This window comes from Spermophilus citellus (assembly GCF_964194105.1).
Source record: "Spermophilus citellus genome assembly, chromosome: X".
Classification (NCBI taxonomy): domain Eukaryota; kingdom Metazoa; phylum Chordata; class Mammalia; order Rodentia; family Sciuridae; genus Spermophilus; species Spermophilus citellus.
The window spans coordinates 10655904-10800082 of NC_138190.1; the positions used below are offsets into that span (position 1 = coordinate 10655904).

A 144179-nucleotide genomic window follows, 5' to 3' on the forward strand; every position below is an offset into this window, starting at 1 on the left:
TAATTTAATGAAACACTTTGTACATCCTTCAGATAATATTCTCAATGATATGAATTGGTTGGGAAGCCAATTTTTCAATAAATGCCATGTTGTTCAACAACTGTCAGAGTAAAATCAAAATAGTAACCATTTAAAAACATGAACATCATTACCTGATTAGATAAAAGTTAATTCTGGAATAATAACCTTCTCTCTGTCACTCACCCTCTCCAGTTTTTTCTTTGCAACTATTCCAGCAGAGTTTTGTAGTGTTTGGGTTTCATTTCTTTGTATTGAAAATTCAAATAGATACTTTATCCACATTCCCTCACACTATTTTCCTACCAGATTTATATGGTTGGGTCTTTCTAGATGATGGGTTACCTTACTTCTGAGATTCAGCCATCATACATATGAATATGTATTCATATAGTAAAATATTTCATTTAAATGTACTCTTTTCAATATCTATTTTAATAAATAAAATTTGGGGCTGGGGTTGTGGCTCAGTGGTAGAGCATGTGTGAGGCACTGGGTTCAATTCTCAGCACCACAAATAAATAAACGAATAAAATAAAGGTCCATCAACAACTAAAAAAATTATAAATAAATAAATAAAATTTCACAGCACACATTTCATTTACTAATTTTGCTCTTTTTTATTATTTCATTCTAGCAATAACCCATTGGGCATATATAGCAAGTATTAGGTCCTTTGTAAAGATAGTCTGTTCATATCAAATTTGGGACAAGTGTTTTCACTGATTGCTTCCTCTCCATTTTCATGAAACTCTGCTTTCCTAGAGCCACCCAGTTAGTCAAAAGTGGTGACAGAGTTTAGGCAATGCAGGTAAAGCTGTGCATAGATTGATTTGCTTCCAGTGGGATCTAGGGAGGCATCCTATCACTAAATATTTGAATATTTCTGTGTTCATTAATGTGATGGTTTCATTAAGTACAACAAATAAAGATCATAAAGTGTAATCAATGAAAACCATAGCATTATATCTATTCATGTCAGGTGTTGCAGCCAAATAGTTTTAAGGGGTTTTTGGATTTGAGAGTTGCAGATAAAGGACTGTGATTATGTATTCCTCTGGCACTGGTACTATCCACCACTATGTGAAGCAACCATCCTTTAACATGCAATGATTACTTGCACACTTTTTCTCTCTTACTGCAAAGCTTCTCTGTATAGCAAACAAGCTATTTGTGGCCAACAGAGAGAACATTAACCTTAAGTATTCTTTCTATTGCTTTCATTGTGCACAAGATGCAATTTTCTTTTTTCTTTCACTACTAAGAACTCAATTACACTTTACACAATGTCACTCAAATAATTTTCACCTGTTTCTTTCTTTCAACTTGTTCTCTGACTTCTTTCAGAATGGTCATAAAAAGGTGAAGGAGGAAAAGGATAATACCATATTAAAGAATCCAAGAAAGGAGAATGTGTCAAGAGGATGACAAGTTCCCTACACTGTAAAATGCTTCAAAGACATTTAGGAGGATGAGGACCAAAAAGCTGTGACCTTGATAATCACAATTCACAATGACCTTTGAGGGAGAAGTTTCCTCACAGTGTGGAATGGAAGTCAGAGTGTAGAGTTGAGCAGCAAGTTGATGGTAGTGAAATCAAATACAGACCTTTTTCTTTCTTTCTTTTCTTTTTTTTTTTTTTTTGGAAATAGGGTCTCACTATGTTGTCCAGGTTGGTCTCAAATCCCTGGGCTCAAGTCATCCTCCTGCCTCAACCTCCCAGGCCTGGGGTTGTGGCTCAGTGGTAGAGCGCTTGCTTAGCATGTGTGAGGCAGTGGGTTTGATTCTTTAGATTTATTTTTAATTAACCAGAGTCAATATCCTTCAGTTTTCAGACCTTTACCTGCTTATATTTCCTGAATTTAGTATGATATCTTGAATAGAGTGTTGGGAATTCAATAAATTCTTAAGGAAGGGAAAAAGGAAGAGAAAAGGGAAGGAAACTAAGAAAGAAGGAAAAAAGACTACTATGTGTTTGCTTGTGTGAATGAAGTAATGATATATGTGAATTTATGAAATGTAAAATGAGAAAATATTATGTTTAAGGGGCCTCATAAATTTGAAACAAAATCTGGGAATTTTTGAAACTTTGAGTTTCTTTTTTATTCTAAGCCTGTATTTTCTCCTATTTCTTGTTTCTTATCCAGGAATGATGATATATGTGCACATTTCACATGATGATATTCACATCTGAAATCTGATCAGTTTTGTATTCTTGGAAATGGAACCTAGGGCCTCACACATGCTAGGCAAGCACTCTACCACTGAGATACTTCACAAGCCCACTACTTTCTTTAACGTTATGGTGTCTTGTATTGGTTAGTTCTTGTGGAAAACATGGATGATGAAACTACACAGAAAGAAAAACAAGTTATTGCCATTTACATTTCTTCTATGAAACAAGTCCAGGTATCACAATCCCAGCTAACTCATTCTATACTGACTTGGTTTTCAGATGTTCTGTCTTTCTACTTTCATCAAACAGATTTTGCTATGGATTTGGAGAGTGAAATGACAGCTGTATTTCCACTTGCTTTACAACAGTACATATCACCTCATAATGTGTTCCATCACGGCCCATTACATGATCATTAAATTAAAAATGAGAAGCGTGGTTGATGATTGACTACTCTCTAATTACTCAGAGTGTTTGTTAAAGGCAGTAGGCAGGAGACATAAGCTCTACTTTGCTGTTTATTGATTATAGAGGTTATAGCACATCTCTACTAGCATAAAAATCCTCCCCAACAAGGATGTTGAGTAAAGCAGACATTTCCCAGTAGAAAAAAAATCCCCTCCCCACCAGAATAAACAGTGAAGAAATGATCTAATGATTAAAATGGATTCATCCCAAGCCTTCAAAACAAGAAACATACCTGGAATCAGTTTTTCTCAAGCCTTTTCATAATTGAGACATATTTAGATCTTTTTTCTAATAACTCTCCTATGAAATTTTAATACCTTAGATATATTGTTTTTCTGTTTATTTACTGTGACCTTTCAGAGGGCAACAAATACAAGTGTAACATCTCATCACTTTTGCTATATTCCATTCATTAGAAGCAAGTCATAGGTCTGATATGCACTCGGGGGAGGGGATTACATGAAGGTGTGAACACCAGAGATGTCTTCCTCACTTCCTACAGATGTATCTCCTGAGAGAACTCCCCAATAAACCTACTCATCTTCAAATCCATATCTACTGGACTTGAAGATGTAGGCAGAGAGGTGAGATAGAAGGACTAGCTATAGCCTTGACTATGGGTGACAGTGGCAGAATACATAGCAGATTTTATTTCCATAATCATTATTAGAATTTAGAATGATTTTGGGGCCTATCCAGAAGCAGAATCAAGTCTATATTCCAAGGAAATGAAATCAGTATTTTGAAGACACATTTGCACTCCCATGTTCATTGCAGCACTATTCACAATAGCCAAGAAATGGAAACAACCTAAGTGTCCATCAACTGATGAACAGAAAGAAATCAATATATATGTATACAATAGAATACTACTCAGCCATAAAAAGAATGGATTCCTGTCATTTGTGACATCATGAATGAAACTGGAGATCATCTATGAAGTGAAATAAGCCATGCACAGAAAGATAAGTTCCACATGATCTCACTCATATGTAGAATCTAAAAAGCTAATTTCCAGGGCTGGGGTTGTGGCTCAGTGGTAGAGTGCTTGCTTAGCATGTGTGAGGCAGTGGGTTTGATTCTCAGCACCACATAAAAATAAATGAATAAAATAAAGGCCCATCGGGCTGGGGATGTGGCTCAAGCGGTAACGCACTCACCTGGCATGCGCAGGGCAATGGGTTCGATCCTCAGCACCACATATAAAAAATCAAATAAAGATGTTGTATGCCCACCGAAAACTGAAAAATAAATATTAAAAAAATAAAGGCCCATCAACATTGAAAAAATTTTTTTAAAAAAGCCAATCTCCAGGAAGCTGAGCATAGAATGATGATTACCAGAGGCTGAGTATGGGAAAGGAAGGATGAGGAGAGGTTGGTCAAGGGGTACACTAAGTTGTAGTTGGATAGGAGTAAGAAGTTCTGGTGTGCTGTTATTGCACATTAAAGTGACTACAGATAATTATAATGTATTTTTCAAAAAGCTAAGAGAAAAGACTTTCAATGTTTTCACCATAAAGAATGATAAGTGTTTGAGAAGATAGCTATTTTGGCCTGATTTAAACATTATGCAATATATACATATATTGAAACATTACATGGTACCACATAAATATGTACAATTTTATGTCTTTATGTATCAATTAAAAGGTAAATTTAAATCAAAATAAAGTTTTAAAGCTAAAAGTATCCTCAAACAAGGACACAGAGAACAAAAATAAATCATTTCTAAGGTTGAAGATCACATTAAACAGAACTAATAAAAATTAAGACTGTGATCCACAGTGTGAAAATAAATCACAGACCACAATCAGTCACACAATCATAAAGAGGTGATTAGTGCTTTATTAAATTAGCATAGACTGAATTTTTACATATTGTAGAAATAGTCAACAAATAAAACTCTTCTATTAGAAACAGATATTCAGAAACTAGATAAGCAATATATCATGTTGGTATAACAGGAAAATTTCCATCCTGTGAATCAATATTCCCATTTTTATCCATTCTGTTTATAATAATTGCTTTTTACTTTTGCTTAGTCATATACAGAGTGATATAAACAATATTAAAAAAGGATCCATTTTCAGTGATTGATATACCATGTTACAGGTATTATCCACTGTAAAATTAATTTTCCTCAGGTCTTTGAAGTGTGAAATATATATATATATATATATATATATATATATATATATACACACACACACACACACACACACATACATATGTATATATATACACATACATATATGTATTTCTGACTTTACTTCTAGAAATGCTTAAATCAATAACTACAATACCAAATGACTACACCTACACACTGTATTGTCAGAAAAATATTTTGAGTAGTTGCCACCTATGATTTTAGTAGTCTTCATGGGTAAAATTGATTGCCTATCACTTTCAAATACATTCAAAATTTCTTACAAAAGAAGAATGGCAAAATAAAAATATATAATCTGCCCTTGATATTTTAAGATGCTTAGCAGTCACAAAGAAACAAGTGTTAAGTTTCTTGAGGAAGCAGAACAGCAACCCTTCAGAGAGGGGTGAGCCGTTCATCCTCTGTCACAAAAACATCATTAATGTGCCCTCCCTTCAAGTCCAGGGGATCGCAGGGGATGCCATTTTCAATTGTGATGGTGTTTTCGCATTTCTCTTCTGCATCATCCACTTCAGATGGTCCTTTGTTCTTCCTAAAAGCATATAAAAAGAATCAGTGGGATCTAGAAGGAGAAAATATGGCTGAGTATGGTCTTTGGTACAAATATGGAGGAGAGAATGGGGCACAGGAGCCTTTAAAGGATGAAATGATCAATATTATATATTTTCAAATAATTTTGAAGACCATAAAGAGCTGGTGAGGTGAAAAGATACTATGTAGAAAAGACTTTGTATGGATAATATATACATATTTATAGGAAGAAGTAGTCTTATTTAGAAAACTAAAATAAATGTATACAAATACCTATATAAATGAATATATATATGAATAAATATAGTGCATGCATTATACATATATACATGTATATTCACAAAAACTGCATGAAGAAATGTGAGGAAAATGTATGGTACATTGGCAAGTTGAAAAATTGACCTCTAGGAGAACTTAGTAAAAACTGAATTAAAAAAATCAATAAACTGTTCTCATAGGATTTGACAAATTAATGGTTCGCAAATGTTGACAGAAAATCAAATTGAAATGCCATATTGGAAATAAAGTTCACATTATTTTGTAGAACGTAATTGTTGTAAATTGCAGATATCATTGGTTGTCTCTACTAATTACAAAGTAGCTGTCTTAATTTGTAAGTCAGGATTTTTGGACCCAGAACATTCTCCTAATTACATTATAACTCACAGCTAAAAGTACAAATCATTCCAAAAACTTCTACATGACAGGATAAACTTTTTAGTTTCTCATACTCTGAGTCTTTGTAGACCCTGCTACCCCAACCTAAGTGGTAACCAGATCCTTCATGTTTCCTTGGAGTATGGAAAGCTACGGCCTCAAAATCAAAAGTTTTTCCTGTCTCTTATGAAAGACTAACAAACTGAGCCAATTATGTTTGATATTATGGGGCAAGGGAAAGATGAGAGGTTGGTGCCTATAGGCAACCAGAGGGAGAGGGGTTTCCCTGAGGGCTCATCACAGGTTGGATTTTGGGACACTACTCTGTGGTGGCACCCTGGAGGCATGATGTTAGGCATGAGATTCTCAGACTTGCCAAAGGTTGTCTTGTACCAAGAATCTGTGGACCTCCAAAGAGGCAGATCTGAAATGATCCTTCATCTAGAATGTTGTACATTCCTATGGTGATCAGAGTGGACTCCCACTACTGTGGCACCTTGATGAGTCTCTGACAGGTGAAGAGGTAGTGAAGATAAACTGATGATGACTCAGATGGAAGTTCCTGTTAGTCATACTTGAGAAAGCATTTTAATTTGCTTTTTTTTTTTTTTTTGTACTAGGAACTGAACCCAGGGGCAGTTAGCCACTGAGCCACATTCCCAGCCCCATTTTTTGTATTTTATTAGAGACAGGATCTCACTGAGTTGCTCAGGGCCTCGCTAAATTGCTGAGGCTGCCTTTGAACTTGTGATTCTCCTGCCTCACCCTCCCGAGTCGCTGGGATTACAGGCATGCACCACTGCACCTGGCTCTTATTTGCTTTAAAGAATACAATGGAGGAGTTTAAGCCTGTAATCCCAGCAACTCGGAAGGCTGAAGCAGGAGGATCCCAAGTGCAATGCCAACTTGGGCAATTTAGTGAGACACTGTCTCGAAATAAAATTTAAAAGCAGGACTGCGAGTATAGCTCAGTGGTAGAGTACTTGCCTAGCATGTGCTAGGCCCTGGTTTAATTACCACCAAAAAGAAAATAGTAGAGAAAAGAGAAAGTTTCTCTCTCTCTCTCTCTCTCTCTCTCTCTCTCTCTCTCTCTCTCTCTCTTTGGTGGGAGCTGGTTGAATTGTCTTTATTAACAAACGGGATATCTAAGGCCACTACATTGAGGAAGGGCAAGGGAAGGAGAAGGGCTACTTGCGGCTCACACTATATACAGATGCAAGCAAGGGGGCATGAAGGGTGAGAGCTTCATGCTCCCTCCCTCCACCAGGGAAGGGGAGAGGCTAGAAGAGATGGGGGCTAGGAAGCGGGGAATGTTTTGGCTGGCAGGGTCCCCACTCCATTCCCTGGGGCTTGGGGGGAATCATTAAAGTGCTGAGAAAGCTCTTCTTTACAGAAGAATGCCAAATAATATAGAAAGGGTAATAGGAATAGAAAACCATAACTGCAGTAATAATTGATTCCAATGGAGCTCATCAATAGATACTAGTAAGAGATTATTGGGGAACAGGATATTCACATGGTCTCAAAATATCCGCTCCACAAATAATGTATTAGTTACAAAAAAGACACTTCTATTTTGCCAAAGAGGAAATCTGATGAACTCCACCAACAATTAGACAAACTGACAAGTGCCTTCAGATATGATAAAAATGATTCCAGATACATGTTTTTTTTTTTTTTGTATTCATGCACCACCCATTCTCAATTTTTTTTCTTTTTTTTGGTCCTGGGACTTGAAACCAGGGGCACTTTACCACTGAGCTACATCCTCAGTCCTTTTTGTTTTCAATTTTTTGTTTATTTTATTTTTGTTGTTGTTTTGAGACATGATTCACTATATTGCTTAGTGCCTCACTAAATTGGTGAATCTGATCTCAAACTTGTGATCCACCTGCCTGAGTCTCCCAAGTCACTAGTATCATTAGAAGCATGCACCACCATACCCAACTCCATTCTCAATTTTTGACCTGAATTTCATAATGAGGAACTCATCAGAAAAATCCAAATTTAAAACAATTGACCTGGACTCAACCCAGCATAGGAACTCAACTCAGTGAATAATGGATCAATGGATGTAGATCAATAGCTGGTTGGCTATAACAAATTAGTGGATGGATGGATAGATGATAGATGGGTGGTCAGACAAATGAATGGATGGATGATGCATGGACTAATGCTTCAGGCAAAGTTACTCAAACATTAGTCCAACGTAGATCTTGAATGGGATCCACCACACACACATACACACATCGACAAATAAGTAAAAAAAGGAGGAAGGGAGAGAGGAAGGGAAGGGAAAAAAAAACAGAGGAAGGAAGGGCATATGAAATTTTTTGTCTCATATTTTTAATGGGTGGCAGAAAATATGCATTTTCCTACATTAGATTAGGAATTAGTGTGGGTTTTACCAGAATTCACTGATGATTTGCTAAATTATTTCAAATAGTTGAAGTTCATAAAGGAAAGTAGCATTCCAATGTCATCATTTGAAAGTATTTAGCCATTATGTATTCCACCATCAAATGCTACAAGTGACACTATAGACAATCACTAAATTGGAATCATTGGATATTAAACATTAATTTGTAAAACCTTTGGGTCAATGCTGGTTAGAAGATGAGGTTGCAGTCCCAGAAACCTAGGAATAAATAGGCTGCTGTGTTTTCTCATATTCCAGATGAAGATTCACTAGCCATTCTAAACACTAGCAATCGATGATCACCACAGGTTAGGGTACACTAGATTTCAGTATGATGAGAGGGTCCTTCAGCCAAGTTAAATCACCCACTGAAAAACTAGAACATTTAGCCCCTCCTCCTGTGGACAGGAGTATTAGCCCTTTCCAGATCCCCCCAGAAAGCGAAAGCAATTGACATTCTATAGTCATCAGTCACATCGCTTCCACTTATAGTATCCAACATTGCTTAACTATGTTTTGAACGCCTACCTGTGGATGAGACACAAGTCTCCTAAAGGAAAGAACTTGATGAAAGGAAAAAGACTTCAAATTCACTCATCCTCCTTCTCCTCATTTTTAATGCTTTATAAAAGAGAAGAGTGATTTTTTAGAGGAATTAAATGCTAGTAAGAAATGTACATTTATAAATTGTAATGAAAAATGCCTAGTTCACAGAAAGTGTCTCCAAATCTCTCCTCATTGCGGTTGGAGTGAATGATAATTTTCTATAACAATGGATTTTAAATAGTCAAATTTTATCCTGAATTTTCTGTTCTGAAATCTGTATATCAAAAATCTTAGTGGATGTAGCATTCTAAAGTAAGTGGCAATGCAATGGTAGTCTTAGAAATAATGAATGGCCAGTGTCTATTTGCAAATTTTAAAAATAAAAGATGTTTTTGTAGAATTAGAAGACAAATGGCAGAGAGCTGAACATGTGCAGGTCAAAGTAAGGAATATTGCCTCCTCCTCCTCAGCCAGGAAGGAAAAATAATCCATCAGGCATCACAGTGAATAGGAAAGAAAGAAAAGGAAGAAGCAAAGAAATGAAGAGACATTTCTCTTTTCTTAGAAAAAGGATAATTTCCCAACAAAAAGCTTCTGAGAGAAATTGCTGAGGAAATTTGTCCAATTGAGCTGTGTCAGTGACAAATTAGGTACTTATTGGTTTTTGCGACCTTAGATCCCGTTGTTCAGAGTCTTGGCATTGCAGGGCTTCACAAACTGCAATGTCAGTAACTTGCTAGCTGGTAGACATGATAAGCAGCTCAAAGGTTATCTAACAGTAATATAGCACTTTGTCACATTTCATAGTGAGCACTGTAATAAACTGATTCACTGCCTGTGCAGTGATACTGAGAATAATAAAACTTAACTGTCTTTCTGGATCATTCTGATTTGATATTCTGCTAAAAAAATGTGAGTTCTTTTTCCTGCAAAATAAAATTGAGTGTTAATGACTTTCACTGTTCCTGCAATGTCAGGTGGTTCAAGAAGAGAATGAAAAAAACCATTACTAAACTACCTCTTAGCAGCCTTGAGAGTGGATGTCTCTGATAAATCCAGAAAGAAAAGAATCGAAGGAGGAGACAAAAGAAGTCTCAGGTAGCCCTTAGGGCTCCGGTGGGGGTGCAGGGGGTTGAAGAACAGGGTTTGCTCTGTTCTGAAATAAAGTAGTGATGACTAAAAGCAGAAAAAGTATTTCTGTATCACTTTAAATAAAACATGGCTGAAGAGCTGAGGTTCAAGAATAACCAGAAAAGCAATACAGGACAGACAAATATGTCTGAAAATTTTCATACAGGACAGAATTATTGGGGAATTGGGATTGTCCTCATAATCAGGCTTGGAGGAAATATCAGTATTACTAGAATGATTTGAGTGGGTATTGCAGCCCAATAAGATTGACAGGCTTTGGGAATCAAGCCTACATGGTTTTAAATCCTGGTACCACAATATTCTAACTATGTGATTGTAGGCAAGTTCTTTTACATTTGCCATGCAATAGCAATAATAACGATAATAATAAGTATCTATTATGTGGCAGAAATCAGACTAGGTAACTGCTTTGTATATATCCGTTCATTTAAATCTCACAGCAACATTATGAAGATTTTTTTTATTATCCCTGTTTTCCTGATGGAGAAACTGAATTTCAAATATGTACAGCAACTTGTCTTTCAATATGGAACAAGAATACCGAAAAGAGCTGATATAGAATTCTATTTTAGTTTTCCCAAGTCCCCTAAAAACACACTTACATTGGTTTCCTATTAGTTGTGTATATTTAAACACAGCAAAGGAAAACAATTAGCTCTGACATTTCTCATTTTATTTATACTTCTTTTAAAATATGATTTATTCATTTAATTATAACTTCATAAGAATGTGAAGTTCCCCTATATGAAAGTGTTGAATGAGCCCCATCTCCCAGAGTGAAAAGTAAGATTTGTGGAAATCCACATGCACTTCTATTTACTGCTGATCTTACATGAAAGAAGTAAAACTAGAAACAAACCAAACAAATTTACTAATGACTTTGTTCAGCTGTGAGCATTAGCTAGGGTTCTGTGTCCTAAGTCCTTGACCTGGCTTTGATACCAACTGCAAGATTATAATCTCCCTGTAGGCAAGAACCATCCATGTTATCAATGTTTGTTTCTTTCATGATATAAACTATAGCTCATATCACAGAATGGATGGTCAATAAAAAAATAAAATTTTTGGTGGTGCTGGGGTTTGAACCCAGGGCCTTGTGCATGTGAGGCAAGAACTCTACCCCCAAAAAAAAAAAAATTAAAAAAAAATATATTTTTACCTCTCTGGGCTTGGATTTCTGGAGGGCTGAATTTAGGTAATTGGCAAGGTCTCTTTCTAAGACCCAGTTGTAACATTAAGTCCAGCTAAGGTGTAACATTATTAACATTATAATAGTCTATTTATATACTGGATTTGTAAATCAACTCCCCTATGTACATGTAAGTCTAAAAGTGTGCTGTGTTTATGATTCTGTGACATTCCATAAAGGGGCAAGTTAAATTATCACTTCATATAACTGTTTTTTATGGTAACTTACATTGATATAGCACTTTCCAATATATAAAGAATTTATGGGTCTTCTCTGATTTTGTCCTCTCAACATTACTTAACAATCTGAGAAAATATTATTAACATTTTCAATTAGTGATCTGCTCAATGTCACTCAGCTAATAAATGCCAGTGCCTGAGACTGGAACCCAAAACCAAGAGTCTTGGTCAAATTCTCTTCTTATTAAAACATACATCACACCATCAACTCTTTCACCATCATCTCAGTCACCTTCATCATCATCACCACCATCACCATCACTGTCCTTATAAAGCTGACCAGACAACTAAGATGTCTACTTCTGGGCTAAAGCAAGACACAGACCTAGCATTGACACTATTGCAAAGTATATACCATTGATACTTGCTGCCTTCCCACCTATATAGCTCCTTAATTGTTGTCCAAGAGTAAAAAGAAAAAAATCTTTTCTTACAAACTTCTATTTTCAATTAGATGTTACTAGAGAAGCAACCTCCTCAAATTGTTTCAAAAGAGGTGACAATTGTAATGGTGTGCTGGAGCTGGCAAGTATAGGACAGCAAGGGCTGCCTGCTAAATATTCACAATGTTTTGGCCTTGATAGGAAATTGGAAAATGCTACAAATAAACATAGATTCCTGAGAGAGCTTGTTAACCAGTTCATCACTACTCTAATGACCAGTATACCTCATGGATCATTTGCATTTTTAGACATGTATTTATTTTTTGTGGTATTGGCATCAAAACAGACACACAGACCGATGGAACAGACTAGCAAGCACAAAAATAAAACCACACATTTATGGTCAACTGATGTTCAACAAAGGTGTTAAGGACACACAATGGGGAAAGAACAGGGTCTTGAATAAACAGTGTTGGGAAAATTGGCTATCCAAATGCAAAACAATTAAATTGGGCTATAATTGCACACCAAATACAAAAACCATCTCAAAATTAGTTAAAGTCTTAAATGTAAAAGTATTAGAAACTATTAGAAAGAAAACTATTGTAAAACTATTAGAAGAAAACTTAAGGAGAAATCTCTATGACAATTGTCTGGGCAATGAATTTTTTAATATGACCCCAAAAGTACAGGTAATAAAAGCAAAAAATAGACAAATAGACAAATGAGATTATGTCAAACTACAAACCTTCTGCACAGCAAAGGAAGCAATCAACAGAGTGAAGAAACAACCTGTGGACTTGAAGAAAAGATCTGTAAACAATATATCTCTTAGAGGGCTAATATCCAAAATATATAAGGAACTCAACAGCAAGAAAACAAATAACTTAATTTAAAATGGATAAAGAAACTGAATAGATAATTTCCAAAAGAAGACATACAAAGGCCAACAGTTATATGAAAAAAGTGCTCAGCCAGGTGTGGTGGCACACGCTTGCAATCCCAGTGACTACAGAGGCTGAGGCAGGAGGATTACAAGTTCAAGGCCAGCCTCAGCAATTTAGTGAGCTCCTAAGCAACTTAGTGAGACCCTGTCTCAAAATAAAAAAATAAAAAGGTCTGGGGAAGTATTCAGTGGTAAAGTGCCTCTGGGTTCAATCCTAGTAGCCCCCCCCCCCAAATGTTTGACATCACTAATCATCAGAGTAATGCAAATATAAAATGACAATGAGATATCATTTCACATACTATGGTGGCTATTTACCAAAAAGAGGAAAGATAGCAAGTGTTGGCCAAGATATGGAAAAAAGGGATCACTGTACATTGTTGGTAGGAATGTAAATTAGTACAGTCATTATGAAAAAAAGTATAGGTCTTCCTGAAAAAATTAAAAATAGAACTACCATATGATCCAGCAATTCCACTTCTGGTATATATTCTGAGGAAATGAAATCAGTATGCTGAAGGAATGTCCACACTCCCATGTTCATTGCAGCATTATTCACAATAGCCAAAATATGCAATCAGTGGGTGAATGGATGAAGACAATGTGACACACACACACACACACATACACACACACAATGGAATACTATTCAGCCTGTACAAAAGAAAGCCATGTCCTTTGCAATGTGTATGAACTTAGAGGAAGTTATACTAAATGAAATAAGCCAGGCACAGAAAGATAAATGCCACATAATCTCACATACATGAGAATCTAAAGAAAGTACAACTTATAGATGCAGAGAGTAGAATGATAGTTGCCAGGGGCTGGAGGGTTAGGGATGGGGGGATGGGGCGATGTTGGTCAAAGGGTATAAAGTTTCAGATAGATAAAATGAATAAGTCTGGGAGATCTATTGTATAGCATGGTGACTATAGTTAACAATAATCTATTTTATACTTGACAAAATTGCCAAGACAGTAGATATTAAAAGTTCTCATCACAAAACATGATAAGTATGTAGGTAATGGATACATTAATTAGCTTGATTTAACTATTTCATAATACATCAAAACATTATCCTGTATACCATAAATATATACAATTTTATTTCTCAACTATACTTTAGTAAAATGCTTGTTTGCTAACTAATAAAATTCTAGGCACTGTTTCAGTGAACTGGAAAATTTTCTATAGTATGATGGCAATATCTAGGTGGGAAAAGAATCCTTTCCTAGAGCCCCTTAATCACAGCACTGGGTTAAGCTGATCCTGAATAATAATAATAATTTAAATAAATACTTATTTAACTATTTAATTATTTAATACTTGATACTATATCCTGGGTACTTTATACACATTTATATAGTTCAATCCTCATGAAAGCCCTGTGAGATATTATATCCATATTACAGATGAAAAAACCGAGACTTACAAAAATTAGGCAACTTGATCAAGATCATACATGTAAACGACACAGATGGTATTTGAGTTTACCTGGTTTGGACTGCAGTCCAAACTTTCTACCCAGTTGTTCTGAATAATCAATATAATACTGTTACTGATGAAACCAACAGAATTGTTATAGCTTTGCTTGAGACATTTCCTCAATGATAAGTTTAAATATGTATACATCTTAGATGACTCTGGTACACTTCTCCATAGAAGAAGAACAGTGACTTAGATAACCCTGTGGTCCCTCCAGGTCTTCTAAGTTTAAGATTTGGACCATACAAACTATGTTCATTATTTTCTAATGTATAGATTGGATTGTTAAACATTTCTTTAGATGTCTTCCTCAAAGACTAAGGGCTTGGGGCTGGGGATGTGGCTCAAGCGGTAGCGCGCTTGCCTGGCATGCGTGGGGCACTGGGTTCCATGATTAAAGAAAAAAAAATTGGGGGGTACCAAGGATTGATCCCAGGGTGACTTAACCACTAAGTCACATCCCCAGCCCTACAATGGGTTTTTAATCACAACTATCAGGGCTATCTCCACTTCAAATTGTACCCTCTCCTCATCTCTTAAGCAATATTTTACCCAGGGAAACCTACCACAGATTGTGTCAAACCTAAAACACAACAAACAATTTATCTCCAGGAGGTTGTCATAATTTCCCTGACTATAGTTGCTAATTATTGATGCTCTCCAGATTTACACAAGAGATTGTCCATCTGTTTTCCTAGTTTGAACATGAAATGAATTTATGAAGGCAAGATTGTAACAACAGCCTCACTTCTCCCAGGCAACAAATTATGATGCTACATACCCAATTATCATATTACTGTAGAATCTGCTCAGAAGAAGATAACTGATCCCATCACAAACTAGCTGAAAGACTAGAAAATGACAAGATGATAAAATAATAGTAATAGCTAACATTTATTGAGTACCCACTGTGTGCCAGATACCACTCTAAGTACTCTGCTGTATTAATTCTTTTATCCTATCAAGTTAATTATTTCCAGTACACTTTGCTGTTGCTCTACAAAAGTTATCTATGGACAGAGAGTAAAGATAAATTTAACAGATTGGCTCTGGCAACACAAACCACATTCTCCCAAATTCAGTTTCCCTGACTCATTGTTTGTGTTTCCTGGTATTGTGCAGTTAATGGGTTATATACAAGGGCAGAATCTGAGAGATAAATACTTTAAATCTAAGCAGTCTAACTCCAGAATCCATTCTTCTAACTCCTACCTTATAGGAGGTGCTAGTGAGAAAATTGGGAACCAAGGAGATGAAGCAAATTCACTTAGGTTTCCAACCATAGCATTTCATAATTAATGCAAAATTAAAAAAAATGTTAAACATAGTTTTCAAACATTATTTGAAACATTATTTGAAATGTTACTAAGTAACATTTCAAAAAAAATGTTACTTAGTATTCTAAAAACAAAAACCAAATAAATACCTTGTAACAAGCCTTTTTGCATTACATATCATGTCAAAATCATTAAGAAAAGCAAGCAAGTGCAACTTGATTCTAATATTTGCATTTAATTTGAGGTATAGACATATGCCACATTTATTCCATAACATTTAACTTATTGTTTGTGAAAAATTATAATATGTAAGATTGAAAATGCCTACTCTCTGTTAGTAGCCAGGATAAAACATATGGAAAGTAGAAAACATTTGGAGAAGCATCTAGACGAAACATTTGTCCAAACATATCCCTCATGTCTCTTTTTGGAAGTCATGTTCCTGTGATCCCCACTTACTAGAATTCCTCTTCCTTAGTATCAGAAAGGAAGGTTTAGAAGCATTAAAGTGTTCAGTGAAGAATCGAGGAATCTCCCATCTTTCCCCCTAGATTAGAGGTACTTACAAAATCATTTTCTCCTTTCATCATGCTGGGAAATCCTGCCTACTTTCCTTCCTACTGCCTCAGTACCTCTCCTGCTGGAATGAAATTCCCTCTTGAAGCAATATCAGTAATTTAGACATCAAGGTTTGTGAGTGCTCCAGAATCCAGAATGAACTCAAGAAGTAGGACCCTGTATATAGGTTGTTAAATTGAAAGCTCTCAAACAAAACTAATTAGAAAAACTTATATATATTCATTGAAATGAATCCCTTTCAGAAATTCTAATTTAGTGAGTCTGAGATAGGGCCAAGGAACCTACATTTCAAACAAGTGTTCTGGGTGATTCTGACATAGGGAGTTGATTCAAAGACCATGAGAAACATAGTTCTATATATCATAGAGGGTGGCCTGGAGGCCCTGGGCCCAGAAGAGGCAAGCCATGGTAGGGAGACGTTCAAAGAATTGTGGAACTATTGGTATCTGGATGTGGATGACTACCAAAGATTAACTCCATCTACTTGAACTCTGATTCATTCCATGTATCCAGCTTAGAAAATCACAACACAGATAAGAAATACTCATATGGTATAGAATAGAAAGAAAGTAAGTAATGGAAGGAGCTTCATTAAGCAAAGGACACTGAACTCTTAACCAAAAAGATGAAAGAATAAGTGATATTTTAAAAATCACCATTTTTTCAACTTTAAGGTATTACCTTCAGCCAGAGGAAAATCTTATTTTTCTAAGTCAAGAGAAAATAAGCAAATACTTCTTAACTCATTCCCATTAAATAGCTTACCTTCTTCGTTGCTGGATCCCTGATAAAACCAGTAGCGTAATTGCAACTATGACGATACAAAATATCACACCAAAAATAATAATCCAGATGGGAACAGGTGGGTCCATGGGTGGTGCAATAGTAGAAGGAATTTTTAAAAATTCCAGAGTCTGGTCATTCAAAAAGAAGACATTGTTGATCCGGTTCCTATTCATTCTAAAATTCAATCATAATCAAAAACAAGCGAAAAATAAGACAATAAAAAGCACTAGAAACAAAGTATAGTACTGTCTCTCCACGATTATAAATATCTCTATAAACAAAGCATTCTCCTAGCAGGAGACTTCAGGTTGACTAGAAATTTTGCTAAGGACAATCGTGTTGAGGTTTCATTTAGTAATTTGTAGTGCTGGTTGCCAGAGATGCCCATCTATTACACTGCTGACCTGCATTATTGTGAATCTCCTAGAAGTAACTAAAAGTCCTGAGCTTTAAATCAATCTGCCCACCATGTTTTATTTCCTGAGAAATAGCTTCTAGATTACAATAACAGAACTCTACTTAAGGTGCTTACATAAATACCAACAATCCCATGAGGTAAAACTGTATGTAAAAGGTGAGTGAGAAGAATGGGAAGAAAAGAAAACCAGGAACAGAAAAAACACGAACCAAGAGTGTCTTCAGATTCATCAACTTGATTTCTTTCCATTAACTCAACAAACATTTGCCAAAAACTTACTAAGTATTATATAACTGTGTTAGGTGCTGGAGATACAATATGAAATAAAAATGCTCAGGAGCTTACACTCTTGAAGGGTAGCAAATTAGTATATCCACACCAATAGTGCAGTGCTAAATGTTCTGTGAAAGAGGCAAATATGGGCACAGTGGGAGCACAGGAGAGGACCAAGTATGTTATAGTAAATGAGCTGTGCTTTGAGGGACAAGCAGGAATTCTTTAGACCAAAGTATGCAGTAAACACAGTAATAGAATCATGGTAAAGTACTTCAGTAAACTGCAAGTGGTTCCATATGACTAAAGGCAATGGTGGTTCAGGAAACCAAAAACCTAGAAAAATCTAAAGGTAAATGTGTTACTTTTCCCTTTATTTCCCTGTATTTTTGGTGGTAACAATAGTTAGAAAGGCGTTGGTAGCAAAGACTTATTTAAATGAAAACAAATAAGTGAATTTCTAATTGGAATTACAAACTAGGTGAAACAATTCCTTGGAGATATGTTATGGTCTTTACTGAATTCACACTATACAAATAGACTTCATCTACCTTTAGAGCAGCCTGGAAAATAGAAAAATAATATGAGGGGCTGGGGATGTGGCTCAAGCGGTAGCGCGCTCGCCTGGCATGCGTGCGGCCCGGGTTCGAGCCTCAGCACCACATACCAACAAGGATGTTGTGTCCGCCGAGAACTAAAAAATAAATATTAAGAAATTCTCTCTCTCTCTCTCTCTCTCTCTCTCTCCTCTCTCACTCTCTCTTTAAAAAAAAAAAGAAAAATAATATGAACCTATGTGACTTAAAGTTTCCTAGTAGCTTCACCAAAAAAGTAAAAAGAAACAGGTAAATTTAATTTTAATAATGTATTTTTGTCTAACATATCCAAGAAAATATAATTTCAAAAATACAATTCAATATAATCAATATTGAATTGTTTTATATTTTGTTCTATACTGCCTTAGAAATTTGGTATTTTACACTTAGCAAGCATCTCATTTTGGACTAGCTATAGTTCAAGTGTTTGATAGGTATACCTGGCTGGCAGTTCCAATACTGGACAGCCTAGGTCTAGAGCCTGATAGTAAGTAATGACTTGAGAAATGCCACAGACCAGCACTAGCCCATCAGAGAAAGCCTTCTTTAGCAAATTAAGAAGAAAAAAATCTATAATGAGATCTGGGGTGTTGATCAGTGGTTGAATACCACTTAGTATGTGTGAAGCCCTAAGTTCAATCCCCAACAACACACACACACACACACACACACACACACACACACCCTATATTGAGGCAATCAGGTAATCTATAGCAAGGGATAATTTAAATGTTTTTATCAAACCACGAAATGGTTTCCTTTTCATAATTAAATATTGATAATTTGGGACCACAAACCTTTCCACAAAATAATGAACTCCACTACTAACATATAACTCAGAGAATAATGAAAAGTTTTTCTGCACACTGATTCTACCTACCTGGTTGGTCAACCCTTTGCTGCACTCCAGGCTGGAAATGTATTCTATCACCTCTCAGGCTGAATAAAAGTTCTGGCTCATACACAGATTAAATCTCCTCCACTACAGGAGTCCCCAATTGGCATCAGTCACCATGGATATCTTTCAACTAGGACCAGAGTTGAATTTGGCCAGATCCTCACAAAAGAGCAACAGCATACATCTTAGAATGGCTGCCCCTTTCCTTGCATCATTCTACAGGTATAAAGAGTATAGATTTAAAACCACTGTAGGTATGGAAGAATATGCCTAGGTCAAGTCTTCATTCTTTTTAAACTTTCTAGCATAGTGTTATGAGTTAGATATTAGGTATCCCCCAAAAGCTCATGTGTGAGACTATGCAAGAATATTCATAGGTGAAATGATTGGATCATGAGAGCTGACCAGTTGATTGATTAATTCACCCAATCAGTGAATTAATCCCCTGATAGGGATTAACCAAGTGGTAACTGAAGGCAGGTAGGGTGTGCTGGAGAAGGTGGGCACTGGGGACGTGCCTTTGGAGTATATATTTTATATCTGGCAAGTGGAGTCTCTCTCTCTGCTTCCTGATCATCATGTGAGCTGCTTCCCTCTGCCATACTCTTCCCCTGTGATGTCCCACCTCATCTCCAGCCCTGAGGAATGGAGCCAGCTATCTATGGGCTGAGACCTCTGAAACCTTGAGCCTCCAAATAAACTTTTTCTCCTCTAAAATTGTTCTTGTCAGGCCTTTTTGTCAGAGCAATGAAAAAGCTGACCAAAACACTAAAAAGCTTTAGCAAATCAATAAATCTCTTTGATCCCCAGTTTCTTCATTTCTAAAACAAGGAAAATGAGCCTGTGTTCAAAAATTATTGGCATTAAAATTAAATGCCACAGATGCATAAGACATGACTTATGAACCAGAAAATGTTATGTAAATATGAGGTAGAACTATTTTGCCCAGCCACATAGATTCTTCGGCCCTGAAATTGCTACTCTCTAGGTACCATCTCCTTTCCCCTCCCCCACTCTATTCTTCCTTCTTAGCACTATTTCTTTTATTTTTATTCCAGTCTGGCATACCCTACTCATTCCTAACATAAATTCTCATTTTATTGACCATCCCTACATCCTAAATAGCTTCTCTTGCTAAGGCCTTTGAAACAGACATTTAGTTGAGAACATTTATCATCTTTCCCTACCTTTACCCCAAACAATCTTCCTCCTCACATCAACTGAAGCCTAGTTTAACTACAGTGCTGTCATTTTCCCTGAAGCCCTCCCAGATCACAAGACTTGAACAAAATCTCTTTTACCATGAAATTTGATATTGCTAGTTATTACTCCCCAAGGGGTGGGTTTTAATTGTATTCTTTTTTAATATTCACTTTTTAGTTTTTGGTGGACACAATATCTTTATTTTATTTATATGTGGTGCTGGGAATCGAACCCATTGCCTCATACATGCTAGGCAAAGCGCTCTATCACTGAGCCACAACCCCACCCCTTAATTGTATTATTAGTGGCAAAAATAATTTAGTTCAAAGACCCTTATTAGAACAGATTCAAACATTTCCTGTTGCTATAGATCCTCAGTGCTTTTGCTTCAGCAAGAAAAATAGACATTTATTCACAAAAATCTTTGGCATTTGATTAAATACTCATTATTTTAATTGTTAATATTTTATAGACAGTAAATGAGTTCTTTCACTAGAAATTTTTCCTTGGTAAAGAGAATAATATGCATTTCAGCAATTTGTAAAACTTTTGTGGGGATGGTTACTTTGTTTTGTTCTTTCTTTCTGTGGAAATAATTTATTTCCTCAACTTATTTTTTGAACATACCTTTGCCCAACATCAATCACATGCAGCATTTGATGTTCTGACACACACAAAGTGTGCATTAATTGAAATAAAACCAAATTACATTCCTTTACTCCTTGAAAGTAAAAAATTAGTTTCACTTTTGAATGTTTGCTATGATTCCAAGGAGGAAAGGGGTGCAACTCTTAGGAAAAATTGCCCCTTTGAAATGGGCAAAAAACGTTACTCATTCCTAACATAAATTATCATTCTATTGACTATCCCCATCTCCTAAATAGCTTCTCCTGCTAAGACCTTTGAAACAGACATTTAGTTCAGAACATTTATCATCTTCCCCTACCTTTACCCCAAGCACTCAATCTTTTTTTTTAACCAAATTTCCTTCTTAGTATTATCTTTTTGGGCAATTTCTACATCATATTGTCTTTGAGATATTTTGCAAAACTATAAGTTCTAGAAAACTAACATAATGCAAATGATTTTTGTCCATAGAAAATCAAATAAACTGTGTCTGGTAGAACATGATCCATAACTGCCTGATAGAATGATGGATGCATCTATTTGTAAATGTATTTCATCATTCTTCATTCCTATATATGTGTGGTTCCTTAAAGTCCCCTTTGAAATAGTTTCAATGAGCTAGGCACACTGATGCACACCTGTTATCCCAGCAGCTCAGGAGGGTAAGGCAGGAGGATCTCAATTTCAAAGCCAGCCTCAGCAACTTAGCAAGGCCCCAAGCAACTTAGCGAAACCCTATCTCAAAATAAAAAATAAGAAGGCTGAGATACAGCTCAGTGGTTAAGTTTAATTCCTGATACCAAAAAATAAAAAAGTGAAATACTTTCAACATCTTACTAGTTCCCTCATTAATTAAGGAGATAACAAAACCTTTGATAGTATTCATTTTTAATTTGTATGAGTCATGATCTTTTTTTAATATTCATTTTTTAGTCGGACACAATATCTTTATTTTATTTATTTATTTTTATGGGGTGCTGAGGATTGAATCCAGGGTCTCGAACATGCTAGGTGAGCACTCTACCACTGAGCCACAACCCCACCCATGAGTCATGATCTTTATTGTTAAATTATCTTTTAAAGGTAAAGACTGAAAAAGATAAGTCTTCAGAGACTCAAGAAATGATGATACTTTTCTAGGTTTTAAAATAAAATTCAATGGTATGATTTGTTGCTTAAACTCCTTACATGTGGGCTGGGGTTGTGGCTTAGCGGTAGAGCGCTCACCTAGCACGTGTGAGGTGCTGAGTTCGATCCTCAGCACCACATAAATATAAGTAAGTAAAATAAGGGTATTGTGTGCATTATACAACTAAAAAAATTTTTAAAAACCTCCTTACATGTATTAAATCATTTAACCTATTTAACCTCAGTAGCTCTGAGAGAGGGGTACCATAATTACATTTTACAGATGATGAGAGGAAGGCCAAAAGAGGGTGAGTAACTTGTCTGTATTCCAATAGTTATCAACAGGCAATGCCAAAAATTAAAAACCTAGGCATTCTGGCTCCTGACAGCCTGTACCATTAAAGAATAGGGCCACAAAAGGGTTCTTGCCAAAAGGGGACAATAGCGGGCTGGGGCTGTAGCTCAGTGGCAAAGCACTTGCCTTGCAGGTGTGAGGCACTGGATTTCATCCTCAGCACCACATAAAAATAAAGATACTGTGTGCTCATCTACAATATATATATATAAAGACAATAGCACGAATTCTTAGCTAATGGTTAAACCTGGGTTTCTTAACTATAGCATGATTGACTTTTGAAGTCAAATAACTCTTTGTGTGGGGTGCTTCACTGTGCATCATAAGATGTTTGGCAACATCCCTAGCTTCTGCCTACTTGATGTTGGTGGCACACCTGCCACTTCGAGTTGCGACAAGAAAAATGTGTCCACACATTGTCAAAGGTCTCTTCAGAGACAAAATTGCTCCTGGATGAGAGCCAATGATCTACCTCTCATCTCTAATAAAAATTAACAAAAATGAAATCTTTGACAACATAATCAATAAATCAAATGTGGGGCAGAATGAGAACTCTTCCACATCTATGAAATCAGCAAGTCAACTGACCAAAAGCAAGCATATTTAGGGGTAGTTACCTGATGGCCGACTGTACTTCAACAGCAGGAAGAGTATGATTTTTTGAAGGGTCTGTAACCACAAACCAGAATGACACCCTTTGGGTTACATTGCAAAGTAGGACATGGGAAATTCTGCAGACAATGGAAAGAAAAAAATACTTCGTAAGAATATCATCCCAAATGGCATTACACTGTTTCTTCTGATGCAATTACCATTTTATGACTCACCTTAGTTACATTTGCAAAGTTATTTTCTACCATTTGAAGGAATAACTTAATAAGAAAAAATTATATAGGAAATTCTCATTGCTTTAAAATCATATACTCAGGAATCATTTCTTAAGAAGGAATCTGCCACAAAAATTAAAAAGGAATTAGGCAGTGGAGAACATTAAGGATATTGTTCTCTATCATCTAGCAGCTGAAAGCTTCTCTGCTTCCTCAATACTGGGTTCCTCTCTAAACCACAGAAGCCTCTGGCATGTGCTCATCAAGTTTATTGGCCCCCTGTCCATTCTACCTTCCTCCTCTCAGATTCAATCAGAATCAATTTTTTATTCTTGATTCACTACTTGCACTGTCTGGCTCAACTTCTGTCCATACCCCCCCCCCCCACCACCAGAGCATTGGGACCCAAGAGGTGCCTTCCTCATGTACTTTTGAGGAAACAGTTCTTGTCAACAGTTGCTTTTGTATTGCCTTGAACAGACCTCCAAACTTAAGTGTTATAATCAATTCACCAGCAGCCTTTGAATACGTGATTTGTAGTTACATGCTTTTCAACTACAAAATGGCAATGTGACTCACTCTATTCTATACACATGAATTACCCATAATTGAAAAGAGAGAAATGACATTGGTGTTTAGAGAAAAGTCTATCTATATGAGGATGCATGAACCTCAAAACTATAAGAGAGTCCATATAAAATCAACAGTGCTAAATCATAAATTCTGGATGGCTTTCACTATTTTCTTAAGAGCAAAGTAAGAAAAAATGGCATTCATATACACTGCATACAAATCAAACACAAAGCAATCACATTAACTGGAAAAAAATAGTTATTTGTTATTCTTTTAAAAGAGAATTTCATTTTATTATATAGTCATTTTTACACTGTTGAAAGAGAGTACTCTTCTGTAAGTAGCTATCTGGAGAAATTCCTTCATTTTCTCCCTGGCAGGTAGAAAAGAAGATGCAAGTGGGAGGCCCCTCTGCCCAGGGCTGTGTCTGAGAGCACCAATGGGGAGGAGAGAGGCTTGAGCTTTCCTTGCGCTCCAGATAGCATGGGGCGGGGCCCCGCGTGCCACTCTGCCTCGTGCTGTCCTCGCGTCCGAGGGGCAGGAGCCTGGCGGGTGCCAGATCCCTGCAAACGGCGCCCCACACGCCCCACGTGCTTTGTCTGCCCCAACTGTCACTTGTTTCGTGTCTGGCTGCGACCACACACGTTGGGAACCGATCCCTACTCAAAGACGCTGATCTTGCTCCACCACTCTCATGGGACTCTACCTGAGCAGGTGCCTGCACAGGTACCTGGGCACACCACACAAGGCCGCCCTAGCAGCACGGCCTTTGAGGCCCAGGAGAATCACCCAGGAGCACCAACCTCTGAGGCCCAGGCCTGCCGCCCGCCGCCCCCGGGACCCTGGCAACTGTAAACCTGCCCCGGGACACCCAGAGCCCCAGGATCGCTCCCAAGCCCCCCACAAGGTTCTGCACAGTGGGGACCACACAAGAGGCAGGAGGGCGGTGGGCACCCCGCCTGCGAGGTACAATCGGCTCAGGCTGCCCCTCTGGCTACTCCTGACACCCCACCTTACCGAGTTCCGCTACGAATGCATGAAGCGCAGACTTCGCCACGCCCCAGACCCAGGTTGGCCCCACAGCCGCTTCAAAGTCCGAACGAACCCCGAGGGTCCAGGGAGCCTCTACAGGTGCCCACCTTCCCAGCCGGCCCCAGACCCCTGTGCCAAGGAGACAGTGCTAAAGCACCTCAGCCGGTGCAACAAAGGGAAAAGGAAGTTTGATGGACCCCTGTGGTTTGAGGAACCTGAGCCCAAGAGGAAGCAGCAGAGCCCACAGCGCAGACCATCTGCCTTCAGGCCCGTCATCAGAAACGGAGTGGAGCCATCCTTCCTGCCCAGGCCGGGGCCGCTGAAGAGAAGCGTCCGCTTCAGGGCATCTGCCTCTGTGAGGAACAGACTGAGCCCTGGCCTGCCCTCCAGCCTTCCTGGGGCCTCCCCTGGCCCCTGCCCCACTGGCCCCAGCTCCCAGGCCAGCCCAGGACATGGTCTCACAGCCCCTGCTGCAGGCCTGGGAGCAGATGTCCCACTGTCCCAGGAGCCTAGGCCTTCCTCCCCTTCCCAGGGGCCACACCAGGAGGGCCCTGCTGAGCCCCAGCACACTCAGCCCGCTCACCTCCTTGGCTCCTAAGAGTCAGAGCCCTGCCACCCTCCTCTGAGACTCAAAGCCACAGTCCCTTTATCCTACAGGCCCCTCTACCTGACAGGAGTCACTGAGCCAACAGCTCACTTCCTACTGCTTCTGCCTGACAGGTCTGCCACCCCCAGACCTCCTCTCCCTACCCTGAGGAGCCCAAGCTCTAAAGAGACTACTCAGATCACAACCCTGGACTTTCCCCTGCCAGCCCTCTCCTGCCTTCTCCCTGGGAGGAGGCTCACCAGGAAGGTGGCCTTCTTCCCATGCTCAGTTAGCTTAGTTAAGTGTTTGTTTTCATTTTATATAGTAGTAATAACAAGAGTTTTGCTTTACTAGAAATTGTCATATGCTTTCTTTCAAAGTTAAGTGTTTGTTGGTATTTTATATAGTAGAAATGATAATAGTTTTGTTTTACTAAAATAAAATGGTTTTGTTTTGTGTTTGTGACTGGGCCTGTCCTAAGCATTTTGGAGGGTCTGATCAGTATCTGTGGCCTCTGACACATAGGTGCCAGTAGCACACCTACAGCTATGGCTACCTACAGTGTGTCCCAGTAATTTCCAAAGAACCAAATCGCCCTTAGTGGAAGCCACCAATCCAGAGCTAAATTTAAAAAAAAAAGAAAAGGTTAAGTCTCAATAACATGCTTCCAAATGAAAAAGCTTAGTGTATATATATATATCATAATGTCATTTACACACGTTATATAATTATTATTCAATGTAATCATGATGTAATTTAATTCATATTCACGTATATACCTCTACTTTTATATTGTATAGGTATATCAATTAAATATGAATTAAATTAATTACACTGACTAAAATATTTTAATATATCATTAATAAATATAGTGTAGTAATAAATTTAATACAATTAATATTATTCCATTATACGAATGATATAAAAAGAAATACAAAATTGTATTTCTGACATAATAAAGAAGGCCAGAAACTAGGCACAGGGTCATATGTCACCTGATGCTGTTCTCTCCATCTAAAGTCTCTTGATACATTGTTCAAACATGAATTTCAGGTTGTTTTCCGTTGGAGGGCCAGGGAATACAGCTATGAACACAGCAAAGTGCCTTTGCCTGTGGAGCTTGCTTTCTAAGGGTATAGAGGCAGAAGATAAACAAGTAAATACATAAAAACACTTTGGGGTGGGGATAGGAGGGGTGGTGAGCACTCTAAAAACAGCAGGGCTGTAGTAAAACCACAAATCAAGGTTTTTGCTTGAAATTTTCCACTCATCTGTGGGGTTCACAGAGCACTACATGTAAGTGACATATAAGGAGGGGCTTAGACTCTGATTGCATTAACTGAGATGCTTTTGGCATTTGGGGTAGGATGTCCCCTCTTCGGTGGGACTGTCCTGAGCCTTGGGCTACATTATTTATCTCTGGTCTTACCTCTAATTGCTGCAGCACTCTCCAGTCATGGATGTATGTCCAACCTCTGACACCCACTCTACCCTGTCCCTGTGACTGCACACACACAATTTCCTGGGTGGAGTCAATACCATCCATACCCAGGTAAAGACTTTATATTACTTCCTTCTCGTTATTTTATGTTTAGATGTTTTATTCTTTTTTAAATTTTTTTTTTAGTTTTATGTGGACACAATAACTTTACTTTTTAATTTTTACATGGTGCTGAGGATTGAACCCAGGCCCTCACACATGTTAGGGAAGCCTCCACCACTGAGCTACAGCCCCAGCCCAGAAGTTTTATTCATTAGATAGCTTTAGAGTTTACCAAACAGTGAGTTATTTGAAATGCTGCCCTGATTTATGATGTAGGTTTTTGTAGACATTAATCCCAAGGTTCCTTTCCACAAAACTTCTATTTCAGCTGCCTGTTAAGATCATCCAGTGGTTTTAAACTCTAATAGTACAGTAACACATGTCCACAAATCCCTTGGCACTTGTCCCTTCCAGGGTGAGGCCCAATTCCTCTTCCCTGAGTGAGAGATTCCCTTCTAACTGATACAGGTTTGGAAAGGGAAACTTGCAGATGCCACCTAGTCCAAGGGATGAAGGTGAACATAAAGCGAGGTCCTGTGGACATGATTTACTTGACACTGTATGCTCTCTCATTTCCTTCTTCAAAATCCCAATGTCTTGGATAAATTATGAAGAAACAGCAGCCAATATCCAATTGAGGACTTTTACATAATACCTGAACAGCCCTCTTTAGAAACATCAAGGTCATGAGAAACAATGAAAGACTAAGACATTGTCACAGAGCGGGGGAGGAAAGTAAATCCCAAGATGAAAGAGGACATTAACAGAAAATTTGGGGAAATACAAATAAAGTACTGAGTTTAGTTAATATTTATCTGGCAATAATTTCTTTAATTTTGATGAGTATGCACTGGTTAGGTGAGATAAGAGCCTTAGGGGGAGCTGGGTGAGGGGTAAAAGAGCAGGCTTTTCTATATGGGTACGACTGACCCTTGGAGGTAACTTATTGCTTTGGGGACTGCCCAGAGCTTGTGGGAAGTTTAGCATCCTTCCTGGCCTCAACTAACTACGTGTCAGCAGCACTTCTCTTTCACAGTACCCTGCCCAACCAGCCATTACTGAAAGCTAGCAATGTTTCCATGTAGTTCCAAAGTCCTGGGGCAGCACTGAGACACACAACCACCCCCAGACCTCCTCTCCCTACCCTGAGGAGCCCAAACTCTAAAGAGACTACTCAGATCACAACCCTGGACTTTCCCCTGCCAGCCCTCTCCTGCCTTCTCCCTGGGAGGAAGCTCACCAGGAAGGTGGCCTTCTTCCCATGCTCAGTTAGCTTAGTTAAGTGTTTGTTTTCACTTTATATAGTAGTAATAACAAGAGTTTTGCTTTACTAGAAATTGTCATATGCTTTCTTTCTAAGACTCCACAGCATGGTTTCTCCAAAAGTACTTTTGACATTTGGGGCCATAACATTCTTGGCGGTTGGGGCTGTTCTGTGCATTGGAGGGTTTCAGCAGCATCCCTAGCCTCTGACTAGTAGGTGCCAGTAGCACACCCACAGCTGTGCCAATCAACAGCATCTCCAGTGCCAAATAATTACTAGGGTTAAGGATAGGGAAGTAAATAAATAAAATCACACTGGTGGAGAATCATTGAGCTTCACTGACCTCTACTGGCAAGAAATAGTCAATCTTATTCTCTGAAAAAGTATGATTCTATAATATGTATCAGAGATACATATGTGAACAAAACAAAGTGGTGCATGCTGGACAAAAAATTATTCCACCTTTGGAGGTTTAGGCTACGGAACAAATATTTTCATCAATTTTCTGTAGAACACTTGGGCTACAAATAATTCCTGATATTTAGCCTTATATATGCAGGAAATGAAAGCTTGTTTTTGAAAATGAACTACTTTAAATTTTTCAAACTGGTTAAAATTTAAAAATCAAATGATACCAAGTTCTGGTACAGATTCATGGAATTGGAATCTCAGGGGGTGCCGTGGGAGCCATTGGTTCCTGCCCCTCTGGAGTGGCATTTGGAAGTGTCTTCTAGAGTAGAGAGTATAGCTACCAGAAACTCTTGCAGACACTAATGAGAATGTTCTCTGCAGCACTTTTCATCATGGCAAAGAACCAGAATGACTAAATAGCCATCAAGGGGGGATGGATAATGTAAATATGGTATATGGTATCCAGGGAACATTATTCCACAGATCACAGGAAGAAGCAGACCAGAGTTTCTCAAGCTCAGCACAATTAGGCCAGATAATTCTAAGTTGTGGGGATGACCTGTGCACTGTGGGATGTTCAGCAACAAATTCAGCCTCTACTCGCTAGAAATCAGTAGTACTATTGCCAGTTGTGACAATCAAAAATACTTGTCTGTGTTGATCTTTCCATCTACATATTATAACATGAGTTTCATGGTATTCCCTATTGGAGAGAGAATACAGCTGTAAACAAAGCCCCCTTTCCTGTGCACCTTGCTTTCTAAGGGAGGAGAACCAGAAGACCAACCAGTATACACATGCATTCACTTAGGGGAAGCACAAGAGCTAAAAAGGAAAATTAAGCAGTAGAAGGATACAGACAATTCCATCAATGCACCTCTGACCCCAAATACTCTCCTCTGTCCCCATAACTACACCATCCCACACCATGAATTCAAGTTATTTAAATTTATTCAGTGTTCCCACTGGGTTACAACTCATAGATTATTATAGTACCTCAGCAAACACAATGAAAATGTTTTATCTATTTAGTCATAAAGATTTCCAAAAGATTTAAAATTGTTGCTGAAAACATTAAACCCTCAATTTTCAAGTGAGATAGTAATTTTTAGGTACAAAAAGTTCCTAGACTAAAACTCTAAAAATCAAGCTTTCATCTTGAAATTTACTACTTAACGATTGCTAGATTTGAGACAAGTCATTTCATTATACATGAAGTACTAAGAAGGGCTTAATCTCTTAGTGTGCCAGTGGGGGTGTGCTCTTAGGATTTTAGTTGTGAAACTCCTTGTTAGGGAGAGAGACTTGCATCATGCTGGTCGTTTCTCACCCCCATCCTCTAAATACTACCCTCTAAATACTCTCCAGCCATAGATATAATCCCTAACACACCCCGTGTCTATATGCTCAATAGGTGGGGTCAGTACCATACCCAAGTAAGAAACACTTCTACATCAACTTCAAAAGTTTCAAGATAATGAAAAGGAAAACAGAAACTGTCACAGAGTGGATCAGAATCAGAAGAAGCAGATTCTGGAATAAAAAAAAGAACCCAACTAGAAAAACGGAGAAATACTAAAACTATCCATAGTTGAATAATAATATTGAATGAATATTAATTTCTCTTTTGATCAATCTACCACAGTTATTTAAAATACTATTAGGGAAACAAAGTGAGGTCCAGAGCAGGGTTTCTCAACCCTAATACTATTAACAATGAGGCCTGGATGCATTGTTAATAGTGCTGGGTTTGAGAAACCCTTTTTGGGGCTGTCTCAAGTTTTATATGGTACATAGCAGCAGAAAACACCAAATACACATTCAATTGTGAAAACCAATATCATCTCCAGACATTTCCAAATATCCTTGGGAGCAGTGGTGGGTGAAGGAAAAAAATCTCCCCAAATGGAGAACATGGGACTGTCTATATGATCTTTGTGATCTTTTAGCAAAATCTAAAAGTTTCCAAATTAAATACACATACACATGCATGCACAAACGCAAATATAAGAACAAAGAGGATATTTAAAAGTTGCCTGAGTACTATCAATTTGTTTATAAGAAATAAAACTAGGCCATGCTTTAATAAAATGTTCTTACAAGCTTCATTAATAGATAACATACATACTTTGAAAATAACAAAGAGCTTTATAAAAATGTAAGATATTAGCACCCATCAGAATAAGAATGCCCTTAATAACTATCTAGTTTTTTAAAGTTAGCTCTGCTATATACTCAAATATATGAAATATTTATTAGAATGCTTTCTGCTGTCCTAACATCTTAAGAAACAGCATACCTATCCTTCTCCATGATTGACATTAGGAAAATTGGTTGCTATGGTTTAAATATGTTTTGTCCAGTCTAAAACTCACACTGAAGTTTAATCCCCACTTAAGATATTAAGAGGATGGACTCTTAACCAATACTATGGTATTTACAGGTGGGCATTTGGGAGGTGGTTAAGATTATATAAATCATCAGGGTGGAGCCCCCGTCATTGAATACTGATGCCCCTATAAGGACAGGTAGAGAGACCAGAGGCAAAACACACACACACACACACACACACACACACACACACACAAATGAACAATCTCCATCTCCCTTAGGACACTGCCAGCAAGAAGGCTATCACCAGACATGGGTCCTTGACCTTACACCTTCAGAAATATTAGCCAAAATGAACTGCTTTTCTTTAAAAAAGTATCCTGCCTTGGGTATTTCATTATAGTAACACAAAACAGACTAATACAAAGTGTATAGTTTTAGCCATTTGAAATCTTCTTGAACACAAGGATACTAAGTATCCTCCCAATAAAATTGTTCTGTCCAAAGGTATGATTCTTCTAATGTCTTAATAAATAGAAAAGTAACCCAGTGATCGACAAATGTCAACCACAGAAATAAAGTCTAACAGATGTGTTTGTATTTTGATTAAACATAAGCAGTTGAACTAGGAATTAATAAGCCTACCTTAAAGTTGCAAGGTTGTGGGAAAGGGGCCAGGGAAAGCACAACTCTGAAGACAGACAGCAAAGGTTGTGTATGAAAATGGAGACACATTTATCAGCTGGGGCTTCCAACTTGCTGGGATGATACTTTGCAAAACAAACTGATGTCTTGGCTCCCCCAGGAGAAGAAATTGAGACCCACCAAGAGGGGAAACCCAGCATACAGAGCTACTTCTACTATGGCCATTGAATGCCATATCAACCATGGACACATTCTCCCAGGGTACTAGGGAAAAAGAAGAAGAAATGAGTGGGTGGGGCACTGTTTTCTTGTGTCTACACAGGCCCCTGGTTTAAGAGCACAACATAAATAAAGCATGCTTCATTCAATCACCATATTTACTAAGAGCTAACCTGATTAGCCAACATAGAGAGAGTGAACTTTCCCATAGTTTCAGGTACAAGAATTGAGAGATGCATACACCCTTGAATACCAAGGCCAATGTCTTGAGCCCACCAGAACATTAAAAAACAAGGTGAAAGCCAGTAACTCCCAAGATGCCAGAATCTGCACATAACTCCATGCCTTATCTGAGAATGGACCCAGGATATGAGGAAGGCAAAGGGCTTCTAGATTTCATGTGGCTTAAAAAGTCTTTGTCAGGAGGTTAGAATCTCTGCCCTGCTTTGAACTTCACAGTGTCCAAGCAAAGAAAACACGTTTAAATTCTACAAGCTAGAATATTGCCAGGGAGATTCCCAAATAAATAGTTTGTTGACCTGAAACAAAACAGAATTATCTGGGTCCTGGAACATGAGGACAAAGTCCAAGTGTATCCTGTGCTGTGAGCTCCTCTACTCCTGAAGGGTGGGCCATGTGGAACTTAATGGTTATAAAATGAATGGATGGATGAAATAAGGATAACATCTCATTATTTCTGGAAATTTCCCCTGTAAGACCTTGAGAAAGGGCTGGGGTTGTTGGTCAGTGGCAGAGTGCTTGCCCAGCACGTGTGACACACTGAATTTGAATAAATAAAAATAAATAAACAAAATAAAATAAACAAAATAAAGTTATTGTATCCATCTACAAACTATATGTAAAACCTTGTGAAAAAATATGTTTAACAGGGGCTGCAGTAAGAAAGGGAGGAAATGAAGGCAAAAATCCCCTACCCAGACTCAAAAATTCAGACACAATGTAACACAAAACTTCAGTGAAAGAAGCATCCTGGATATACTATAGATGTGATCCAAAAGGAAGTGTAAATGTGGGACAGGAATGGTGCTAAAAAGGAAGTAACATGAAGAACAATGGTAGAGAGTTCAGTAGTTAATTTATTAAGGAGTAAAATGATACCAGTTCCTTCCCATTATAGATTATGTTCATCTTGTGTGACTTCTCCATGGTCTTTCTTCCAAATGTGAGCACAATGAATGTCCTTCAAGATTTGTACAGAAAGGAAAACCAATCAACCAACAAATACTTCTTGAATTAAACACTTTTTTTTGTAGTTGTAGATGGACAGAATGCCTTTATTTATTTTCATGCGGTGCTGAGGATCAAACCCAGTGCCTCATACATGCTAGGCAAGTCCTCTACCACTGAGCTACAGCAAAATTAAACACCTTTTTAAAGTGTGTTTTGGGACCAGGGATGTGGCTTTGTTGGAGAGCATCCACTCAGTATGCACAAAGATCTGGGTTCAATCTCCACCAAAAACATAAAATGAAAAGTATGTTTTCATGTATTAAATAAACTGAAATGCCACTAGCACCACTGAATACAAATCCTACATTTTCAAGGTTTTAAATGTGGAGTTTGATGGAATTGAGTTCACTAATATAATCATTTTGATCAAAAGTTTTTTAATGAATTTATTTTTTATACTTTTATTTTATATATTTATTTTTATTGGTGGTGAGGGTCTAACCCAGTGCCTCCCATGTACAAGGCAAATGCTCTACCACTGAGCTACCTCAGGCACTGACTGATGGTTTTTTGTTTGTTTGTTTGTTTTTTAACCAATAAATTATACTAACACATACACAAGTAGTTCCTTTAACTAAATCCCTAAAAAGAAGGAAAAATGCTTCCTCCCTCCCCTGAAGTGGGAGAAGCCCTGGTCTGAAGCAATTCTTTAAGAATTGGCTCTGCTGCCATTTCTCATCAATGGGGCCAGACAAGGCCAACGGTATCCAAGGGGTGGTAAGAATCAGGTTCTTGTTTCTGAAAATTAGAAGGACTAAATGGGAGCTGGGCTGCTGTTTTACAAGCACAAGACCGTTAATCCCCTTACCTTACTGTGGATACAAGAGCATGTTGTTCCTTTTCAGATCACAAGACTTATCCTTGAATAATTAAGCAGAGGAAGAAATCCATTACATACCCTAAACCATTTAACTCAGAGAGAGAAAGCCATGCCTAAGTTACAATTCTACCTCTATTGCTAAAAGTGATAAATTACCTAAATGTCAAATTTTGCATAAACTAGAGAAATAAATTTCCCTGTTTACCTGGGAAATAGACTACAAACTTTAAATGTAGACCATAGTTTTCTTGGAAACTCCTTAGAACATTAAAAAATTCCCGTGAAACTGCTTTAGTAAATCTGGCCTAAATCATGTCATAAATGGTGGAAAAAAAAAAAACTGGTTGCCATCATCAATCTAACTCCCAAGGAAAACTCAACCTAATCTAATGAAACATAGACATTACTCTTAAATTCATTTTTTCATCCATCTTCCATTCTAGTTTTCTAAGAAATCCCAGCAAATATCAAGAAACCCATTTGTTAAGAACTGTAAATAATAATGGTTGAAGGAAATGATTGGTTTCTTTCTTTCTTTCTTTCTTTCTTTCTTTCTTTCTTTCTTTCTTTCTTTCTTTCTTTTTCTTTTAGTTGCAGTTGGATACAATACCTTTTATTTTATTTATTTATTTTTATGTGGTGCTAAGGATGGAACCAAGGGCCTCGCATGTGCTAGTTGAGTGCTCTACAGCTGAGCCACAACCCCAACCACTGGTTTCTTTCATATTTAATCTATCTTCCTATCTCTACCACAGCCAGGTTCATGGGCACAGGCTGGGGCAGAACAGGAATTGGTATACGCATGATTTTACGCTCATGCCCAGCACACAGCAGGACTTCAGTGTAGGTTACTCAATTCCACAGATCTGACTTCCTAGATGGCAATGAAGGAAGAAATAGATGTTTCTCACACCACTGCCTTTGGCCCCTCTGTCAGTGCTTTCTTTCTCACCAGATGGCATCTGCAGCAGATGGTGTAGCCTTCCTGTCACTTCCGGCTCCTAATCAAAACTGCACTCCTGCCAGCAATCTGCAGGTGCTCTCCTTCCAGCAGGTCTGGCCCAACCAAGGGCGCTGAGTGTGGGCCCAGCCCTTCACCCTCTGGGCTTTGCTTCTGCCCTACACACACTCCCCACCCCCAGCTTCATCCTGGCTCATTTAGAAGTGGGGGCAAGAGAGATGGGATCAGACAAGACACACAAAGAAAGGCAAAGTGCATTCTCACTGCCCAGGGCCCTCTCTGGCTCCCTCTTGCTGTTGGTGGTCCTGGGTCATGGTAGGCATCCACAAGCTCTCTATTCAGAGTGCTCCTATGGGGTCTTTGGGGAGCCCTCTGAGATCTTCTGCACTGATGGTGACCCAGAAAAAGGTGCTGCACTCTGACTTCTTCCAGTCCCCCCTCCCAACCATGACTTGGCCTCCAATGGTGCACCTGTGTCCTCAATCCACCATCTTGCCTTGCCCTGCAGTTGATATTCTGCTCAACAGGCAGTGACTACATCCAATTCTTCTTGGAAGCTTCCTCTTAGGCACAGGAATGTATTTAGGTACTGACTGTTGAGAGAGCTGCCCTCTCTCACCCCATCTCCAGATGGATCAAGCCAACCCTATAACTTTGGACTTCTCCAGCTGAGAGGCTAGCGGTCTTTTCTGTCCCACTGCACACCCAGTGACTTGGGATGCCATCCTATCTCTAGAACCCTAGCTGCTGCTATTCTGGTAGCAACTGGACAGAGTCCCGAGAATGTCTTTGATTGGGGAGCAGCCAACCAGGAGACAATATGCCATCTCCCCTCTCACAGACACCTCCACCCTCTGATTCTATCAGTTCTCTACCTGGCTGGAGGTGGCAGGCAAAAGAGAAGAGACCTCACCCCATACACATGAGCTCTGGTGTGCAATGGGCACCATCTAATCCTCATGGACCCAACTGTCCACACCCTGACTGGCTGCATTGGTGTCTGCACAGGAACCCATTCTGCCCTAAGCTCCCTGGGGAAGGGAGTGGCACTCTCATAGCCCTCTCTGCAGGTCCACACTTGCTGGCCCTCTGATCCTCTTAGGGAATCCCAGGCTTGCCTTCTACCACCCACCTGCTCCCGGTGCCCTGACCAGATCAGCTCTCCAGCAAGTTCTGCATGGATGCAGCCAGGACCTCTCTTCAGAAGTCACATTCTCTTTCTGAGCTCACCATATACTCATGTCTTAAGTATATACCCTTCTAGATCTCGACATATGAACTGGCTTCCTCAGGAGTGAATGAGCTCTGTATCACTGATGGTAATTAAACCTAATGTGAGTTACTGTAGTAAGGAGGGGGTCAGAGGTGGGTGAAAATGAGAGAGGATTCAGCATTCTCTGAGTTACTTGAATCTCTACCTTCAGTTCGTTAAATGTGTTTTATTTTCTGTACTGAACAGCATCTTCACCGTCTTTTCCAATATTTATGGATAATCAGAGAGGCAGAAGAGTGAGTTTCAACTCTATCATGCACTATGTACGCCCCTTTCCATAGAGAAGCCTGGGCATTCAGAATGCAGCTTTCTTTGTGGCAGGGCATGTAGAATACAGTCCAGCACATGGATTACATCTCAAACACATCCTGCTCATCACTCACATCTCTGACAGCAGTACTGCCAGGACTCCCACTGCCTGAGCCTTCACAGAAAAACTTTCACTAATCCCTGTTCTAGTTCTGTACTTTTTGATATTTACAACTGGCAACACAAGAGTATAGATACCCTAGGTGTAAAAGTCCAAGCAAAACACATTTCGTGCAAACTGATCACATATTCATAGACTCCTACAATGTCTCAGCTTCTGAAGGAAAACATTCCAAAGATGAATTCTTCAATACTAATCCAAAATGTCACATATTTAGTTGATTTTTACCAGGAAAGGGAACAGTCTGCATAGCCATGCATCAGGTAATTTGAAGGTACTTACAGGAAGTAATAGTGCCATGAACACAGCAATGTATAAAACCTGCAAACAAGAAGGAGTAGTAGAGAACACACAGACACCATAGGGGTTAGCACTGCCAGATAACCAGTGGCTTTGTTTCCTTTTCAATTTCTTATAATATAATCACCTTGTTTTTACTGAAAAAGTTTTATATAGTTGTGAAAAGAATGCTGCAGTTTTATACCATAACAGTAAATACTTTTTGTGTGAAATAAGAACAGAATTTACTATATCTCCTTGCAATGTTTTGACTCATGTGGAATATTTTGGTTAAAAATATACACTAAAATTATACATGAGGACTGGGGTGGTGGCTCAGCGGGATAGCGCTCACCTAGCATACATGAGGCACTGGGTTTAATCCTCAACTCCATATAAAATAGAATGAAGATATTTTGCCACTTATCACTCAAATTATATATGAAAAAATATATACACATGGGATTATTACATCAAATTAAATCCAATATTATATATAACTATAATGCTTCACTAAAAACATTAAAAAGCCTTCCATACCCGTACTGTCTCAGATAGAGCTGAGCTGAGGCTGGTCTTACCATGCACTGAAGGAATTTGGAAGATATTTAACACTCCATATGAGACACCTACCCATCTAAGTGCTCCTCGGCTGTCAACAAGTATACCCTTACAGGTGTGTATGTCTCCCAATACCAGTGGAGACTGCTTCTGTCCTCAGCTAGCAAGTGACACTAAGAATGACTGGTGGGGGGGCTGGCTGGACAAGCTAGCTCCCAAAGAGAAAGGAACCCACACCCAGGTTCTCCATCCAGCTTACCAATCAGATAAGACAAAGGGAGGCACCAGAGAGGGAGTAGAGAGAAACCAGGAGTGTTACCCTCATCACAAATAGTGAAGGAAGGAAACACCATGAAGAGAAGATTCCTCCAGAGTAACAGAAAAAAAATGTGAAACTATTCAAAGTTGTACTATGTGCTTTTAAAGAAAACTTCCAAGTTGCTATGACAGATACCAGTTAGGGGAAGAACCTATACATATTTCTGTTATTTTTCAAGGTGAGAATAGAGTTCCTTACTACCTGCCTATTGATCCATCTGTCCACCCTTCTTCAAGAAAAGTTATATGTATACAATAGAAACACAGAAGCTTAGGAAATATAACTTCAATTTTGGAAGTTAGTTATCTTCATATTGCCTGCTGAATGAAGAGCACCATTGAAACATGATATAAGATGTAAGCTAAGCTACATTACAAAGGTCTTTTAATGTCTAATAAAAATGGAGGACCCTTCCAACTGGCTACAAATTTATGTTCAAGATCAAGGATTAAAATAATCCACTGTCTTACATACTATTGCAAATAATCAGTTAAGATTTTGTACTGTTTGCTTACTCCGTTGTTTCTCTGTTGGGAACTTTTCTCATGGAGAAAGCCACCATCGCTCTGAAGAGATATTCTTCATTTGTATCCCAGACATACTGAAAGAGAAGGGAAAGAGAGGTATGGGGTTAAAAACGGTCCATTATAGGGCTGAGACTGTAGCTCAGTGGTAAAGCACTTGCTTCGCATGTGTAAGGCACTGGGTTCGATCCTCAGCACCACATAAAAATAAGATAATATGTGTTTATCTATAACTAAAAAATATTTTTAAAAAACACTCCATTAGATGCTACACTCATTCTCATAGTCTCCACACTCCCATCCCATCTTCTTTGTACACAGAAAACTGGAGAACATGTTAAATCATGTACCGTAGCATCTGGAGTAGGGCTTTTGGGACATTCCACAATTCCAAGTTTGACGTGTTTCCTGTCGTGCTATCTTTCTTAGAAGCTGCCATATTAGTAGCCAGTCAGTCAATAAGGCATTTGGACAAATCATCCTGGCCATATATAGGCCATTCCTTTCCCTCCTTTCTCTATTTCCTCATAAACTGACTCTCCCACCCAGTTTCCTTCCCATTATTCAGATCAGTACAGTTTTTTATTAGTTCTTTTTAGTTATACATAATATTAGGATTCATTTTGACATAAATATAACAGCATGGAATTTAGTCTGCTCTAATTCAGTCCCCAGTACTTCCCCTTTCCTACCGCTCCTTCCTTCCCCTGTTCCCTTTCCTCTGAGGATCAACACACTTTTATTTTCTTAGTTGGAAACTGTGTCCTAAACTCCAGTACCACAGAACATAACCATATTTGGAGAGAGGGTCATTACAGAGGTGATTAAGTTAAGAGGCTGAGGATACAGCTCAGTTGGTAGAGTGCTTGTCTCGTATGCACAAGGCCCTGGGTTCAATCCCCAGCACCACAAAATTAAATAAATAAATCAGTAAGTAAAATGAGGTAGTAAGAGTGGGCCCTAATCCAATGTTACTGATGCCCTTAGTAGACGAAATTTGGACACAGACTCATACATGGGGAAGACAAAGTGAAAACACAAGAAGAAGACAGCCATCTACAAGCCAAGATGAAATGCCTGGAATGGATCATTTCCATACGACCCTCAGAAGAAACCAATCCTGCTAATCCCTTGATCTTAACTTGTAATCTCCAGAGCTGAGAGAAAATAAAGTTCTGTTGTTTAATACCCTCAGCCTGTGGTACTTTGTTTTAGCAGCCCTAGCAAATTAATACAGTGTTTTGACTCAAGCTGTTCCTTCATATAGCAAATGTAGACACCTGAGGGAAAAGGGGACTGGCATGTTTGAGGGCCACCAAGGAAGCAAGTGCATCTAAAGTAGAAACACCAAGGGAGAAAGTAGTAAAGTCTAAGGGAAGGGAGGAATTTGGTTTGGGAGGGGTTGGTATATCATGGGAACAGTGTCAGGATTTGGGTTTCACTCTAGGCTGAGAAAACACATTTAAAAACTTATTGCTTCCAGTTCTCTTCTTCTGCTTGAGGGTAGACAGTAGGTAAAAACAGGCTATACTAATCAATACCAAACAGTACATCACTCAATTACCTTCTCTAGGTAAGAGGTTTATAATCTCACGTCTTCCTTTTTCCCCAATACTATCACATCGTATTCTTTTCTTTTATTCATATTCTTATTTTTAATATTTTTAGTTGTAGATGTTCACAATACCTTTATTTTGTTTATTTAGTTTTTTCATTTGGTCCTGGGGATTGAACCCAGTGCCTCACGCGTGCTAGGCAAGTGGTTTATCCCTGAGCCACAACCCCAGTCCCAAATCATATTCTTTAAAGTTCCTTCAATCACTTCTTCTTTTATACATTTTTAATTTCTTTTTAAATATACATGACAATAGAATGCATTCTGACGAATCAAAAATACATGGAGCATAACTTCCCATATCTGTGGTTGTACATGATGTGGAGTTACATTGGTTGTGTATTAATATATGAACATAGGAAAGTTATGTCCAATTCATTCCATTGTCATTCCTAGTCCCATACCTCCTCCCCTCCCTCAATTCAATCACTTTTCTTCACACTTTTCTCTTTCAGTCTTGCCATTAACAAAGAATAATTCAATATCTTTTCTCATGTACAAGTGCTATTTAATGTTGCATTTTAATCCAATTTAGATCCTATTTGAAATGTTCCTTCAATCATTTTGTATTAAACTTTTTATTTTGTACTATACTATGAGAGTTTAAAAATAGTCAAATGGTTCATAGCATAGCCCCTAGCTTTTAACAATATATTTGGTTCCAAAATCAGTTTTACTCAGAATAACTATAGTCCAATCTAATAAGATCAAGACATAAAGAAGAAACTAGTCTAGTTATAGACAGCACACAAACACTATTCAAACAGGGATGCACTGTTTTCAGATTGGGGAAATGGGGAATAAGTCTGTTCAACTATAGGAGAATGATAATCCAGTATAGCAAATAACAATGAAAGATGCTAACCAGACCTTGCCAGAGCATGAATTTAAATTGCTTTTCAGATCTTGGAGATGATCTGACTTGATCTCCAGTCCTTTCATTGGTTCCCCTTAAAAACAAGAGCATGATTTGCCTCAGTAGGAGTCCCATTGGGGTCACAGAGCAAAGCCCCAAACTACGTGGAACAGTACAGGATTGACCAGATCCACATCAAGGTGGATATCCTGCAACCCTCACCAGTTGATCTTGAGTAAGGGTGGAAGGATTGAAAGCGAGTGCACTGGAAGTTACATATTTCCACAAAGGCATTCAAAATGTTTCACTGAGTCTCTACATAGAAAAGGAATCAAGCACATGTACCACATAAGAAGAAAATGGACAACTTAAGAGAGGATAAGAAAAGAGGTGCCAATTTAAACACAGGAATAATTTCTGACCCAAAGTTCCACTCCTGGCTAAATAGTGCTGCAAAAAGAAAGGTGTGGAAAACATATATACAAAAAAGTTCACAGCAGCTTAAGTACCTGTTGCACATACTACTTGATGCATAACAGGTGCTCAAAAAGTGTGTGAAACTGAAAACATCTTTACATACCACATGGAGCATATGAGACATATTTATTCATCCATCAGTTCAGATTCCTTGGTTCCTCACTTCAATAACATTTATGCCAAGGCCCTAATGTCCCAGCTCACCTTGCTTTCTGCCTACATCTCAGGACCCTCAAACCCAGGCCAACCCCAAATTTTAGGTGAGTAATACAACATAATTGGAGAAAATCACAAAACAGGGGCTATTGGCTTAACTCTAAATTCATAATGACCTACCCCCAAATTGCCTGGGAATCCCTTAGGTTTCCTCTCTCTCTCTCTCTGATGGCTCACAGGACTATTTTAACCTCCTATAGGTCTGCTGACTTATTATGCTTTCCTTCACACCTCACTTTCACTAGACACTGTTGCTTTATAATTTAAAGATACATCTCAAGTCATCAACTTGAACTCCCTCATCCTCTTGACACCAAGATACAAAACTTCGTCCATAGAAGCACACCCTGTCCATCTTCTCTCTTGAAGGGCCAGACATGCGGTGCCTCTCCTATCAATGGCTATTCCCCCTACCTCTATTAGGAATGGCTTTCCTGGGCCCTTCTGATCATATAAACAATATCAGTTTCCCTCCCTCTTCTGTGTATTCAAATCTACCTGCAGCCTGTCCACTGCTCAAACTTTTCCCATTGAGACAACAGTACAAATAAATCACTTCACTCACTCTTCCTTTCATTCATGCACCATCTCTCTCCTACTCTTCATAGTCAAAATGCTCAAAGCAGTTGTCCATACTTCTGTTTACACATGTTCACCACCCACTTATATTTCATTCCACCTACAACACTCCCTCTAATATCTGCCTTCTGGCTGTCAATCCACAAAAGAGGCTCTCTCTAAAGTGACCACTGACCTCCACATTGCTTAACACAACAAGCGTGTGTCACCCTTCATCTTGCTTAGCTTCCCAACAGCATTTGAGGCTCTGAAGCACTTCTTTCATGTTCAAGCAAAACTCTTTCATGCAGCAGCCTGCATACTCCTGGGCCCAGTCCCTTTCTGAAACTACAAACGTGATGACATGCCACTTTGCTTTTTACTGCCCCAATTCCAGACACCTTAGCCTTCCTTCCATCCCTCATGCTTAGCAAGCTCCTTCACATATGCTGTTCCCTGTGTCAATCCTTCTTTCATCCATAGTTCACTTCAACCCATGGACCTTATAACAGAAGGGCCAGATACTACGGATCCTGATGAGGCCAAAGCTTGTAATATTGTCAAGATTGCACATTTGCATTTGCTTTACTACATCTTTAATGGATGACTGATTCTTCCACTACCATAATCCCCATAGGGCAGGGACAAGTCTGATTTTAGGGTCAATGCATCTCCACCACTCAGCATGGCACCCACTCTAAGGATCTTAGGATGAGAAACCCTATACACTGGGTTAGGGGAAAGGGTATAGAGTGGATTCTGCTGTCAGTCTGCCTGGATTCACATCTGACCTCTATCACTTGGTGGCTTAAGGTCCTGAAAGGGTCACTTCATTTCCTTGCATCTCAGTTTTCTTACCCATCCAATGAAAATAAGAGCACCTATACCAATCTCCTTAAAAGGTTGTTGTTAAGGGCTATATGAGCTGATAGCAGTCAAGTGCTTAGAAGGCTCCCTGCTAGAAAGTAAATTAAGTTCGAAGTCAATTCTGGGTGTTATTTGCAATTATAATTCACCAAGTAAATAATACAATGATATGTTGGTGGACTGTCCTGTAATAGAATACCTGAAAATTCTTTTAGCACATTTTTTGGGGGGAGGTTTCTAGTTGGAGGCCTCTTAATGACACCTGTAGGGGGAGTAATTTGCACATCACTTTGGGAAGCTGACACTGAAATTTGATAATAACTGACTTATTAATTCAAGTCTCTTTACTGTTTCTACATCCACAGAGGCCCTGTGAGTATTTCTAAACTTTGGTTTCAAAAGTATATGACATAGTGTCACTTTGGCAGTTCTAAAGAATTTAAACTTTACATTAGAATTTGAATTCTTGTGCTATGAAAGACTTTCTGTATTTAGTACCATTCCTTCTTTTCCATGACTAGAAAACAAGCTGCCCGGATTCCAAGGACTACAACAATGAGGGGCAGATCCAACCCAGACCCTCAGTCTCCTTAGCTCCACAATGCTGGATTAAGCGGTTCAAGTTCTCTAAATTGGTGCCATACAAAACTTCAATGTCTTCCTGCATACACTACAGATAAAGAACCTCAGGCAAGCCTATTGTAAACAATTTCTATTTTAGGATACTCTGCCTTTACATTTAGAAAAGATCAGACTTCAAGTCTTTAGAAATGATATATTATCATTACTATGCAGACAGAGGCCCACCATCAGAGAAAGCAAGCACAGTTCTTAGGTAACAAAATTCAAAATGAACATGCAGGTGTTCCACTTACTGCTTTATCGCCAAGAGCTCTTCTGATACTAAGTCTCACTTTAAAGGCGTTTTCTGCATCTGCCAGAAAAGAAAAAGAAACACCATATATGATAATAAAATCTGCCCAAACATAGCCCAATTAATCCTAATATTTAATGAACTAAAAGCAACAGAAAACAGAACTACAAGGAAACTGTCCCTAAACACCCCTGAAAGTTGGATGGCAAGGACCTTGGGTGGTTTACATTTTCTTTCAAACTCATAAAACGGTCACAGGCTAAATTTAAAAGCCACAATATGCCTGAAGATTTAGAAAAATAAAGATTTCTTTCAGTCAATGACTTGTAGAGCTATTGTTAAGTTTCAAGGCTACATACCTGGTTGACAGAGTTCAGCATGAATAACAGTCACTAGAAAAAAGAGGAGCCACAACATTCTTCTGGAGTGGAAAACACAAGGCAAACTGAGAAAAAAAAATCCACCCTCCACTTAAAGCTGCCTTAGCCATTCTGTGACCGGATTAGAATATCAGAGAAATCAGTGAGCCACCATCTAAAAGGTTTAATAATTAACACCCATACACTTGGGTTAATACTGCAATAGAAGTGGCCCATCTCCTGTCAGTTATTTACAAAAATCTGTTTGAAAAACAGATTAGTTGTTTTTCCCAAACTCTACCTCAGAAGAATGTTTCCTCTGTTGACAGAATGGGGATCCGCCCCCCTCCCCGCTTCTGCAGCCGCCTGGTTAAGTGCACAGTGGAAGGAAGGGAGTCCTCAATGGAGGTTTTCCTTGGCATGAACTTTCCACCTTTTCAGGGCTAAACTACCTGGTTCACAGATAGGCTCTCTGAATTTGGGAAGCAAATGTCACTCCTTTCTATCTCTGGGGAACAAAGGATGCACTTCCCTGAGTGTCCTCTTCTGACTCTTACCTTGGCAGGTAAACATCCCAGGACAGCTTCCACTTCAAACAAAGGGGATGGTTTTGTTTAGCCCTAGGGTTTGGCCATTATTGAAAATCCAAGTTAGTGATATGGAGCGGTGCTGCCCAATGGACCATTCTGCTTCTTTGTTTTGTTTTTGTGACACTAGAGATGGAACCCAGGCTTTCCACATGCTAGCTAAGCGCTCTACCCTGAGCTGCATCCTAGCCCTAAATGAAATACCATTTGATGATGGAAATGCGCTGTGCTTGTGCTACCCAGTATGTAGCCCCTAGACATAAGTGGCTGTAGAGCAGTTGAAATGAGGCTGGTGCTGCTGAGAAACTGAACTTTTTGTTTAGTAGCATTTAATATAGTTTAGCCACAGTAGCTAGTGACTGCATTGGTCACAGCTACACAACTGTGACCTAGAGCTACCTACCCTGAACTAGGCTCACTGGATTATTCTGCTAAGCCTCAAAACAACACCTCAGTTATTATAATCACCTGACCTGTGAGAGAACCAAGGATCTGGTGTCCAAATTGGGAACAATGCCTTGAGTGGAACAGGTTTACTGCCTAGGCTGACTACAATGGAACCCAGGTCCACCACACAGAGTGTCCCCATAAATCCAAACGGAAATTGCAACAAAACCTCAATGGAATTTTACTGAACCATGTAGAATGAAATTATAGATTCCAACATGGCGGCGGGCGCGGAGAGATCAAGTCTCTGACCTCTTCAGCTGTGCGGGCATAGGGAGTCGTAAACAACCTAAATCTGTTTGCTCAGGATCACTAGGCAATGCTGAGCTGACGTGGATCTGGGGCGAACAGTCTGGGCCTCTCAGAACACACACTGAGCCCGGATCGGCTGAATTCAAGCTCCCGTTTGCCTGCTTCCCGCAGAGAAACAGCTGTGACTCAGCACTAATCCATCCGGCTGAAACAACTGGTCAGCCCTTCTGATCCTACGGAGGTAAATGCCTACCAAGCCTTCATAGGTAGTGGCCACAGGTTTGAAACGGGGCTTGGGAGAGACAGTAAGGACCCACCCGTTGCATTGGTCACCCGGCAAAGGGAAACGAACTGTCGCCATTTGCAAGAGACACCACCATGGCAGAGAACTGACGTCATCAGACTGCGGCGGAGGAGATAACTTCATTGAAACCTGCGGCTACAGGTGTGTAATTCCCTAGCCTTCCCTCTCCACACATCGGGGAAACCTTAAGGGCCCCTCCCAGCTCTCCCGTAAGGGCCCCTCCCAGCTCTCCCGTGAGCGCGATAGCCAGCCCGAGGGAATCAGAAGTGGCGCGGGACCCGCGGCGCGGAACTCCCGGCTACCGCTCCCACGAGTGCTGACAACTGAGGTCTCTTGCACCAGCTACCGGGGGCGTGGCTACCGGAGGGCAAGTAAAATTCACTGAGGATTCTCAGCCCCAAGCTCTACAAACTTAGGGTCTGAGGGAATGGCAAACAGGGAGAGTGTGCCCAGTCGTTCATGAAAACAGGGCTCCCGGGAGCAGCAGACCTGGCGTGTAGCCAGTATTGTGGTGAGCGGCACCCGTGAGAGGGGCCTGGGTAGAGGAAAAGTGGGAAGTGACTAGACACAAGAGGAGGCCCTAGGCACTCAGGATTGGAGACTAGCCCAGTCTGGGAGGAGCTGCTGCACAGTGATTGGTTCCCGCGTATTGACAGGAGAAACTTGGCCTGGTGGGCACAGCGCCACCTACTGGAAGAGAAGTTAATCAAACTCTAAGACTGCATTTATTAGTTTTTTTTTCTTTTTTTCTTTTCTCTTTTTTTTGATTTGGGTTTTTCTTTCATTTTCATTTTTCTTTCTTGTTGTTTTTTTAAATTTTTTAACAATTTTTTAAATTAATTTTTTTTCTTCTAATTTTAATTTTAATTTTTTTATTATTTTTTAAAATTTTTTTTCTTTTTTTATTTCCTATTTTTTTCTTCTTTTGTCTTTTCATTTCTCTTATCCCCCCTTCCTTGAATTCTACATGCTTACTCTCATTCTCTTTAGTGACTTCTTCCCTTCCCTTCTAATACCTTTCCTCCCAAGCATCAAATAAATTTATAGGAGTAAACAGTAACTCAGCAGTCAAACAGAACAAGAAGTAACATGAGCTACTTCAAAAAGCAAGGAAGAAAAGGAGTACAAACAATGCAGGACAGCCTAAATATTCAGGAGGACCTAGAGTCATCAGAAAAATGGTCATATAAAGAACTCAAGGAACACCTTAGACAGATGGAATGGAACCTTAAAGAGGATACAAGACAGCAAATTCAAGCAGCAAAAGAACACATTGAGAATGAATTACATAAACAGATAAAAGAAGAAGTTAAGCATCTTTATCAGGAGATAGAGATTATAAAAAATAATCAAACAATATTTCTAGAAATGAAGGAAACGATAAACCAAATTAAAAACTCAATTGAGAGTATCACTAACAGAGTGGAGCAAGTAGAAGCCAGAACGTCAGATAATGAAGACAAAATATACCATCTTGAAAAGAGTCTAGCCAACTCAGAAAGGCTGGTAAAAAATCACGAGAAAAACATCCAAGAGTTATGGGATAACATAAAAAAACCAAACTTGCGAGTCATCGGGATAGAAGAAGGTACAGAGATTCAAACCAAGGGAATGAGTAACCTGCTGAATGAAATAATTACAGAAAACTTTCCAGAAATAAAAAAGGAAACAGATATACAAATTGTAGATGCATACAGGACACCGAGCACACAAAATCACAGTAGACCAACGCCAAGACACATTGTTATGAAGATATCCAATATACAGAACAAAGAGAAAATATTAAAAGCTACAAGAGAAAGGAGGCAGATTACATTCAGGGGTAAACCAATAAGGTTAACAACGGATTTTTCATCACAGACGCTGAAAGCAAGAAGGTCATGGAACAATGTATTTCAAACACTGAATGACAATGGATGCCAACCAAGAATTCTGTATCCAGCAAAATTAAGCTTCAGGTATGACAACGAAATAAAAATCTTTCATGATAAACAAAAGTTAAAAGAATTTGCAGCCAGAAAACCAGCATTGCAAAGCATTTTGAGCAAAACACTACACGAGGAAGAAATGAAAAACAATAACCAAAACCATCAGAGAGAAGTGCCTCAGTAAAGACAGAGGGCGAGGAGAAAGATAATCATGGAGAAACAAACTAAATTTTTTTAAAAAAGGATAAATAATCAAACATGGCTGGAAGTACAAACCATATATCAATAGTAACTCTAAATGTTAATGGCTTAAACTCTCCAATAAAGCGACATAGGCTGGTATCATGGATTAAAAAAACAAATCCAACAATATGCTGCCTCCAGGAGACACATCTGATTGGAAAAGACATACACAGGCTGAAGGTGAAAGGATGGGAAAAAATATACCACGCACACAGTCCTCGTAAGCAAGCAGGGGTGGCCATCCTCATATCGAATAAAATCGACTTCAAGACTAAGTTAATCAAAAGGGATAAAGAAGGACATTATATACTGTTAAAAGGAACCATTCACCAACAAGACATAACAATTATCAATATTTATGCACCAAATAATGGTGCTGCGACATTCATAAAACAAACTCTCCTCAAGTTCAAGAATCAAATAGACCACAACACAATAATCATGGGTGACTTCAACACACCTCTCTCACCATTGGACAGATCCTCCAAACAAAAGTTGAATAAAGAAACTATAGAACTCAATATCACAATCAATAACCTAGACTTTTCTGACATATATAGAATATATCAACCATCATCAAATGGATATACTTTTTTCTCAGCAGCACATGGATCCTTCTCAAAAATAGACCATATATTATGCCATAGGGCAACCCTCAGTAAATATAAAGGGGTGGAGATAATACCATGCATTTTATCTGATCATAATGGAATGAAACTGGAAATCAATGATAAAAGAAGGAAGGAAAAATCCTACATCACATGGAAAATGAACAATATGTTACTGAATGATCAATGGGTTACAGAAGACATAAAGGAGGAAATCAAAAAATTCTTAGAGATAAATGAAAATACAGACACAACATATCGGAATCTATGGGACACAATGAAAGCAGTTTTAAGAGGAAAATTCATCGCCTGGTGGTCATTCCTCAAAAACAGAAAAAACCAACAAATAAATGAGCTCACACTTCATCTCAAAGCCCTAGAAAAGGAAGAGCAAAACAACAGCAAATGTAGCAGAAGGCAAGAAATAATTAAAATCAGAGCGGAAATCAATGAAATTGAAACAAAAGAAACTATTGAAAAAATTAACAAAACTAAAAGTTGGTTCTTCGAAAAAATATATAAGATCGACAGACCTTTAGCCATGCTAACGAAGAGAAGAAGAGAGAGAACTCAAATTACTAACATACGGGATGAAAAAGGCAATATCACAACAGATGCTACAGAAATACAGAAGACAATTAGAAATTATTTTGAATACTATATTCCAATAAAATAGAAGGTAGTGAAGACATCGATAAATTTCTTAAGTCATATGATTTGCCCAGACTGAGTCAGGAGGATACACACAATTTGAACAGACCAATATCAATGGATGAAATTGAAGAAGCCATCAAAAGACTACCAACCAAGAAAAGCCCAGGACCGCATGGGTATACAGCGGAGTTTTACAAAACCTTTAAAGAAGAATTAATACCAATACTTTTCAAGTTATTTCAGGAAATAGAAAAAGAGGGAGCTCTTCCAAATTCATTCTATGAGGCCAACATCACCCTGATTCTGAAACCAGACAAAGACACCTAAAAGAAAGAAAACTACAGACCAATATCTCTAATGAACCTAGATGCAAAAATCCTCAATAAAATTCTGGCGAATCGAATACAAAAACACATCAAAAAAATTGTGCACCATGATCAAGTAGGATTCATCCCTGGGATGCAAGGATGGTTCAATATACGGAAATCAATAAATGTTATTCACCACATCAATAGACTTAAAGATAAGAACCATATGATCATCTCGATAGATGCAGAGAAAGCATTCGACAAAGTACAGCATCCCTTTATGTTCAAAACATTAGAAAAACTAGGGATAACAGGAACTTACCTTGACATTGTAAAAGCTAAGCCTCAGGCTAGCATCATTCTGAATGGACAAAAGTTAAAGGCATTCCCTCTAAAATCCGGAACAAGACAGGGATGCCCTCTAACACCACTTCTATTCAATATAGTTCTCGAAACATTGGCCAGAGCAATTAGACAGACAAAAGAAATTAAAGGCATAAAAATAGGAAAAGAAGAACTTAAATTATCACTATTTGCAGATGACATGATTCTATACCTAGAAGACCCAAAAGGGTCTACAAAGTAACTACTAGAACTAATAAATGAATTCAGCAAAGTGGCAGGATATAAAATCAACACGCATAAATCAAAGGCATTTCTGTATATCAGCGACAAAACTTCTGAAACGGAAATGAGGAAAAACACTCCATTCACAATATCCTCAAAAAAAAATAAAATACTTGGGAATCAACCTAACAAAAGAGGTGAAAGATTTATACAATGAAAACTACAGAACCCTAAAGAGAGAAGTAGAAGATCTTAGAAGATGGAAAAATATACCCTGTTCATGGATAGGCAGAACTAACATTATCAAAATGGCGATATTACCAAAAGTTCTCTATAGGTTTAACGCAATGCCAATCAAAATCCCAACGGCATTTCTTGTAGAAATAGATAAAGCAATCATGAAATTCATATGGAAAAATAAAAGACCCAGAATAGCAAAAGCAATTCTAAGCAGGAAGTGTGAATCAGGCGGTATAGCGATACCAGATTTCAAACTATATTACAGAGCAATAGTGACAAAAACAGCATGGTACTGGTACCAAAACAGGCGGGTGGACCAATGGTATAGAATAGAGGACACAGAGACTAATCCACAAAGTTACAACTATCTTATATTTGATAAAGGGGCTAAAAGCATGCAATGGAGGAAGGATAGCATCTTCAACAAATGGTGTTGGGAAAACTGGAAATCCATATGCAACAAAATGAAACTGAATCCCTTTCTCTCGCCATGCACAAAAGTTAACTCAAAATGGATCAAGGAGCTTGATATCAAATCAGAGACTCTGCGTCTGATAGAAGAAAAAGTTGGCTCCAATCTACATATTGTGGGGTCAGGCTCCAAATTCCTTAATAGGACACCCATAGCACAAGAGTTAATAACAAGAATCAACAAATGGGACTTACTTAAACTAAAAAGTTTTTTCTCAGCAAGAGAAACAATAAGAGAGGTAAATAGGGAGCCTACATCCTGGGAACAAATTTTTACTCCTCACACTTCAGATAGAGCCCTAATATCCAGAGTATACAAAGAACTCAAAAAATTAGGCAATAAGATAACAAATAACCCAATCAACAAATGGGCCAAGGACCTGAACAGACACTTCTCAGAGGAGGACATACAATCAATCAACAAGTACATGAAAAAATGCTCACCATCTCTAGCAGTCAGAGAAATGCAAATCAAAACCACCCTAAGATACCATCTCACTCCAGTAAGATTGGCAGCCACTATGAAGTCAAACAACAACAAGTGCTGGCGAGGATGTGGGGAAAAGGGTACACTTGTGCATTGCTGGTGGGACTGCAAATTGGTGCGGCCAATTTGGAAAGCAGTTTGGAGATTCCTGGGAAAGCTGGGAATGGAACCACCATTTGACCCTGCTATTGCCCTTCTCGGACTATTCCCTGAAGACCTCAAAAGAGCATGCTACAGGGATACTGCCACATCGATGTTCATAGCAGCACAATTCACAATAGCTAGACTGTGCAACCAACCCAGATGCCCTTCAATAGATGAATGGATAAAAAAAAATGTGGCATCTATACACAATGGAGTACTATGCAGCAATAAAAAATGACAAAATCATAGAATTTGCAGGGAAATGGATGGCACTAGAGCAGATTATGCTTAGTGAAGCTAGCCAATCCCTAAAAAACAAATACCAAATGTCTTCTTTGATATAATGAGAGCAACTATGAACAGAGCAGGGAGGAAGAGTAGGAAGAAAAGATTAACATTAAACAGAGACATGAGATGGGAGGGAAAGGGAGAAAAAAGGGAAATTGCATGGAAATGAAGGGAGACCCTCATTTCTATACAAAATTACATATAAGAGGTTGTGAGGGGAATGGGAAAATAAACAAGGAGAGAAATGAATTACAGTAGATGGGGTAGAGAGAGAAGATGGGAGGGGAGGGGAGGGGGGATAGTAGGGGATAGGAAAGGTAGCAGAATACAACAATTACTAATAGGGCATTATGTAAAATTGTGGATGTGTAACCGACGTGATTCTGCAATCTGCATTTGGGGTAAAATTGGGGGTTCATAACCCACTTCAATCTAATGTATGAAATATGATATGTCAAGAGCTTTGTAATGTTGTGAACAACCAATTAAAAAAAAAAGAATGAAATTATAGCATTCGCTAGTAAACTGATGGAACTAGAGAACATCACACTAAGTGAAATAAGCCAGACTTAGAAAGCAAGGGTCAAATATTTTCTCTCATATGCAGAAGGTAGACCAAAATAAGATAAGGGGGGGGGGTGAGGGAAATTCTATGAAAACAGAAGGGAGATCAGTGGAGCAAAGAGGACTGAGGGGGAAGCAAAAGGAATGGGAAAGGAGAACTGTGGGAAGAAACTGGCCAAACTATGCTATGTACATATAGAAAGTTAATTTCACCTTTATGTATATCTATAACACACTAATTAAAAACTTTTGAAAATTCCTTAGGCATCTTACTGACACCAATAGAAGTCCCCAGGCCCATGTCAGAGCTTTCCTCTCCCAAGTTGCCTCTTCATGAATTCAGTCCCCAGATTCCACCTCTTTCCTCAAAAATCATGAATGGAAAGTTTAGATTGGGTGCCCTTATGTTAAAGAGGAAATCGAGATTTTAAAAGTAACAATGAGGAAAAGATAAAAAATGGCACTTTTGCAGCATTTTAGAGACACATTGTTTCCCTTTCCTAGGAGGGGTGAAATTTTATTGGAGATGACTCCTTTCTGTTAGTGTAATTCACCTGAAGGAGCTCTTTCTCACCCCCTTTGCTTTGGCTGTAAGGACAGAGTCAGAAAAGCTGTACCACAGGGAGGGGCTGCCCAGAGTTGGCCCAGCCAGTATGGCAATTTCACTGTGACCTGAAGTGGAAATTTCCTAGAAGAGCTCACTTAACTATTCCCGGGGGGGGGGGGGAGGCAGAATAAATGAAGTTATCTGGGGGAGAAAAAGTCAATACACATAGAGTTAGAGATTATAACAAAGTATTTTATTTGTAGAGTGCTTGCCTACCATGGGTGGGGTAGGTCTTTAGTTCCATCCCAAATTCTGGAAAAAAGGAAAGAAAAAACAAGATACATCATGTAATAAAGGTATCCTTTTATTTCTAATTATCAAAAATTATTTTAATCAGTTATTTATATTCCATTTATCAATTAGCTTTTCATTATCTATAATTATTTTCGTAGTGTTTTTGCCATTTTGTACATTATATTGATACACTTCTTTACATTTATTCAATTTATTTTTAGCATGTTGGTCAAATTAACTGTTAGATTTCCCCTTACAATTTAAAACCTTGGGCTGGGGGTATCACTCAGTTTGTAGAGTGCTTACCTCAGACACACAGGCCCTGGTTCAATTCCTAGCACCACCAAAAAAAAAGAAAAAAAAAAAACCTAAAAAAAAAAAAAAACAAAACAACAACAAAAAAACTTTTAAACTTATTTTCTTAAGAGAATATCATGTAGCTTCAAGTGCTGATTTTTGAAGTGCTCCCCCTTCTAGGTCCTTACACTATCTCCTTGAAAATGAAGTAGAAATATTTCTAATATTGTCCATTTTTAGAAATATTTACAATGTATAAGAATGAAGAATTTGGACCATGCATATTATACAGGAAGAGTTCTTTAAAATTTTTCATTTCTTACATGATAATTTATTTCAGGGATTTTTGGTTTGGTTTTGTTTTCTTCCTGGAGGTGCTAGAGATTATATCTAAGGCCTCATGCTTGCTAGGCAAACACTCTACCACTGAGCTACATTCCTTAGCCCTGGCTGTTTACAATTTCTAAGAAATTATTTATTTTCATATAAGGTATTCCAATATTTTCATGGATTTCTGAAATATTTCCTATAAAATGTGTACATTTGTTGCTATGTTCTCTTTGTTTTCTAGTGTATATATTAATTTTTCTCATTTTCCATTATACTTGCCAGAGGTTTATCTATGTTGCAGTTTAATCAAAGAACAAGATTATGGATCTAATTTTCAATTCTGTTCTATTTTCTAATTCATCATCTTATACGCATTTCTTAAGTCCTTCTGTGGTCATTTCATTTCTTATTTTTCTAACTCTTGACTTAGTAGGTTCATTTATCTTTTACTCCTTCTCAGTTAATAATTGCAATATGTAAGATTATAAATTTTCTTTGGTCTACTATTCTGGCCATATGACATAAGGCACATAGATGTAAAATGATCTCATTCTTATTTTCTAAATAGTTTATAGTTACAATTTTGATTTTTTTCTATATCTCAGTAATTTCCTAGAAAAGTGTTTCCTACTGGAAAAAAAAAAAAAACTAGCAACAACAAAAATCCCTGCAGCCCATTCATAATATAGACTTTTATAGGTCCTGCCACATGAATGGAAAGACAAAAGCTCAAATGACAAATATGTGCTACCAATTACCTAATTTTGAACATGAAGACGCCATAAGTTACTTGTGACATGGAAAGAAGTAAAAATAAATTCATTGTTAAGTAACTTAAGGAGATTTCAATAAATAGATGGAAAACAGAACTTCCATCTGTGTTTTCTTGCTTCTCAACACACTATCTGAATTCTCTTTCTTTTTACAAAGCCCACAATTAGTGTCTGTTTTGATGTAGAATTTGTTTTTTCAGTACTGGGGACTGAACTCTGGGCCTCATGAATGCTAGGTAGGGGGGCTCTACCACTGAGCTACATCCCCAGACCTTTTGAATTTTTAAAAAATATTTTTTGTAGTTGTAGATGGATACAATACTTTTATTTTATTTATTTATCTTCATGTGTTGCTGAAGATCAAACCCTGGGCCTCACATGTGCTAGGCTAGGGCTCTACCACTGAGCTATAACCCCAGCCCCAGTCCTTTTGAATTTTGAGACAGGGTTTCACTGAATTGCCCAGGCTGACCTTGAACTTGTGATCCTTCTGTCTCAGCCTCCAGAGTTGCTGGGATTACAAGAATGCACCTGGGGTGAAGTACAAATTTTAAGTAGTAAATTTCCAGAGGATTTATATTTGTATAATTCACTTCATAAACTGTTTGTTTCAGCAATTTCACATGAGAGCCTAATAACTTATTAGTGACCATGGCAATCTTGACAAATGAGGCAGTTTCATTCTGAATATGCTATATTTACTTCTAAATGTTCTAGACAGCAGAAATTAAAAGTTTAGATTATCGTTGCCATGAACAACACAAAAGGTAACCCAGTATCCCGAGACAGGAAAAAGAAATTGATTTCTTTGTTTTTTATACTCCACAACACTATTACAAAGCAGTTTCTAGGTACATAACTATTGATCTACTGCTCTGGGGTAAATAAAATATGAGATCACATGAAATAAGAACATTTGTGCTATTCTTTTGACTCACCTTTTAAAGTTCACCAGAGTTAAAAGCATGTGGGGATATGTAGGCTCCATTTACCTGTAATAAAACAAGAGGCAGGGAGGGCCAATGTTGCTTTAAAGTTGACCCAAATTACTGTGTTTCTTCATCACAAACAGCAATGATTTTAAGCTCTTTAGATCTCCAATTAGTAGTCAGATGCATGGGCTATGAGAAACACACAAATGAACCAAATACAGTCTCTGCCATCTAGACACAATTTTGTAGGAGAAAAAATTAAATCATGTTGACATTAGATGTATGTACAAATATGAAAAAGATATTTTTGTCTACTGTGTGAAAATATTCTATATAAATGTAGTATTTTTTCAGTCAGGGTGATTTTGTCCTCTGGAAGGCACTGGCAATGCCCAGAGACATTTCTGTCCATCACAAATAGCACTGAAGAGAGAACCAATGGGCATCAGATGAATGGAGACCAGGGATGCTGGTAAATTAACTTCAGAAACATCATTCAAGCCTGTATCTGCTAACTTTTTTTTTCTTGTTATAATTGGGTTAATGGAGATAACACATACAGGAAGGACAGAATATAAAAGAGAACCAAATTTGTGTGTGTGTGTGTGTGTGTGTGTGTGTGTGTGTGTGTAAAATTAAGCATACTATAAGAATGCAACATTATTTGTTATATATGATATAATTAAAAATGAGCTCAATTATCTGTTTATTAAGAAGGCTAACAAGAAAGAATGATTTCCTGGTTATTGGAGCCCTGGACACATATGAACTGAGTAAATGCCAGCAAATTGGAAACCCACCATCATAGAAAGAACTTCCTACCTTTCTACATTTCATTGTCCTTCTCCTGGTCATTTACACTGCTACTATTTCCACATTAAAATCTTCATTAGCACTCCAGTGTCAATGTAAGAGAATTCAAACTCCATGCTCTTAAGTTCTGAACCAACTTGGCTTTTCAGGCGCATGAACACTTAAGTACCCTCCCTCATACCCCTGAGCTGTTCTCCCAGCTAGTCACTGCAGGTTGATCATGTTCTACTTCTGTCTTTGCTTGTGTTTGTTTCACAGGATTGATTTCTTCAGTTTGAATCCTGTGAGTTTCATTTATCTTTAAGCATATTAGCCATTATTTCAAGTCTATCTTATTATCATCTCCTTTGAGAAGCTTTTCTTTTGCCTTTCTTGTACAGTTTTATAACTGACTTGTCCAATCCACAAAATTTTTATTCTTCCAAATTCCCAGAGCATTTTGTTCACATTTGTATATGCATCTGTTGCCAATATGATTTACTTTTGTGTCCTACAAAAATTTAAGTTTCTAGATGGCAGAGATATTTAGTTCATTTTTGCATTTCTCATAGCCCATGAATGGTTCATAGACTAAGGAAACTGAATTGACTAATATGAACCATAAAGTGGAATTCTAATAAACTTGAGTCTATGAGAGTAAAATACAGTACCTTGAAATACTTTGGCCTTTATTTTTTTCATTCCTAGCCAGAGAAAAACAGTTTCTAGTATTTTTGATAAATAAGGAGTCCTGGGCTTTGGAATATTTTCATCTCTATCCCCCTACCTCATACCATTTTTAAGATGAGAAAATCAGCTACGATATTTGAAAAGCTCATCAGATTTTGTAGGTTAATCAACAGCCATATCCATTATGAACTTTGTCTTATTTTCCACAGGTTAACATTTTGTTTGTCAGAGAAAGTTAATCACTACTGCCTGCAAATAAAAATTAATTCAGACAAACTAGGTGAATGTAATTCTACAAACTTCATATACCTAAAGTAGTAACTTAAAGGACAGTTGTTTAAACTGAATGTGTGAGTGTCTGTGTGACTAATCTTGACATGGAGACCAATATTTTATAATGAATCTCATGTAGTAAAAGCAAAATTTCACGAGCATTTTTCCTATGTTTCTGTTTCCACTGTTGCTCAGGTATGTTAAACAAAAATTATGTGACCTATTCTTTTGACTCAGCTCCTGCACTAGTCCCAAGAGCCCAGAGCAAACCAAAATGCAGTCAGTCATGTTAAATGCTGCATGATCAAACTGAGACTTTAAGGAGGAAGATACATTGCCAAAACAGACCAGTTTTTCTTGAAAACAGGAAACCCCGTCTACTTAGGTCAACACATGTAAGAAGGAAGTCCTTCTGCTTTAACCTTATAAAAAAGTAAGCCAAAGGAATTTAATATTAATCAATCAGTATTTCTTCTCTTGTTATGTTTCCTTGTTTCTGACTTACAAAACATATTGATCTCCTAATGCACACTGAGAGCTTTCATGATATTTTCTAGAAAAGAGGATGCCATGATTCATGAATCACTAATAAATGCAAATTAGATCTGTAACTAAATCTGTAGAAATTTTGTCTTGGGACAGTTCTGAGTTTTCTCCTGGTTTGGGCAAGTCATAATTTCTTTCTAGGCTAAAATTATTGCAGACATGCTCTATGGTATAGTATTATCCATCCTTAATATTCTATTTTACTGCCACCTGGAGGTCATGCAGTCACATTTAATACTGTCTACAGGTACTTCCCTTGCCAACCTCTTCAGAGGTGGAGGAAGGTCATCTGGCCATGTAACTTTTAGGCTGTATGTTCTTATTTTCATAACAGAATTTTTTTTTTTAGTTTTTTAACCATAAATTTTATTTTTTTCATAACAGAATTTTAAACTGCTCTAATTCTGGGGCTGGGGCTGTAGCTCAGTGGCAGAGTGCTTGCCTAGCATGCGTGAGGCACTGGGTTCCATCCTCAGCACCAAATAAAAATAAATAAATAAATAAATAAAATAAAGGCATTCTGTCCATCTAAACTACCAAAAAAAAAAATTTAAACTGCTCTAATTATGATTGATACAAAAGATACAGGAATCAATCTCTCAGAGTTTCCACTCCAGGGTTTTAGTGAGCAAAAATGACCTGATTTTCATTAAAAGCCCCATCATGAGAAATGTTTTGTGGACTGCATAAAAGATGTGCACACAAAACCCTTATTACTGAAATCAGAGATTCTAGCAATGCTGTTGTTTGCAGACACTTACCCATCCTGTGCCCACAAAGATCTTTTTAATCTATTATAAGACTTTGTCCTTCTGAGTACAGACTCAGCTACAAAACTTCCAACTCACTTATTCAGCCAGCCAATATGAATGGACAAGACTTGATATGTGAGCAGAACCTGATTTGCCATCCAAGGGAAAGATGAGCTAAATATTACCCTGAATTAAACCAGAATATTGAGGATCTGAGTATTTAGTTTGCATGTTCATAAAATTGATTTAATGTACTATGTTTTGTGGTTGTGACAACAGTTTACATACAGTAACTCCATATAATACATATTTCTCACTTAACTAACAGCATGATCATAGTGAGGAATTGAAATGTCCCTCAGGACTAAAAAGCTTAAGAAAAACTGTGTTTCTCAAAAACAAAATCCCAGTTGGTTTTTATAAACAATGTAAAACCTTCAAGTAATTGTTATCTGCTCTCTTCCTTTATATATATATATTTTAGTTATACATGGACACAATCATTGTTTTATTTATCTTTATGTGGTGCTGAGGATCAAACCCAGTGCCTCACACATGCAAGGCAATCACTCTATCACTGAGCTACAAACCCAGCCCATTATTTGCTCTTTTCTACGGCTATTTGGAAGCTTATAGTCAAACCTATTGCCCACCTTCAACTACTGTTCCAGATCCAGCTTTATTTATTCTTCCTCAATGAATTTCCCCTATGATTCTTTCAACTATTTCTTTTATATACTGTTGTTTATATTTGGTAAGCTGCTTCAAATCATTTGTAGAGAAAGTAAATATAACTAATAGTATAAAAATGAAGGCAGGCCTGGCACAGTAGCACAGCCCTTTAATCCCAGCCAGCAGGGAGGCTGAGGCAGGTGGATGGTGAGTTCAAAGCCAGCCTCAGCAAAACTGAGGTACTAAGCAGCTCAGTGAGACCCTGTCTTTAAATAAAATAAAAAAACTGGGCTGAGGATGTGACTCAATGTTGGAACCAAAAAAAGAAAAAAAAAATCAAGGCACTAACAGGTATACTTGGTCCCATTTCATGTTAGTTTATTTTTTCAGGCAATAAATGATTGGCATTTGAAACATTTTCTATAAATGGGAGTTCTCAGGGTCAAGGTATACATAAGAAAAATATTTTGTTGATAACTGCTGTTTACTCTGTGCTACTTTTAGCTCAGCATTGTTAATCCCCTCCCTACTATCTTCACAGCAGAAGTGGAAGGAAGGTGAACAGAGAAAGGAACTCATACTTCATATCTGATCATAAAATGTTGACTGCTGGATGTCAAAATAGGAAACAAGATCTTGACTGCTGCCATATGTTGAATTATATGTAGCCAATCTTACTACCACAGAGGGAAAAACTACAGCCCTCTACACAAGTTAAAAAGGGCATATTTTCAGTGAGGATTTATTGAGAAGTTGTGTAAGGGGTTGTCATAAGTACTTTGAAAGTGGTTTCCTTTGTTTTCTGCCCCCAAATACTGCTGCTAGTTCAATCAACAGGCCAGCCCTTACCAGATCCTTTACTACCAATCAGTCCCCTTACTACACCATTTTTAACTTTCTCCTTATTTCCTGCCCTATCCAAACCCAAGTTGGGGGAACTTTTGCCTGTAAGCTCCTTGGGATATATCTTATTTGTACTGGAATATAATACTGGATGAATCCTCTTGAGTGAATGCATGAATGGTAAATAGAAAATGTCTGTTCATTAAGAGGTGGTTTTTAAAATGCTGAGAGAAACGTGAACAACGTCGATTTTTAGAGGAAGATCAGAGAATCGTGGGCTCATTTCACGCTATAAATGCCACCGGTGTCCAACCCTGGGCAGGACAATTTTCTAAGAAGACCTGCCTTCCTTCTTGTAGCGGGACCTAGTCCTGGCGGGAGAGTTGTCACCACAACCGAACTGAAAGTGAGTGGCCTGGGAACACAGTGACAAGCGAGAATTAAGGCATGCAAATACGCATGCGCGGGATGGGAGTGACTATTGTGAGTCCAAGATTGTGGCGAGTAGCCTGGGAAGACTGCTAGGATTGGCCAGGACGGAGGAGTGTAGCAAGAGGGAAGGGATATGACAGGAAACCGGGGCCCTAGCCTGATCAACGACGAAGGTAGGGGCCTGGGCACTGAGGAGCACAGGCCCCAATGCCCAGCGGAAGAGCCGAAGCCCGGGCGAATCGCCGCGGCGAGACCTGAACGAGAATATGGCCTGTGGGGGCAAGGGAGGGGCTTCGGGTGGGCAAGATGGACGTGGCGGGTGGTCAGGAGGATGTAAAAGGCCTTATGCTCAGTGACGTGGACTGGACGGAGTGTGGGGGCGCGGCCACGGATGGAGGTGGGCTATGGAGTAGCGCGAGGGAGGGTCGGGCACAGGACCGGAAGGAGGGGCCTGAGTAAGGGCCTGAAGTAGGCGGGACGCACGTAGGTGCCCTGAGCTTGGGCAGAGTCTGGCCGTGGCCTTCCTCCTCTTGCACGTAATAAGAACAGTGGCCCCTACGGAAGACAGTGGCGTAGTCGCGGCGAGAGTCCGGTGGTTGGTATAGACGGGACCCACCCGTCTACACTAACAAGGAAAGGAGTCTAGAGCGGAGAGCATAGTGTTCATAGAGGCGGTGGTTGGAAGGGCCGGGGCGTGGCTTGGCGAATGTCGTTTCCGGCGTGAGGGGCGTGGTGAGGTGCGAGAGAGCGTTGCCAAGATGGCGGCGCCCACGAGCTTCGGCCTCTTAGTGCGAACGACAAAGTTCCGGTCCTTTAGGGTCGTGTGACAGTTCGTAGCGTGACCCACAGTGGGGGCATGGTATGCCACAGAGTACAGGGAATACACGATGATTCCACACTCATGATCACCCTCCACGAATGGGCCCTGAGCCTAGGAACATGTTGGTCCAACGTGTATGTTCAGGTTCTTGGAGGGGCTTCTCTTAAGAAGGGCGGGAGAGTGGCAGCGGGGATAGCTCCCTTTCCGTGTTAGCTCAGTTTCTCCATTGTGAGGATCACAGACACTCTTTCAGGAAGCCGCTCATGTAAACGTAGAGAAGTTGTCCCAGAGACTGGCAAATAAAAAAATTGCAGTTCCAGAAACCGCGGTACACGAGTTGGGACTCTTGGATCTGCATTATTGAGTTTGTCCCCGACTGTGCCAGGGGCAAAGGACAGACTCACAGCTATCGCCAGTGTAGAGGATCACCAGCACAGTTGTGTCTTGTAGATAAATCTGAGCTTTCTGCACTCTTCAGTTCCTCCTCCTGCCCCTTTTCTCTCGAGTGGTACCCCAGAGCTGGAGGAGAATAATCTCCAAAATAGAAATATTGGTGTCTGGGATTCTCCTTTAGCGTTATGTGCTACTGTCTGAGGCTGCTGCTAACTGGTTAGTGTCAATATCAGTGTAATTACCCCCCATTTATTTTTGCTGGAAAAGCTTGAGAAATAGGTGAAGTTAATAAAGATGTGTAAATCTTACTTTGGATAGCATTTCGTGTCAGGCACCAAAAATCATTGTTCTCTGCCTTTTCTGATTCCTTTACAGGAATTCTGCCCATTTCCACTCTGCTTTTTAAAATCTTGCTATCTATAGTTTGGAGAACAGTCAGGAATCTCTGCTGAGAAAAGCACTCTTATCCATCTCTTAGAGAAGTTATATTGCAGCATATATGGGAAATTCATAGGGCTGGAGTTCACCAAAAGGCCAAAAGCAACAAGGGTACACAGTTCTCTGTGCCAAACACACCTTTATCTTCCCTGAATTCAGGCAGAAGGCTACTGCTGTTTACAGTTGGAATGCAGTGAAGACTGAGTAAATTGTGAGTGAAAATGAATATTAGGGAAATGATGAAGAGAGGGAAGTGGTGCATTGCATTGACAACACTAGAACAATTACTTTCAACACACAAATTAAATATAATAAATGTATTTTGAAACCTTTGGCAACTCCAAATTGAGTTTTGCCCTTAGGGAAGAAGTGGGCAAAAGGAAGAAGTTAAGCTTTCTTCAGTGACAACAAAATCTTTAAGTTAGGTTTGGGGGAATTGCAAAAGATGGCTTCCTTCCAAAATCAGGAGGTGAGAAAATAAAGGGTCAGTTTGATGACAAGGAATTTTTTGATGTAACTGTAATCATTAACCAGTACTTTTTTGCGTAAGTGTAAATAGTTTAATCAGACAGTTCAGTCTGTGTGGCACTTAATCAATACACAATTTATGAATGGTTTTAAATACTTAGAATATTTTTTCCACTTGTTTCTAAATCTGCGAAACAATCAGTAAGGAGTGTGTTAGAAAAATACAAGGCATGCATAAACACTGGTAGCAAATGACATGTAGCACATTAAGGCTAGCTCCCATAAGGCTCATCAAGCCAAAGTCAATCACTTTTGAAATAGAGCATTGGATATATAAGTAATTTATTACATTATTTCCACTGTATTTGTATACATTTGATATTACTCCTACAAAGTTGGGAAAAGGCAGAAACGAATTCTATATTCAGATAATTTTTGGCCTATTGCTTTTTAAATCTGCACAATGAATTCAGGTGATGATCACACTAAAAAACCCAGTTCTTGCTATGCATAGTGGCACACACCTATAATCCCGGCAACCTGGGAGGCAGAGGCAGGAGGACTGCAAGTTGAAGCCAGCCTCAACAACTTATTGAGGCCCTAAGCAATTTATTGAGACCCTTAGAGACTCTGTCTCAAAATTTAAAAAGTGCTGGGGATGTGATTCAGTGGCGAAGCAGTTCTGGGTTCAATCTCCAGTACCAAAAAAGTAAAATAAATAAAGGTGCTCTTACCTGGTTTAAGGTATTGCTATGATAATGTATTGAAAGTTTATATACAATCTGTTTTTTAAATCCTAAGCCATACTTGTGTGTGTGTGTGTGTGTGTGTGTGTGTGTGTGTGGCAAGCACTCTACCAACTGAGGTATACCCCAGCCCCCATACTTTTTTTTATTGGTACATTGTAATTACATATAATAGTGGGATTCATTATACCATATTTCTACATGCACATAATAATTTGATCCATTGCATTTCCCAATGCCTTCCCATCCCCTCTCATCTTTGTTCCCCAAATCCACTTGCTCTTCTCCCTTCTTTTAATTTTTTTGTGCAGTATAATTATATACATATAGAATTCATTATGATTTGTTTTTGCATTGACAAGCCTGATGCAACTTTTACATGGCTTAAATAAGGTGAGTTATATCTCAGCCATTTTGACATTCTCACTCTTAAAACTATGTATGCAAACACACATGCAAAACTCAACAAAAGTGAATAAAGCCATCTAGTTAAATTGAGCCTAATTGTTCCCTTAAAAAAATGTAGACGTGAGATCCTAACCATAGGGAATAAATTTAATAATGCTCATTCTTTTTCCTGGGGTAGGGGCCAGGGATTGAACCTAGTGGCACTTAATCAGTGCCACATCCCAAGCCCTTTTTATATTTTATTTTGCAAAAGTGTCTCAATGAGTTCCTTAGGGCCTTGCTAAATTGCTGAGATTGGCTTTGAACTTCCCATACTCCTGCCTCAGCCTCTCCAGCTGCTGGGATTACAGGCATCTGCCATTAAGCCTGGCATTTACTTTACTTTTTTAGATTAACTAAGGCAACTGCAGAGACAGTGTAAATTAATCCAAGTGAGAGATGGTAAGATCCTAAATGAAGGCTCTGGCAGTAAAATCAGAAAGTTTTACAATAAATGCAATAGGATTTGGGAGTGGGGTTCTTTTCAAAAAAGCAGAAAGTAAAATTAGTCATGACCTTGAGGTGTCTAACTGAGATAGTTCAGGATAGTGAAGCCAGAAAGGAAGTTAACAAGTGATGGACAAGGAATAATTTACCAAGGATTAGTGAGTGCATAAAGAAATAGATCTTCTTACAACTTTTTCTGTAATTTAGTTTTAACTGTTACATCCAAAAGAGAATATTTTATGGGATCATCCCTAAAAAAAGAATTGTGTCTTCATGTCTTCAATTCCTGTCTAATTCTTATAGGGAGAATGTATTTCTCTGAAGCATCTTCTCTGCTTTAGATGCAAATAGATTGGGGCTATTAGTATATCATGCCCTTCAGGGGGTGGGAATGAACAAATGCTGATCCCTCACTGATACTCATTATATGAATTTTATTTTTTCCCAAAATATCGATTGTTGTTTTTGCCCAAAATTTCCCTGTTTTTATAATCTCATTTTATACCTGATTGTCATGCTTTTCTCATTAGCTTTATTTGGTATTAAGAAGTACCATTAAATGTAATATATTGACTGAGGTTGTTAGTTTATTTGGAAGCAAACTTGTAGGGTCATGTGTTAAACCCACTTTTAACCCTGTGTCAGCTGCACTGGGTATGTTGGAGTGAAGTCAAATTTGAAAGCTTCGAAGATGCAGTATTGGAAGAAAATGGCCAAGCCATTTTTAAAACTTTTTTAAAAAACAACCTTCATCAACTTTAAATGAAGAGTTGTAACAGAGTGAACAGATAATGTTGCAATATTGTCATTTACTTCAGGAACACTGGGATCAGTTAATTGGTATTACAGATAATGCTTGATATACGACATTGTAAATACATTTTAAATAGCATAAAACTGCTGTGACTACTATACTGGGCATTTGAAATGTGGTTAGTGAGACTGAGGAGATGAAGTTTTAATTTTATTTAATTTTAATTCATTTACTTCTCAATCTAAGAACTAATATTCAACTCAGTTATTAGAAAAGTTTTAAGAGTTTGCAACCAGTTCCAGTGTGTTTATGCATGTTTTTTAAAATATTTATTTTTTAGTTGTAGTTAGACACAATAACCTTATTTTATTTATATGTGGTGCTGATGATTGAACCCTGGGCCCAGCATGTGCTAGGCAAGCACTCTACTGCTGAGCAACAATCCCAACCCTGTATGCATGTTTTTAGATGATTTTTTTGAAGTCTAAACACAGATCAAGTATTTTTATAAACATTTTTTTAAGTTATAGATGGACACATCTTTCTTTTATTTTTTTTATAGGTGCTGAGGATTGAACCCAGTGCCTCACGCATGTGAGGCAAGCGTTCAACCACTGAGCTACAGCCCTAGCTCCAGATCAAGTATTTCTGATAAAAATGTAGCAAATTGAGATGTGGTATAGTGTAAGAGATATATAACAGGACAGAGAACATGCAAATTGCCACATTAATAATTGTTCATAGTGATTACATGTTGAAGTGATAATACTTTTGAGTATATTTGGTAAAATAAAATACTTTATTGAAATGAATTGCACCTGTTTTGTTTTACTTTTTGAATGAGCCTACTAGAAATGTGAAATTACCTGTGTCTTGCATCATATTTCTGTTTTTAAGCACTGGTAGAAGAGGATAAAAGCAAATAACTAAGTAAATAATGGCTAAAATGTGCCATGCCTTAAGAGTATATTTTATTCATTTATTTATTTTAATTTTTTTATTGGTTGTTCAAAACATTACAAAGCTCATGACATATCATTTTTCATACATTTGATTCAAGTGGGTTATGAACTCCCATTTTTACCCCAAATACAAGTTGCAGAATCACAAAACGTGGATGTGTAAGAGTATATTTTAAACAGAATAAAAGCAAACAACCATGGGAAATGATCACCAAAGGAGCTAATATTTATGAGTGCTGTGTGACTCCATATTTGCCAAGTGCTTAGTGTATCTTCCCAAGAGCTTTCTGTTGACACTAATATTATCTTCATTTTTTAGATGAAGATAGTGAAGCTCCACAAGGTTAAATGCTGTCCTGCCAGGTCACACAGCTAGCTAATGGAGAAATAAATTGCAGATTCCCAGACCACACTTGGTTTGGGGGGAAGGAGGACTCTGAGCTCCGCAGGCTTCCCATGAGCTCCCTGCTTTGGTCCTACCCTGGAGGCCTAGTGTTTTAAGGGTACCCAGGGTTTGTTGTAATCAGGCCTGGAAAATGTGCAGAATGGAAATGAACTTCATGAAAGAAGAAGATCCCTCCAGGTAGGAGGCAAGGCACACCATGCAGGGCCACATGGAGGAGCAGCAGGGTCAGTCAGGAAGCACCAGGGCAAGGGCAATATGTGGGCAAGAGCTTTATTGGGGTCTCTGTGGCAAGGAACAGGCAAGGCAGGGTAACCTGGATTTAGTATTTGGCTACTTGAATAATTTCAGCTACTGGGGCCCAGGGCCCTTCCCTAGTTGTCTGATACCTGACTACTTGGAACAGAGAAATAATCACTTCAGTGTAACAACCTGAAAAGGGGATGGTTGGGGCTAAGTTTGCATGTGAAAGGTGCACTCCCAGTTGTTCTCTCTAGGAATCAGCAACCTTGGGAGAGACAGACCCCTGGTGTCACCAAGGTCCCACAAGTCCAAGCATGAAAGAAGAACTCAAAAACATGGTTATTAGGCCCCTGGAATGGGCCCTTGAGGCCTTGGGGATCTGCACTAAAAGCCCAACTTTCCCATCTTTCCAGAGCCCCTGTGGCCCAAGGCCTGGTGAGGCAAGGGGAAGACAAACAGAGGTGGGGGCACCTTTCCCTGCAAACTGCAGACATGTCTGCAAGTAGGCTGCTCATCTGTTTTGTGTCTAAGCAAATTCAGTGATGCTTGTAGCCTTCTAAATTGCCAGTTTAAGTGTACATTCAGATTATGATTTGATTTGAGATAATCACCAGGTGGTTGATATCAGTTCACGTTCCATTTCAGTCCTACCATGGGATGCCAATTGTTTTTGATATTTTCTCTTTTCTTGTTCGTTAGCTACACAAACATCAAAAAGAGAGGAATTAGTAGACACCTTCATATCAATTAAGCATAAGGTAATATTTTTTTTCTGGCTCACTTGAAATATACTTTATTTTCCAATTTCAGACATTAATAGGCCCTTTGTACCAGAAAGTGTAATTAGGTGACCTGTGTTCAGGTTCTTCTTCAACACTGCCCAGGTAGGGAACTTGACATTTATGATGCTTGTATTAAGAGCCCCCGGCCCTGGGTCCCACTGCAGGGCACAGACGTGACTACACTGATGAGCACTGAGCTTTCTAGTTTTGCTGCCATGCCACTTGGGACTCCAGACTCAGGAACATACTACTTTCCCCTCCTTTGTTCCTGACACCAGCTGTGGTGAGCTATTTTGCTGTGCAGCCTTGTGTGGGCATGAGCCTAATTCTTGGGCGGAGACCCAGTTCTTTGTTTTCAGCCACTCCCTAGAATGGAATGTATCAGTTGTCCAGCTCCTGGAACAAACTGTTTTCAAGAAGTGCTTGTTGTTTTGAGCACAAGCTGGAGCTGGGTGTGTCCTGCCTTGTGTACAAGTGCCGGGTCTATCATTCTATTGGCTGCTGCTGTGTTGCTATGTGCTCTTTGTCCAATGGTGTACAAGCAGGGCTGCAGTTGAAGTATATAAGGGGTGGTTTTTTCCGGCTCCGGGTCCTTTCTCTCAGCAATATCTAGTGGATGCTCCCAATAAAGCGTGTTAAAGAAGAATCCTGTTGTTGTCGTCATTCCTGCTGGCGGGTAGACGTGACAACCAGCTCCTTGCAAGTCCTTGTGAAAACACCCAGAGGAGCAGTCTTCTTTTCTATAGTCACCTCCACAGGGAAGGAGCAAGAAAAGTCCTATAGAGACTTGATTTGTCTGGCTGTAAAGAACAATGACCCATGTCCCTGTCCAGTCCCCAAGATGAAGTCCTCTACATTCAGATGTTTCTCATGACCAAAGCAGAAAAAATGAGTGGAGGAGACCAAGGAGAAGTAGATGTGGAACCAAAAAAAGGACAGTAGCAAGAGATCGGAAGATCTGTTTAAAGCTTGGTATTGACCCCGTGTTAATTTCTTAGTTAGATGGATGCATCATGGATATATAAGATACTACTGGGAGAAGCTGGGGGAAGAGTATTAACCTCAGCATCACTGATATTTGGGACCAAATCATTCTTTGCTGTGGGAACCATCCTGTGCAGTGCAGGATGCTCAAGAGCATGACAGGCCTCCACTGGATGCCTGTAGAACCTTACCATCCTCTACCCCACCCCCACTGCATACTAACAACCAAAAATTACTCTGGATCTCCTTTAATATCTACTGAAAACTCACCCCTGGCTGAACACAACTGATATACACTATTCTCTATCATCCACTAACCAGTGAAATCTTTTCTCTCTTGTTGCATGAGAAGAAGGGTCAGGAGTTTGCAGTGTCTGTGAGAATGTCTCTAATCAACACTGGTTTGTTTATCAGTAGAGAGCACATTTAGGGTGGTTCACATACTACTGTATGTAGTTCATCAGGAGAAGGCTGGGGTTTGTCAAGGCTCTTTACAAGCCAGAATAACATCCACTGGGTTCTATTACAAAAAGGATGTGGAGCCCCATGTGGTGGTGCACACCTGTAATCCCAGTGACTCAAGAGGCTGAGGCAAAAGGCTCACAAGTTCCAGACAGCCTCAGCAGCTTACTGAGGCCCTCAGCAAATTAGAGAGACCCGGTCTCGAAAAATAAAAAGGGCTGGGATGTGGTTCAGTGGTTAAGCACCCCTGGGTTAAATCCTCAGTACCAATAAAAAAGATGTGGAGATTCTAGAGACATGGGAAAGATATACTATAAGAAGCCAAGACCCCAAGCATTAGAGTGTCCACTTTGATGCCATTTACTCTCTTAACAGATATATACCTATGAAGTCATTCTATCATGAAAACTAGCTTTAGAAAAAAAAATGATACCATGGGACTCTCTTTTCTAAATCACATAGATGGAGATCACTTCTTAAATAAGGAATTGGCCCCAAAGTGACCTCATAAGGAATCAAGAGTGTTAGGGATCTCGTTCCCTTGCACCCACTGGCTCATCCCACCCTAAGTCCCCTTAGTCCCCTCCACACTCAAAACTTTTGGCACTTCCTCATTAAGCCTATTCAGTGTCTTCACCATTCAGTCTTCCACTTCAAATCTGGACTACATGAATGCCCTAAGTTGAATTTGTTGCCCAATTGCTTGTATTTTTGGCCCCTCCCCCTTGCATTTTGGCATTTGGGAATTCCCAGTTACACACATGCTTTTGAGGGAAATGTTCTCAAAAAATACTGCTTAAAAGACTTCCAAATATAAGTACTATAACTAATTAGTAGCCCTTGAACAATTAAAAGTAAATCTTTGAATTGGTGTGAATATACTGTATATACAACCAGAGATATGAAAAATTGTGCTCTATATGAGTAATAAGAATTACATGCAATCCACTGTCATATATAACTAAAAGATAAATAATAAATAAATAAAAGTAAATTCTCTTAGTTGTACATGGACTCCATACCTTTATTTATTTATTTTTATTTGATGTTCAGAATGGAACCTAGTGTGTCAGGCATGTGAGGCAAATACTCCACCAGCTATAACTACAGCCCTGGAGAAATTTTTGTATTTTCTCCCTGGCGATGTCAGAAATGTAGACACAGATGCGAGGCCCCTCTGCCCAGGGCTGTGTCTGAGAGCACCAATGGGGAGGAGAGAGGCTTGAGCTTTCCTTGCGCTCCAGATAGCATGGGGCGCCCCGCGTGCCACTCTGCCTCGTGCTGTCCTCGTGTCCGAGGGGCAGGAGCCTGGCGGGTGCCAGATCCCTGCAAACAGCGCCCCACGCGCTTTGTCTGCCCCAACTGTCACTTGTTTCGTGTCTGGCTGCGACCACACACGTTGGGAACCGATCCCTACTCAAAGACGCTGATCTTGCTCCACCACTCTCATGGGACTCTACCTGAGCAGGTGCCTGCACAGGTACCTGGGCACACCACACAAGGCCGCCCTAGCAGCACGGCCTTTGAGGCCCAGGAGAATCACCCAGGAGCACCAACCTCTGAGGCCCAGGCCTGCCGCCCGCCGCCCCCGGGACCCTGGCAACTGTAAACCTGCCCCGGGACACCCAGAGTCCCAGGATCGCTCCCAAGCCCCCCACAAGGTTCTGCACAGTGGGGACCACACAAGAGGCAGGAGGGCGGTGGGCACCCTGCCTGCGAGGTACAATCGGCTCAGGCTGCCCCTCTGGCTACTCCTGACACCCCACCTTACCGAGTTCCGCTACGAATGCATGAAGCGCAGACTTCGCCACGCCCCAGACCCAGGTTGGCCCCACAGCCGCTTCAAAGTCCGAACGAATCCCGAGAGTCCAGGGAGCCTCTACAGGTGCCCACCTTCCCAGCCGGCCCCAGACCCCTGTGCCAAGGAGACAGTGCTAAAGCACCTCAGCCGGTGCAACAAAGGGAAAAGGAAGTTTGATGGACCCCTGTGGTTTGAGGAACCTGAGCCCAAGAGGAAGCAGCAGAGCCCACAGCGCAGACCATCTGCCTTCAGGCCCGTCATCAGAAACGGAGTGGAGCCATCCTTCCTGCCCAGGCCGGGGCCGCTGAAGAGAAGCGTCCGCTTCAGGGCATCTGCCTCTGTGAGGAACAGACTGAGCCCTGGCCTGCCCTCCAGCCTTCCTGGGGCCTCCCCTGGCCCCTGCCCCACTGGCCCCAGCTCCCAGGCCAGCCCAGGACATGGTCTCACAGCCCCTGCTGCAGGCCTGGGAGCAGATGTCCCACTGTCCCAGGAGCCTAGGCCTTCCTCCCCTTCCCAGGGGCCACACCAGGAGGGCCCTGCTGAGCCCCAGCACACTCAGCCCGCTCACCTCCTTGGCTCCTAAGAGTCAGAGCCCTGCCACCCTCCTCTGAGACTCAAAGCCACAGTCCCTTTATCCTACAGGCCCCTCTACCTGACAGGAGTCACTGAGCCAACAGCTCACTTCCTACTGCTTCTGCCTGACAGGTCTGCCACCCCCAGACCTCCTCTCCCTACCCTGAGGAGCCCAAGCTCTAAAGAGACTACTCAGATCACAACCCTGGACTTTCCCCTGCCAGCCCTCTCCTGCCTTCTCCCTGAGAGGAGGCTCACCAGGAAGGTGGCCTTCTTCCCATGCTCAGTTAGCTTAGTTAAGTGTTTTCATTTTATATAGTAGTAATAACAAGAGTTTTGCTTTACTAGAAATTGTCATATGCTTTCTTTCAAAGTTAAGTGTTTGTTGGTATTTTATATAGTAGAAATGATAATAGTTTTGTTTTACTAAAATAAAATGGTTTTGTTTTGTGTTTGTGACTGGGCCTGTCCTAAACATTTTGGAGGGTCTGATCAGTATCCGTGGCCTCTGACACATAGGTGCCAGTAGCACACCTACAGCTATGGCTACCTACAGTGTGTCCCAGTAATTTCCAAAGAACCAAATCGCCCTTAGTGGAAGCCACCAATCCAGAGCTAAATTTAAAAAAAAAAGAAAAGGTTAAGTCTCAATAACATGCTTCCAAATGAAAAAGCTTAGTGTATATATATATATATATATATATCATAATGTCATTTACACACATGTTATATAATTATTATTCAATGTAATCATGATGTAATTTAATTCATATTCATGTATATACCTCTACTTTTATATTGTATAGGTATATCAATTAAATATGAATTAAATTAATTACACTGACTAAAATATTTTAATATATCATTAATAAATATAGTGTAGTATTAAATTTAATACAATTAATATTATTCCATTATACGAATGATATAAAAAGAAATACAAAATTGTATTTCTGACATAATAAAGAAGGCCAGAAACTAGGCACAGGGTCATATGTCACCTGATGCTGTTCTCTCCATCTAAAGTCTCTTGATACATTGTTCAAACATGAATTTCAGGTTGTTTTCCGTTGGAGGGCCAGGGAATACAGCTATGAACACAGCAAAGTGCCTTTGCCTGTGGAGCTTGCTTTCTAAGGGTATAGAGGCAGAAGATAAACAAGTAAATACATAAAAACACTTTGGGGTGGGGATAGGAGGGGTGGTGAGCACTCTAAAAACAGCAGGGCTGTAGTAAAACCACAAATCAAGGTTTTTGCTTGAAATTTTCCACTCATCTGTGGGGTTCACAGAGCACTACATGTAAGTGACATATAAGGAGGGGCTTAGACTCTAATTGCATTAACTGAGATGCTTTTGGCATTTGGGGTAGGATGTCCCCTCTTCGGTGGGACTGTCCTGAGCCTTGGGCTACATTATTTATCTCTGGTCTTACTTCTAATTGCTACAGCACTCTCCAGTCATGGATGTATGTCCAACCTCTGACACCCACTCTACCCTGTCCCTGTGACTGCACACACACAATTTCCTGGGTGGAGTCAATACCATCCATACCCAGGTAAAGACTTTATATTACTTCCTTCTCGTTATTTTATGTTTAGATGTTTTATTCTTTTTAAAATTTTTTTTTTTAGTTTTATGTGGACACAATAACTTTACTTTTTAATTTTTACATGGTGCTGAGGATTGAACCCAGGCCCACACACATGTTAGGGAAGCCTCCACCACTGAGCTACAGCCCCAGCCCAGAAGTTTTATTCATTAGATAGCTTTAGAGTTTACCAAACAGTGAGTTATTTGAAATGCTGCCCTGATTTATGATGTAGGTTTTTGTAGACATTAATCCCAAGGTTCCTTTCCACAAAACTTCTATTTCAGCTGCCTGTTAAGATCATCCAGTGGTTTTAAACTCTAATACTACAGTAACACATATCCACAAATCCCTTGGCACTTGTCCCTTCCAGGGTGAGGCCCAATTCCTCTTCCCTGAGTGAGAGATTCCCTTCTAACTGATACAGGTTTGGAAAGGGAAACTTGCAGATGCCACCTAGTCCAAGGGATGAAGGTGAACATAAAGCGAGGTCCTATGGACATGATTTACTTGACACTGTATGCTCTCTCATTTCCTTCTTCAAAATCCCAATGTCTTGGATAAATTATGAAGAAACAGCAGCCAATATCCAATTGAGGACTTTTACATAATACCTGAACAGCCCTCTTTAGAAACATCAAGGTCATGAGAAACAATGAAAGACTAAGACATTGTCACAGAGCGGGGGAGGAAAGTAAATCCCAAGATGAAAGAGGACATTAACAGAAAATTTGGGGAAATACAAATAAAGTACTGAGTTTAGTTAATATTTATCTGGCAATAATTTCTTTAATTTTGATTAGTATGCACTGGTTAGGTGAGATAAGAGCCTTAGGGGGAGCTGGGTGAGGGGTAAAAGAGCAGGCTTTTCTATATGGGTACGACTGACCCTTGGAGGTAACTTATTGCTTTGGGGACTGCCCAGAGCTTGTGGGAAGTTTAGCAGCCTTCCTGGCCTCAACTAACTACGTGTCAGCAGCACTTCTCTTTCACAGTACCCTGCCCAACCAGCCATTACTGAAAGCTAGCAATGTTTCCATGTAGTTCCAAAGTCCTGGGGCAGCACTGAGACACACAACCACCCCCAGACCTCCTCTCCCTACCCTGAGGAGCCCAAACTCTAAAGAGACTACTCAGATCACAACCCTGGACTTTCCCCTGCCAGCCCTCTCCTGCCTTCTCCCTGGGAGGAAGCTCACCAGGAAGGTGGCCTTCTTCCCATGCTCAGTTAGCTTAGTTAAGTGTTTGTTTTCACTTTATATAGTAGTAATAACAAGAGTTTTGCTTTACTAGAAATTGTCATATGCTTTCTTTCTAAGACTCCACAGCATGGTTTCTCCAAAAGTACTTTTGACATTTGGGGCCATAACATTCTTGGCGGTTGGGGCTGTTCTGTGCATTGGAGGGTTTCAGCAGCATCCCTAGCCTCTGACTAGTAGGTGCCAGTAGCACACCCACAGCTGTGCCAATCAACAGCATCTCCAGTGCCAAATAATTACTAGGGTTAAGGATAGGGAAGTAAATAAATAAAATCACACTGGTGGAGAATCATTGAGCTTCACTGACCTCTACTGGCAAGAAATAGTCAATCTTATTCTCTGAAAAAGTATGATTCTATAATATGTATCAGAGATACATATGTGAACAAAACAAAGTGGTGCATGCTGGACAAAAAATTATTCCACCTTTGGAGGTTTAGGCTACGGAACAAATATTTTCATCAATTTTCTGTAGAACACTTGGGCTACAAATAATTCCTGATATTTAGCCTTATATATGCAGGAAATGAAAGCTTGTTTTTGAAAATGAACTACTTTAAATTTTTCAAACTGGTTAAAATTTAAAAATCAAATGATACCAAGTTCTGGTACAGATTCATGGAATTGGAATCTCAGGGGGTGCCGTGGGAGCCATTGGTTCCTGCCCCTCTGGAGTGGCATTTGGAAGTATCTTCTAGAGTAGAGAGTATAGCTACCAGAAACTCTTGCAGACACTAATGAGAATGTTCTCTGCAGCACTTTTCATCATGGCAAAGAACCAGAATGACTAAATAGCCATCAACAGGGGGATGGATAATGTAAATATGGTATATGGTATCCAGGGAACATTATTCCACAGATCACAGGAAGAAGCAGACCAGAGTTTCTCAAGCTCAGCACAATTAGGCCAGATAATTCTAAGTTGTGGGGATGACCTGTGCACTGTGGGATGTTCAGCAACAAATTCAGCCTCTACTCGCTAGAAATCAGTAGTACTATTGCCAGTTGTGACAATCAAAAATACTTGTCTGTGTTGATCTTTCCATCTACATATTATAGCATGAGTTTCATGGTATTCCCTATTGGAGAGAGAATACAGCTGTAAACAAAGCCCCCTTTCCTGTACACCTTGCTTTCTAAGGGAGGAGAACCAGAAGACCAACCAGTAAACACATGCATTCACTTAGGGGAAGCACAAGAGCTAAAAAGGAAAATTAAGCAGTAGAAGGATACAGACAATTCCATCAATGCACCTCTGACCCCAAATACTCTCCTCTGTCCCCATAACTACACCATCCCACACCATGAATTCAAGTTATTTAAATTTATTCAGTGTTCCCACTAGGTTACAACTCATAGATTATTATAGTACCTCAGCAAACACAATGAAAATGTTTTATCTATTTAGTCATAAAGATTTCCAAAAGATTTAAATTGTTGCTGAAAACATTAAACCCTCAATTTTCAAGTGAGATAGTAATTGTTAGGTACAAAAAGTTCCTAGACTAAAACTCTAAAAATCAAGCTTTCATCTTGAAATTTACTACTTAACCATTGCTAGATTTGAGACAAGTCATTTCATTATACATGAAGTACTAAGAAGGGCTTAATCTCTTAGTGTGCCAGTGGGGGTGTGCTCTTAGGATTTTAGTTGTGAAACTCCTTGTTAGGGAGAGAGACTTGCATCATGCTGGTCGTTTCTCACCCCCACCCTCTAAATACTACCCTCTAAATACTCTCCAGCCATAGATATAATCCCTAACACACCCCATGTCTATATGCTCAATAGGTGGGGTCAGTACCATACCCAAGTAAGAAACACTTCTACATCAACTTCAAAAGTTTCAAGATAATGAAAAGGAAAACAGAAACTGTCACAGAGTGGATCAGAATCAGAAGAAGCAGATTCTGGAATAAAAAAAAGAACCCAACTAGAAAAACGGAGAAATACTAAAACTATCCATAGTTGAATAATAATATTGAATGAATATTAATTTCTCTTTTGATCAATCTACCACAGTTATTTAAAATACTATTAGGGAAACAAACTGAGGTCCAGAGCAGGGTTTCTCAACCCTAATACTATTAACAATGAGGCCTGGATGCATTGTTAATAGTGCTGGGTTTGAGAAACCCTTTTTGGGGCTGTCTCAAGTTTTATATGGTACATAGCAGCAGAAAACACCAAATACACATTCAATTGTGAAAACCAATATCATCTCCAGACATTTCCAAATATCCTTGGGAGCAGTGGTGGGTGAAGGAAAAAAATCTCCCCAAATGGAGAACATGGGACTGTCTATATGATCTTTGTGACCTTTTAGCAAAATCTAAAAGTTTCCAAATTAAATACACATACACATGCATGCACAAACGCAAATATAAGAACAAAGAGGATATTTAAAAGTTGCCTGAGTACTATCAATTTGTTTATAAGAAAAAAAACTAGGCCATGCTTTAATAAAATGTTCTTACAAGCTTCATTAATAGATAACATACATACTTTGAAAATAACAAAGAGCTTTATAAAAATGTAAGATATTAGCACCCATCAGAATAAGAATGCCCTTAATAACTATCTAGTTTTTTAAAGTTAGCTCTGCTATATACTCAAATATATGAAATATTTATTAGAATGCTTCCTGCTGTCCTAACATCTTAAGAAACAGCATACCTATCCTTCTCCATGATTGACATTAGGAAAATTGGTTGCTATGGTTTAAATATGTTTTGTCCAGTCTAAAACTCACACTGAAGTTTAATCCCCACTTAAGATATTAAGAGGATGGACTCTTAACCAATACTATGGTATTTACAGGTGGGCATTTGGGAGGTGGTTAAGATTATATAAATCATCAGGGTGGAGCCCCCGTCATTGAATACTGATGCCTCTATAAGGACAGGTAGAGAGACCAGAGGCAAAACACACACACACACACACACACACACACACACACACACACACACAAATGAACAATCTCCATCTCCCTTAGGACACTGCCAGCAAGAAGGCTATCACCAGACATGGGTCCTTGACCTTACACCTTCAGAAATATTAGCCAAAATGAACTGCTTTTCTTTAAAAAAGTATCCTGCCTTGGGTATTTCATTATAGTAACACAAAACAGACTAATACAAAGTGTATAGTTTTAGCCATTTGAAATCTTCTTGAACACAAGGATACTAAGTATCCTCCCAATAAAATTGTTCTGTCCAAAGGTATGATTCTTCTAATGTCTTAATAAATAGAAAAGTAACCCAGTGATCGACAAATGTCAACCACAGAAATAAAGTCTAACAGATGTGTTTGTATTTTGATTAAACATAAGCAGTTGAACTAGGAATTAATAAGCCTACCTTAAAGTTGCAAGGTTGTGGGAAAGGGGCCAGGGAAAGCACAACTCTGAAGACAGACAGCAAAGGTTGTGTATGAAAATGGAGACACATTTATCAGCTGGGGCTTCCAACTTGCTGGGATGATACTTTGCAAAACAAACTGATGTCTTGGCTCCCCCAGGAGAAGAAATTGAGACCCACCAAGAGGGGAAACCCAGCATACAGAGCTACTTCTACTATGGCCATTGAATGCCATATCAACCATGGACACATTCTCCCAGGGTACTAGGGAAAAAGAAGAAGAAATGAGTGGGTGGGGCACTGTTTTTTTGTGTCTACACAGGCCCCTGGTTTAAGAGCACAACATAAATAAAGCATGCTTCATTCAATCACCATATTTACTAAGAGCTAACCTGATTAGCCAACATAGAGAGAGTGAACCTTCCCATAGTTTCAGGTACAAGAATTGAGAGATGCATACACCCTTGAATACCAAGGCCAATGTCTTGAGCCCACCAGAACATTAAAAAACAAGGTGAAAGCCAGTAACTCCCAAGATGCCAGAATCTGCACATAACTCCATGCATTATCTGAGAATGGATCCAGGATGTGTGGAAGGCAAAGGGCTTCTAGATTTCATGTGGCTTAAAAAGTCTTTGTCAGGAGGTTAGAATCTCTGCCCTGCTTTGAACTTCACAGTGTCCAAGCAAAGAAAACACTTTTAAATTCTACAAGCTAGAATATTGCCAGGGAGATTCCCAAATAAATAGTTTGTTGACCTGAAACAAAACAGAATTATCTGGGTCCTGGAACATGAGGACAAAGTCCAAGTGTATCCTGTGCTGTGAGCTTCTCTACTCCTGAAGGGTGGGCCATGTGGAACTTAATGGTTATAAAATGAATGGATGGATGAAATAAGGATAACATCTCATTATTTCTGGAAATTTACTTGTAAGACCTTGAGAAAGGGCTAGGGTTGTTGGTCAGTGGCAGAGTGCTTGCCCAGCATGTGTGACACACTGAATTTGAATAAATAAAAATAAATAAACAAAATAAAATAAACAAAATAAAGTTATTGTATCCATCTACAAACTATATGTAAAACCTTGTGAAAAAATATGTTTAACAGGGGCTGCAGTAAGAAAGGGAGGAAATGAAGGCAAAAATCCCCTACCCAGACTCAAAAATTCAGACACAATGTAACACAAAACTTCAGTGAAAGAAGCATCCCGGATATACTATAGATGCGGTGATCCAAAAGGAAGTGTAAATGTGGGACAGGAATGGTGCTAAAAAGGAAGTAACATGAAGAACAATGGTAGAGAGTTCAGTAGTTAATTTATTAAGGAGTAAAATGATACCAGTTCCTTCCCATTATAGATTATGTTCATCTTGTGTGACTTCTCCATGGTCTTTCTTCCAAATGTGAGCACAATGAATGTCCTTCAAGATTTGTACAGAAAGGAAAACCAATCAACCAACAAATACTTCTTGAATTAAACACTTTTTTTTGTAGTTGTAGATGGACAGAATGCCTTTATTTATTTTCATGCGGTGCTGAGGATCAAACCCAGTGCCTCATACATGCTAGGCAAGTCCTCTACCACTGAGCTACAGCAAAATTAAACACCTTTTTAAAGTGTGTTTTGGGACAAGGGATGTGGCTTTGTTGGAGAGCATCCACTCAGTATGCACAAAGATCTGGGTTCAATCTCCACCAAAAACATAAAATGAAAAGTATGTTTTCATGTATTAAATAAACTGAAATGCCACTAGCACCACTGAATACAAATCCTACATTTTCAAGGTTTTAAATGTGGAGTTTGATGGAATTGAGTTCACTAATATAATCATTTTGATCAAAAGTTTTTTAATGAATTTATTTTTTATACTTTTATTTTATATATTTATTTTTATTGGTGGTGAGGGTCTAACCCAGTGCCTCTCATGTACAAGGCAAATGCTCTACCACTGAGCTACCTCAGGCACTGACTGATGGTTTTTTGTTTGTTTGTTTGTTTTTTAACCAATAAATTATACTAACACATACACAAGTAGTTCCTTTAACTAAATCCCTAAAAAGAAGGAAAAATGCTTCCTCCCTCCCCTGAAGTGGGAGAAGCCCTGGTCTGAAGCAATTCTTTAAGAATTGGCTCTGCTGCCATTTCTCATCAATGGGGCCAGACAAGGCCAACTGTATCCAAGGGGTGGTAAGAATCAGGTTCTTGTTTCTGGAAATTAGAAGGACTAAATGAGAGCTGGGCTGCTGTTTTACAAGCACAAGACCGTTAATCCCCTTACCTTACTGTGGATACAAGAGCATGTTGTTCCTTTTCAGATCACAAGACTTATCCTTGAATCATTAAGCAGAGGAAGAAACCCATTACATACCCTAAACCATTTAACTCAGAGAGAGAAAGCCATGCCTAAGTTACAATTCTACCTCTATTGCTAAAAGTGATAAATTACCTAAATGTCAAATTTTGCATAAACTAGAGAAATAAATTTCCCTGTTTACCTGGGAAATAGACCACAAACTTTAAATGTAGACCATAGTTTTCTTGGAAACTCCTTAGAACATTAAAAAATTCCCGTGAAACTGCTTTAGTAAATCTGGCCTAAATCATGTCATAAATGGTGGAAAAAAAAAACTGGTTGCCATCATCAATCTAACTCCCAAGGAAAACTCAACCTAATCTAATGAAACATAGACATTACTCTTAAATTCATTTTTTCATCCATCTTCCATTCTAGTTTTCTAAGAAATCCCAGCAAATATCAAGAAACCCATTTGTTAAGAACTGTAAATAATAATGGTTGAAGGAAATGATTGGTTTCTTTCTTTCTTTCTTTTTCTTTTAGTTGCAGTTGGATACAATACCTTTTATTTTATTTATTTATTTTTATGTGGTGCTAAGGATGGAACCAAGGGCCTCGCATGTGCTAGTTGAGTGCTCTACAGCTGAGCCACAACCCCAACCACTGGTTTCTTTCATATTTAATCTATCTTCCTATCTCTACCACAGCCAGGTTCATGGGCACAGGCTGGGGCAGAACAGGAATTGGTATACGCATGATTTTACGCTCATGCCCAGCACACAGCAGGACTTCAGTGTAGGTTACTCAATTCCACAGATCTGACTTCCTAGATGGCAATGAAGGAAGAAATAGATGTTTCTCACACCACTGCCTTTGGCCCCTCTGTCAGTGCTTTCTTTCTCACCAGATGGCATCTGCAGCAGATGGTGTAGCCTTCCTGTCACTTCCGGCTCCTAATCAAAACTGCACTCCTGCCAGCAACCTGCAGGTGCTCTCCTTCCAGCAGGTCTGGCCCAACCAAGGGCGCTGAGTGTGGGCCCAGCCCTTCACCCTCTGGGCTTTGCTTCTGCCCTACACACACTCCCCACCCCCAGCTTCATCCTGGCTCATTTAGAAGTGGGGGCAAGAGAGATGGGATCAGACAAGACACACAAAGAAAGGCAAAGTGCATTCTCACTGCCCAGGGCCCTCTCTGGCTCCCTCTTGCTGTTGGTGGTCCTGGGTCATGGTAGGCATCCACAAGCTCTCTATTCAGAGTGCTCCTATGGGGTCTTTGGGGAGCCCTCTGAGATCTTCTGCACTGATGGTGACCCAGAAAAAGGTGCTGCACTCTGACTTCTTCCAGTCCCCCCTCCCAACCATGACTTGGCCTCCAATGGTGCACCTGTGTCCTCAATCCACCATCTTGCCTTGCCCTGCAGTTGATATTCTGCTCAACAGGCAGTGACTACATCCAATTCTTCTTGGAAGCTTCCTCTTAGGCACAGGAATGTATTTAGGTACTGACTGTTGAGAGAGCTGCCCTCTCTCACCCCATCTCCAGATGGATCAAGCCAACCCTATAACTTTGGACTTCTCCAGCTGAGAAGCTAGTGGTCTTTTCTGTCCCACTGCACACCCAGTGACTTGGGATGCCATCCTATCTCTAGAACCCTAGCTGCTGCTATTCTGGTAGCAACTGGACAGAGTCCTGAGAATGTCTTTGATTGGGGAGCAGCCAACCAGGAGACAATATGCCATCTCCCCTCTCACAGACACCTCCACCCTCTGATTCTATCAGTTCTCTACCTGGCTGGAGGTGGCAGGCAAAAGAGAAGAGACCTCACCCCATACACATGAACTCTGGTGTGCAATGGGCACCATCTAATCCTCATGGACCCAACTGTCCACACCCTGACTGGCTGCATTGGTGTCTGCACAGGAACCCATTCTGCCCTAAGCTCCCTGGGGAAGGGAGTGGCACTCTCATAGCCCTCTCTGCAGGCCCACACTTGCTGGCCCTGTGATCCTCTTAGGGAATCCCAGGCTTGCCTTCTACCACCCACCTGCTCCCGGTGCCCTGACCAGATCAGCTCTCCAGCAAGTTCTGCATGGATGCAGCCAGGACCTCTCTTCAGAAGTCACATTCTCTTTCTGAGCTCACTATATACTCATGTCTTAAGTATATACCCTTCTAGATCTCGACATATGAACTGGCTTCTTCAGGAGTGAATGAGCTCTGTATCACTGATGGTAATTAAACCTAATGTGAGTTACTGTAGTAAGGAGGGGGTCAGAGGTGGGTGAAAATGAGAGAGGATTCAGCATTCTCTGAGTTACTTGAATCTCTACCTTCAGTTCGTTAAATGTGTTTTATTTTCTGTACTGAACAGCATCTTCACCGTCTTTTCCAATATTTATGGATAATCAGAGAGGCAGAAGAGTGAGTTTCAACTCTATCATGCACTATGTATGCCCGTTTCCATAGGAGAAGCCTGAGCATTCAGAATGCAGCTTTCTTTGTGGCAGGGCATGTAGAATACAGTCCAGCACATGGATTACATCTCAAACACATCCTGCTCATCACTCACATCTCTGACAGCAGTACTGCCAGGACTCCCACTGCCTGAGCCTTCACAGAAAAACTTTCACTAATCCCTGTTCTAGTTGTGTACTTTTTGATATTTACAACTGGCAACACAAGAGTATAGATACCCTAGGTGTAAAAGTCCAAGCAAAACACATTTTGTGCAAACTGATCACATATTCATAGACTCCTACAATGTCTCAGCTTCTGAAGGAAAACATTCCAAAGATGAATTCTTCAATACTAATCCAAAATGTCACATATTTAGTTGATTTTTACCAGGAAAGGGAACAGTCTGCATAGCCATGCATCAGGTAATTTGAAGGTACTTACAGGAAGTAATAGTGCCATGAACACAGCAATGTATAAAACCTGCAAACAAGAAGGAGTAGTAGAGAACACACAGACACCATACGGGTTAGCACTGCCAGATAACCAGTGGCTTTGTTTCCTTTTCAATTTCTTATAATATAACCACCTTGTTTTTACTGAAAAAGTTTTATATAGTTGTGAAAAGAATGCTGCAGTTTTATACCATAACAGTAAATACTTTTTGTGTGAAATAAGAACAGAATTTACTATATCTCCTTGCAATGTTTTGACTCATGTGGAATATTTTGGTTAAAAATATACACTAAAATTATACATGAGGACTGGGGTGGTGGCTCAGCGGGATAGCGCTCACCTAGCATACGTGAGGCACTGGGTTTGATCCTCAACTCCATATAAAATAGAATGAAGATATTTTGCCACTTATCACTCAAATTATATATGAAAAAATATATACACATGGGATTATTACATCAAATTAAATCCAATATTATATATAACTATAATACTTCACTAAAAACATTAAAAAGCCTTCCATACCCGTACTGTCTCAGATAGAGCTGAGCTGAGGCTGGTCTTACCATGCACTGAAGGAATTTGGAAGATATTTAACACTCCATATGAGACACCTACCCATCTAAGTGCTCCTCGGCTGTCAACAAGTATACCCTTACAGGTGTGTATGTCTTCCAATACCAGTGGAGACTGCTTCTGTCCTCAGCTAGCAAGTGACACTAAGAATGACTGATGGGGGGGGGGGGGCTGGCTGGACAAGCTAGCTCCCAAAGGAAAGGAACCCACACCCAGGTTCTCCATCCAGCTTACCAATCAGATAAGACATTTCACCTCTCAAAGGGAGGCACCAGAGAGGGAGTAGAGAGAAACCAGGAGTGTTACCCTCATCACAAATAGTGAAGGAAGGAAACACCATGAAGAGAAGATTCCTCCAGAGTAACAGAAAAAAAATGTGAAACTATTCAAAGTTGTACTATGTGCTTTTAAAGAAAACTTCCAAGTTGCTATGACAGATACCAGTTAGGGGAAGAACCTATACATATTTCTGTTATTTTTCAAGGTGAGAATAGAGTTCCTTACTACCTGCCTATTGATCCATCTGTCCACCCTTCTTCAAGAAAAGTTATATGTATACAATAGAAACACAGAAGCTTAGGAGATATAACTTCAATTTTGGAAGTTAGTTATCTTCATATTGCCTGCTGAATGAAGAGCACCATTGAAACATGATATAAGATGTAAGCTAAGCTACATTACAAAGGTCTTTTAATGTCTAATAAAAATGGAGGACCCTTCCAACTGGCTACAAATTTATGTTCAAGATCAAGGATTAAAATAATCCACTGTCTTACATACTATTGCAAATAATCAGTTAAGATTTTGTACTGTTTGCTTACTCCGTTGTTTCTCTGTTGGGAACTTTTCTCATGGAGAAAGCCACCATCGCTCTGAAGAGATATTCTTCATTTGTATCCCAGACATACTGAAAGAGAAGGGAAAGAGAGGTATGGGGTTAAAAACGGTCCATTATAGGGCTGAGACTGTAGCTCAGTGGTAAAGCACTTGCTTCGCATGTGTAAGGCACTGGGTTCGATCCTCAGCACCACATAAAAATAAGATAATATGTGTTTATCTATAACTAAAAAATATTTTTAAAAAACACTCCATTAGATGCTACACTCATTCTCATAGTCTCCACACTCCCATCCCATCTTCTTTGTACACAGAAAACTGGAGAACATGTTAAATCATGTACCGTAGCATCTGGAGTAGGGCTTTTGGGACATTCCACAATTCCAAGTTTGACGTGTTTCCTGTCGTGCTATCTTTCTTAGAAGCTGCCATATTAGTAGCCAGTCAGTCAATAAGGCATTTGGACAAATCATCCTGGCCATATATAGGCCATTCCTTTCCCTCCTTTCTCTATTTCCTCATAAACTGACTCTCCCACCCAGTTTCCTTCCCATTATTCAGATCAGTACAGTTTTTTATTAGTTCTTTTTAGTTATACATAATATTAGGATTCATTTTGACATAAATATAACAGCATGGAATTTAGTCTGCTCTAATTCAGTCCCCAGTACTTCCCCTTTCCTACCGCTCCTTCCTTCCCCTGTTCCCTTTCCTCTGAGGATCAACACACTTTTATTTTCTTAGTTGGAAACTGTGTCCTAAACTCCAGTACCACAGAACATAACCATATTTGGAGAGAGGGTCATTACAGAGGTGATTAAGTTAAGAGGCTGAGGATACAGCTCAGTTGGTAGAGTGCTTGCCTCCTATGCACAAGGCCCTGGGTTCAATCCCCAGCACCACAAAATTAAATAAATAAATCAGTAACTAAAATGAGGTAGTAAGAGTGGGCCCTAATCCAATGTTACTGATGCCCTTAGTAGACGAAATTTGGACACAGACTCATACATGGGGAAGACAAAGAGAAAACACAAGAAGAAGACAGCCATCTACAAGCCAAGATGAAATGCCTGGAATGGATCATTTCCATACGACCCTCAGAAGAAACCAATCCTGCTAATCCCTTGATCTTAACTTGTAATCTCCAGAGCTGAGAGAAAATAAAGTTCTGTTGTTTAATACCCTCAGCCTGTGGTACTTTGTTTTAGCAGCCCTAGCAAATTAATACAGTGTTTTGACTCAAGCTGTTCCTTCATATAGCAAATGTAGACACCTGAGGGAAAAGGGGACTGGCATGTTTGAGGGCCACCAAGGAAGCAAGTGCATCTAAAGTAGAAACACCAAGGGAGAAAGTAGTAAAGTCTAAGGGAAGGGAGGAGTTTGGTTTGGGAGGGGTTGGTATATCATGGGAACAGTGTCAGGATTTGGGTTTCACTCTAGGCTGAGAAAACACATTTAAAAACTTATTGCTTCCAGTTCTCTTCTTCTGCTTGAGGGTAGACAGTAGGTAAAAACAGGCTATACTAATCAATACCAAACAGTACATCACTCAATTACCTTCTCTAGGTAAGAGGTTTATAATCTCACGTCTTCCTTTTTCCCCAATACTATCACATCGTATTCTTTTCTTTTATTCATATTCTTATTTTTAATATTTTTAGTTGTAGATGTTCACAATACCTTTATTTTGTTTATTTAGTTTTTTCATTTGGTCCTGGGGATTGAACCCAGTGCCTCACGCGTGCTAGGCAAGTGGTTTATCCCTGAGCCACAACCTCAGTCCCAAATCATATTCTTTAAAGTTCCTTCAATCACTTCTTCTTTTATACATTTTTAATTTCTTTTTAAATATACATGACAATAGAATGCATTCTGACGAATCAAAAATACATGGAGCATAACTTCCCATATCTGTGGTTGTACATGATGTGGAGTTACATTGGTTGTGTATTAATATATGAACATAGGAAAGTTATGTCCAATTCATTCCATTGTCATTCCTAGTCCCATACCTCCTCCCCTCCCTCAATTCAATCACTTTTCTTCACACTTTTCTCTTTCAGTCTTGCCATTAACAAAGAATAATTCAATATCTTTTCTCATGTACAAGTGCTATTTAATGTTGCATTTTAATCCAATTTAGATCCTATTTGAAATGTTCCTTCAATCATTTTGTATTAAACTTTTTATTTTGTACTATACTATAAGAGTTTAAAAATAGTCAAATGGTTCATAGCATAGCCCCTAGCTTTTAACAATATATTTGGTTCCAAAATCAGTTTTACTCAGAATAACTATAGTCCAATCTAATAAGATCAAGACATAAAGAAGAAACTAGTCTAGTTATAGACAGCACACAAACACTATTCAAACAGGGATGCACTGTTTTCAGATTGGGGAAATGGGGAATAAGTCTGTTCAACTATAGGAGAATGATAATCCAGTATAGCAAATAACAATGAAAGATGCTAACCAGACCTTGCCAGAGCATGAATTTAAATTGCTTTTCAGATCTTGGAGATGATCTGACTTGATCTCCAGTCCTTTCATTGGTTCCCCTTAAAAACAAGAGCATGATTTGCCTCAGTAGGAGTCCCATTGGGGTCACAGAGCAAAGCCCCAAACTACGTGGAACAGTACAGGATTGACCAGATCCACATCAAGGTGGATATCCTGCAACCCTCACCAGTTGATCTTGAGTAAGGGTGGAAGGATTGAAAGCGAGTGCACTGGAGGTTACATATTTCCACAAAGGCATTCAAAATGTTTCACTGAGTCTCTACATAGAAAAGGAATCAAGCACATGTACCACATAAGAAGAAAATGGACAACTTAAGAGAGGATAAGAAAAGAGGTGCCAATTTAAACACAGGAATAATTTCTGACCCAAAGTTCCACTCCTGGCTAAATAGTGCTGCAAAAAGAAAGGTGTGGAAAACATATATACAAAAAAGTTCACAGCAGCTTAAGTACCTGTTGCACATACTACTTGATGCATAACAGGTGCTCAAAAAGTGTGTGAAACTGAAAACATCTTTACATACCACATGGAGCATATGAGACATATTTATTCATCCATCAGTTCAGATTCCTTGGTTCCTCACTTCAATAACATTTATGCCAAGGCCCTAATGTCCCAGCTCACCTTGCTTTCTGCCTACATCTCAGGACCCTCAAACCCAGGCCAACCCCAAATTTTAGGTGAGTAATACAACATAATTGGAGAAAATCACAAAACAGGGGCTATTGGCTTAACTCTAAATTCATAATGACCTACCCCCAAATTGCCTGGGAATCCCTTAGGTTTCCTCTCTCTCTCTCTCTGATGGCTCACAGGACTATTTTAACCTCCTATAGGTCTGCTGACTTATTATGCTTTCCTTCACACCTCACTTTCACTAGACACTGTTGCTTTATAATTTAAAGATACATCTCAAGTCATCAACTTGAACTCCCTCATCCTCTTGACACCAAGATACAAAACTTCGTCCATAGAAGCACACCCTGTCCATCTTCTCTCTTGAAGGGCCAGACATGCGGTGCCTCTCCTATCAATGGCTATTCCCCCTACCTCTATTAGGAATGGCTTTCCTGGGCCCTTCTGATCATATAAACAATATCAGTTTCCCTCCCTCTTCTGTGTATTCAAATCTACCTGCAGCCTGTCCACTGCTCAAACTTTTCCCATTGAGACAACAGTACAAATAAATCACTTCACTCACTCTTCCTTTCATTCATGCACCATCTCTCTCCTACTCTTCATAGTCAAAATGCTCAAAGCAGTTGTCCATACTTCTGTTTACACATGTTCACCACCCACTTATATTTCATTCCACCTACAACACTCCCTCTAATATCTGCCTTCTGGCTGTCAATCCACAAAAGAGGCTCTCTCTAAAGTGACCACTGACCTCCACATTGCTTAACACAACAAGCGTGTGTCACCCTTCATCTTGCTTAGCTTCCCAACAGCATTTGAGGCTCTGAAGCACTTCTTTCATGTTCAAGCAAAACTCTTTCATGCAGCAGCCTGCATACTCCTGGGCCCAGTCCCTTTCTGAAACTACAAACGTGATGACATGCCACTTTGCTTTTTACTGCCCCAATTCCAGACACCTTAGCCTTCCTTCCATCCCTCATGCTTAGCAAGCTCCTTCACATATGCTGTTCCCTGTGTCAATCCTTCTTTCATCCATAGTTCACTTCAACCCATGGACCTTATAACAGAAGGGCCAGATACTACGGATCCTGATGAGGCCAAAGCTTGTAATATTGTCAAGATTGCACATTTGCATTTGCTTTACTACATCTTTAATGGATGACTGATTCTCCCACTACCATAATCCCCATAGGGCAGGGACAAGTCTGATTTTAGGGTCAATGCATCTCCACCACCCAGCATGGCACCCACTCTAAGGATCTTAGGATGAGAAACCCTATACACTGGGTTAGGGGAAAGGGTATAGAGTGGATTCTGCTGTCAGTCTGCCTGGATTCACATCTGACCTCTATCACTTGGTGGCTTAAGGTCCTGAAAGGGTCACTTCATTTCCTTGCATCTCAGTTTTCTTACCCATCCAATGAAAATAAGAGCACCTATACCAATCTCCTTAAAAGGTTGTTGTTAAGGGCTATATGAGCTGATAGCAGTCAAGTGCTTAGAAGGCTCCCTGCTAGAAAGTAAATTAAGTTCGAAGTCAATTCTGGGTGTTATTTGCAATTATAATTCACCAAGTAAATAATACAATGATATGTTGGTGGACTGTCCTGTAATAGAATACCTGAAAATTCTTTTAGCACATTTTTTGGGGGGAGGTTTCTAGTTGGAGGCCTCTTAATGACACCTGTGGGGGGAGTAATTTGCACATCACTCTGGGAAGCTGACACTGAAATTTGATAATAACTGACTTATTAATTCAAGTCTCTTTACTGTTTCTACATCCACAGAGGCCCTGTGAGTATTTCTAAACTTTGGTTTCAAAAGTATATGACATAGTGTCACTTTGGCAGTTCTAAAGAATTTAAACTTTACTTTAGAATTTGAATTCTTGTGCTATGAAAGACTTTCTGTATTTAGTACCATTCCTTCTTTTCCATGACTAGAAAACAAGCTGCCCAGATTCCAAGGACTACAACAATGAGGGGCAGATCCAACCCAGACCCTCAGTCTCCTTAGCTCCACAATGCTGGATTAAGCGGTTCAAGTTCTCTAAATTGGTGCCATACAAAACTTCAATGTCTTCCTGCATACACTACAGATAAAGAACCTCAGGCAAGCCTATTGTAAACAATTTCTATTTTAGGATACTCTGCCTTTACATTTAGAAAAGATCAGACTTCAAGTCTTTAGAAATGATATATTATCATTACTATGCAGACAGAGGCCCACCATCAGAGAAAGCAAGCACAGTTCTTAGGTAACAAAATTCAAAATGAACATGCAGGTGTTCCACTTACTGCTTTATCGCCAAGAGCTCTTCTGATACTAAGTCTCACTTTAAAGGCGTTTTCTGCATCTGCCAGAAAAGAAAAAAGAAACAGCAGTATATGATAATAAAATCTGCCCAAACATAGCCCAATTAATCCTAATATTTAATGAACTAAAAGCAACAGAAAACAGAACTACAAGGAAACTGTCCCTAAACACCCCTGAAAGTTGGATGGCAAGGACCTTGGGTGGTTTACATTTTCTTTCAAACTCATAAAACGGTCACAGGCTAAATTTAAAAGCCACAATATGCCTGAAGATTTAGAAAAATAAAGGTTTCTTTCAGTCAATGACTTGTTAAGCTATTGTTAAGTTTCAAGGCTACATACCTGGTTGACAGAGTTCAGCATGAATAACAGTCACTAGAAAAAAGAGGAACCACAACATTCTTCTGGAGTGGAAAACACAAGGCAAACTGAGAAAAAAAAATCCACCCTCCACTTAAAGCTGCCTTAGCCATTCTGTGACCGGATTAGAATATCAGAGAAATCAGTGAGCCACCATCTAAAAGGTTTAATAATTAACACCCATACACTTGGGTTAATACTGCAATAGAAGTGGCCCATCTCCTGTCAGTTATTTACAAAAATCTGTTTGAAAAACAGATTAGTTGTTTTTCCCAAACTCTACCTCAGAAGAATGTTTCCTCTGCTGACAGAATGGGGATCCGCCCCCCTCCCCCCTTCTGCAGCCGCCTGGTTAAGTGCACAGTGGAAGGAAGGGAGTCCTCAATGGAGGTTTTCCTTGGCATGAACTTTCCACCTTTTCAGGGCTAAACTACCTGGTTCACAGATAGGCTCTTTGAATTTGGGAAGCAAATATCACTCCTTTCTATCTCTGGGGAACAAAGGATGCACTTCCCTGAGTGTCCTCTTCTGACTCTTACCTTGGCAGGTAAACATCCCAGGACAGCTTCCACTTCAAACAAAGCGGATGGTTTTGTTTAGCCCTAGGGTTTGGCCATTATTGAAAATCCAAGTTAGTGATGTGGAGCGGTGCTGCCCAATGGACCATTCTGCTTCTTTGTTTTGTTTTTGTGACACTGGAGATGGAACCCAGGCTTTCCACAAGCTAGCTAAGCGCTCTACCACTGAGCTGCATCCTAGCCCTAAAGGAAATACCATTTGATGATGGAAATGCGCTGTGCTTGTGCTACCCAGTATGTAGCCCCTAGACATAGGTGGCTGTAGAGCAGTTGAAATGGGGCTGGTGCTGCTGAGAAACTGAACTTTTTGTTTAGTAGCATTTAATATAGTTTAGCCACAGTAGCTAGTGACTGCATTGGTCACAGCTACACAACTGTGACCTAGAGCTACCTACCCTGAACTAGGCTCACTGGATTATTCTGCTAAGCCTCAAAACAACACCTCAGTTATTATAATCACCTGACCTGTGAGAGAACCAAGGATCTGGTGTCCAAATTGGCAGCAATGCCTTGAGTGGAACAGGTTTACTGCCTAGGCTGACTACAGTGGAACCCAGGTCCACCACACAGAGTGTCTCATCCCCATAAATCCAAATGGAAATTGCAACAAAACCTCAATGGAATTTTACTGAACCATGAAGAATGAAATTATAGCATTCGCTGGTAAACTGATGGAACTAGAGAACATCACGCTAAGTGAAATAAGCCAGACTTAGAAAGCAAGGGTCAAATGTTTTCTCTCATATGCAGAAGATAGACCAAAATAAGATGGGGGGGGGAGTGAGGGAAATTTTATGAAAACAGAAGGGAGATCAGTGGAGCAAAGAGGACTGAGGGGGAAGCAAAAGGGATGGGAAAGGAGAACTGTGGGAAGAAACTGGCCAAACTATGCTATGTACATATAGAAAGTTAATTTCACCTTTATGTATATCTATAACACACTAATTAAAAACTTTTGAAAATTCCTTAGGCATCTTACTGACACCAATAGAAGTCCCCAGGCCCATGTCAGAGCTTTCCTCTCCCAAGTTGCCTCTTCATGAATTCAGTCCCCAGATTCCACCTCTTTCCTCAAAAATCATGAATGGAAAGTTTAGATTGGGTGCCCTTATGTTAAAGAGGAAATCGAGATTTTAAAAGTAACAATGAGGAAAAGATAAAAAATGGCACTTTTGCAGCATTTTAGAGACACATTGTTTCCCTTTCCTAGGAGGGGTGAAATTTTATTGGAGATGACTCCTTTCTGTTAGTGTAATTCACCTGAAGGAGCTCTTTCTCACCCCCTTTGCTTTGGCTGCAAGGACAGAGTCAGAAAAGCTGTACCACAGGGAGGGGCTGCCCAGAGTTGACCCAGCCAGTGTGGCAATTTCACTGTGACCTGAAGTGGAAATTTCCTAGAAGAGCTCATTTAATTATCCCGGGGGGGGGGGGGCAGAATAAATGAAGTTATCTGGGGGAGAAAAAGTCAATACACATAGAGTTAGAGATTATAACAAAGTATTTTATTTGTAGAGTGCTTGCCTACCATGGGTGGGGTCAGGTCTTTATTTCCATCCCAATTCTGGAAAAAAGGAAAAAAAAACCAAGACATATCATGTAATAAAGGTATTTTTTAAATTTCTAATTATCAAAAATTATTTTAATCAGTTATTTATATTCCATTTATCAACTAGCTTTTTATTATCTATAATTATTATCATAGTGTTTTTCCCATTTGGTGCATTATATTGATAAACTTCTTTATATTTATTCAACACTTATATTGGATTTTAAAATTTATTTTTAGCATGCTGTTGGGATTGTTTGCTGGATTTTCCCTTAAGATTTTAAAATACATATTTAGTTAGACGAATATCATGTGGGTTCAAGTGCTGATTGTTAAGTGTTCCCCTTTCCAGGTCCTCACACTATCACCTTGAAAATGATGTAGAAAGATTTCTAAAACTGTCCATGTTTAGAAATATTTACAATGCATAAAAAGGAAGAATTTGGACCATGCATATTACAGAGGAAGTCTTCTTAGAAATTTTTAATTTCTTACATGATCATTTATTTCAGGAATTTTTGGTTTGGTTTGGTTTTCTTCCTGGAGGTGCTAGGGATTAAACCCAAGGCCTCATGCTTGCTAGGCAAACACTCTACCACTCAGCTACATTCCCTAGCCCTGAGTATTTACAATTTCTAAGAAATTATTCATTTTGTTAAGGTATTACAGTATTCTCATGTACTTCCTGAAATATTTCCCATGAAATACCTACATTTGTTGCTATAGTCAATTTATGTTTTCTAGTGTGTATATTAATATTTCACATTTTCCATTAAACTTGCTAGAGGTTTATATATCTTTGTTGCAGTTTATTCAAAGAACAAGATTATGGATCTAGTTTTCAATTCTGTTCTGGTTTTCTGACTCATCATCTTGTGTACATTTCTTAAGTTCTTACTTCTGTGGTCATTTCACTTCTTATTTTTCTAACCTTTGAATTAGTAGGCACATTTGTCTTTTACTCCTCAGTTAATAATTGCAATATCCAAGGTTTTGAATTTTCTTTGGTCTCCTGTTCTGGCCATATGACAAGGCACACAGATGTAAAGTGATCTCATTCTTATTTTCTAAATAGTTTACAATTACAATTTCCATTTTTTCTATATCATAGTAATTGCCAAGAAAAGTGTTTCCTACCAGGAAAAAAAAATAACAACAACAAAAAAAACCCTGTAGACCAAAATGGAACCATTCATAATATAGGCTTTTATAGGTCCTGCCACATGAATGGAAAGACAAAAGCTCAAATGACAAATATATAATACCAATTACTTAACTTTAAATATGAAGATGCCACACAGTTACTTGTGACATGGAAGTAAGTAAAAGTAAATTCATTGTTATGTAACTTGAGGAGATTTCAATAAAATAGATGGAAAACAGAGCTAGATATCAGGACTTTTGCTTCTCAACATACTATCTTAATTTTCTTTTTCACAAAGCACACATTTAGTGTCTGTTTTGATGTAGAATTTGTTTTTTCAGTACTGGGGAGTGAACTCTGGGCCTCATGAATGCTAGGTAGGGGGCTCTACCACTGAGGTACACCTCCCAGTCCTTTTGAATTTTGAGACAGCCGTCTCACTAAATTGCCCAGGCTGACCTTGAACTTGTGATCCTACTGTCTGAGCCTCTGGAGTCACTGGGATTACAAGCATCACCTGAAGTGAAGCATAAATTTTTTTTTAATATTTATTTTTTAGTTCTCTGCGGACACAACATCTTTGTTGGTATGTGGTGCTGAGGATCGAACCCGGGACGCACGCATGCCAGGCGAGCGCGCTACCGCTTGAGCCACATCCCCAGCCAGCATAAATTTTAAATAGCAAATTTCCTGAGTATTTTTATTTGTGTAACTCAGTTTATAAACTGTTCCTTTCAGCAATCTCACATGAGAGCCTAATAACTTATTAGCAACCATGGCAATCTTGACAAATGAGGCAGTTTCATTCTGAATATGTTACTATTTATTTCTAAATGTTTTAGACAGTAGAGATTAAGAGTTTAGATTACCATTGCCATGAACAACACAAAAGGCCACCCAGTCTCCTGAGACAGGAAAAAGAAATTAATTTCTCTGTTTTTTATACTCCACAACACCACTGCAAAGCAGTTTCTAGGTACATAAGTATTGATCTACTGTACATAACTATTGATCTACAACCTCTACAGACTTTTGACTCATGTAAGATGCATTATTGGTGTCATGGTTCCTGTACACATTGTCCCCTCATTGCAGCCCCTCAACATGGCTCTGAACTTATGACTCACCTTACCCACTTTTCCCTGATGAGGACCCTGAAGCTCAGAGTACTTTTAAAAAATACTTTTCTTTCATATTTCCTTGTTTCTGTCTTACAAAACATACTGTTCTGCTACTGTCCCCTGGGAACTTTCATGGTATTTTATAGAATGGATGCTGCCATTATTCACTAATAAATGCAAATTAGATCTATAACTAAATTTGTGATAATTTTGTTCTAGATAGTTCTGAGTTTTCTCATGGTTTGGGCAAGTCATGGTTTCTTTCCAGGCTAAAATTATAACAGACATGCTCTCTGGTGTAGTATAATCCATCCTTAATATTCTATTTTGCTGCCAGCTGGAGGTCACCCAGTCACGTTTAATACTGTCTACAGGTACTTCCCTTGCCAACCTCTACAGAGGTAGAGGAAGGTCACCTGGCCATGTAACTTTTAGGCTGTATGTTCTTATTTTCATAACAGAATTTTAAACTGCTCTAATTCTGGTTGATACATAAGACATAGGAATCAATCTCTCAGAGTTTCCACTCCAGGGTTTTAGTGAGCAAAAATGACCTGATTTTCATTAAAAGCCTCATCATGAGAAATGTTTTGTGGACTGCATAAAAGATGTGCACACAAAACCCTTATTACTGAAATCAGAGATTCTAGAAATGCTGTTGTTTGCAGACACTTACCCATCCTGTGCCCACAAAGATCTTTTTAATCTATTATAAGACTTTGTCCTTCTGAGTACAGACTCAGCTACAAAACTTCCAACTCACTTATTCAGCCAGCCAATATGAATGGACAAGACTTGATATGTGAGCAGAACCTGATTTGCCATCCAAGGGAAAGATGAGCTAAATATTACCCTGAATTAAACCAGAATATTGAGGATCTGAGTATTTAGTTAAACTGGAAAGTTTGCATGTTCATAAAATTGATTTAATGTACTATGTTTTGTGATTGTGACAACAGTTTACATACAGTAACTCCATATAATACATATTTCTCACTTAACTAACAGCATGATCATAGTGAGGAATTGAAATGTCCCTCAGGACTAAAAAGCTTAAGAAAAACTGTGTTTCTCAAAAACAAAATCCCAATTGGTTTTTATAAACAATGTAAAACCTTCAAGTAATTGTTATCTGTTCTTTTCCTTTATATATATATATATATATATATATATATATATATATATATATATATTTTAGTTATACATGGACACAATCTTTGTTTTATTTATCTTTATGTGGTGCTGAGGATCAAACCCAGTGCCTCACACATGCAAGGCAATCACTCTATCACTGAGCTACAAACCCAGCCCATTATTTGCTCTTTTCTACGGCTATTTGGAAGCTTATAGTCAAACCTATTGCCCACCTTCAACTACTCTTCTGGATCCAGCTTTATTTATTCTTCCTCAATGAATTTCCCCTATGATTCTTTCAACTATTTCTTTTATATACTGTTGTTTATATTTGGTAAGCTGCTTCAAATCATTTGTAGAGAAAGTAAATATAACTAATAGTATAAAAATGAAGGCAGGCCTGGCACAGTAGCACAGCCCTTTAATCCCAGCCAGCAGGGAGGCTGAGGCAGGTGGATGGTGAGTTCAAAGCCAGCCTCAGCAAAACTGAGGTACTAAGCAGCTCAGTGAGACCCTGTCTTTAAATAAAATAAAAAAACTGGGCTGAGGATGTGACTCAATGTTGGAACCAAAAAAAGAAAAAAAAAATCAAGGCACTAACAGGTATACTTGGTCCCATTTCATGTTAGTTTATTTTTTCAGGCAATAAATGATTGGCATTTGAAACATTTTCTATAAATGGGAGTTCTCAGGGTCAAGGTATACATAAGAAAAATATTTTGTTGATAACTGCTGTTTACTCTGTGCTACTTTTAGCTCAGCATTGTTAATCCCCTCCCTACTATCTTCACAGCAGAAGTGGAAGGAAGGTGAACAGAGAAAGGAACTCATACTTCATATCTGATCATAAAATGTTGACTGCTGGATGTCAAAATAGGAAACAAGATCTTGACTGCTGCCATATGTTGAATTATATGTAGCCAATCTTACTACCACAGAGGGAAAAACTACAGCCCTCTACACAAGTTAAAAAGGGCATATTTTCAGTGAGGATTTATTGAGAAGTTGTGTAAGGGGTTGTCATAAGTACTTTGAAAGTGGTTTCCTTTGTTTTCTGCCCCCAAATACTGCTGCTAGTTCAATCAACAGGCCAGCCCTTACCAGATCCTTTACTACCAATCAGTCCCCTTACTACACCATTTTTAACTTTCTCCTTATTTCCTGCCCTATCCAAACCCAAGTTGGGGGAACTTTTGCCTGTAAGCTCCTTGGGATATATCTTATTTGTACTGGAATATAATACTGGATGAATCCTCTTGAGTGAATGCATGAATGGTAAATAGAAAATGTCTGTTCATTAAGAGGTGGTTTTTAAAATGCTGAGAGAAACGTGAACAACGTCGATTTTTAGAGGAAGATCAGAGAATCGTGGGCTCATTTCACGCTATAAATGCCACCGGTGTCCAACCCTGGGCAGGACAATTTTCTAAGAAGACCTGCCTTCCTTCTTGTAGCGGGACCTAGTCCTGGCGGGAGAGTTGTCACCACAACCGAACTGAAAGTGAGTGGCCTGGGAACACAGTGACAAGCGAGAATTAAGGCATGCAAATACGCATGCGCGGGATGGGAGTGACTATTGTGAGTCCAAGATTGTGGCGAGTAGCCTGGGAAGACTGCTAGGATTGGCCAGGACGGAGGAGTGTAGCAAGAGGGAAGGGATATGACAGGAAACCGGGGCCCTAGCCTGATCAACGACGAAGGTAGGGGCCTGGGCACTGAGGAGCACAGGCCCCAATGCCCAGCGGAAGAGCCGAAGCCCGGGCGAATCGCCGCGGCGAGACCTGAACGAGAATATGGCCTGTGGGGGCAAGGGAGGGGCTTCGGGTGGGCAAGATGGACGTGGCGGGTGGTCAGGAGGATGTAAAAGGCCTTATGCTCAGTGACGTGGACTGGACGGAGTGTGGGGGCGCGGCCACGGATGGAGGTGGGCTATGGAGTAGCGCGAGGGAGGGTCGGGCACAGGACCGGAAGGAGGGGCCTGAGTAAGGGCCTGAAGTAGGCGGGACGCACGTAGGTGCCCTGAGCTTGGGCAGAGTCTGGCCGTGGCCTTCCTCCTCTTGCACGTAATAAGAACAGTGGCCCCTACGGAAGACAGTGGCGTAGTCGCGGCGAGAGTCCGGCGTTTTTTTATACATCGTACTCACCCGTGTACACGTACTGGGGCAGGGAGCTGGGAGTGGCGAGCGCGGCCGGGGCGGGACTTCCGGCTTCATTGATGCGGCCGGAAAGACAGGGGCGTGGCCTGGTGTAGCGAATGTCGTTTCCTGGCGTGTGAGGCGTGGCGAAGTCTGTGAGAGTAATCTAGATGGCCGCGCGCCGGAATTTTGACTATCTAGAGGTAGCGACAAGGTTTCCGGTCTTTCAGTGTCGTTTGACAGTGTGCAGCGTTAGCCACAGGGGAGCGTAGTTTGACAGAGGGAGTACACCATGTCTCCACACTCATGATCACGCTCCACAAATGCACCCTGGAGCTGAGGAAGCTGTAGGTCCTGTCTGGCCGAGGTCCTGACAGGGCTTCTCTTAAGAAGGGCGGGAGAGTGGCAGCGGGGATAGCTCCCTTTTCCGTGTTAGCTCAGTTTCTCCATTGTGAGGATCACCAGACACTCTTTCAGGAAGCCGCTCATTTAAACGTAGAGAAGTTGTCCCAGAGACTGGCAAATAAAGAAATTGCAGTTCCAGAAACCGCGGTACACGAGTTGGGACTCTTGGATCTGCATTATTGAGTTTGTCCCCGACTGTGCCAGGGGCAAAGGACAGACTCACAGCTATCGCCAGTGTAGAGGATCACCAGCACAGTTGTGTCTTGTAGATAAATCTGAGCTTTCTGCACTCTTCAGTTCCTCCTCCTGCCCTTTTTCTCTCGAGTGGTACCCCAGAGCTGGAGGAGAATAATCTCCAAAATACAAATATTGGTGTCTGGGATTCTCCTTCAGCGTTATGTGCTACTGTATGAGGCTGCTGCTAACTGGTTAGTGTCAATATCATTGTAATTACCCCCCATTTATTTTTGCTGGAAAAGCTTGAGAAATAGGTGAAGTTAATAAAGATGTGTAAACCTTACTTTGGATAGAATTTGTTTGGTGTCAGCCACTGAAAATCACAGCGTTATCTGGTTTTCCTACTTCCTTTACAGGAATTCTGCCCGTCTCCACTCTGCTCTTTAAAATCTTGCTAGAGTTTGGAGGACAGTCAGAAATCTCTGTTGAGAAATGCAGCCTTATCCACCTCTCAGAGAAGTCATGTTGCAGCATGTATGGGAATTCACAGTGAACCAAGTACCTGGGCTGGAGTTCACCAAAAGGACAAAAGGAACAAGTGTACAGTTCTCTGTGCCAGTACACCCCTCTGTGTTCTCCCTGAAGTCAGGCAAAAGACTGCTGTTGTTTACAGTTGAAATGAAGTAAGACTGAGATAATTGGAGTGAAAGTGAATATTAGGGAAATGATGGATAGAGGGAAGTGCATTCCATTTCATTAGCAGTGCTAGGACAGTTAGTTGCAACATACAAATCAAGTGTAAAGACTGTATTTTGAAACCTTTAGCAACTCTAGATTGGGATCTTGCCCTCAGCGAAGAAGTGGGTAGGAGGCAGAAGTTAAGCTTTCTTGAATAACAACAAAATCTCTTAAGTTAGGTTTGGAGGAATTGCAAAAGGCTGGCTTCCTTCCAAAATCATTTTGATCACAAGGAATTGTTCAATATAATCATAATCATTTACCAGTACTTTTGCTGTCCTTTCCATAATTATAAATGGTTTAATCAGACAGTTCAATCTGTGTGGCACTTATTCAATACACAATTTATGATTGCTTTTAAAGACTTAGAATATTTTTTTACACATTTCTAAATCTGCAAAACAGCTGGTAAGGAGTGTGTTAGAAAAATCCAAGGCATGCATAATCAGTGGTAGCAAAGGACATGTGGCATAGAAAGGCTAGCTCTCATGAGGCCCATCCAGCCAAAATTGATCACTTTTCAAATAGATCATTGGATATATAAGTAATGTATTATATTATTCCCACTATATTTATATACATTTGATGTTTTTCCTAATAAGGGGGGGGGGGGTAATAGGCACAATTGGATTCAATATTCAGATCATTTGTGGCCTATTGCTTTTTATATCTGCTCAATGAATTCAGGTGATGAACACACTCAAAAACCCAGTTCTTTCTGGGCACAGTGGCACACACCTGTAATCCCAGCAATTTGGGAGGCTGAGGCAGGAGAGTTTCAAGTTCAAGCCAGCCTCAGCAACTTATGGAGGGCCTTAGAGACCCTGCCTCAAAATTTTAAAAAGTGCTGGGGATATGGCTTAATGGTTAAACACCCCTGGGTCAATCTCCAGTACCAAAAAAAAAAATGTTCTTACCTGATTTAAGGTACTACCGTGATGGTGTATTGAAATTTGATTCCTAAGCCATACTTTTTTTTATTAGTGCATTGTAATTACACATAATAGTAGGATTCATTATACTGTATTTGTACATATACATAATAATTTGATCTATCACATTCCCCAGTGCCTTCCCATCCCCTCTCTTCCTCCCCAGATCCACTTGCTCTACTGATCTCCTTTCTATTATAGTTATTTTTTAGTGCAGTATAATTATGTATATATAGAATTCATTGTGATTTGTTTTTGCATGGACAAGCCTGACTCAAGTTTTATATGGCTTAAACAAGGTAAGTTCTATCTTAGCCCTTTTGACATACTCACTGTAAAAACGGTATGTATTCAAATACACATGCAAAAGTCAACAAAAGTGATTTTAACTTTCTAAAACCTTTTGGGTTACAAATGCAGGCATACTTTTTGTGTCACTACTGGGTATGAGTTGAATTGTGCCCCCCCCCCCACACACACACAGAGTCATATTTAAGTGTTAAACCATGGTATCTTAGAATGCGACCTTAGAAGGAGATTGAGGTCATTAGGGTAGTCCCTAGTACAGTAAGACTGGTGTCCTAATTAAAGGGGAAATTTAGATACAGACACAGTGAGAAGGCCCAGTGAAGACTGGAGTTAACACTGCCACAAGTCAAGGAATTACCAAAGGTGAAGTGTAGTAGGATTCTCCAGACAAACAAAATCACTAGGGAGTGGAGATTTTTATTTTAAGGAATTTACTCACATGAGTGGGGGACTCAAGCAAATCTGAAATCTGCAGTGCAGGCCTATAGGCTGGAAACCCAGGGAAAAGTTGATGTTGCAGCTCAATTCCAAAGGCAATCTAGAGGTAGAATTTCCTCTTCATCAGGAATCTCAGTCTTGTCTCTAAAAGCTTTTGCTTGATTGGATGAGACCCATCCACATGAAGGGTAATCTGCTTTACTCAGAGTTTGATGATTTACATGTTAATGTCATCTGAAAAGTATCTTCTCAGTGAACTTTAGACTGGTATTTGATCAAATATCTGGGTCCCATGGCCTAGCCAGTTAACACATAAAATAAATCATCCAAACAGAAATGCCTGGACAGATCTTTCCCAGCCCTCAGAAGGAACCAACCTGGCTGATGACTGACTTGTGTGTCAGACTTCTAGCCTCCATACTGCAAGACAATAAATTTCTGTTGTTTAAACCAACCAGTCTATAGCACCATATTACAAATTAATGCACTAGTCTAAAGACCCCAGGTGTGGGGGGTTGGGCCTGGAGGTGAGGAGTCTCATGGGATTCACTATTTACCATCTAGTCCCCTTTAACGCAATAGCCACACATTCCTGCCTCTCTGCTTCCCAGTATTCATTAGCAAAATGATGCCTACACAAAGCACCATATTGTGCTTCATTTTACAAATGATTTTCTCTTCTTACACTTAGATGTAGCCTTCTTCCCTCTACCTAAGAGGGAACACGATCAAGGACAGTAGTACTGAGAAGAGCCAGTTTATAGCCAATTGATAGGGTTGTGTATTGAAAGGGAGGGTGAAATAATGTTTGTTTCCTTATTGAATATCACTGGGGACTGTGATGGGTTTTTTAAATATACGTTTATACTTTTGGGAAGGTTATGTGAAGAAATAAAGCTCAAATCTAAGTAAAATGTGTTAGTGACCCTCAACTTTTCTTTGTATTTTGCCACCCACTCCCTGCATGGCCATATTCCTTTAGTATAAGACAAAACCTGAGGAGGCATGAACACTGTTATGAACTATTTTGCTGTTTCCCTTCCTGTACTATGTGCATTTCAGGAGACTCCTAAAAGAAGAAATTTCACACCTGGAAGGTAGACATCAAACCTGGTTGATCTTTCCATCTCAGCACCTGATATGGTGCCTGGAACAAAGCAAATGACAATAAATGTTGAAATGAAAATGTGTATTGACTGAGTTCCCATCTCAGAGCTTTGTCAGGTTCATATTTGGGTAGGTTCCTCTTTTGGATCAGGCAGGACTCTGTGGGTCCATCAGATCTTATAAGGAGAAAGATGAGACCCTGCTCTTAAAGGATAAGCATCCACATCAGGGTGTAAACTACTAGTCTGAATATTATGGTCCTACTTCAGGGTTTCTATGTGATTTTCAATCTGTTTACACTTTTTGCTCCTCTGCCCTCTAGGTTTTTAAGTTCCTACAAGTTATTTGGCAAATGATAGAAATTTTACACTAAAGATAGTGGTGGTGAATAGCCTGAGGGTCATTTGCTGTAGAGAAGGTTTTTGGTCCCCCCGCCTCTCCTTCAATCAAAGCTCTACAGTCTATACCTAAACTGAGCCTTTGAGTACCACACTTTCTTAAAGAGCAAAGAAGCTTGTTGGGCTGAACATTTAAAGACAAGATATCACCGGCAGTCCAGTGTGGGATTGTATGCCTTAAGAACTGTGAGCATGACAGTTTTCATAGTGATCCATTAAAATAAATGTAGAGAGTGCTGTCTTGACCAGTTTTAGAATGGTAAAATGATTTCATGCAGAAACTGGGCAAGAAGTTTGTCCACTTTCAAACATTTTGGAACCTGATATTTTTATTGTCTCTTTTTAGCAATGGTCTTTTTACAAAGGCTGAGCCACAGACTGCAGATTATTTCTGTGAATCTTAACTTTTCTGAAGTTGCATATTAATGTTTCTAAGCAGTCCAGTAACTTCATGTTCCATAATATTCTGTCCTGATTTACAAATGCCAGAGTTAATTCTAGCTGACCAGCTTGCAACTGTGTGCTCTGCTATAAACACTGGAGATCAAGTAAAGCAGCAGATGGTCTTCTCAAACTTCCTGGTTTTCCCCTGGAAGTATAAGTTAAGTGTCCCTGTCAGGTTGTCTCAGAGATTGTTTACCACAGGACACTGACATAGGAGGTGGATCAGTCTTGTTGTTGGGAACTCTACTAGTACTGTAGGTGCTTTAGGTGTTGAGTGACATCCCTGATCTCTACCAGTAGCATCCTCCCATAGATGATCTTGTTTGAAAAAGTCTCAAGACATTTCCACATCTCCCCTGCAAAAGGGGGATAGCAATATAACACTAATAGAGAACCACTGGGATGATAGAATATGTTATGTTAGTGAATTGGCTAAGTTTATCTTTTAAGTAGTTATTTTGTATATTTTCCATTATTCACAGTGAATTAACACAGTTTTCAAATATTGCCCTTCTAGGTTCAAAGTCTTTCAGCTTTTTTTCCATTTCACCATTACTCTCTTTGAACTGATATGCACATAAGAAAAGGAATTTCTTAGCATTGCTAATCTGGCTAAACCTGCTACCTTGAAAGGGCTCCATGAATATATTTTTATTGTGTTGTTTTTTTTTTTCCTCCAACACTCACTGAATTCTCATTGAAACGAACTGGCCAGGATTATTGTAAATTTCTAGTGGCTTTGTGTGTCCACATCCCACCTATACTGACACTTTGTGGTCTAAAACTTAGAATGGAAAAAAATTAGTAATACTTAACTAGTTCTTAATGTTTTGTGAGTATAGGATTTTTTTCCCCTTTACTTCTTTTTTGTTTGTTTTTATTTGGAGAAGTTGAAAATTAAAGCCAAAATCAGTGTATTTATATCCTTAGGATACTTTGTTGCTTTTAGTGCTAAGAAAAAATAAAGATAGTAGCCTGAAGAGATGGGACTTCAGTTGCTTAGTTTCTCACATCATAGGACACATTCTTATTTCCAAGTTGGTAGGCAATGGCACAGTCACCATTTATTTGGCTGTTGGCATACTGCACTGTGCTGACCTATTTTCACCCAGAATTTTTTGGTCTTTGCTTTGTCACTGAGCATTTCCTCTTCTGATATCCCGACCCCTCACCTGCTTAGCTGTGTAGACAGCCTTTATTGTTTTTGGCAGCCCAGTATCCCAGTGTACTGCCAGGAGACCAAGAATGAGCCAAGATTATTGAGGGATAGAAAAGATAACATGCAAAATCCTTTGCTGGCGCCTGCGTCACAGTGAGGACTCGGTGTTGGCTGCCACTTCGGTAAGACAGTTGTCATCATCATCATCATTGTTACCCTCAGTGCCTTCCTCAGATACTTAAACCCAACCATTTTTAAGATGCTTAAATCCAGTCATTTTAAGATGAGGTGAAGCATTGTAAGGAATGAATGAAAGCTGGAGATTACAACATATTCCTTAAACAAAATTCATGTCATCCCTGTGAGCTCTGCTTGTATCTTTGCTTCCTGTGGTTCATCTTTGGCTGTCAACTCAGATTGCTGTTTGCCATTATCTCAGTTAATAGACTGTTAACTATTGAGGGTCTTAACTGTGGGGAATTGTAACATAATAATGAAAAAAGCCTACACCTATTAGTCAAGATGAAAATAAAATCAGTTTCACTTAGTGTGCCATCTAGTGAAATTGAGCCTAATTTTTGCCTAAAATTTAGATATGAGATTCTAACCATAAGAAATTAAATTTGATTATCCTCATTTGGGGTGGGGTGGGGGTAACCAGGGATTTAACCCAGGGGCAGTTAACAACTGAGCCAAACGTGCAGCCCTTTTTATGTTTTTTTTTTTAATTTGAGTTGGGGTCTCACTAAGTTTCTTAGAGCTTCACTGAGTTTCTTTTTTGTTTGTTTTAGTTGTAGTTGGACACAATACCTTTACTTTTTTAATGGGGTACTGAGGACCGAACCCAGCACCCTGCACATGCTAGGCGAGTGCTCTACCGCTGAGCCATGTCCCCAGCCCCCTCACTGAGTTTCTTAGGGCCTTGCTAAGTTGCTGAGGCTGGCTTTAAAACAGCAATCCTCCTGCTTCTGCCTCCCGAGCTGCTGGGATTATAGGAATGAGCCACTACATCCAGCTAATAATGCTCATTCTCAAATTAATAAGATAAAAAGAATATCAGAATAGAAATGGTACAAATTTGATACTATATAGTGATTGTTAATGATCATGATCTCCCTACTTTTTAAAAGAAGAATATATCTTTTTAAATAACATGACTTGAATAGCACTGACTAAAATGTAGCCACAAACCACTTATGGTTTTTTACATATAAATTCAAATTTATCCACATTTCATAGCCACATATCCTACCCCTTACAATTTTGTACATTTCCATCTCTAGAGAAAGTTGTATCTAATAGCATTGATCTATATTATAACTGTTACCAAATTGTTCTCCTATTTTTCCAATCAATTTTGAAGATCACCAAACCTAAAGGGCTATAAGTGTTAAGAGGTACCCTTTGCAGTATCTTCACAAAGAACTCTCATATAGTCTAGGATGCCCCAAACTGTTGTCATTCACTAGCTTTCCAATAACCTTGAGAAACAGTGAGCTGATTAAGAGCTCCTTGGAATTGCACAGTGGCCTTGGATTTTCTTCAGCTCCCTGCAGATTGCCCTGGACTGATCACAAAAAGTATAGGTTTTAGTCTCCTGTGCTGATAATGGCCATGTATCTGGTGGTAAATGAACTCAACCTCAAAATGCCTCTTACAATACTAGAGCTCCAAGAAGACAAGTTGTGATTTTGTGATCATCCTCAACAAAGTCATACAGAGGGTCCCTGTGTATCCCATTACTGCCCTAATGTCAGGGCCTACAAAGATGACTTTCAGTTCCATGAAGAAAAAGTACATCCCTCACAAAAGGGCAGAACATAGCAAGGGACACAATAAATAGCAAATGAGAATAGAAGGTGATACTATCCAATAGATACATAATACCAGCCAGAGAGGTAATTCTGATTTTTCTAATGGGTTAGAAACGGGAAAAAGAAAAAAAATGAACTGAATTTTGGTAATATATTTTATTTAATCCAGTATTCAGGATAGTCTTTCTTTAACATGTAATCAGTATAGGAATTATTCACTAGCAAGTTTACATTCTTTTTACCAAGTCTTCAGAGCCTAGTAGGTGTTTTTCCATTTCCACCACCTCTTGCTTTGGATCAACCAAGGGGAGCACCAGGGGAAGCCCAGAGCTTGGGAAGGAGGAGGAGGAGGAATGGGATAAGTGAATGAAGCTTGAATAGGAGCACGGGGGCCCTTGGACACAAGTTACAGGTTGATGTACAGTTGTTAGCATGAATGCAACACGGCAAAGCTGATGATTTAGGGAAACTGCTGAGTGTCAGAACACAGGATCCAGGGGTGTGGGGGAGGAGGGAGGGCCCCCAAGAGGCTTCATATGAAGTCTGGGGTTTAGAGGCCTCAACTTGGGTAGTGGTCATGGGTAAGGCAATTAAGAAATGACCTGAAAGAAGTAATGTGGAGCTGGGTGCAGTGGCACACACCTGTAATCCCAGCAGCTTGGGAGGCTGAGATAGGAGAATCCTGAGTTCAAAGCCAGCCCCAGCAATGGCGAGACACCAAGCAACTCAGTGAGACCCTGTCTCTAAATAAAATACAAAATAGTGCTGGGGATGTGACTCAGTAGTTGAGTACCCCTGAGTTCAATCCCTAGTACAAGAAGAAGAAGGAGGAGGAGGAGGAGGAGGAGGAGGAGGAGGAGGAGGAGGAGGAGGAGGTGGAGGAGGAGGAGGAGGAGGAGGAGGAGGAGGAGGAGGAGGAGGAGGAGGAGGAGGAGGGAAAGAAAGAAAGAAAGAAAGAAAGAAAGAAAGAAAGAAAGAAAGAAAGAAAGAAAGAAAGAAAGAAAAGAAAAGAAAAGAAAAAGAAATAATGTGGTAGGGCTGGGGATATAGCTCAATTGGTAGAGTGCTTGCCTCACATGCATAAGACCCTGGGTTTGATCCCAGCACCAAAAAAAAAAAAAAGAAGAAGAAGAAGAAGAAATAATGTGGAGATCAATGGGGCAAGAGGAAATAAAAAGGAGAATCCAACCTTCCCAGTGATGCTTTTCATCTTGTAATTCCATACATGAGTATTGATGGACCACCACCTTGTCTTACAGAGCAGAGAGAGGCAGATAATTAATCACATGCACACAGTTGTAACTAAACCTGTGTAATAAGTGTTGCAAAGAAAAACATCAATGCTTTTTTTAAAAAAAATCATAATATGTGAGAATCATGTCAGAAGAGGATAGGAAGAGAAAGGAGGTGGTGACCAGGCAGGAAGTAATAGGAGCAAGCAACCAGTGAAATGAGGGGGATTTGATTGGACCAACCAGGAGGATCAGGAACTGAGGGGCTAAGGAAAGAATGAACTTTCCACATTTGAAGACCTGATGAAATACATGGCATAAACATAAAATAAATGAGACCCAGAACTAGTCATATAATCAAACTAACTACATCCTTACCGTGAAATCTAAATGGGTTTGGAGTTTTATTGCTCATCAGTGACAGATTACTGATGCCTCTTTAATTACACAATCACCATCTCTGTTTCACTTTCTACATATGAGAAAATACTGAAATAAAGCCTCTGTTAAAACACACCATCATCTTCCTATTGTACGGGAAAATATGAGCCAACAACCAAGAAACTGGCAGTTTGATTTTTAAACGGAGGAAAAACAGAGGAGGGGAGAACAAAAAATGTGAACTTGTCTTTAGAAAAACAAGACCTTGGCAAAAAGCTGACTTCAATAAGGAACAAGGACCAAGTTCTCCCACCCTAGTGGGGGATGGGCTAGGTTAATAAAGGAGGAGGTGGTCAGAGGAAGTAAAGTCTGTAAAGGCTGAACTTTTAACCAAAGGGCATTCTTGATGGCATTATGGTCATGAAAGGGCAGTGAAGGAATGAACCCAGTTTTCTTGTGAGTATGAGAGTTGATGCTTTCCATTTCCTGAATGAAGTGGCCAACAACTAAAGAAGATCAAGGAAAGAAATAAATAAACTTCATGCTAAGTGGGGAAAAAAAACGATGACCGAGGGTATCATCTTAGGGACCTAATCACTCTTCAAGGAGACCATTGTTAATTGGCTCTGAAGAGTGTGAATTTGCTAATAATCAGCCACAATATCACAGAGTAGAAGATGTGTGATCTCTTTGTGCCAGGCATCTTTAAAAGAAAATCAAGACTATTCGAGGGCTTTCTAGAAGGACACTGCATTTTGGTCATATTATAATGTTTGACTAGTATGCCAGCTTGAATGCATTTTCTATTTTAGGATTCTGAAATAGGAAATAATACATCTTCTCTAAGGAATAAGAGAAAAATTAAAACATTAGGTTCAGATCTCTCCAGAGATAAAAGAATACTATACTATAGGAAGGGATTTTAAAAAGAAGAATATTCTAGGTTTCCATAGACCAGGATTTCTCAACTGTGTGACACTCAGCATTTGGTGCTGGATGGCTGTGGGTCATTCCTAGTGTTTACCCACTAGATGGCACTATCACCCTCTAGTTCTGACAACCAAAAAATGTCTCCAGACATTGCTAACTGTTCTCTGGAGACAGTATCACTGCCCCTGTTGAGAACCACTGGTCAAGAGACTTCCAGAACACGACTCAGTGTCTATGCTGCTGAGCTGCTGGGGCACTTTTATACCCCACCCCCTCCAAAATAACAAAGCCAAAACTTTGAATTTTTGTCTTTGGGCAGTTAGCAAAGCAAGAGAAATGTCTTTTCTATCAGAAGAGTAGAGGCATGTTTCTGTTCTTTATGAAAGTAGGATGCCCCTGACACATGGCAATGCACTGGATAACAGAACAGCTACCTTAGTCAAATCCTTACTCATTCTTAGTGGTGGGGCAAGATGCAGGGGCCACTGGCAATGACTTCTGTCCATTCACATTTCCAGTTGGTTTTGATTCTACCCATCCACGATGCTTCTACAAGGCTGGGAACTGGACCATCCCAAACCACTAGATGACGGTTCCATTCATCACATGTGGGTGTCTCAACAGGTCTCTGTTAGCAGGAAGTCCACTGATATTTATTGCTGCAAAGCCCTGGGGCTTGATTCTGTGGGAAAGAGTCAGCATCAGTCACATCGTCAGTGGCTATGGGGGACAAACCATGTGTACACACCATAATAGATGATGTCCACATTTGAGTGACAGGCCGGGAACTTGAGGGACCTGGGCAATGTTGATATTCGCCCTGGCCTTGCAGGGCAGCTGCCTGATGGCTGGCACAGGGGTGAGCTCAGCGTGCACACTGCGCATGTCAGCAGTTTACCCTAGTCACCCAGCTGAAGACGCTGCACTCGATGAAAGTTTGCTTTCCAAAATTCTTCCCCCATTCCCTTGGCTCAAAATGAAGTCTGTCACTGGAAATTAAATTGACTTGACTTTGTGTTTAAAGTCAGTTGGGGGCTTGGGACATTAGCCATGAAACAAAGAAATTCACTTGTGAAAACCCCATTTGCAGCTGGCACTAATCATTTTGCTGTTGTGACAGGACTTGACAGCACTGAGTTCAGGGGACATTAGTAGGCAGACTGGGACATGTTGGCTTTTCAAGATGGCAGACATGAGCCCATGCAAGGTGCTCTCTGGTCTGCCTTTATCCTCTGCTTTAGGCAGTTGAGGCTCTGAGTCGCTAATTCCAAAGACTTCCAGTTGCCATTGGCCTGTGCCGATTCTCCCCAAGTGGGACTGCCTCCTGCTCTTGCTAATGGTCCCACCCTGCTCTCTCCTAGTGCATCCACTCTGGGAGAGTGTGGACCTGCTTCCTGGGGGTGATCATCAGTCACCCATCAATATCCGGTGGAAGGACAGTGTTTATGATCCTGGCTTAAAACCTCTCACCATCTCTTATGACCCGGCCACCTGCCTCCACGTCTGGAATAATGGGTACTCTTTCCTTGTGGAATTTGAAGATTCTACAGACAAATCAGGTAAGAACAAGATCTGGTGGTTCTATTTGCAGATAAAGGAAGAGTGTCATGTCAACATCAGACACATCACACTGTCTCTCTCCATGGCAGTGTGGACCCCTCTGTTAGCAGTGGCACAGAACTCATTGGTCTTATTTTTACTTATGGTAAAATACACATCACATAACATTTACCATCTTAACCATTTTTAAGAATACAGGTAAGTAATATTAAGTTCATTCACATTATTATGCAGCCATCACTACCATCTATATCCAGGAGTCTTTTTATGTTGTAAAACTGAAATTCTATATGCATTATACATAAGTCCCTATTCTCCTTAATCTCAACCCCTGGAAGTAAGATCTATCTGACTCAGTAGATCTTACTATTCTAAAGACCCCCTATGAGTGGAATCATGGTATTTTTTTTACTAGCTTATTTCTTTTAATATAATGTTTTTGAGAAGCTATTTGTAGCCAGGTACAGTGGTGCACAGTGGTAACTCAAGTACTCAAGAGGCTGAGACAGAAGGATCTCAAGTTTGAGGCTAGCTTCCTTTAGCCATGTGGCGAGACACCCACCTCAAAAAAAAAAAAATAATAAACTGGACTGGGTAGCACATACCTGTAATCTCAGCAACTCAGGAGGCTAAAAAAGGAGGATCACAAGTTCAAGGCCAACCTGAGCAACTTAGTGAGGCCCTAAGCAACTTAGCAAGATCCTGTCTCAAAATAAAATATAAAAAGGACTGTGAATGTAGCTTAGTGATAAAATACCCCTGGGTTCAATCCCTAGTACCAAATAAATAAATAAAAGAAGGGCTGGGGATCTAGCTCAGTGGTAAAGTGTCCTGGTCTGCCACCAAAAAAAAAGAAGTTGTTTGTAAAGGCCTACGTAGTAGCATATAACATGCAGTCTTTTTAAGACTGAATGAAATCCTATTGTATGGATAAATCACATCTTGTTATCCCTCACATTTTGTCTGCTATGAACATAGGAGTACAAATGTCTCTTTCAGACATTTGTTTTAGTTATTTTGCATATGTGCCAGAGAACTGATTTTTTGAATATATGTAAAAATTCCCTTTGTAATTTTTTTTTCCTACAGATTTGGGGATTAAACCTAGGGCCTCACACAAGCTGGGCAAGTTATCTACCACTCAGCTATATCCCCAGCCACATTCTATTTTTTTATTCGTATTCACCTTATACATATAAACTAAAGCGTTTTTTTTCTTTTTTTATTTGTTCTTTTTAGATGTACATGACAGTAGATTGTATTTTGACATATTATACATATATGGAGTATAACTTATTAAAATTAGAATCCCATTCTTGTAGTTGTACATAATGTGGAGTTTCACTGATTGTGTATTCATATATGAACATTGGAAAGTTACATCCAATTCATTCTACTGTCTTTCCTATTCCCATCCCCCCTCCCTTCATTCCCATTTGTCTAATTTTATGCACATTTCCTTCTACTTGTATAGGCAATATTTTCTGTTAACAAACACATATACCTCTATGTATAGATTTTATAATTGGTGTAGAAGATAGGACATGAAATGAAATAAAAGCTTTGCCAGAAATCTATTTCCTTTGTGTGTGTTGAATATGTGCTAATTTTCCATTGCCAATTTTACAAATAACTTCTCTATTAAATAGCAATATTGTTTAATCAGATTTTAATTTATAATACTTCAATACAGAACAAAAGGATAATTAGGCAATAAAAATGAATTTTATAATTTTAGACACATAATAACATTTATACATTTTGTCATTCATTTTTATTTAGTCATTTAATGCTTACTGAGTGTCACCCCTGTGCCAGGTACTACACAAAATGCTGAGAATACTACTCCAATTCCTGATAACCCCAACTTCGAAGTCTAGTGAAAGGAGCACACCCAAAATTAGAATTTTAAAGTGAGTGTGATTTGAAAAGTTTTCTCAAAGAGCTGTGGGACCACAGAAGAAGGCTTGTGATATAGACTACTCAGAGGAGTCTATGATGATTTCACTATAAAGGGGATGTTTATATTGGGTATTGAAGAATGAATAGGAGTTAGCCAAGGGGGCATTCTAGACTGAGGGAAAAGTAAATGCAAAAGCAGATATAGTAGCATGCACAGGAAATGGCCAAAAGGCAAAGTGATGTAGCTGGGTTGTAGAATGTACGTGGTGGAAGAGGCAGGAAGAATGGTGATCTTTGAAGCTTAATGGACAGATTATCAGCCAGGAGTTATTTTTAAACAAGAAAGTGGTGTGGTATAATTTCACTTACTCGTTTTCTTAATTATTTTTAATATTAGCTCAGGCAACAATGCAGAGATACAAGGGTAGATTTAATCCAAGTGAGAGATGGTAAGATCCTAAATGAAGGCTGTGGCAATAGAAATAGGGAAAGAATAAGTTTTAAAATGCATTTCTACAATAAATGCAATAGGACATGGAAGTGGGATTCTCTTCAAGAAAACAGAAGGTAAAATTAGTCATGACTTTGAGGTGTCTCACTGAGATAGCTCAGGATAGTGAGGCCAGAAAGGAAGGTAACAAGTGATGGACAAGGAATAATTTACCAAGGATTAGTGAGTGCATAAAGAAATAGATCTTCTTACAACTTTTTCTGTAATTTAGTTTTAACTGTTACATCCAAAAGAGAATATTTTATGGGATCATCCCTAAAAAAAGAATTGGGTCTTCATGTCTTCAATTCCTGTCTAATTCTTACAGGGAGAATGTATTTCTCTGAAGCATCTTCTCTGCTTTAGATGCAAATGGATTGGGGCTATTAGTATATCATGCCCATCAGGGGGTGGGAATGAACAAATGATGATCCCTCACGGATACTCATTATATGAATTTTATTTTTTCCCAAAATATCGATTGTTGTTTTTGCCCAAATTTTCCCTGTTTGCATAATCTCATTTTACACCTGATTATCATGCTTTTCTCATTAGCTTTATTTGGGATTAAGAAATACCATTAAATGTAGTATATTGACTGAGGTTGTTAGTTTATTTGGAAGCTAACTTGTAGGGTCACTTTTAACCCTGTGTCAGCTGCACTGGGTGTGTTGGAGTGAGGTCAAATTTGAAAGTTTCAAATATGCCATACTGGAAGAAAATGGCCAAGTCACTTTTAAAGGTTAAAAAAGAAAAAAACACCAACTTTAAGTGATGAGTTGTAGCACAGAGTGAAAAGATAATGTTGCAATATTGCAATTTACTTTAAGAACACTGGGATCAGTTAATTGGTAATACAGAGAATGCTTGATATACAACATTGTAAATATATATATATATATATATATATATATATATATATATATATATGTATTTTTAAATATTTATTTTTTAGTTGTAGTTGGACACAATACCTTTATATTATTTTATTTATTTATTTTTATGTGGTGCTAAGGATTGAACCCAGGGCCTTGCACATACTAGGTGAGTCCTCTACTGCTGAGCTACAACCTCAGCCCTGTAAATATATTTTAAATGGTCTAAAACTACAGTGACTACTATATTGGGCATTTGAAATGTGGTTAGTGTGACTGTGGAGATGAAGATTTAATTTTATTTAATTTAATTCATTTACATTTAATTCTAAGAATTCAACTCAGTTATTGGAGAAGTTTTAAGAATGCTTATAACCAGTTCCAATGTGTGTACACATGTTTTTAAATTTGATTTTTTTAAGATCTAAATACAGATCAAGTATTTCTGATGAAAATGTAGCAACCAAATTGAGATGTGATATAGTATAAGATATACAACAGATTTTCAAGACTTCTACAAAAAAAGGGAAACTGCCACATTAATAATTGTTCATAGTGATTACATGTTGAAGTGATAATACTTTGAGTATATTTGGTAAAATAAAATACTTTATTGAAATGAATTGCACCCGTTTTGTTTTACTTTTTGAATGAGCCTACTAGAAATGTGAAATTACCTGTGTCTTGCATCATATTTCTGTTTTTAAGCACTGGTAGAAGAGGATAAAAGCAAATAACTAAGTAAATAATGGCTAAAATGTGCCATGCCTTAAGAGTATATTTTAAACAGAATAAAATGATAAAAGCAAATAACCATGGGAAATGATCACCAAAGGAGCTAATATTTATGAGTGCTGTGTGACTCCATATTTGCCAAGTGCTTAGTGTATCTTCCCAAGAGCTTTCTGTTGACACTAATATTATCTTCATTTTTTAGATGAAGATAGTGAAGCTCCACAAGGTTAAATGCTGTCCTGCCAGGTCACACAGCTAGCTAATGGAGAAGTAAATTGCAGATTCCCAGACCACACTTGGTTTGGGGGGAAGGAGGACTCTGAGCTCCACAGGCTTCCCATGAGCTCCCTGCTTTGGTCCTACCCTGGAGGCCTAGTGTTTTAAGGGTACCCAGGGTTTGTTGTAATCAGGCCTGGAAAATGTGCAGAATGGAAATGAACTTCATGAAAGAAGAAGATCCCTCCAGGTAGGAGGCAAGGCACACCATGCAGGGCCACATGGAGGAGCAGCAGGGTCAGTCAGGAAGCACCAGGGCAAGGGCAATATGTGGGCAAGAGCTTTATTGGGGTCTCTGTGGCAAGGAACAGGCAAGGCAGGGTAACCTGGATTTAGTATTTGGCTACTTGAATAATTTCAGCTACTGGGGCCCAGGGCCCTTCCCTAGTTGTCTGATACCTGACTACTTGGAACAGAGAAATAATCACTTCAGTGTAACAACCTGAAAAGGGGATGGTTGGGGCTAAGTTTGCATGTGAAAGGTGCACTCCCAGTTGTTCTCTCTAGGAATCAGCAACCTTGGGAGAGACAGACCCCTGGTGTCACCAAGGTCCCACAAGTCCAAGCATGAAAGAAGAACTCAAAAACATGGTTATTAGGCCCCTGGAATGGGCCCTTGAGGCCTTGGGGATCTGCACTAAAAGCCCAACTTTCCCATCTTTCCAGAGCCCCTGTGGCCCAAGGCCTGGTGAGGCAAGGGGAAGACAAACAGAGGTGGGGGCACCTTTCCCTGCAAACTGCAGACATGTCTGCAAGTAGGTTGCTCATCTGTTTTGTGTCTAAGCAAATTCAGTGATGCTTATAGACTTCTAAATTGCCAGTTTAAGTGTACATTCAGATTATGATTTGATTTGAGATAATCACCAGGTGGTTGATATCAGTTCACGTTCCATTTCAGTCCTACCATGGGATGCCAATTGTTTTTGATATTTTCTCTTTTCTTGTTTGTTAGCTACACAAACATCAAAAAGAGAGGAATTAGTAGATACCTTCATACCAATTAAGCATAAGGTAATATTTTTTTCTGGCTCACTTGAAATATACTTTATTTTCCAATTTCAGACATTAATAGGCCCTTTGTACCAGAAAGTGTAATTAGGTGACCTGTGTTCAGGTTCTTCTTCAACACTGCCAAGGTAGGGAACTTGACATTTATGATGCTTGTATTAAGAGCCCCCGGCCCTGGGTCCCACTGCAGGGCACAGACGTGACTACACTGATGAGCACTGAGCTTTCTAGTTTTGCTGCCATGCCACTTGGGACTCCAGACTCAGGAACATACTACTTTCCCCTCCTTTGTTCCTGACACCAGCTCCTTGCAAGTCCTTGTGAAAACACCCAGAGGAGCAGTCTTCTTTTCTATAGTCACCTCCACAGGGAAGGAGCAAGAAAAGTCCTATAGAGACTTGATTTGTCTGGCTGTAAAGAACAATGACCCATGTCCCTGTCCAGTCCCCAAGATGAAGTTCTCTACATTCAGATGTTTCTCATGACCAAAGCAGAAAAAATGAGTGGAGGAGACCAAGGAGAAGTAGATGTGGAACCAAAAAAAGGACAGTAGCAAGAGATCAGAAGATCTGTTTAAAGCTTGGTATTGACCCCGTGTTAATTTCTTAGTTAGATGGATGCATCATGGATATATAAGATACTACTGGGAGAAGCTGGGGGAAGAGTATTAACCTCAGCATCACTGATATTTGGGACCAAATCATTCTTTGCTGTGGGAACCATCCTGTGCAGTGCAGGATGCTCAAGAGCATGACAGGCCTCCACTGGATGCCTGTAGAACCTTACCATCCCCTACCACCACCCCCACTGCATACTAACAACCAAAAATTACTCTGGATCTCCTTTAATATCTACTGAAAACTCACCCCTGGCTGAACACAACTGATATACACTATTCTCTATCATCCACTAACCAGTGAAATCTTTTCTCTCTTGTTGCATGAGAAGAAGGGTCAGGAGTTTGCAGTGTCTGTGAGAATGTCTCTAATCAACACTGGTTTGTTTATCAGTAGAGAGCACATTTAGGGTGGTTCACATACTACTGTATGTAGTTCATCAGGAGAAGGCTGGGGTTTGTCAAGGTTCTTTACAAGCCAGAATAACATCCACTGGGTTCTATTACAAAAAGGATGTGGAGCCCCATGTGGTGGTGCACACCTGTAATCCCAGTGACTCAAGAGGCTGAGACAAAAGGCTCACAAGTTCCAGACAGCCTCAGCAGCTTACTGAGGCCCTCAGCAAATTAGAGAGACCCGGTCTCGAAAAATAAAAAGGGCTGGGATGTGGTTCAGTGGTTAAGCACCCCTGGGTTAAATCCTCAGTACCAATAAAAAAGATGTGGAGATTCTAGAGACATGGGAAAGATATACTATAAGAAGCCAAGACCCCAAGCATTAGAGTGTCCACTTTGATGCCATTTACTCTCTTAACAGATATATACCTATGAAGTCATTCTATCATGAAAACTAGCTTTAGAAAAAAAAATGATACCATGGGACTCTCTTTTCTAAATCACATAGATGGAGATCACTTCTTAAATAAGGAATTGGCCCCAAAGTGACCTCATAAGGAATCAAGAGTGTTAGGGATCTCGTTCCCTTGCACCCACTGGCTCATCCCACCCTAAGTCCCCTTAGTCCCCTCCACACTCAAAACTTTTGGCACTTCCTCATTAAGCCTATTCAGTGTCTTCACCATTCAGTCTTCCACTTCAAATCTGGACTACATGAATGCCCTAAGTTGAATTTGTTGCCCAATTGCTTGTATTTTTGGCCCCTCCCCCTTGCATTTTGGCATTTGGGAATTCCCAGTTACACACATGCTTTTGAGGGAAATGTTCTCAAAAAATACTGCTTAAAAGACTTCCAAATATAAGTACTATAACTAATTAGTAGCCCTTGAACAATTAAAAGTAAATCTTTGAATTGGTGTGAATATACTGTATATACAACCAGAGATATGAAAAATTGTGCTCTATATGAGTAATAAGAATTACATGCAATCCACTGTCATATATAACTAAAAGATAAATAATAAATAAATAAAAGTAAATTCTCTTAGTTGTACATGGACTCCATACCTTTATTTATTTATTTTTATTTGATGTTCAGAATGGAACCTAGTGTGTCAGGCATGTGAGGCAAATACTCCACCAGCTATAACTACAGCCCTGGAGAAATTTTTGTATTTTCTCCCTGGCGATGTCAGAAATGTAGACACAGATGCAAGGCCCCTCTGCCCAGGGCTGTGTCTGAGAGCACCAATGGGGAGGAGAGAGGCTTGAGCTTTCCTTGCGCTCCAGATAGCATGGGGCGGGGCCCCGCGTGCCACTCTGCCTCGTGCTGTCCTCGTGTCCGAGGGGCAGGAGCCTGGCGGGTGCCAGATCCCTGCAAACGGCGCCCCACACGCCCCACGTGCTTTGTCTGCCCCAACTGTCACTTGTTTCGTGTCTGGCTGCGACCACACACGTTGGGAACCGATCCCTACTCAAAGACGCTGATCTTGCTCCACCACTCTCATGGGACTCTACCTGAGCAGGTGCCTGCACAGGTACCTGGGCACACCACACAAGGCCGCCCTAGCAGCACGGCCTTTGAGGCCCAGGAGAATCACCCAGGAGCACCAACCTCTGAGGCCCAGGCCTGCCGCCCGCCGCCCCCAGGACCCTGGCAACTGTAAACCTGCCCCGGGACACCCAGAGCCCCAGGATCGCTCCCAAGCCCCCCACAAGGTTCTGCACAGTGGGGACCACACAAGAGGCAGGAGGGCGGTGGGCACCCCGCCTGCGAGGTACAATCGGCTCAGGCTGCCCCTCTGGCTACTCCTGACACCCCACCTTACCGAGTTCCGCTACGAATGCATGAAGCGCAGACTTCGCCACGCCCCAGACCCAGGTTGGCCCCACAGCCGCTTCAAAGTCCGAACGAATCCCGAGGGTCCAGGGAGCCTCTACAGGTGCCCACCTTCCCAGCCGGCCCCAGACCCCTGTGCCAAGGAGACAGTGCTAAAGCACCTCAGCCGGTGCAACAAAGGGAAAAGGAAGTTTGATGGACCCCTGTGGTTTGAGGAACCTGAGCCCAAGAGGAAGCAGCAGAGCCCACAGCGCAGACCATCTGCCTTCAGGCCCGTCATCAGAAACGGAGTGGAGCCATCCTTCCTGCCCAGGCCGGGGCCGCTGAAGAGAAGCGTCCGCTTCAGGGCATCTGCCTCTGTGAGGAACAGACTGAGCCCTGGCCTGCCCTCCAGCCTTCCTGGGGCCTCCCCTGGCCCCTGCCCCACTGGCCCCAGCTCCCAGGCCAGCCCAGGACATGGTCTCACAGCCCCTGCTGCAGGCCTGGGAGCAGATGTCCCACTGTCCCAGGAGCCTAGGCCTTCCTCCCCTTCCCAGGGGCCACACCAGGAGGGCCCTGCTGAGCCCCAGCACACTCAGCCTGCTCACCTCCTTGGCTCCTAAGAGTCAGAGCCCTGCCACCCTCCTCTGAGACTCAAAGCCACAGTCCCTTTATCCTACAGGCCCCTCTACCTGACAGGAGTCACTGAGCCAACAGCTCACTTCCTACTGCTTCTGCCTGACAGGTCTGCCACCCCCAGACCTCCTCTCCCTACCCTGAGGAGCCCAAACTCTAAAGAGACTACTCAGATCACAACCCTGGACTTTCCCCTGCCAGCCCTCTCCTGCCTTCTCCCTGGGAGGAGGCTCACCAGGAAGGTGGCCTTCTTCCCATGCTCAGTTAGCTTAGTTAAGTGTTTGTTTTCACTTTATATAGTAGTAATAACAAGAGTTTTGCTTTACTAGAAATTGTCATATGTTTTCTTTCAAAGTTAAGTGTTTGTTGGTATTTTATATAGTAGAAATGATAATAGTTTTGTTTTACTAAAATAAAATGGTTTTGTTTTGTGTTTGTGATTGGGCCTGTCCTATGCATTTTGGAGGATCTGATCAGTATCTGTGGCCTCTGACACATAGGTGCCAGTAGCACACCTACAGCTATGGCTACCTACAGTGTGTCCCAGTAATTTCCAAAGAATCAAATCGCCCTTAGTGGAAGCCACCAATCCAGAGCTAAATTTAAAAAAAAAAGAAAAGGTTAAGTCTCAATAACATGCTTCCAAATGAAAAAGCTTAGTATATATATATATATATATATATATATATATATATATATCATAATGTCATTTACACACATGTTATATAATTATTATTCAATGTAATCATGATGTAATTTAATTCATATTCATGTATATATCTCTACTTTTATATTGTATAGGTATATCAATTAAATATGAATTAAATTAATTACACTGACTAAAATATTTTAATATATCATTAATAAATATAGTGTAGTATTAAATTTAATACAATTAATATTATTCCATTATACAAATTATATAAAAAGAAATACAAAATTGTATTTCTGACATAATAAAGAAGGCCAGAAACTAGGCACAGGGTCATATGTCACCGATGCTGTTCTCTCCATCTAAAGTCTCTTGATACATTGTTCAAACATGAATTTCAGGTTGTTTTCCGTTGGAGGGCCAGGGAATACAGCTATGAACACAGCAAAGTGCCTTTGCCTGTGGAGCTTGCTTTCTAAGGGTATAGAGGCAGAAGATAAACAAGTAAATACATAAAAACACTTTGGGGTGGGGATAGGAGGGGTGGTGAGCACTCTAAAAACAGCAGGGCTGTAGTAAAACCACAAATCAAGGTTTTTGCTTGAAATTTTCCACTCACTCATCCGTGGGGTTGACAGAGCACAACATGTAAGTGACATATAAGAAGGGGCTTAGACTCTGATTGCATTAACTGAGATGCTTTTGGCATTTGGGGTAGGATGTCCCCTCTTCGGTGGGACTGTCCTGAGCCTTGGGCTACATTATTTATCTCTGGTCTTACCTCTAATTGCTACAGCACTCTCCAGTCATGGATGTATGTCCAACCTCTGACACCCACTCTACCCTGTCCCTGTGACTGCACACACACAATTTCCTGGGTGGAGTCAATACCATCCATACCCAGGTAAAGACTTTATATTACTTCCTTCTCATTATTTTATGTTTAGATGTTTTATTCTTTTTTAAATTTTTTTTTAGTTTTATGTGGACACAATAACTTTACTTTTTAATTTTTACATGGTGCTGAGGATTGAACCCAGGCCCTCACACATGTTAGGGATGCCTCCACCACTGAGCTACAGCCCCAGCCCAGAAGTTTTATTCATTAGATAGCTTTAGAGTTTACCAAACAGTGAGTTATTTGAAATGCTGCCCTGATTTATGATGTAGGTTTTTGTAGACATTAATCCCAAGGTTCCTTTCCACAAAACTTCTATTTCAGCTGCCTGTTAAGATCATCCAGTGGTTTTAAACTCTAATACTACAGTAACACATATCCACAAATCCCTTGGCACTTGTCCCTTCCAGGGTGAGGCCCAATTCCTCTTCCCTGAGTGAGAGATTCCCTTCTAACTGATACAGGTTTGGAAAGGGAAACTTGCAGATGCCACCTAGTCCAAGGGATGAAGGTGAACATAAAGCGAGGTCCTATGGACATGATTTACTTGACACTGTATGCTCTCTCATTTCCTTCTTCAAAATCCCAATGTCTTGGATAAATTATGAAGAAACAGCAGCCAATATCCAATTGAGGACTTTTACATAATACCTGAACAGCCCTCTTTAGAAACATCAAGGTCATGAGAAACAATGAAAGACTAAGACATTGTCACAGAGCGGGGGAGGAAAGTAAATCCCAAGATGAAAGAGGACATTAACAGAAAATTTGGGGAAATACAAATAAAGTACTGAGTTTAGTTAATATTTATCTGGCAATAATTTCTTTAATTTTGATGAGTATGCACTGGTTAGGTGAGATAAGAGCCTTAGGGGGAGCTGGGTGAGGGGTAAAAGAGCAGGCTCTTCTATATGGGTACGACTGACCCTTGGAGGTAACTTATTGCTTTGGGGACTGCCCAGAGCTTGTGGGAAGTTTAGCAGCCTTCCTGGCCTCAACTAACTACGTGTCAGCAGCACTTCTCTTTCACAGTACCCTGCCCAACCAGCCATTACTGAAAGCTAGCAATGTTTCCATGTAGTTCCAAAGTCCTGGGGCAGCACTGAGACACACAACCACCCCAGGAATGAGAACCCTTGTTACACAGGAACTCTGTATCTCTGCAACTCTTTTTTTAATCTAAAATTATTTCAGGGGCTGAAGATGTAGCTCAGTGGTAGATCATGTGCATGGCAAGTGCAAGGTCCTGGGTGCCATCCCCAGCACCACCAAAACATTCTTTTAATCATTTCAAATTGAAACGTGTGTGTGTATGTATGTAAGTACATAGGTAGATGTAATTTAACAAGAGCTAAGCAGTTATTGATAAAGTTGCATGGGCACTGTAAAGTGAACTACAGTTATGACATAAAACAAAGCCATGGATAAATTACAATTTCTAATTAGCATCATTGAAAATGACATAACAGATAGAAATATGCTTTGAGATAAGCAAGATGTTTTCAAAGCCAAGAAATAAACACCCCAACATTATAAGAAAGGTCAAAACAATTAGCCCAAATTTTTAAGTATAGGCAAGGGAGAGCTACATCTATGACCGCTGCAGGCCATATCCACCGCCCCACAATATGAAGGTGTAAAAAGAGAAGAAATGGTTGAGCAGGGACACTGTTCTCTTGTATCCACTGCACCCCAGTAGACAGGTTGTTGGTTTAAGAGTCAGGAAATTAAGTGATATTAACTCACTCACCAATATTTACCAAGAATTAAATGGAAGTCAGTATGTTTAGGAAAAGTTCCTACTAAAAGGGCATTTAAATTCCATGAATCTTTGCAAATTATCAGGTACAAGAATTTTATGATGCTGAGACCCTTGAAGATCAGGGCCAGTGTCTTGATCCCATGAGAATATTAAAAACCAAGGTGGAAGCCCATAATTCACAAGATCCCAAAGGTCACACATAATTCTGTTTCCCATCTGAGAATAGACCCAAGACTCAAGGAGGGCAAAGGACATCTAAAATTTAGGTGACTTAAATGATGTCTTTATCAGGAGGGTCTGTAATTCCTTCCCTGCTTTGAACTTCATGGTGTGCAAGCAAAGAACAGCATTTTAAATTTTTTCAGCTGCAGGATGATCAGGGTAACTATCAAATAGTTCTTCCACCTGAAACAGAGCCGACTTCTCTGGGCCCTAGGATATGAGAACAAAGCCCAACTCCATCCTGTTCTGTGAACTCCTTTAGGCCTAAAGGGTGGCCCATGTTCGACTCGGTTGTGAAGAAATGAATGAATGAGTTAATTAAAACAATGGATTAAAGGAGATTAACATCTACTCTTTTTACAATTTTTCCCTGTAAGACTCTGTAAAAAACTCAATTGAGCAGGGATTGCAATAAGAAATAAGGGCGGGAAGGAAGGCAAGTGTTTACTTCCTGAGACTTCCCTAGCCAGACCCAAATATACAAAAACTATAGTGAAAGAAGAATCCTGAATAAACTGTGGGTTAGGGTAGCCAAAAGGAAGTGTAAATGTGAGGAGAGAAAGTCAGTGCTAAAAAGAAAGTAACATGAAGTATTATTGCACTGGTTTAGTTGTTAGTTTATTAAGAAATAAAAGGATACCAGTTCCTTCCAATTAAAGATTATGTGTGACTAGTGACTTTTCTGTGGTTTTTCTTCCAAATGTGACTATATGGAATGTCCTCCAAAATTTGCACACAATGTAAAACTACTAGACCAACAAGTACTTATAGAGTAAAGTATGTCTTTTAAATGTGTGTTTTGAAAGAACAATGCCAAAGGCATCATAATCCCCAATTTCACTATACACTATATTCACTATATTCCCAATTTCCCAATACACTATAAGCTGCTATAACAAAAACTGCATGGTATTGGCATAAAAATAGACATGCAGACCAGTGGAAAATAATAGAGGGTCAATGGAAAATAATAGAGGGTCTGATTCTCAACAAAGGGGTCAAAAACATACATTGCAGAAAAGGCAGGCTCTTCAACAAATGATGCTGGGAAAACTGGGCAGCCTCTTCTAGAACACTGAAACCAGATCCCTATCTCACCAGATTAAAAAAAATCAACTCGGTCTGAAGAAAGATCAACATGGCGGCGGGTGCGGAGAGATCAAGTCTCTGACCTCTTCAGCTGTGTAGGCATAGGGAGTCATAAACAGTCTAAATTCTGTTTGCTCAGGATCACTAGGCAATGCTGAGCTGACGAGGATCTGGGGCAAACAGTCTGGGCCTCTCAGAACACACACTGAGCCCGGATCGGCTGAATTCAAGTTCCTGTTCACCTGCTTCCCGCAGACAAACAGCTGTGACTCAGCACTAATCCATCTGGCTGAAACAACTGGTCAGCCCTTCTGATCCTACGGAGGTAAATGCCTACCGAGCCTTCATAGGTAGTGGCCACAGGTTTGAAACGGGGCTTGGGAGAGACAGTAAGGACCCACCCGTTGCATTGGTCACCCGGCAAAGGGAAACGAACTGTCGCCATTTGCAAGAGATACCACCATGGCAGAGAACTGACGTCACCAGACTGCGGCGGAGGAGATAACTTCATTGAAACCTGCGGCTACAGGTGTGTAATCCCATAGCCTTCCCTCTCCACACAGTGGGGAAACCTTAAGGGCCCCTCCCAGCTCTCCCGTGAGCGTGATAGCCAGACCAAGGGAATCAGGAGTGGCCTGGGACCCGCAGCGCAGAACTCCCGGCTACCGCTCCCACCAGTGCTGACAACTGAGGTCTCTTGCACCAGCTACCGGGGGCGTGGCTACCGGAGGGCAAATAAAATTCGCTGAGGATTCTCATCCCCAAGCTCTACAAACTTAGGGTCTGAGGGAATGGCAAACAGGGAGAGTGTGCCCAGTCGTTCATGAAAACAGGGCTCCCGGGAGCAGCAGACCTGGCATGTAGCCAGTATTGTGGTGAGCGGCACCCGTGAGAGGGGCCTGGCTAGAGGAAAAGTGGGGAAGTGACTAGACATAAGAGGAGGCCCTAGGCACTCAGGATTGGAGACTCGCCCAGTCTGGGAGGAGCTGCTGCACAGTGATTGGTTCCTGCATATTGACAGGAGAAACTTGGCTGGTGGGCACAGCGCCACCTACTGGAAGAGAAGTTAATCAAACTCTAAGACTGCATTTATTAGTTTTTTTTCTTTTTTTTTTTTTTTTTGATTTGGGTTTTTTTTCATTTTCATTTTTCTTTCTTGTTTTTTTAATTTTTTTAATTTTTTTCTTCTAATTTTAATTATTATTATTATTATTTTTTAAATTCTTTATTTTTTTATTTCCTATTTTTTTCTTCTTTTGTCTTTTCATTTCTTTTCAATTTTCTTATTCCCCCTTCCTTGAGTTCTACCTGCTTACTCTCATTCTCTTTAGTGACTTCTTCCCTTCCCTTCTAATACCTTTCCTCCCAAGCATCAAATAAATTTATAGGAGTAAACAGTAACTCAGCAGTCAAACAGAACAAGAAGTAACATGAGCAGCATCAAAAAACAAGGAAGAAAAGGAGTACAAACAATGCAGGACAGCCTAAATATTCAGGAGGACCTAGAGTCATCAGAAAAATGGTCATATAAAGAACTCAAGGAACACCTTAGACAGATGGAATGGAACCTTAAAGAGGATATGAGACAGCAAATTCAAACAGTGAAAGAACACATTGAGAATGAATTACATAAACAGATAAAAGAAGAAGTTAAGCATCTTTATCAGGAGATAGAGATTATAAAAAAATCAAACAATAATTCTAGAAATGAAGGAAACGATAAACCAAATTAAAAACTCAATTGAGAGTATCACTAACAGAGTGGAGCAAGTAGAAGCCAGAACGTCAGATAATGAAGACAAAATATATCATCTTGAAAAGAGTCTAGCCAACTCAGAAAGGCTGGTAAAAAATCACGAGAAAAACATCCAAGAGTTATGGGATAACATAAAAAAATCAAACTTATGAGTCATCGGGATAGAAGAAGGTACAGAGATTCAAACCAAGGGAATGAGTATCCTGCTGAATGAAATAATTACAGAAAAATTTCCAGAAATAAAAAAGGAAACAGATATACAAATTGTAGATGCATACAGGACACCGAGCACACACAAAATCACAGTAGACAAACGCCAAGACACATTGTTATGAAGATATCCAATATACAGAACAAAGAGAAAATATTAAAAGCTACAAGAGAAAGGAGACAGATTACATTCAGGGGTAAACCAATAAGGTTAACAAAGGATTTTTCATCACAGACACTGAAAGCAAGAAGGTCATGGAACAATGTATTTCAAACACTGAAAGACAATGGATGCCAACCAAGAATTCTGTATCCAGCAAAATTAAGCTTCAGGTATGACAACGAAATAAAAATCTTTCATGATAAACAAAAGTTAAAAGAATTTGCAGCCAGAAAACCAGCATTGCAAAGCATCTCGAGCAAAACACAACACGAGGAAGAAATGAAAAACAGTAACCAAAACTATCAGTGGGAAGTGCCTCGGTAAAGACAGAGGGCGGGGCGAAAGGTAATCATGGAGAAACAAACTAAATTTTAAAAAAAGGATAAATAATCAAACATGGCTGGAAGTACAAACCATATATCAATAGTAACTCTAAATGTTAATGGCTTAAACTCTCCAATAAAGCGACATAGGCTGGTATCATGGATTAAAAAAACAAATCCAACAATATGCTGCCTCCAGGAGACACATCTGACTGGAAAAGACATACACAGGCTGAAGGTGAAAGGATGGGAAAAAATATACCACACACACAGTCCTCGTAAGCAAGCAGGGGTGGCCATCCTCATATCGAATAAAATCGACTTCAAGACTAAGTTAAAAAAAATCAACTCAACATGTATCAAAGCCCTTAATGTAAGACATGAAACTTTGGAATTATTACAAGAAAACAGAAGGGAAACACTACAATATGTTGAAATAAGCAACAATTTCCTGAATGGGATTCCAATACGTCAGGAAATAATAACAAGAATTGACAAATGGGATTACATCAAATTAAAAAGCTTATGCATAGCAGGGCTGGGGATACAGCTCAGTTGGTAGAGTGCTTGCCTCACATGCACAAGGCCCTGGGTTCAATCCGTAACACCACCAAAAAACAAAACAAACAAACAAAAAAAAACCCTTATTTATGGCAAAGGAAACAATCAACAGAGCAAAGAGACAACCTACATAAAGGGAGGAAAATATTGTTTACCTGTTCATCTGATAGATGATTAATACTTAGATAAATATAAAGAACTCAAAATATTTAACACCAAAAGAACAAGTAATCCAATCAATAAATGGGCAAATGAGCTAAACAGAGATATTTCTCAAAAGAAGTACAAGTGACCAATAAATATATTAACATCTTTATTTCCATCAGGAAAACTCAAAATCAAAAGTACATTGATGGGGGGCTGGGGTTATGGTTCAGCAGTAGAGTACTCTCTTACCACATATGAGGCCCTGGATTCAATCCTTAGCACCACATAAGAATAAATAAAATAAAGGTATTGTGTACAAGTACAATTAAAAAATAAATATTTTTAAAAAAAATTTTAAAGTATATTGATGGAGTAAATTATGTCATATACATTTATGGATATGTTAAAATGAACCCCATCATTCTGTATGATGACTAGAATGCACTAATAAAGAAAAACTACCCTGAGATTCCATATTACCACCAGTCAAAATGGCTATTATCAAGAAAATTAAGAAATAACAAATGCTGGTGAGGGTGCAAGGGAAAAGGAACCCTTACACACCATTGGTGAGAATTTAAATTGGTAGAGCCATTATGAAAATCATTATGGGGGTTCCTCAAAAAACTAAAAATAGAAGTACCATATGATCCAGTTATACCACTCCTAGGTATATATCCAATGGAATCAGAGTCAGATACTACATAGATACCTGCACACCTGTGTTTATAGAGGCACTATTCACAATAGCCAAGCTTTGAACTCAGTGTAGAGGCCCAGCAGTGGATGAATGGGTAAAGAAAGTGTAGTATATAGAGACAATGGAGTATTATTCAACCATAAAGAAGAATGAAATCATATCATTTGCAGGGAAATGGATGGAACTGGAGATTATCATGTTAAGTGAACTAAGCCAAACTCAGATGTGTATCACATGTTTTCTCTCATGTGGAATTTAGAGGGGGAAAGGACAACATGAAAGTAGAAGGGACAGTAATAGGGAAGGGGAAGGAAACCAGGGAGAGGGGAGTAAAAGAAGGAATAAGAAGGTGGATACAATCAAAGCCTGTTATATGCATGTAATGAAAATGTCATAATAAAACCCATTATATGATTGATATGAACCAATAATTATAATAAAAGGAAGAGTGAGTTTGAGGTAATATACTACAATGTCATTAGCATAACTAAACACAAAATCTACATTTTCAAGATGATAAATAATAAATGGGTCTGATGAATTCACTTCAGTAATCACTTGGACCAAAGGTTTTTTTTTTTTATCAATAAATTATATTAAGATGTACACGAGTGGCTTTTTAAAACAAATCTCTACAAAAAAGGGGGGGGGGGAATGCTCCCTCCATCTCAAGTGTAATAAGCCCTGGTCTGAAGGTAATTCTCTAAGAATTGGCACAACTGCCATTTCTCATCAATGGGGCCAGAAAAAGCCAATGGTATCCAAGGGGTGGTAAGAATCAGGCTCTTGTTTCTGGAAATCAAAAGGACTAAATGGGAGCTGGGCTACTGTTTTACAAGCACAAGACCGTTAATCCCCTTAATTTACGATGAATACAAGAGCACGTTGTTCCTTTTCAGATCACAAGATTCATCCTTGAATAACTAAGCAGTGGAAGAAACCCATTATATGTCCTACACCATTTAATAAAGAGAAAGCCAGGTCTCAATTACACTTCTAATTCTCCTGCAAATGGTAAATTATCTAAAAGCCAATAATGAGTAAACTAGGTAGATAAACCTCCCAGTTTGCATGAGAAAGAGTAAACTTTAAACATAGATTATAGAGTCTGCAGAAAGTACTTCCAATATTTTGAAACTGCCTTGAAATCATTTTAGTAGATCTGGTCTAAATCTTAATGTAAATAGTTGAGAATACCTGGTTGTCATCTTTAGTCTAAGCTGCAAGAAAACTTCAAGTAGCAAGTCCTATAAAAATGGGAGTATCAAGGCTCTTTCTATTCATCCATCTTGCATTCTGCTTTTAAGAAAAACTAGCAAATAATGAGAGAACAATTTGACATCAGGATTTGGAGCCAGCAGCAATGGTGCAGTCCTGTAGTCCAAGCAACTCAGGAGACTGAGATAGGAGGATCACTTGAGCCCAGGAGTTCAAGACCAGCCTAGGCCGTGCAGTGAGATAGTGGGACCCTGACTCAAAAAAAATTCATAATAATAATAATTTTAAGGAAATTGTCTGATTTCTGTTACACTTAGTCCATCTTTCTGTAATTTCTACCTAGGCTAATTTCTTGGGCATATAACCTTTGCATTTGCAGAAGCCTCTGACCCTAAAAGGACTCTACTCTTGGTTTAACAACCTGCTGTTACAGTCTTGAAATTGTTAATCATTTTTCAAGAAGGGGCCTTCTCTTTTCATTTTGTCCAGGGCCCTGCAAATTGCATAGCTGCACCATGAGAATTCCATACAAATTAAGAATATATGACACTCATGCATTTCTCCTTTATGCTTCAAAGGTTTTGACATATTTACTTAATTTCTTTGAAAGATAAAATTGATAGATGCTTAGCTTTTAATGAAACACAAAGTCCAACATATTCTAAGAGCAAAAAAGTAAACAACATTACAGATTCAAGATTTCAAAAACACATTACAATTTGTATTTCAAATGAGCTATCTTTATGACATATGCCTTGCTAGACTGATTTCTTTTAGTATCAGAGACCCTGCTCTCTGATACTAAACTTTTCTTAAAGGGCCAGGTGCTACAGCTGTTCAGCTGTGCAGGCATGTGGCATCTGTCCTGACAATTCAACTCTGCATTTGTAGCAGGAAGATCTCCATGGCAGGAGATATACAAAAGCCTGAGGGTGTATTCCAAAAACTTTTACGTGTGGAGATTGAATTTGGAAATTCAGATAATTTTCAGGTATCATAAGTCTTTTTCTCTTTCATTGTCAAACCAATTAAATATATAAGAATTAATGTTACCTTGTAAGTTGTATCAGACTGGATTGGGCCTTTAGGCCATGATTTGCTGATACCTGGTATACACATGCTTTTACGCTCATGCCCAGCACACAGCAGGACTTCAGTGTAGGTTACTCAATTCCACAGATCTGACTTCCTAGATGGCAATGAAGGAAGAAATAGATGTTTCTCACACCACTGCCTTTGGCCCCTCTGTCAGTGCTTTCTTTCTCACCAGAGGGCATCTGCAGCAGATGGTGTAGCCTTCCTGTCACTTCCGGCTCCTAATCAAAACTGCACTCCTGCCAGCAACCTGCAGGTGCTCTCCTTCCAGCAGGTCTGGCCCAACCAAGGGCGCTGAGTGTGGGCCCAGCCCTTCACCCTCTGGGCTTTGCTTCTGCCCTACACACACTCCCCACCCCCAGCTTCATCCTGGCTCATTTATAAGCGGGGGCAAGAGAGGTGGGATCAGACAAGACACACAAAGAAAGGCAAAGTGCATTCTCACTGCCCAGGGCCCTCTCTGGCTCCCTCTTGCTGTTGGTGGTCCTTGGTCATGGTAGGCATCCACAAGCTCTCTATTCAGAGTGCTCCTATGGGGTCTTTGGGGAGCCCTCTGAGATCTTCTGCACTGATGGTGACCCAGAAAAAGGTGCTGCACTCTGATTTCTTCCAGTCCCCCCTCCCAACCATGACTTGGCCTCCAATGGTGCACCTGTGTCCTCAATCCACCATCTTGCCTTGCCCTGCAGTTGATATTCTGCTCAACAGGCAGTGACTACATCCAATTCTTCTTGGAAGCTTCCTCTTAGGCACAGGAATGTATTTAGGTACTGACTGTTGAGAAAGCTGCCCTCTCTCACCCCATCTCCAGATGGATCAAGCCAACCCTACAATTTTGGACTTCTCCAGCTGAGAGGCTAGCGGTCTTTTCTGTCCCACTGCACACCCAGTGACTTGGGATGCCATCCTATCTCTAGAACCCTAGCTGCTGCTATTCTGGTAGCAACTGGACAGAGTCCTGAGAATGTCTTTGATTGGGGAGCAGCCAACCAGGAGACAATATGCCATCTCCCCTCTCACAGACACCTCCACCCTCTGATTCTATCAGTTCTCTACCTGGCTGGAGGTGGCAGACAAAAGAGAAGAGACCTCACCCCATACACATGAGCTCTGGTGTGCAATGGGCACCATCTAATCCTCATGGACCCAACTGTCCACACCCTGACTGGCTGCATTGGTGTCTGCACAGGAACCCATTCTGCCCTAAGCTCCCTGGGGAAGGGAGTGGCACTCTCATAGCCCTTTCTGCAGGCCCACACTTGCTGGCCCTCTGATCCTCTTAGGGAATCCCAGGCTTGCCTTCTACCACCCACCTGCTCTCGGTGCCCTGACCAGATCAGCTCTCCAGCAAGTTCTGCATGGATGCAGCCAGGACCTCTCTTCAGAAGTCACATTCTCTTTCTGAGCTCACCATATACTCATGTCTTAAGTATATACCCTTCTAGATCTCGACATATGAACTGGCTTCCTCAGGAGAGAATGAGCTCTGTATCACTGATGGTAATTAAACCTAATGTGAGTTACTGTAGTAAGGAGGGGGTCAGAGGTGGATGAAAATGAGAGAGGATTCAGCATTCTCTTAGTTACCTGAATATCTTTAATAAGTTACTCTTTACAATTTGAATTCCTGTTATTTTTGTTTAATTCTTTGTACATTTCAGTATCTTAAGTTTTCTGCAATATTCATACAATAAGAAATATGGGGGGGCTGGGGTTGTGGCTCAGTGATAGTGCACTTGCCTAGCACATGTGAGGCACTGGGTTCCATTCTCAGCACCACATACAAATAAATAAAATAAAGGTCAATCAACAACTAAAAAAAAGAAATATGGGGGGATAAAAGACAACAGCCAATGTCTAAGATCCATGTAGTCAATATCTCTGAAAGGGATATTTCTATTTCTACAGTGTCAGTTTCCTGGGGCTACTGTGGCAAATACTACAGATTGAGTGACTTAAAGAACAGAAATATATTCTCTCACAGTTCTGGAAGCTGAAAGTTCAAGATCAAAGTGACAGCAATGTTGATTTTTTTCTCAGGCCTCTCTCTAATCTCTTCATTGTTATATAGGTGTCCCCAGCCTGTCTTCCCAGGGTCTTAACTGTGCACATCTGTATCCTAAACTCCTCTTTCTTTAAGAACACCACTCTTATTGGATTAGGACCCACTCTGATAACCTCATTTGACCACGATCACCTCTTTGAATATCCTTTCTTCAAATATTCTCATGAACTGGGAGTTAGGACTTCAACATGAACTTGGAGGGGACACAATCCAACTACAATTCAGATGGCACTGTGTCCACATTGCCAAGTTATTGATGTCTTCCATCCATCTGCCATGCTCAAGAGAGGCAGCCTGTGTGGGAAGCTGTTTTCAGTCCTGTCTTGCCTTATGTGGTGCTCTTCTCCAGAGGGGAAATCTGTTCATATAAGGGATGCAGCCTTCTTTACATGAGTGCATGTAGAATCCAGCCCAGCACAAGGAGTGCATCTTAAACACACCCTGCCTTGTTAAGCAGCCCTCATTACTCATCCCCCTGACAGCACTGCCGCTGGATTCATACCCCCTGGCAGCATGATCAGCATGTCTCTCCATGCAGGGCATCCCGCCAACAGCCAATTCCTCCTTCCACAAGCCCTCTTCTCCTTAGAGACTTCTTTTTGTTAATCCAATCTCAGCTTAAATGGCACCTCCACAGAGAGACTGTCCCCTGACCACCCAATCAACAAGTCTCCACCATTGCATCTCAAGGTCAAGGAAGTCAATATTTATTTTTCTTTGTCACACATATTTACCACCAGTCTCTCCATCAGTGTATAGACACCATGACAGGTCACTTAAGTACACTCATGGTGGTCAACCATGTGTTCCAATTTTGGCTTGAGAAATTTCGTGTACCATAAGCCTAGCAACATCTGTTATTTATGTCACTGTGCCTTACACAGTTTGTTGCTGCTTTTTCCTGAAACTTCACACAAGTAAAGGTATAGGTAGGTAAACAATGGTGGTTCCAAGGGATGGGGGTTCTTTAGCCCATGTGGGTTTAGTCCATGATAATACCCCTCAGTACCACTCTAATAGCCACTCCATATAAATGTGAGATTTTGGTGAAAGGGGAACATGCTGTCAAAATGTAATTTCAACATGAATCCCCTATATCCTCCCCAACTATTGGCACAGGAAATCTAAAGTCAGCACTGTCCCTGAGGATAGGTCTTCTCACTGGCTACTGAAAACCAGAAGATAGGTCTCATAGTCAATGTGAGATGGATGTTAAAAACTAATTTATATTGCAGTTAAACAACTCCCTTGAGTGTGAAGGAAAAGCTAGCTTTAGACAGATTCCTTTGAACTATCTTCAGACAGGAAAAGGTGATTTTCTGAAAGACAAGTAAAATTCAAATCCTCATTTTAGTTAATAATTTGAACATTCTCTTTCCTCAAAGCTACTTTCATAAATAGAAGGAAAAATAAGTTCAAGCATCGCTCTCCCCTGGGTTCTTTTCCTGTTTAAAGAGCAGAATTGTAGAAAGATCTTAAATCTACAAATTTAAAAATCAAGCAAGGCCATTGTTGATAAGGGTGGACATTGACTATTCAGACAGGGAAGGCTTGTTAATGGAATGCAGGAGGTAAAAATGAAGATGTTAACCAAATTTCACCCAGAAAGTGAATTTAAATTGCTTTTTAGGTCTTGATGATGATTTGACCTGATCTGCTCTTTGAAGCAGAAGGGCTCCTCTTTAAACTAAGAGCATGAACTGGCTGGCTGGTGATGGGTAGGAGTCCAGTTTTGGTCACAGAACCAAGTCCAAGCTTTTTAGATCAGAACAGGATAGACACAGTTCTGGGCTGGTATCTTGCCAGTAGAAGTAACTTATGTTTGGTAAATGTGAAAGAATTGAAAGTTTGTGCATTGGGCATTACATTTTTCTACTAGAGAATTCAAAATGAGGAATTGAGTACATGAGCTTATGAGAAAATGTATCACTCAGGAGAGGATGAGGAAAGACATGCTGAAATGAAATATATGTATACTGTGACCCACAGTTCTACTCCTGAGTAAATATCCAAGAAATGAAAAAAAAATATATAAGAATGTTCATAGCAGCTTAGCTACCTGCTGTTCATATGCTTGACACATAATTAGTTCTCAGCAAATTTAGGTTATTGGATCAGACATATCTTTATATTCCACATGTGGCTTCACAGGTCAAGTGGCACATATTAGTTATGTCATCAGTTCAGATTTCTAGTGTATACTATAGATTAAATGCTTGAAGCAAACCTGTTTTATTAATATTTTCCATTTTAATCTATTTTACTTTAATAAAATATCAGATTGTGGTCTTTAGGAATAATATATTCAAGCTTAAGAAAATAATTATGTAGAAAGGCCCATTAATAAAGAAAGCACAATGTTATTAGAAAATTCAATTTTAAATGAACATGCAGGTGTTCCACTTACTGCTTTATCTTCCAGAGCTACTCTGACACTAAGTCTCACTTTAAAAGCATTTTCTTGGAAGAGGCTTGGTTTGGGTCATTGTGAAAATCAAAGTTAATGACATATAACAGAGCTGTCCAATGGAACTTTCTGCAATGATGGAAATATTCTAGTTTTGGACTGCCATTATGGCAACCACTTGATGTAGGTAGCTTGAGCACTTGAAAGAGCAGATGATAACAAAATGTGCTAAACAGAGCCAAATAAGTCCTAATACTTAATGCAACTGGAACAAACAGAAGACAAATCTACAATTAAAAGGCCCCAAGTATTCCTGAACATTTACCCTCAGTCATTTTGGATGATTTAATATTTTCTTCCCAAACTCATAAAACAGTCACAGTCCTAAATTTCAAGGCTGAGCTTGTCTGCAGATTTAGAGAAATAGAAAGTCCTTTAAGCCAAAGATTTAAACGACAGAAAACTTTTCATCTCTTATTAAGTTTCAAGGCTACATATCTGTTGACAGAGTTCAGCAGAAATAGCAGTCACCAGAAAAGAGGTCACAACATTCCTCCGGAGGGGAAAACACAAGGCAAACAGAAGAAGGAAAAAAGAAAAAATTCATCCTGTACTTACTTAAAGCTGCCTTACCTGTTCTGTGGTCTGGATTAGAAAATCAGAAAAACAAGTGAAACCCCATCTGAAAGACTTGGTGATTAACACACATCATTTGGGCTAATAACTCGCATTAGAGCAGACCATCTCCTATCAGTTACTCATGGAAATCTACAGATTAGTTGTTTTTTCCAAACTCTACCTCAGAAGAATGTTTCCTCTGCTGACAGAATGGGGATCCGCCCCCCTCCCCCCTTCTGCAGCCGCCTGGTTAAGTGCACAGTGGAAGGAAGGGAGTCCTCAATGGAGGTTTTCCTTGGCATGAACTTTCCACCTTTTCAGGGATAAACTACCTGGTTCACAGATAGGCTCTTTGAATTTGGGAAGCAAATATCACTCCTTTCTATCTCTGGGGAACAAAGGATGCACTTCCCTGAGTGTCCTCTTCTGACTCTTACCTTGGCAGGTAAACATCCCAGGACAGCTTCCACTTCAAACAAAGGGGATGGTTTTGTTTAGCCCTAGGGTTTGGCCATTATTGAAAATCCAAGTTAGTGATATGGAGCGGTGCTGCCCAATGGACCATTCTGCTTCTTTGTTTTGTTTTTGTGACACTGGAGATGGAACCCAGGCTTTCCACATGCTAGCTAAGCGCTCTACCACTGAGCTGCATCCTAGCCCTAAATGAAATACCATTTGATGATGGAAATGCACTGTGCTTGTGCTACCCAGTATGTAGCCCCTAGACATAGGTGGCTGTAGAGCAGTTGAAATGGGGCTGGTGCTGCTGAGAAACTGAACTTTTTGTTTAGTAGCATTTAATATAGTTTAGCCACAGTAGCTAGTGACTGCATTGGTCACAGCTACACAACTGTGACCTAGAGCTACCTACCCTGAACTAGGCTCACTGGATTATTCTGCTAAGCCTCAAAACAACACCTCAGTTATTATAATCACCTGACCTGTGAGAGAACCAAGGATCTGGTGTCCAAATTGGCAGCAATGCCTTGAGTGGAACAGGTTTATGCCTAGGCTGACTACAATGGAACCCAGGTCCACCACACTGAGCCACACTGCATCTCCGGTCCCCATAGGTCAAAACAGAAATTGCAACAAAACCTCAGAGATGGTCTGAGTATTAATATACTGAGATGACCCATTCCTGTTATCTCAACCTAACTGAGGAAGCTTTTTCTCATTTCCTTCTCTTCTAGCTGCAAGGACAAAGTCAGAAAAAGCTGTACAACAGGGCTAGGGAGGCTGAGGCAGGAGGATCACAAGTTCTAAGTCAGCCTCAGCAATTTAGCAAGGCCTAAGCAACTTAGTGAGACCCTGACTCTAAATAAAATATAAAAAAGGGCTGTGGTTGTGGCTCAGTGTTTAAGCGCCCCTGGGTTCAATCCTTAGTACAAAAAAAAAAAAAAAAAAAAAAAGCTGAACCACAGGGAGGGGCTGCCCAGAGTCAGCCCAGCCAGTGTGGCAATTTCACTGTGACCTGTAGTGGAAATTTCCTAGAAGAGCTCACTTAACTACTCCACCCTGAAAAAAATGCAGACTGAATGAAGTTAACTGGGGGAAGAAAAGTCAATACATACAGAGATAGAGATTGTAACAAAGTATTTTATTTGCATCAAAGCCAGGTAGGGGACACAGAAATGTGATTCAGCAATATTTTAGCCACTCTTAGCAAAAGGATCATGTCTCATTTGCTTTTATTGAGCCAAGTACATGACTAGGATCAAAGACAACAAAATACTAAGTTTTAGTGTAATTCCTTTGAGAAGGAAATATCTTCCCCCTTTGAATTATGATTTTTTTTCAATTTGTTATCTCATATGTTTTGAAACAGCAAGAGAAATCCTTTCTAGGAAATACAGAGAAGCAAAAAGAAGAAAGTTAAAAACACTTGTAACTCTACCAGCATCAATGACCAAGGCTAATATTTTCTAAATACTTAGAACCTATGTTTTCAGCCTTGTTTTTTCCTTTGTATGTATGTGTATAAACGCAGATTTTTTGGAATACTGAAAATTGATCCCAGGAGCACTTTACCACTGAGCTAAATCCTCAGCCCTTCATTTTTTTGAGTCAGGGTCTCCCTAAATGGCCAAGACTGACTTTGACCTTGAAATCCTCCTGCCTTAATCTCCCTAGTTGCTGGGATTATAGGCATGCACCACAATGCCCAGCTATAGATACATTTCTTCTTCTTCTTTTTAAAATTATGCTTATATCTTTTTAAGTATCTTTATTTTATTTATTTTTATGTGGTGCTGAGGCTCGAACCCAGGGCCTCGCATGTGCTAGGCAAGTGCTCTACCGCTGAGCCACAACCCCAACCCCTAGATACATTTCTTCTTAAAAACAAAACTGAGATCATACTATTATACTGTTTTGTCCTCTTCTTTATTGAACTTAATGGTGTATTTTGGATGAATTTCCAGATCCTTAAATATTCTTCCATAATATAGTTTTAATGGTTATCTAATACTGCATTCATTTACAGATCTTTCAATTTTGGGGTGTGGGGGTTACTGGGGATTGAACTCAGGGACACTCAGCCACTGAGCCACATCCCCAGGCCTATTTTGTATTTTATTTAGAGACAGGGTCTCACTGAGTTGCTTAGAGCCTCGCCACTCCTGAGGCTGGCTTTGAACTCACGATTCTCTTGTCTCAGCTTCCCAAGCCGCTGGGATTACAGGCTTGTGTCACAGCACCTGACTGATCTCTCAAATTTTTAAAATCTAATCTGTTATTTTGGGATTTTTTCATTAAAATAAATGGTGTTATTGTAAATATTCTGCAACCTAACCATTTTTTCACAGTCTATTAATAAAATATGTAAATTTTATTATAAATTTTATAAATTTTAACTTGGAGGTCCAACGATATGCAAAAATGCAAGGTTTTATACATGTCTTTTTTTTCCAGAAGAGTTTTGTCACTTGTGCATAATTTTTGCACTATAGGAGTGTCCCTTTTCCAGTATGCTTCATTGGTCCTCAAAATTCATATTTTGGCAAAACAAATGGCACAGAAGTATAAATCCTGCTCGTATTTGCAATTCTGCATTACATAGTAAAGCTGAACATTTTTACATGTTGAATGGCCATGTGTATTTCCTTCTTTATAAATTGTATATTTTATCCTTTACTCTTTTTTTCTGCTGAAGTATTTATTGTTCTCAATTTTTTTGCACAAATTTGTATGTGCACACTTTTTGCCCATGTTCTTAGTTCACTTTTCAATTTGATTTGTGATTATTCTCTTGCATTTTCCCAGAAAGCAACCCTGTATTTCTTGTTGTCTACACATATTTTTAAGTTTCTCCCCCACTTTCCAACAGTAATATCTAATACTTGTTTTCATTGTATTGTAGTGGAACTAACAGAACAGGGTGAGGTCTTCTATCCTAGTGGGTATGTTTCTCCTCCACAGAATCTGGCGAGTCACTGTTAAATTATGATGTGTCTTGTGATTAAAATATCCTTTTACCCCCGAGTTTACTAAAATTCTTTTTATCAGTAGTTGAAATTTAACTGTCTTTTCAGCATCTGTAAGTATGACCATTAGGTTTTTAGCATTTGGTGCATGTACTAATAAATTTCTTTACATTGTTGGAACCCTTAGATAAACCATTTTTATTTGATTATTTTTAAATTTTTTATTTCGATTGTTTTAAATATGCTAGTGGACTTATTTTGCTATTCCCCTTCCCCAGGGGATCTGGTTTCATAAGAAGACTTGCATGTAGGTTTCTTTACATGTGGTCATTCTTGAACTTTTCTGTTATTATATACCACATAGAATATGGTACAGGAATATTTCCAGCATTTTGTCCTTAGAAATACTTTAAAAAGCATAAGAAATAAAAACTTTTAGGGGCTGGGGTTGTGGCTCAGTGGTAGAGTGCTTGCCTAGCACGTGAGAGTGTGCAACTAGAACTAAAAAAATTAAATTTTTTTTTTAGAAAATGAAAACTTTTAGGTAAATCAACTGCACAAAGCATATTTGGGGTGAGTTCTCTGAAAACTTTCCATTTCTTCTATTGTTATTTTATATTTCATACTTCTTTCTAAATCTATTTAGATTTTTTTCAGTTTCTAATAATTTAATTCATTCAGATTTCCCAGTATTCTCATGATCATTATAGAATATTTCCCATAAAATACCTATATTTGTTGCTATGTCCTCTCCATATTTACTGCTGAAGATGTTAATTTCTTCATTTTCCACTAGACTTGCCAGAATTTTTGCTGCTTTTTGTTATTTTTCTTGCTTTAAAATTGGCAAAATATAATTATCTTATTTAAAGTATAATTCAAGTACAATATTTTTATAAATACAGATCTTAAATGGGAAGAATAAAATTATTTTTTAGACAAATAACATTTTGTTTTATTAGTTTTTCAAAGAACATGCTTTGGGATTAATTTTCATTTCTATTATCTCTTTTTTAAATTCATCCATTTTATTTGCATTTATTAAGTCCTTTTTCTAATTGTTGTACTTGTTTTGATGTTCTTTTTATAACTCTGTGTTGACTAATGAATTCATTTATTTTTTAAATTTTTTATTTGTTGTTTGAAGTTTTACATGACAGTAGAGTGTATTTTGACATATCATACATATATGGAATATAACTTCCCATTCTTGTGGTTGTACATGATGTGGAGTTAACACTGGTTGTGTATTCATGTAAAAACATATGAAAGTTATGTCTGATTCATTCTACTGTCTTTCCTATTCCCATACACCCTCTGTCCCCCACAACCCCCTTCCAATCTGGTGAACCTCCACTTTCCCCCCTCCATTGTGTGTTAGCATCTACTTATCAGAGAAAACATTCAGCTTTTGTTTTGGGGGGATTGGCTTATTTCACTTAGCATGAGATCTCCAGTTCCATCCATTTACTGGCAAATGCCATAATTTCATTCTTCTCTATGGCTGAGTGATATTCCATTGTGTATATGTACCACATTTTCTTTAGCCATTCATCTGTTGAAGGGCACCTAGGTTAGTTCCATAGCTTAGCTATTGTGAATTGACATGCTATAAACACTGATGTGGCTGCATCACTATAGTATGCTGATTTTAAGTCCTTTGCATATATGTGGGAACTAATTGGGTCAAATGGTTGTTCCATTCAGGTTTTCTGAGGAATCTCCATATTGCTTTCCTTAGTGATTGCACCAATTTTCACACCCACCAGCAATGTATGAGTGTACCTGTTCCCCCACATCCTCTACAACATTTATTTTTACCTGTATTCTTGATAGTTGCCATTCTGACTGGAGTGAGATGAAATCTCAGTTTGGGGGTTTTTGTTTGGTTTGGTGGTGCTAGAGATTGAACCCAGGACCTTGTGCATATGAGGCAAGCACTTTACCAACTGAGCTGTATCTCCAGCCCTCTCAGTGTAGTTTTAATTTGCATTTCTCTAATTGCTAGAGATGTTGAACATTTTTTCATGTTTGTTGACCATTCATATTTCTTCTTCTGTGAAGTGCCTGTTCAGTTCCTTTGCCCATTTATTGATTAGGTTTTTTTTTTTTTTTTTGGTGTTAAGTTTTTTCAGTTCTTTGTATATCCTGGAGATATACACAATGATTGAAACTGCTTTGTTTGTCATTGTTATCATAGTTACTAATAAGTTATTAAGCCCTTATATGTGAACTTGCTGAAATGAGTTTATGAAGCAAGATATACAGACATGAATCCTCTGAAGTTTACTACTTTTTGTACATCAAAACAAACATTTTAAATTTGTGCAAGGTTTTGAAAAGTGTGAGATAAGACAGTTTGTTGAGAACTCCACTATCTAGTTCTGTTTTCCATCTATTTATTGAGACTCTGTGTGTGTGTGTGTGTGTGTGTGTGTGTGTGTGTCTCTGTCTGTGATTGAACCCAAGGCTTCATGCATGCGAAGCATGTGCTCTATCACTGAGCTACACCCCCAGTCTTCCATCAAGCTACTTAACAATGAATTTGTTTTTAGTACCTTCCATGTAACAACTTGTGTCATCTTCATATTTGAAATCAAGTTATTGGCAGCATCTCATTATTTGTTTTTTTTTTTTTAATTTTTTATTGAGCATCTCATTATTTGGATTTGAACTTTTATCTTTCTATCCACTTAACAGGATCTATGAAATTTCTATTTTGAATTATGCCAGTTTGGGCCACTGATTTGACAATTTTTTTCCTTGTTGTTAAATCTAAATATATGAGCACATTGGCACATGGGTAGAAGTTTGCTTTATCCTGATATAAAACTTTTATTACTTTAAATTTCCATTTCATACCCATTGTATATATCTGCTTTAACGTAATATGGAAATCATAGATAATGTTTTTGTTGTAAAAATAAAAATTTACTCTAACAGTGCAGCATTCATTCATGATTCCTTTACAAAGAATATTGACAGATGCTTATTTGAAGTTATTTATAAAATATATTTGGAGATTAAAAGGTAAACTCTAAGACTTCCTCTTATAAATTCTAAGATTAAAATTCATTAAAATGCTTGATATTAATAAGAATAGTATTTAAAATATGATATATATATATAAAATGTATTTATAGTTAAATCTGAAAAGCATTAAAGATTTAGAAAATATTTTTCTAAATAAATATTGGGTTATAGAAAAATAAAACTGTAATTATAGACCATCTTGAAAATTAATGCTCATGAGATCATTGTAGCTATACTTCTTATGCTATGTGGTCAGAGCAGTACTCAGAGGAAAATTCATAGTCACAGATATTCTCTTTATTAACTTACACTAAAAATAAATGAGTTTATCCAAGTGGATCAAGGACCTAGGCATTAGACCAGAGACCCTGCTCCTACTAGAAGAAAAAGTAGGCCCAACTCTCCATCATGTCGGCTTAGAAACTGACTTCCTCAACAAGACTCCTAAAGTGCAAAAAGTAAAATCAAGAATCAATGAATGGGATGGCATCAAACTAAAAAGCTTCTTCACAGCAAAGGAAACAATCAAGAATGTGAACAGAGAGCCTACAGAATGGGAGAAAATATTTGCCACCCACACTGCAGATAGAGGTGCGGGTGGCAAACATTAGAACTAGATAGCAGAGTTCTCAACAAACTGTCTTAATTTTCTTACACTTTTCAAAACTTACACAAATTTAGTGTTTGGTTTGATGTCCGAAAAGTAGTAAACTTCAGAGGATTCATGTCTGTATATCTTGCTTCATAAACTCATTTCAGCAAGTTCACATATAAGGGCTTCATAACTTATTAGTAACTATGATAAGGATGACAAACAAAGCAGTTTCAATCATTGTGAATATGTTACTATTTGCTTCCAAACATTCAGAGTTTAGAGAGCATAAAAAAAAGTTTATATTACTGTTGCCATGAGCAACCCAAAAGGTCACTCAGTCTCCTGAGACAGGAAAAAGAAATTGATTTCTCTCTTTTTTATACTCCACAGCACAAGGCAGTTTCTGGGTACATAACTATTGATCTACTGCTCTGGGGGTAAATAAAATATAAGATCACATGAAATAAAAACATGGGTGTTGTTCTTTTGATTCATGCAAGATGCATTTTAAAGTTTCCGAAAGTTGTAAAAGCACACAGGTATATGTAGGCTCCATTTACCGGCCATAAAGCAAGAGTCAGGGAGGACTGCTGTCCCTTTTAAATTTGACCCTATTTATACTGTTTCATTGTCACAAACAGAAATTTATTATACTTATAGCATCTAAAACGAGTACAGAAAACTATTAAAACCATTTCAAATGTGATATTACTCCATTAATTTTTATGGCGTTTTAGGAAATGTATCTGGCTGTTACACATTAAAAGAAATCAAATAGAACATTTAATCACTGAATATGAAAATCTTTTATAGGATTAGAAATCTTATACTTTTAAAACTGGCATCTAAATTTTTTTTCTTGTGGTACTAGGGATTGAACCCAGGGCCTTATGAATGCTGAGCAAGCACTCTACCATTGAGCTACATCCCAGTCAACATCTAAATTACTTAGTACCACTTGGCAGCTCTCTAGATTCGAAATTGTAGATTTTTTTTTTAATCAAAAGTGATTTGTCGGGGCTGGGGTTGTAGCTCAGTGGTAGAGCACTTACCTAGCACATGTGAGGCACTGGGTTTGATCCTCAGCACCACATAAAAATAAATAAATAAAGGTATTCTGTTCATCCATAACTAAAAAAAAAATTTTTAAGTGATTTGTCACAGTTTAATTGAAATGATATTGATGTGTACAGAATAAACAACTTCAAAAGTTTTATAATAATTATCCCAATATTTTGTGAATAATAAAGAGGTAACAAAATGATTCTACAATCTTTAAGCTATCATCCATATGTTAACAATTATACATACAATATAGATACAATTTTTAATATGAAATTTGTACTTAGATTTTACCCCCTTTAACTATCCCCCCCTGCCAAGTTTCTGTTCATGACTAAAAGGCTCAGGGGTCACTCCAGGTAAACTGGGCTGACTGGCTGTGCAAAATAACCAACCAAGAGACACAAATACCTTTTTCTTTGGGATCGCTGTGACGGCTCCTCTGACCTTAAGGGTCTGCAGAAAGAGAGAGAGCGAGAGCACGCGCTGACCCCTTTTATTGAGGAGAAGCTATTCAAATGAGGCAAGGGGTCAGGTTTCAGGGGGCTGAGTCTATCTTCATGATGTCCACTGTCAGCAGGTTGACTGACACCTGGGTAGGCCACACCCAAGGGCACAGTAAGAGAAGGGGACACACACAAGGCACTTCCATGGAATATTCTATCCTAAACAGGGTAAGGGGTTATATTACAAAGGAACAGGTGAGCATAGCTCCACCCATGGGGCTGTAGCAAGACACACCCATGCACTAGACACCATCCCTGGAACCCAAGAAGGGTGGGGAAAGCTCTGCCACATTTCTGTGACTGAGCGCCTCAGCACCCAGCCGGGAAGTGTGACTCAGTCATGTGCAAGGTTGGTCTCCCACACCCCCCCCCCTTTTTTTTGATACCAAGGATTGAACCCAGGGGCTTTACCACTGAGCCATATTTCCAGCTCTTTTTAAATTTTTTTATTTTGAGACAAGATCTTGCTAAGTTGCTCCAGGCCACACTATGTGAATGGCCACGCCCTGTCAAAATGTCCCTTTCCTTATTTTTTTTTTCTTTTTCTTTTGCAAGTGGGTACTAGGAATTTAAACTCAGGGGCACTTGACTACTGAGCCACATCCCCAACCCTATTGTATTTTATTTAGAGACAGGGTCTCACTGAGTTGCTAAGCATCTCGCCGTTGCTGAGGCTGGCTTTGAACTTGAGATCCTCCTGCCTCAGCCTCCCAAGCCGCTGGGATTACTGGTTAGCGCAATAGGGCTAGCTGTCCCTTTCTTAAGTAAACATTTCACTGCTAGATTTCCACTGCTCCTTTATAAGATGAGTCTATGTGTTTGCAGTACTTTCCTCCTGGGAGCAATGGGTTGATTCCCACAAATATTTCTTGAGGAGGTAGCCACCTCTCCCTTCTTTTTGTCCTCAGGAAGGTCCTGCCAGCCCTCAGTTTCCATGACATCTTCCAGTTTATTACAATGGGACTGTTTGAAAACTCCTTTAACTAATGTACCTGGCCATTGCCATATCACCATGCATTCCATTCACTATTTTGCATTAACACCTAAATATTTAGTCCTTGCATGTAATAATATTTTTTGGCTTTTTTTGGTACTGGAGACTGAACCCAGGGGCACTTAACCACTGAGCCACATCCCCAACCTTTTTTTTGTATTTTATTTAGAGACAGTCTCACTAAATTGCTTAGGGCCTCACTAAGTTGCTGAGAATGGCTTTGAACTCGCAATCCTTCTGCCTTGGCCTCCCAAGCTGCTGGGATTATAGGTGTGCACCACTGCATTGGGCCCAGCTAAGGTTTTAAGGAAAGAGATGCACACTGAGATTTGCTTATAGGAACCAGCACGGTGCACGGGTATGAAAGGGCCTGGGGCTGAGGCTCCAGCCATAACCAGTGAT

General features: G+C 39.5%; 1 protein-coding gene across 1 annotated transcript; it reads right to left on the reverse strand.

The window, feature by feature from the left end:
* Positions 1 to 5206: 5206 nt before the first annotated feature.
* On the reverse strand, positions 5207 to 44247 carry CLTRN (collectrin, amino acid transport regulator; the record flags this gene model as incomplete). The annotated part of the gene is made up of 6 exons (XM_081276568.1): positions 5207 to 5363; positions 17000 to 17194; positions 23136 to 23249; positions 38359 to 38444; positions 43832 to 43890; positions 44190 to 44247. The coding sequence occupies 6 exons, from the start codon at positions 44245 to 44247 to the stop codon at positions 5207 to 5209; spliced, it is 669 nt and encodes a 222-aa protein (XP_081132694.1).
* Between the last annotated feature and the right edge of the window lie 99932 nt (positions 44248 to 144179).